A 144179-nucleotide genomic window follows, 5' to 3' on the forward strand; every position below is an offset into this window, starting at 1 on the left:
TATAAGGTCTACCTTAAGTTTTCCATGCTGCAACTGTGCATAATTTTAAAATGGTTTTCTTAAATTTATTTTAAACATAACATGAGGTAGATGTTAAAACTAGTGTAATAGCTCAATAGAATAAGTATTCCAGATTTTGAGAGGAATGAAGAGGGAGATGTTAGAACCCTCACCAAAATCCCCCCTGATTTGATCAGAGTGGATTAATGATGTGTTTTGTGAAAGTGACTAGTCAATGATACCAACTTGACAAATCTTTCTGTCCACTCAAAATCCCATTGAGTTATCAGGCCCCCTTGGCTGATGAAGAACCATTAGGCAAGGAGCACCGGCATCATCCAGGGTGATGCGCCTCAAACGACTGACCAATCAATCAGGTCTTGGAGCTGCAACAGCCTTGGGGCCACCACAGACTCACCAAACATTACAGGTGCTGCACTTGCCAGTACGCTGACTAGGAATCACCGAGAACCCCACCTCATCTTCTGCCTGTAGCTCAGTGCCATCCTGAACTTCCTTCACATGGAAAAAGAGCTTCTTGCCGTCTCGTACTGCATACTTAATGAAGCCAAATGATCTTTCACACACTTCACCGTGGCCCTATGGAGGGGTGTGATGTTGTAGGCCATTGTCTGTGCATTTTTGGCCCAGGACACACAACTGGAACTTGACACTCTCCCCTTTGTGGGCCATCGCAACTCTGCCAAATGGATACACCTCACCTTTCATATCCCCCTCTCCACAATCTCGATCATTGCTTGGTACTCAGTCTGTGTTGGACCAACACTCCTGGGGGCAGGGGGCAGGGGAAACGAATGACTTTACCAGAGTAGCTGGTGGGATCAGCTTACTCAGTAATACCATTCTTGGAGTGTGCTTTATTCACTTTTTCTGCACTGACTTTGCTGCCTTTGCCTTTGAACAAGCTACACTCAACCATGTCCCCCAATTCCAGGCTATCAACATCACCAGAGAACTCACTGTAATAGAAAAAGATTCGTTTATCATGATTGACTGTTTCAGTAAATGCAAAATCATCCTTCAGCATTGCCACATATCCAAGAGCCTCTTGGAGTTGGAATTACGACCCAAAAGTTATACACAAGTTGCAATCTGCTGACCAGGCCTCTGTTTGTCACTAATACTAAATCCTAATACTGAGAAATGAATACTAAATCTAATTTTTTACAAAAGCTGAAATCTTTTCACGTTTACAAGGTAGGCTGTGATAACAAACAAGAGCCGTTCTAGAAAAACTTGTCCATATGTCAGTGTGGTTTAGGTCTAATTCAAGGCACAACTCATTACCAATGAAAAAATGAAGGCACGTTTATTAATTGACCAGGGGAAATGCCACAGGATGTAGAACGCAAATACTGATACATAACATTCTAGTTTATTTTCCATTTTTTAAAATGAGACCAAGGAACTTAAATATTCTTTTAATTAAGAATTAAGATGCTCAAAGAAACGAAATAAGAAAACTGGATACAAGGACTCCTTCAAGTTGGGATTTGTGATACAAATATTTTCATCTTTTAACAGGGCAAGCTGATGTGTTCACATCCCAGTTCCAAGCTGCCTCCTCAACTAGGAAACATCAGTATTTTCTTTCCAGACACATTAAAATGCTTTCCCCTCACCCTTGCTGTGTTTTTGTAGCACCTATAGCCATAACTGGCACCTGGGGGCCTTGCATTGTTGGCAGTTTCCCTTGCATTTCTTTGGAGTCTATTCAACGGCTGTGGTTTTACTCAGAAGTCGGTACTTTGCATATATGATTTCCTGAGACTGTTTGAATAGTTTTTCTCAAAAAAAACTGTGCCCGTCTGGCTGTGAGCAGTTCTTCTCCAAGGGAGTTGACAGTAGCCTGGTTGGGTTGGTATGCTTGCTCTGGGGTTCCCAGTCATGCCCTGCTATCTCCTCTCCCTACCCCTCTTTTTTTTTTTTGCTTCTACCTTAGTGACATCACTGCCCACATTTTGCCATTCCTTTAAAGAAGAGGAAAGATCTGGATTAGTCCAGTTAGAAAAAGAGAAAATGCTGTCCAGGAACCTATGCAAAGCATCCATAATTCATATTTTCTGTTGTTTCAACAGTTGACATGGAAATGATTTTAAATGATAAACAGAACCGGACTGAATAATTCACACTTTTCTGTAAGACAATAATCTGTGACAAAGACAGAAACCCCTACTTAAGATTATAGGTATAAAATTTGGGGACAAGGGTAGCCTTAAATTTCTTGATTTGAGTGTATTTTCTTTAAGATCATCATCTGGACAGTACAGTTTTGAGATACTGAGAATACAAATTGTTTTTAATGATCTTTAAATGGTATGCTATTTTGAGGTACTAAGGAAGAGAGAAGCATTGTTTTATGAAGTGGCTCATGTGGGTATATATATGTTGGTGTGCTGTGCTACTAGCAATTCCGTGGTCTTCATCAGTATACCACTAGGGAGAGAAAGAAAAAAGGTCAGGATTAGGAATTCAGCTTTTTTCTTTTTTAAATCAATTCAAATGAACCCACATGAGCATTGTGATATAAAGAAGGGTGTTTTAATTCTTGAAGCAGTGTGTAAACTGAAACTTGATCAAAGATGGTGCTTAATTTTCCCCAGAGCTTTTCCTGGCCATGTTGTTCTGTCCCACAAAGGTCTCTGGTACACCTCGAAGGTACTGAGAGAACTCACTGTGAATTTGGCCTTCCTGCATGGTGCTTTAAGGATATGTAAATTCAAATTAATACACCCAAATTCATTTTCAAATTTCACTCAAAGGACACTTAAAACCATACCATGCATAGAAAAAAGGTTTATCCCATTGAACCCACTTGTTTTAATTGTTATCAAGTGTAAAATTTCTCCTACACTATAGTAGGATAAACTGTACTTAAAAAAATGAGTTTTTTAAAAGCAACTTTTCCTAATATATATCACTAAGGAGCTGGAAAAATCTATTTCAGTATTAAACACATATGTGTAATGTAAGCGAAGTCAAAAGTCAAATGTATTATTTAAAAACACAACGATTTTTCACTGTTTTTTTTTTTTTAATCTGTATGTCTGACATTTATATAGAAAGAGCTTAGGACCTGAGGCAAAAATGGATTGACTCATCCATATTAAACAAGTAGAAAGTCATTGCTAGACCCACATATATTATGGAGACATAAATTAACTTTTAAAAACTACTTAATTGGCGTATCAGGTCTTTTCTTTGAACAGTGGAAAAAATAAACCTTACAAGAAAAATAAATCTTAACTTCTTATAAGAACCTGACCGAAAGGATATGTGTCGGTTTTCTCAGTATCCAAACGATTGACCTTCTCCTATACAGCAGGCAGCATTTGAACTGAGCACAGACCAAAGTATGTATGTTAGAAGAGAGTGGGCAAAAGCAGGTTATATCCTGGCTAAAACAGACAGGAAGGCTGCATTTTACACGGAAGTATTTAGTGCAACACACACACACACATTTTCTTCTTAATCTGAAAAACTCTAGAGCAGAAAAAGGATTTACCTTAATACCCAGAAACATCCTCTGTCTAGGCAGCCACGGCTCTAGCCATTTCTGACTTTATAAAACAAATCTAATTGTTTATTGCCTGTGGTTATTCAACAAAAGATAACATGGCAATTGCAAAAGCGGAAGCGTGCTGATTATGAATCCCCTACTGCTGGTAGAACTGCTAGTAATATATCCTAGACAGAAACGGATTTTCATATTTGAGCTGAGCTATCATCATGCTGATTTCACTTTAGAACTACTCTAACGCACATTTACTGAATAAGTGATTACTTTTGAATCAAAATAGGGACAGGAGACAGTGAACAATGACATGGGCAACAGTGCAGTGTTTTGACACTCCCAGGATATGCAATATTATACTTCTCAACTTCAAACGCTCTAGCGTTATTGATCTTCCCTCTGTGTTCAAGGACATCACTCCTCTGACTTCGCATTGGAAAAATAAAAACCCTTTGAATTCCTTCCCTATCTCCTGGACCTCTGTGAAGAGAATAGTCCAGGGAGAGGAAGCCACAGCCCCACCAGCAACTTCCCCCACCTCGTACGAAGTTTTGCTATACCATTGCCTGGAAATCCACTCCAGCATCCACCAGTGCTTTGGAGATCTGGGCTGACTGCTGAAAGTGAACGTTATCTGCAGGGAGAGAAGGGAAACAAAGTAGCTAAATAGCTGCTCCAGTTTTCTGATACCGAAGGGTGGGGAAAGCATAAGAAGAAAGGGACTGTCTGAAGTTCTAGGACTCAGGATCCCATTTAGCCCAAGACAAGTGAGTTATGGAAAGCAACACTGTTTTATTGAAGTAAATGTAACAGTCTTGCCCCTCATGCTTTTGTTTTGTCAGTAGTGAAATTGCAAACCTGTCTGTGATACTAAAAAGTCTAATTAACTGAAACTCACCATCTGCTGTTCCATGAATAAGGAGGTACTCAACTTGCTTAAAATTTTCAGCTCTGCTCATGACTGTTGAATTCTGGAATTGGGAAAAAGAATGTCATTATTCAAAAAAGGATCTGCCATAAACTGATTTTTCACTTTAGTTTACAAAATAAAATGTTTTCAGCTGGGGCCCCCTTTGATACAAAATATAGCAAACCGATATTCAAGCAAATGCTGTCTCCATCCATGGCAGGACGCACAGCATGCCTGGTGCCGGGGAGACAGGCCTGGGGAGGGAGGATGCCACATCTTCCCTATGCATGCAGGAAGTGGGCACCTGCCACTGGGGCTGCACGAAAAGCCCCTTGAGCCCCAGATCCCAGATTGGCTGTGTCCTATGCATTAGCGCAGGGCATAGTCTCGTATTAGCTAATGTATGTTCCATGGGCTTATGCTGTAGTTCAGCCAAAATGTGTATTGCCATGGCAACCGTGTGTCACATGGTGCCATACATGCTACATTTCAAAGAGCCTGTACATAGCATTTGCAACTAAACATACTCTGCAATATGTCATGTGAACTTTGGTCTACATCGCTAGGCTCTGAATGAAAAGCAATATTACCTCTTTCAGAACAGATGTTTAGAACCTAGGCAAATGGAACATATGGGAGGGGAGAGGGGTAAAAAAGATCAAGGATGGCCTTAGAATAGCAGTGAGTGGCTGTTGGCTGCTCTATTCTGTAGTGGGAATGAAAATGCTGCTATTGGACCAACTCATTCCCAAAGCAGCCAGGGAAACAGGATTTAAAAAAAAAAATTGAGGAGGTCACCTTTTGAAGACTGCTTTGTGACTTGGGCCAGGTAGGGTTTGTAGAATGAGAACCAGAGGCCTTAGATCAAAAAGTCCCTGAAAGCATAGTACTGGTCATCTGATCTTAATTTGAAGATTTTTACCAAGTTGGGATGAAGGCAGATAATGCCCCATAGACTCTGTGGCACCTTTACGAGGGGGTGAGCTACAGCCTGTTTTTATTTTCTTATTATGAATTGGCAGAGGAAGGGGCAGTAGCCTCTCTATGGGTTTAAAATCAGCCAGCTAGTCTTGAAGCATCTTGGAAACTCAAAGTCAACTTTATGAGAGCCAGAGTTTGTATTTTACAGATATCTTTGTAGTTAATTCCAGTTTAATATTTTTGATGGGAGCCTGGAGGTCCAGCAGGAGGGGTATGGGGCTGAGGTGAGGGTGCTTCTATTTTAGTCCCAGTTTCAATATCAGTGAGCTCTGTAGCAGTTCCACTCCTAGATATATACACAAAAGACTTGAAAACAAAAACTCAACAAGGGACTTGTACACCAGAGTTCATCACAGCACTATTCACAATAGCCAAAAGGTGGAAATAACCTAAATGCCTATGAACAGATGAAGGGTTAATCAAAATATGGTATGTACATACAATTGGTAGGAACCTTGGTGGCGCAGTGGTTAAAAGCGCAGCTGCTGTAACCAAAAGGTTGGCAGTTCAAACCCACCAGCCACTCCTTGGAAACCCTGTGGGGCACTTCTACTCTGTCCTATAGGGTCACTATGAGTTGGAATTGACTCTATAGCAACGAGTTTTTTATACAACGGAATACTGCTCAGCCAGTAGGAGAAATAAAATCTTGATACACACTACAGTGTAACTGGTGCTTAAAGACATGCTGAGTGAAGGAAGCCAATCACAAAAGAACAAATGTTGTATGACCTCACTTATATAAAAAGACAAGAAAAGACCAAAAATAAATAAGTAAACCAGTGAGCTGTGTGGATGGAGACATGCTGCTCCCTGGGCTTTGTTTCATGTAAAAAAGGGCTAACTTCCCTTGTTCCCTCACATAAACAGGAATCAAGAAACATGGCACACCTTTTTTTTTGACGTTAATACTACTGATGCTAATGTGAGCATGCTATGACATAGTGTTTCTGGATAAAAAGATGTTTTGTCTACAACTTTCAGGACAGAGTCACCCAAAATGTCTCAGTTGCCTGAGGCTTCCAAGATCACCTTGTCCTGAAAAGCTTAGCACAAATGGCCTCCCGCTCACGTGCAGGTGGGCTCCCACTGACCACACCGCATTTCTGACCCACAGTGAGAGCTCACCCAGGACTTTCAGAGGAAACACCTAGGACTCATTGAAAGCCACACTCTTATTTATTTCTAAGAAACTTTTTATGTGGTGAGATGACCCAGATCAATCCATACATATATGAATCTCAACATCCCCCATTCATTCACTCATTTTTTTAATCTAGTCAATCGATATTTATTTCTTATATACCCCCCAATCCAAAAACTTCATGAAAAAAGGGTTTGCCTATATTGTTCATCTCAATTAAATGAACAAATGAAATAAATTACAAAACATTTATTTTGTACCACCCTGAGTATCCGGTCCTAGTTTTGCAGAGACAAGTGGAACAGCTGGGATTAAAAAAAAAAAAAAAAAAAAAGATGGGATAAAATATTCTTATTCTGAAATTGGCAGAGGTATGTCTTTCCCACTTTCAACCCATCTACTGATAAAACCCACTGCTGTAGAGTAGATACCAACTCATAGCGACTCTGTAGGACACAGTAGAACTGCCCCACAGAGTTTCCAATGAGTGGCTGGTGGATTTGAGCTGCCAACCTTTTGGTTAGCAGCTGAGCACTTAACCACTGTGCCACCAGGGCTCCAACTCATCCATGGTGCTATTAATAGTAATAGCATTAGTGTTTACACTGTACCAGTCACTGGGCTAAGCATTATAAAAAAGTTCTAAAATACTATATTTCATTTAATCCTCACAAGATCCCTGTAAGGTAGGTACGTGCCACTGCTGTTTTATAGATGGAGACACTGGGATTCAGCAGGTGAGTAACCTGCACCAGATGATACCTGTAGGAAGTGTCAGAGCTAGACACAAACTCTGACTGTCCAATCCCTTTTTAACTCCTATGATACACTGTGTCTCTACTAAAATTCCAAGCTGCTTATGATGGGATCCTCCTGCAAAGGCGTAGTCTGACATAAAATGTTAATTAACCGTTCTGGAATTGGAAGTGCACAAATATACTGGGTACCCTTTGGCTCCTGAGAGCCCATGCTTTTTTTTAGACTGGATTAATTGGAAGAGAGATTGGTTTGCACAGCCCTGCGAGATTTGGGAGGCATTTGCTTCTGATTGTGCGGGTGACATATAGCCTAACGCAGCAAAAGAACCCTGAACAATTTTTTGCCTTTCAGAGAGGAAAGAGTGAAAATAAATAAGAGACACTGTCGTGCAGCACTCAGAGCTGAAGACAGGAGAAGCAGGGGCTTGAACCTGACGGTGAACATTAATATTCTGAATCTCACGCCCTGGAGCACCCTGCTAGAGTCCTTCTTAGTGGTCCTGTCTGCTAGTCACGCTTGAAGCCTGAACTGACTGCACTGCTGTTTCCTCCCACCTTGTTTCGCCCAAAATTAAATCTAGCTCTGTGCTTGTGGGAAATAGTCAACTTTAACACCCAGGCCTGACCCAAATCTATAACTGTGTCACCCCACTTCACCTTACCTCCTGGCCCTTCTTTGCTTAGCAGCTTGGAACGCAAAAGCTGCTCCTACAACCTCCCCAAGCCATGAAACTGAGAAATGTCATTGAAACATAGAGTAATAGTTAGGAGGCATATAAATACACAGGACAGTTAGCAAGGAATGTGATAACTACTGGAGTTTGGACCAAAACAGTTTCTGGCTGCCTTTTTTTTTTTTTTTTTTTCTTAAATGGAGTGAATACAGGCTGAAAGAAGACAATTTTTATAAACAAGTAAAACCCTGAGCCTAAGATAAATGTTGTGATGTACACACTGTAGCTGTGATGAACTAGACATGGTGAGAAATGCAACATACTGAGAAAAAGACGAAAACTGTGATAAAAGTGTCATGATGCAAATTGTTTTACATTAACAATATTACACTACAAAGAAAGAAAGACAAATACTTTAATGCAGCAAGAGAAAAATAAAACAAAAGCTTTCCCTGCAATGGAAGATAAGAATGCCATTTCCAATGTACACTTCCTCTGCTCCCTGGGAGAAGCCTTAGGAGGGACCTTTCTGGGAAAGGGAGACAGGCAGTCTGGGGGGCATAAACACACTTTAAGGCTCTCAGGCTGCAGGGGGAACATTTTTTTTTTCTCCAGAACAATGCAGTCATGTGACCTTGCCTCTCAAACCACTGATCACTGCCTATGAGACTGTGCATCCTATTTTCTCAATCAAGACTCTTTACTGTACTTGAACCATGCACTTTAACCTGTGAAATGCAACCAGTGAAAAATCTGCATGCCTTGATTTTAAGATACAATTAATGATCAGAAAACCTTCAATCATATTCTTTTTACCCACCACTGTGTCTACGGATGGAAACAGAAATAAAAAAGGAAATGGATGACTATGTTAGAAGCCGAATAGTCTATCACCAACTACTAAAAAGGAAGCTCAGAGTGATAAATGGGCAAGGATGCAAATGGTGGTGCAATTGGCACTCTCCTGAGGCTAGACACTTCCGGAGAGCCCTGCTGCCAGCAACAGTCTGGCAAAAGGAAGTGGAAGAATTGGTCCAGTGGCAGTGCCGATTCCACAGCATCTCTGTGAGAAGCTTTTCCTTCATGCCCCAAGAAGAACCATCTGTAGCTGCTTGTTGGATCACGCTGGTTCCTCAGTTACCTTCCAACAAATAAATCTTTGTATTTTTTAAATACAAGAGGGAGCTGATAAGAGTAGGGAAGCACTGTGAGAAACAGACAGTAGAACAATTCTTAAGCTGCCCCCTTGTGCCATCTAGGTATCATAAGGGCCATTTATTTCTTGAGGGAAATAAAGATGGCAGCTGCCATGTTTTGAAAGCTTACTCCATGGCAGGCACATGTGTGTGATTCATTTATTCTTTCAATAACTCCGTGAGATAGGTCTGGTTATTCCTATTATGTAAACGAAGAAACTGAGGATCTGAGGTTCAGAGATAGCCTCCCCCAAATCATACTACTAATAAGTAGTGGGAATGAAAACTGAATATAGGTCTGTCTAGCTCCAAAGCCTGTACTCCTTATCATTATATTATACTGTCCCTTGACATAACAGCCAAACAACTCATTGTCATTTCCAGGCTCTTGTAGGAAGAGCAAATGGCCATTGGGCTTCAATGAGATATTAACCAGATGAGGGGTTACCTGCTTGCTATATACATCTTCCACTTGCAACCAAAGCCTCCTAAATAACATTGTATGACACCATTTTGGGAAATACCATTAATGCCACAACACAAGCCACATAAAATGTTTAAGAAAAAATGAAATCAACCCACGATATCAGATATTTTACTTGTTTACATCTCTCAAACAACTGTATCCGTGGGATGCCAAGGAAAGAGCTCCCATCAACCCCAGACAGGGGGCTCTACTTCAGGCCTCACCAAGCATCACTGGCTTCTTTAAAGATCACACAGCAGTCAACATTTTATCAGCACTCAACAAACAAGTTAAGGTTTGGCTTAAATCTGAAGGTCTCTCTCCCTTTGGCATATTCTGGGATAATAGAACAAATGTCAAATCAGTACAAGATGGCATATTTACAAAATTGCACCCTGTTTTGCATAACCTAACGATGCAGCAGTTCTTAAGGATTGAACATTTCAAATCTGCTAGCAGAAGACTGCCAAATCTATGACTGTTTCATACACTTGCCAAAAGCCTATCAAATTTTGAGCAAAATGCAAAATAAATCTCCTCTACAAGTTAAATCAGTCCCTTCTGTGTGTTCCAGGCTGCCCTCTTCTTTTGGCAATAAGGCTCAGGACTTGGGTCCCATTTCTCTTGCCCTTGATCTTTTACTTCTTTCTCTGTATATTCATAAATCCATTCTCTTCTCAATCTTATGTCCTGCCTTATTGGTCACCATTTGGCCCACTCTTTCTGCAGCCCTTATTCCATGTTATCCCTTGGTTTCATTGGACCTGCTTCTCAGATCCCCAGAAAACCAGCTCTACCTGCTACTCATTCCTCTGCTGTGTTATTCTGCCCCTCGTCCTCTAGATAACCAATTAAATGCACCCTTGCTCTTCCTCTCTATCTCCCTGAATCTTTCTCTTGTGGCTTCAGATAAATGCCCTCTCCCTTTTGTAACCCTCAATACACATTACATAACATTTGTGTGCCTCAGTTTCCATGCCAGTAAAATGATGATAATTGCAACATTTATCTCACAGAGTTTGTGAGAGAATTAAATCTGATAATCTATGTAAAGAGCTTAGAACAGCATCTGGTTGTAGAAGCACTTAGTAAATGAGAGCTACCAATGGTTTGTTCTCATTTGCAAACCATTTGCAATTATTTTTTAAACCAGTGAATTTTTCTTCAAATACATCCTTATATGCAAGCCCAAAATATTATACAAATGAGATTGGATGCACTCTAGTTGCAATGGGAGAGAAGTAAGGGAAAGGTGAAACCTTAACTTCTTGGGTACTCCCCTCCCCCTCCTTACATGCTCCCAAGGTATAGAATTTCTGGGACTCCACCATCACAATTTGGACCACCAGTCACATGTTGAGCACTTTGTCATATTCAAGCTCATGCTTTGTGACTTATTTTCTTTTATTTCTCTCCAAAAATTGTGGTATGTTTTGTCTCACCAATACGGTGGACAAATCAAAACAAAACAAAATACTAGGCACTTTGTATTTTGTAAATAAATGGCAGTAAGTCTGCCACTTACTAATTTTTTTTTTTTAATCTCTATGAGTTTGACTACAAATCCAGTGATTGATCATATGAGAAACCATTCATCAACGTTAATAAGAAACCTACTCCTCGAGTGAGGCTACAACTGCTATCTGCTTATTTGCTACTGGGAAACCTGGTGGCGTAGTGGTTAAAAGGTCAGCAGTTCGAATCCATCAGTGCTCCTTGGAAACCCTATGCGGCAGTTCTACTCTGAATTTTAGGGTCGCTTTAGGGTCACTATGAGTCGGAATCAACTCGTCGGCAATGGTGTTTTTTTTTTTTTTTGGTATTGCTGCTGGGGGAAGGGGTTATCTCATTGGCTATATGATTACTTTGCTCAAATTCTGTCACCATTTCTGTCTGCTCTGGGCCAAGAACTCACTGCAGAAAAGGTGTTGCTGCACAACTACACTGCACATTAGTTCTGACTTGTTACCCTTCCACTTTGGCTGCCCACATTAGAATCTCTGTGGCCAGTTCCTTGGGATTTTAGAGAAATGAACCATTTCCTTCCATTTTGAATTCCCAGTATCCATTAAAAGTGCTCCTGCTTTGTTACTTGGCAGTAGGTGGGTGATTATCTCCAAAAAAATCTTAAAGACTCAGTACTTCTGTCACTGCATTGAGTCTAAGACTTAGCCCCAGGGATCCCTGGTTTATATGACACTCTCTCCACTTGGATGCAGCCCTAGAGGTGCATGCTTTAGCAAATGGAGCACAGACTAGCTTCTAGCAGGGCACAAGTTGAACAACTGTACATGCCATCCCTGCCTGTCCCACTTGAGTAAGCAAATGTTCCTCTACTTCCCTTTCCTAGGTGGTAAGGAGGAACTTTATTTCACAAGATGTGCTTCTCTTGTTAATGGGGTTTCTATAAATGCTTCCAAATTCAGATCATCAATAACCTAATAATGAATCCTTTTCTCATTTGAGTGTTATTAAAAAATGACATTGTTTTCCAGAAGCTATGATTCTGGCTGTTGTATGGATGGTTCTTTAGCTGAAAGGGAATATCTGCTGTGAACATAGGCAAAGATCAGGGCCTTACTTATTACATATTTTGGGCATTCATAGCCTCAATGTACTAAAAAGAGTCATTAGCTCGACTAAATGTGAACAGTTTTCAAAACATTTCAGTCCGACCCATAGAAATGCACAAGGTGGTGAAAACCTCTAAGAAATTGGCTCCTTTGTCTTTTCAAAGAGGGCAGAAGGTAGCGAAGAAGGGAAGGGAGGAGAGAGAGAGTCAGACAGAGCAAGGGAGAGATGAGAGGAAAATAAAACCAACCTGGGAAGTAGGGAAAGAAATGGAAAAGATGGGGTCCAGAGGGGCAGCTGGGTCCTTGGAGGAAAATAGAATCTTTGAATGTATTCTTGCCAGAGACAAAAGCACAGGCTCATTTAAAAAACAAAGGAGGGCAGCTTTATCCTGAAGCCTGCTGTGCACCAAAAATAGACCCTTAGATTCAGTTCTCCACAATAGAGGAAGCAACTTACCAGAGTGGAAACAATTCAGTTAATGCATTTGCCTCACTTTCTCCTGCCCACCTTAACTATCACCCTCCCAAGTAATTCCTCTGAGTAACACATTGGGAACCTTTCGCTCCCTGGTACTGGCAGTTTTAATGTGTCCATTGCCAGCAATAAATTTTGTGCCAAGAAAACCCGACTCCTGGCGTGGAAGGATTAAACAGTCCTCTAGTGCCATCTGTGCAGTGAAGTGAAAGACTGACTTTGTGCACCCAGTGTGCATGTGTTGCCATTGGCAGTAGGAAGTGACTTCTATTTACATGACTACCTCATGCAGCGAACACCTAAGGGGAAAGATGAAAATGGCCACCGCAGTGGGGAGTAGAGTTGGGGAAGAGGGGATGTTGTGTGGGAAAGAGAAGCCAATAGGAAAGACCAGAGAAAGAGGCAGGCTGAAATGGCAGACTAAAACGTATTATCCTTTGTGGGGACATTCATCATCTGTTAGCTAACGTTCTTCAAGGGAAGTAGGATAGGTGCCATGGACTTACTTAGATGTCAGGGTTTGGACTTCTAGTTCAGAAGGGGACTTCTAGTTCAGAAGGGGACTTCTAGTTCAGAAGGGGACTTCTAAATGAATTTTGACTCATCATGCACCATGTTCTAGAGTCTGAGTTAGGGACCTGGCAAATTCACCTCTGTTTCAGGAGCTTTTATTACCTTGGGGTATCTGAGAAAGATCTGCGGCAACTCAGCAAATAGAGTGTACCACGGGAGGGCTGGTTTTCTAATTTAAGCATTGTGGTCCATTCATTAACAAGAAAATTCAAGCTGTAAAACGAGAGAGGTAAAGGAGAGATACAACTCTGATAACAGCGTTTCTCTTCAAAGATGTTTTTTAATTAAGTCAGGGACAGTTTTAAGGTTTATGCTTCGTATTAGGTAATCCAAATACAATGTTGAGCAAAGCCTTGAGTAGTTAGTAATATTGCAGAGGGAAAAGCAAGTACAAAATAATTATTCATCCAAAATAGAATAAAATGAGGATTTAAGAGATAGAGAAAATGTCATGAGCTTCAAAGGGGGATGCTGCCCTTCTCCACTGGGAGAACAGTACAGGTTTCATCACAGATGGAGATGAAAGGGAAATGACTTTCCAGCAAAAGGAACAGTGTGAGCAAAGGCACAAAATGGAAAGACCCAGAAACATTCAAAGAACAGTGAGCATTCCAGGTAAACTGAGCTGTTATAATAAGGGTGTTGAATGCCTGGTTAAAGAGTGAAGACTGAATTTAACTGAGTACACAAGGAGGGACAATTAAAGTCTTGTGGGTGGAAGTTAATCTCATAGCTTTGTGTGGAACGGACTGGAGTGTGGAAAGACAAGGAGAGACATATTAGTTTATTGTTATAAAAGGAGATAGGTCATATAACAGCAGCAGTGTGGTTTGAAGAAAGGATGTCTATAGAAGCCTATAGGATTTGGAGAAGAAAGACTGGGAAGAACTGAGTCCAAACACCAGCAGACACAGGGACAGCCTGATTATGAGACTGCTTAAAAAAAAAAAAAAATTTTTTTTTTTTTGTAGGTAGAGGCATACTTAAGGAAAATCCCGCCTATGGCAAGCACTGAAATTGTGCCCCTGCCCAACCATCTGACACCCATCTTTTAGATAACTTTACTGTAATATCAACTCAAAAGTACAAGTCAAGCTCGGTAATCTTTTACTTAACACGTTATGGCACTACAAGAAAATTACAACTTCACTTTCTTTGCTTTCACTGATGAACACTAGTCTATGATGTGCTCAAAACCATTTTTTCTTTTTCAGTTTCCTCTCTTTCTACTCTCAGAGGAGCAAGATCGCACAGTTTGCCTTGACCCATAACCATACAGGACAGAGTAGAACTGCCCCATAGGGTTTCCAAGGAGCGCCTGGTAGATTTGAACTGCTGACCTTTTTGGTTAGCAGCCGTAGCTCTTAACCACTACGCCACCTGTGTTTGGCTCTCAAAAACAAAAGTATTAGTTTTAACTTGCTTAATGATCTCTTACAGCTGGAGACAGAAACTGAGATGGTTAATAGAAATTGCTCAGTGGCACCCCTCCCTCCCCCCAAGTGAAGCTCAGGGCACGTGCATACCTGCCATACCTTAGATACACCTCTGTTTTTAGGACAAGATGGTTTGTGCATCTCACTCTATAGATTGTTACTTTTCTATCTTGCACAAAAAGCAGAGATTAACACACACACAGAGAAATAAGCACAGACCCATAACAGACACATACACAAGCCTTGATAATTAAAGCTAGAAGTAACAGGTAAATTTAAACTGTCTATTTTTTTTTTTATAGTTAAGTTGCAAAACTAGAAATTTTATTTGTTTAATTGTGCTTTGATCGCATAGCACCAGAGTCCATAGTAAGGACGATGACATTTTATAAAAATGTACAAATACTGCGCAGGGCAATGTATTAATAAGACCATGTGTCAGAGTCATGGCACAGATAAGGAAAAAATATGTTCTTTAATTATTCTTGTTGTTGGTGTTTTTAACTCACTGTTTTGGAAAGAGCTTAACATATCCTTTGGAGAATGGAAACATTAGAGAGGCTCTACCAGGTAATCTATAAATTTCAAGGTTTTTTTTTTTTTTTTTTTTTTAAGTAACACGAAGAATAGAATCAGGAAAGAAGTTTTGGGACAGTCAAAGTGCTAGAAGAGTCCCTAATTCTTACACTAGGACTTCCACCTGCATCAGCGTGGCACCATAGGGAATGTTCTGGCTTTGCAGTGGCCCCCACACTAGCACATGAAGGCTGCTAATGACAGTTGCACGCAAACTGTATTTCAAATGCTATTGCCCATCTGCAGAGTAACCTACCCACTGGTTCTCCCATCGGAAAACCAGCCTGTCAGATGCCATTCAGTTATTTGCATTCAAGGATTTCTTAGGGTACTGCCCAACTGGACCTACCCCTTACCTGCTTTACTCAAATCTTGTGTGTAAAAACTCTGCAATGTGGCTATCAGTAAAAGAATTATAGCCTTGTAAATACATCTTAATTATGATAATATCATGAGAAATTTTAATATATAGCTAGAGGTTTAGATGGTCTTCTAGGCTCTACAGAATATGTTGAATTTGACACGTTTTCTAAACTGAACTTTTTATAATTAATTATATGGTGTTGCTTTGTTTTCAAATGAATGCATATTGTGACCTACATAGCATAAGATTAAGACTGTAATTATGCAGAAAATACTAGGGGAAGCTAATGGAGTATCTCTAGACCACCTGTGTTATTTCTTTTTAACAAGAATTTTGTTGGAAATAAAACTATATGTTTTCCAGAATAGATACACTTACACATGTTCTTAAACCACGTATAAATAGGTTATAAAATGGGTATAGTTCCTCATCTCTTACCCTGTAACCTTCAAGGTTGTCTTCTGGAGTTGGGAGACCCATGTAACGTTCTGTGTACACTGAGTCTGTGATGGAAAAGGAAAAGCTTAATTTATACAATAAAAACTTTTCTTCCTTTAGTTGGGTTACTTCATTTTTGTGCCTTAACTCATGTATTGATATATAGTGTTACACTCAGAAGTATACCTACAGATCATTCTTACTTGGCTTACTAATGCAGCCAGAGACGCCAATTTCTTGACACCTGCTCAGACTCATGCCTTTCTATACTCAGCCCTAACCATTCCCAATTAACCCTTATGATGGGGGCAGAGAGAAGTCATACTAGTAGATGACATAAAACCCAACCAATAAATCCACCTGCAGAAAAGCCAAATGTGAAGTGCTAAGAGGCTTTACATCATTATCTGAGCCTCTCAAAGAATTTTAATTAGGAAGACACTTAAAGCCTCAATTGTCTTGGATTTTTAGATCCTGAACAAAGTACATATATTCATTTACGATACTTTATTTCCTTTACTTCTGGAAAACTCTAATGATGTCCAATTATTAGTTGCTTACCTAAATAATATTTTATTTTCTTGGCAGGTTGGAATTCAATATGAAAGAATTCAGTTATGTGTTTGCTGTATACCCACATGTCAGCTCAACCACTTCATCTTAACGCAAGTTAAACATTTGCTTTTTTTCTCTCTTTCTGTGGAGAGGACTGAATTTTGATTGATCACTGTGAAAAAGATAACATTAATATCTGTCTGCTGAAATAACCTACATTCTTTTATCTTGTATATGGTCAAAAAATAGGTTGCACAACTAGTTTGGTTATTTTGGATGATCAAACATATTTTTGCCCCATTTTAAAAGGATTATATATATATATATTTCCCTAAAACATGACTGAAAAAATTTACTATAGCTGAATTTTAATATAACTCTAAAAACCTGAAATAACTATTTTAAAGACACCCTAAGTGACCAGATTACAGTAATTGAGTGATATATTGCCATCGTCTTATGGAGGTTAATGGCTTGAATTTCACTCTAATTGTACTGTGATTTTAAAACTGAATCCATTAATCTTTTAAATTTCATCTAAGCCTCAACTATCAGCAACATCCTGACTGTTGCTTTTAGATGACTGGCACTGTAGGCTAAAAACTACATTGATATGAACATTAGTTGTTCCATATGTATTCCTCATGTAATTTCTATGAAAACTAAACTATTTTCTTCCAAAAAGAATAAAAATAATATATTATCATTTCGATTAAAAAAAAAATATGTAATTTTATGTATCTAGAGGACATTAAGCTTTCCAGTATAAAAGCTTCATAAAGTACTCATTTTTTGAACTTTGAGATTTAAGTATTAATAACTTGGGTTGTTATTAATATTTAACAATTATTATTGGGTTGTTATTAAATATTAATAACTTTGCGGGAAAATGGCCTTTAAAGGCAAAATAAAATTTCCCCTAAACAGATGGAGACTTCAGTTCTGTTTGTCATAGAGCACAATACACCTTTCTTATTTATGCTAACCAAGTTTACATGTGTTAGTTCTGAAATTAAAAACAACATAATGCAGTTGTCAACTTTTAGAAATACGCTTTGAATAGCACTTATGTATTGTTTCTATCAGATCTTTGAGCAAAATTGTTCAAATTTACACATGTATAAGAACTCTAGAAAGTTTCCTATATTTTAAGTTGGTCCATACACATTTAACAAAAGTTTCTTATCATTACAAGTTTCGAAACTCAAAAAGATTGTTTCTGTTATATTAATGACCAGTAGAGGTCTCCAAAAACAAGCTAGCCAACAGAATAACTACTATCAAGCATAAAAGTATTATATGAAAAAAATCCATTGCATGTGGATCAAATCCTAACTATGCCGTCCAATTTTTTATCTGAATGATAGCAATATTTTTTGGTGTTTTGTTTGTTTTTGTTTCATTTTTGTCTCTATAGTGGTTTCTTTTGACTAGGAGAGATTTTAAAAAGGTTTCCACAGGATCAGGATTAGGATATAAAATATTTAATGAGCATATACATTATCAATGATTCTATCCTTATACTACATAAGGAACTTGAGATGGGGTCAGAAGAGGATAGGAAAGTAATTCATCTCTTCACCACCTCTGACTTCTCCCTCCTAATTAGTGCTCTACTGCTCACCCCTCTCCCTTGGGAATAACAGCCTTACGTTGTATGCATATGTTTGATGCCTTATAGAGTAATATGTTCTCAATGAAGAAGAGAATATTCTAGAGTGGCTTTCACCTACTTTGAGGTAGTGGAAGAAAAAAAACTCCTCAGAACTAGAATTCCCCTGCCCCTGCTTTCTTTATTCCACTCACACACACACAAAGAAGCAGTCGTTGAGTCGATTCTGACTCATGGTGACCCCATGTGTGTCAGAGTAGAACTGTGCCTCATAGGGTTTTCAATGACTGATTTTTCAGATCACCGGGCCTTTCTTCCTGGGTGCCTCTGGGTGGACACCAACCTTTGGTTAGTAGCTAGCCCATTAACCATTTGTATTACCCAGGGACTACCTTTCCACCCAAAGCTCTACTTCTATTTGAACTTTACCTGAAGGAAGAGATACTTGTTTTCTCAAGTTGTGTTAATATGTGAAGCCCAAAATTCAAATTAGAATAAACAAAAGGCAGGTTTTATCTTCAGAAATGTAGCATTGGGGCTATTTTGAAAGTTGCAAATAGAATATATTGTTAAGTAGCTAAATGTGTAGATAACTTATATAATTAATATCTGGGTGCAGTCTTTCACAGTATAAATGAGAACGTCTTATTATGGGTACCCATAAAGTACTTCTGAAATGAATCAGCTTATTCACTGTAAAAATACTGAAACTCAAAAAGGAATGGTTTTGTCACTGGCATTTTAAGGTCAACACTCAGTATCTCTTTGTGCCTTGATTGCAATTACATACCATAATACTCCCAGCGTGATACAGGCGCCACAGCTATTCCACACTTGAACACACCACTTCCTGATCCAAGGACCATTGAGGTTACATACCCGCCATATGACTAAGGAATAGAAACAGTTATTTTTGTGGAGGTAAAGGAATAGGGACATATGGTAAGCAAGTCGCAGTTTCCACATTTCTCACATCTTTATATACTGTGCCTCTTTAGAGATGGTAGACCAGGCTTAAATTGGCCTTAATTGGCAGTATCTAAAGACTATACTTCAGAGACCTGGTCTATTTTAATGCTACATGTAGGGCAAAATGCATGAAAAATCTGCTGACCCTGGTAAGTGGGTAGTATCAATTCAAAAACAACAACAATGAAAAACTAACTAACGCTAAATCTTTACTGTCTTTGACTCATGAGAAAAATCTTCCTCCTCTCCTACCTCCCTCCCTCACCACAGTAAACAAAGTTGTAAGCCTGGCTCAGTAGAGAGTCTAGAGGGCCACTGCCCAGAGATCTCAGACATTTTATCTGGATCTTCTTAGCTTAAAAATGATACACACGATTTTCATCTCCAAATGTTTACATACAGAAGATAAATTATCCTGCTCTGGGTTATGCTCACTAAGGAATGCATACAGATTCATCAGCCAAACAGCTACTCACCCAGCCCCAAATTGCAATCCGTTTGTCATCCACAAATTCCATTTTTGAAAATTGCCTAAAATACATGGAAGAAGTCCATGAGTTAGTATAGAAAACTACGATAACTGCACAAATGTGAAACCCTGCCATTTGTTCTCTACTTCATTCTATTAAAAACTAAGACTAATTACTGCCAGCAAACAAATCAACACCTGAGATAAGTGTCTAAAACGTCTACCATTGTAACTTAAGGTCCAGATGAACAAGGTTTCCTCTTGTTGGGGTCCATAAGAATTTTGTCTTTCTGTGTGTGTGTATATGTGTGTGTATGATTTACAGAAAACAAATCCTGGCAGTTTTTTTCACAGCTTTATATAAAAATTTGCAGCCCAGATGCACTTTTCTTTACATAATTCAATTTAAAACTCTCCAGATGTTTTTCAGTTCAAGAAAGGCTGCCCCTGCAATGGAGAAATATGGGGGCAAGGAGAATATCTGGGTAGGGCTTAGAATGTCTCTGGACCCCCCACCTGAGAACTTAAACACCATTCTCTAAATAAATCTCTTCTATGCTGAGTGTTGATTAGTTAGCTCACAAAGCAATTTTTCTTTGACGGATTAAGGAAGGTCTTTTTGCCTCTAAACTGTGTTCAGAATGAAATCCATGTAAAGAAATGAGCAAAATGTTTTTGTGCACCTTCTTTGTAATCTGGAAGCCCTGGTGGCATAGTGGTTAAGTGCTACGGCTGCTAACTAAAAGGTTGGCAGTTCGAATCCACCAGGTGCTCCTTGGAAACTCTATGGGGCAGTTCTACTCTGTCCTATAGGGTCACTATGAGTCGGAATCGACTCGACGGCAATGGATTGGGGTTTTATTTGTAACCTTACATCAAAAGGCAATTTGTTCACTGAATTGGACACATAAAAATTGTTGAGATGGTAAATGTTTTGTTATGTATCGTCTACCACAATTAAAACAAAACAAAACCCTGGGGAAACTTTTAAAACTCTAGCAAATGAGACTTAATTTTGGTGTACTGTGGAGGGAGGGAGGCCAGAGATTTTTGCACTGACCAATATGTAACTTTGAAAGTCTTTGGGTTGTCAACTGATAATCTGTGTTTTAGGCTGCTCTGAGTTAAGCAACATTAGAGAAAAATTAGAAGTAGTTTCAATTTATCTTCTCAATGTAAACTTCTAAAAATTGAAGACTAATATACATGTAGAAATGCGTACCAAATCTTAAGTGTACAACTTGATACATCTTTATAAAGTGTATATATGCTTGAAGCCTGAATCAAAATTGAGTGCATTACTGGCACCCCAGAAGCCTCCCAGTCATTTCCTTGTTTGGAAAAGAACAAAAAGAAATATTTTTCTTTTATTGGAGCCCATAAAAATTTTACCTGAATTGGTGTGTATGTGGTTAGGCAGGTAATCAGTAATCATTCTGACCTCTGTCAGAAGCGATTTCTATTCTGATCAGATGATTTTGGCTGGTTTTGGGCTTTACAAAAATGGAATCATGCAGGATATACACTTTTGTGTCCAGCTCCTTTCATTCACCAGTCTCCTTCTGCAATTCATCCATGTTGTTGTATATAGTTCTTTTTTGATGCTGAAATAGCATTCCATTGCATGAACATGCCACATCTCATTATCTTTTTAACTAGAGTTGTGCATTGAGAGTACTCAATTCTATAATTTTAGGACTTAAGTTGGTCAGATTTGAAAGGCCCTGTAAACCATGCCCTATTTCTCACAGAACGAGTCTGGATAAATAAAAACTCACTTTCATAATATCACAGCCACACTCTTGAACAAATTTGCCCTCTCTCTAACTCTCTGTCTCTTTTTAATTGTCAGGGAAAATAGATAATTATTCACTTTGGTATAAGAGACTTTCATCCACTCAGGGATATTTAATAGATGGTCTGTCATCTGCTGATCTTTGATTGTCCTTTTCTCAAAGGTATTTCTTTCTACTCATTTAATTACTTGTGACTCTTTTTTGCATTTCATAGTTTTTGATTTAGCAGCATTATTTTTAACCACCTCACTTATTATGCTTCCCCAGACATCTGTATAGTTGGTTGTGGAAACTCAAAGATTACACGTCCCATTTACCAGCTGAATGCAGTAGAATGTAAGCACTGGAGAGAGACCAAGATCCAAATCCTGTCACACTTGGAACGTTACCGACCCTAAGAGCCTCTGTTTCTTTACCTGAAACATGAGGATAAGGAATGCCCGCCTCCAAGTGCTGCTAAGCAGCTTCAGTAACAATGCAGAGAAAACACAGCCCTCATTATATGCTCACTACATGGAAACCATCATTCATGATTAAAATCTCTCTTAAGTCAAATCACATTAAAGTATAGCCCATTCTGGAAAGTACAAGATCAGATGTGATTCATACTGAACAAAGCCCTTATATTTGTGACTGAGGATGACTGTGCTCTATAATTTTCCCACCCAGGCTGTATAAGCCACTTCTTGGACTCCATAGCTGTCACTCTCCTACTTATCCTTGACTACACGGATGGGTTTGCTCGTTTGGTTAGATGCTTACTCAAGGGTACATTTATCCTTCAATCCTTCAATTTGTCCACATACGTTTGATGAATTTGGAGTCTCTGTTCTGTTACTAGATGATAGTAGCATATTTCAACTACATTTCTAGACTTGGGGAAGCCCGGTGGTGTAGTGGTTAAGTGCTACGGCTGCTAACCAAAGGGTCAGCAGTTCGAATCCGGCAGGCGCTCCTTGGAAACTCTATGGGGCAGTTCTACTCTGTCCTATACGGTCACTATGAGTTGGAATTGGCTCGACGGCACTGGGTTTGATTTGGTTTGGGTTTTCTAGACTTGCACACAGACAGGAATTTGGGAAATGCTTTTTTTTTTTAACTTTATATAAATCTGTTATGATATAGATTTTAGCTAAATATGATAGCTTTCACTAAAAATCTGCCCCAAAGATGAAAGGTTACAGATTCATCCCAGGACAGTTAAAATTCTTTACACTTTATGACATTAAAATATAAATTGAAGGAATTGGCAAAATAATTCTATTATGAAAACATTCTGCATCCCACTTTGAAATGTGGTGTCTGGGGTCTTAAATGCTAACAAGCGGCCATCTAAGATGCATCAATTGGTCTCAACCCACCTGGATCAAAGGAGAATGAAGAACACCAAGGTCACATGATAACTAAGAGCCCAAGAGACAGAAAGGGCCACATGAACCACAGACCTACATCATCCTGAGACTAGAAGAACTAGTTGGTGCCTGGCCACAACCGATGACTGCCCTGACAGGGAGCACAACAGAGAACCCCTGAGGGAGCAGGAGATCAGTGGGATGCAGACCCCAAATTCTCACAAAAAGACCATACTTAATGGTCTGACTGAGACTAGAGGAATCTCGGCGGTCATGGTGTCCAAACCTGTTGGCCCAGGACAGGAACCATTCCCGAAGACAACTCATTAGACATGAAAGGGACTGGACAGTGGGTAGGAGAGAAATGCTGATGAAGAGTGAGCTATTTGTATCAGGTGGACACTTGAGACTGTGTTGGTATCTCCTGTCTGGAGGGGTGATGGGAGGATAGAGAGAGTTGGAAGCTGGCAAAATTGTCATGAGAGACTGGAAGGGCTGACTTAATAGGGGGAGAGCAAGTGGGAGTACGGAGTAAGGTGTATATAAACTTATATGTGACAGTTTGACTTGATTTGTAAATGTTCACTTGAAGCTCAATAAAAGTTAATTAAAAAATATATATATATAAATTGAAGGAAAAAAAATCAGATAAACTTTGAACTAATCTCTTAGTCACTCACCTGGCTGCTTCAATTTGATCTTCAACTTCAAATGTTCCCAGTCTTCTGTTTATTGCATGCATGATCTTATCTCCTTGGTAACCACTTCCTCTGCCATCAAAGCTGGCTACGATAATGTCTTCTGTGCTTGCAAGGTAAGTAGCCCAGTTGAGTCTGAAGACAGTATCTGCTTTTTGACTGCAGGGGCCTGCATATCTGTGAAGGATTCCAAATTGTTAGCTTTCATGGCTTCCCATCAAATGAAAAATATTTGCATTTCTCTTCCCTGGGGACAGGAAGTGTACATCTTTCCTGACCATGAGCCTGAAATTGTGCCAGCCACCAGCATGTCTAGAATGGATCCTCTAAATCTTGGCAACACAACTCTAGTGGCTGCGTGTTTCCTTCAAAAATGCCCATTAGTTTTTATCTTTGAAGACTGTTATCAAACACAGACTTCATAGGCTGACATTTTCTAAGTATTACGTATCTTATAAACCAAGAAATGATTATCCTGATAATTGGGAGAGGGAGCTGGTAAAGAAATACTCCTGATGATAATAATAATGCTGATAACGATAAATGCAGCATTGAATATATCTTTACGTGTCAGTTTACAAGCACATATAGACTGCAAGTTTATTTCCTAGGTTGTAACTTTCTTGAAGACTCTGACTGCTGTATCATATGTTTTCCATTTCCTACAATGCCCGGGATACACACACTAAACAGATCATTGTGGAATGGGCCAAAAGACGAATGAATGCTATTACTTAAAACTTCAAAAGAGAAAGAAATAGTTGTATTGGAAAATAGATATGCTATTCTGCATTCTATTTATTAACATGTTTCTCTCTTGTGCTGCAAGTAGATGGTAGCAGTCTTCACAAGCTACCATCTACTGCACTCAATGTGCACCATCTCCTTCAAGCCCTCTCATAGTTCTGTTTGTTAATCAACAGCGGCTCCCTACAGCTCATTGCATCTCACTTAAATGTGTCATCTTTGAACAATCTACAGGACTCCCGGCCCTAGATCTTCTCCAATAACTACGGCTTCTGTCATCTATCTCTCCTACCTATCTGCTCACTATCCCCTACACAGGGCCAGACAGTTGCTTCCTCCCTGCCTTTGCTAAGGTTTTCCTCCTTTTTCTTAGGAATAGCAGTAAAAAAAAACAAAAAACACTTTAGTTTTAAACAAAATATTTTTAAAAATTTTATTTAGTATTTTAATTTTAAACAAAATATTGTAACATTCTAATCTTAAAAGAGAAAATGCATTCATGTATTTCTTGGGCAAAAGAACGTTTCTTGACATTTGAAATGCCTTGGCTCTCTCAATGACATTAAAGTTGGTAGAGAGTAATAGCTTGTGTTAATATTAGGTCTGTCTGAAATTACCTAACCCCCCCCAATTAAAAAAGACTATTTTTAAAAAATAAAAGCAAAGGTTTAGACCTCTAAAGGGAGGAGAAGGAGGAACAACAGCAACAACAACAACAAAAAGAGTAGTGGCTAGGGCTGCTTATGTACAACCAAAAACCTCATGGGATTTGGTTCCTTGGTTTGGAGGTTTAGGGTCATGGTTTCATGGGATATCTCAGTTAATTGGCTTACTAACACGTTTAGTGCTTCTGTTCTACCTCCTAGTTTTTTCACAGTGCCTGGGGGTATTAAAAGCTTGCAAGTGGCCATACAAGGCATGACAATTGGTCTCTATTCCCCTGAAGCAACAGAGAAGGGAGAGTCAGGAATAGGAGGTGGACATGGAATGTGTGGCTAATTGCTTCCATGAACCACTGCCTCCTTTGCCATGAGACCAGAAGAACTGGAAAGTGCCTGGCTACCATTACTGAACATTTTGATCAAAGATCCTATATAAGAATCATGATCAAAAGGGGAAAGATACAGAACAGAATTTCAAATTTTCATGGACTTTTGACTTTATGGAGCTATGTGGGCAGAATGAACCCTTGAAACTACTGCTCTGGGATTATCTTTAAACCTTAAAGCAAAAATATCCCTTGAAGTCTTCTTAAAACCAAACAATAGTTTAGCTTAACTAGTAAAAAATGTCTGCTTTGAGTATTATGCTTTTTAAGAACTATCTATATCAAATCAAAGTAACAACAGCGACTAGAAAGATTAGATAGGAACCTTAGGGGGCAGTGAGTTTATGTTAATGGTGGAGGAACAACTCAGAAAGGGACAGTGAGAATGGCTGCACAATTTGAAGATGAAATCAATGTCACTGAATTGTATATGTAAAAATGGTTGAATTGGTGTATGTTTTGGTGCGTATATTCTCAAAAAAAAAAAGAGGAGGAAAGTAACAGAAATGGACACTAAACTTACTGTGGTTTTTATAATTTCCTAATGAAGAGTCAATTCCAACTCATAGTGACCCTATAGAACAGAGTAGAACTGCCTCAAAGAGTTTCTAAGGAGTGCCTGGTGGATTTGAAATGCCAACCCATTGGTTAGCAGCCACAGCACTTAACCATTACACCACCAGGGTTTCCAATGAAGAGAAGGTCTAATAATTACTTAGTGAGGAATCAAAGAAGGTAAAAATATTACTCTTTCCCCAAGGATTCTTTCAGTATCAGGTCTAAAGCCTAAAGGAAATTAGTGTCACCATAGTCAATATTAGGTTATTGTCTTAAATAAAAATCAAATAGCCCATCAGGAAGTTTAAAGTACCCATCGTTACCTTTCTTTGAGCTTTTATGTTTAGCTTTTATTGAATAATGTTTATAGTGAAGCAAGTCTGTGTGTGACACTAATATCTATGTCTTCTCTTTGGCTACTAACAACAGAAAAGTGACGTCCCTGAGCTTCAGTTTTCTCTTCTATATAACCCTTTGGTGACCCAATTAGTTTCTACTTTGAATTTCTTGTTGATACCCTGTGTTTTCATTAATGGAAGTGTGCTGAATCATTGAGTGTGTCTGAATTTTTTGTAGGTAGTATGGATTTTTTTTTTTTTTTTCTGGCTGTTTCCCATAAGCGTACACTAAGTGCTTAGTGGTACATATAAAGTAATACTAATTCTACCCCAGAGTCCTCACCAGGATCTATTGGTCCATATGTGTAACAAATAGAAATTTTTAAAATTTCTGTTTTTTCTATAAAAAATTCAGACACCTCATACAATATCCTGTAAAAACAGTAATTTATGGTGCATGCCCAGTTCTTCAGTTTCAAACAGTCATAAAGGTCCCTGTCGTATGGCAGCAGATGCTGTCAGTAGTACAGCAGCTTCCCAATAAATGCCAGGGGCGAAAAAGTTCATGGTCGCTATATGTACCACTGGACATGAAAGGGATAATGTGCTCAACAAAACCCACCACATAGGTTTTCTGTGTGAATGAACTAAGGCAAACGATGCTAAAGACCTGACACAGGGCAGTCATTCAGAACACTTGTTAGTTTTGTTTTGCTTTAATAAAGTAAATAAGGCAAACTAGGACAGGAAAAGCGGCATTGTAGCATTATGGGTGAGGCCAGGACAATTTTTAAAGGAGTAAATTAAAATGCATTCTTAACTATTAAAAATATTTTACAAATCTGCTATATTTTAAAGTTCACATGAACTTTCATTAACTGTTTCAAAGACTGTGATTTCACAACTTTTCAGAACTTCACCAAAAAGAGGAACGGAAAATACCAGGGCGTGGTATTTGAGGAACTAAAGGAAGAGAGAGAAAAAAAAAAAAACTAATTAAACAGAGCAACCAATGGGAAAAGTTTGCGCAAGTTTGAGGAGTAAGAAAATTGTGAAGACTGTTAATACCCATCTTTTGCTTGTTAAAATGTCCAGGACTTAAAAATTTCTTTGGTAACTGCCTTAAGAGTTTGAGGAAACAAAAAACAAAATCCATATGCCACAATGATGGGAAAGGAGTATCTACTTTTTCTACTAGAAGATGGAAGAAAATATAGATTGGGGTTTTAAGAGCGAAATGGACGGAGGAAACAGTAAGAGTGCCTTACAATGATTCAGGAAGAGAAAAAGAATGAATTTTTTGGCTCTGTTTTTCAGTAGCTGCACTGAGCAAAAAAAAAAAAAAAACATATGATGGTTAACTTCTAAATCATTCCCTTCTCTTGAATACTTACACTTCTAATAGCAGAGGGTATTTCTTGGATTTATCAAAATGGGGAGGCAAGATCATCTGATACCAAAATTCTAAACAAACAGAAAGATTAATTAGTAAAGAACACTTATTAACACAAGATTTCCTTCCTTATCTCTGTCAGTGATAAGTCATATCTAGTGTTTAACAATGTACTAAATAAGAATAGAAAAAGGAAATGAACTGTTTGGATTCAGAATGTTTTTAAGATATAAAAACATTCTCTTCTATATTAAAATACTAGTTAATATTAAAAGAATAAAGTCCGTTCTAATGTGTCTATTAAATACATTGATGCCTTATAAAATAAAAGTGAATCTTAGGATTTCTAATTTTTTTTGATGATGCTTTTTGGCATCTGATCTACTTATCTACCTACTTCTCACTGATTGTCTTCTTATCTGATGTTTTGCATCTACGGCAATAGTAAAAAATCTACTATCAAGACTATTTTGCACATTAGCAATATATGTCTGAAGTAATGAACACTGAGGTTCAAGGTGAGAGTAACACTGGCTGTGATGGTTACGATTATGTGTCAATTTGGCTGGGCCGTGATTCTCAGTAGGTTGGCAGTTATGTAATCATGTAATTTTGCAGTTACGTAATGATGCAGTCATCTTCCATTTTTGTGATCTGATGTGGCCATCCTCCATTTTCTCATAATGCGGATTTTTGCATAACAACCTGGTTTTTGCAACAATCTAACCGTGTCAATAAAGTGAGGAGTGGGTGTAGTTTGTTTATGGCTTATGTTCTACATTTTCCTCTAAAATGTTTCCTCTTCTTGAATTTCCTTGAAGCTGTTTAGGAATTTTAGTCGGCCCCAACTCTATTTTAAAATTCTGATTCAGTAACATCCTTGGTATTCTATTGCTGTTCCACACTGCAAAGCTGAGCTCTCATTTTTAGCTCTGTGTTTCACAGAATGAGATTAGGTTGCTGTGGAGTAATTCTTGCAACTATTCTGTATGCTCTTCTGCAGATTCATTTAATTCTCTGTGCTTGGTTTTGACATCAGTTAAATAAAATTTGTTCCTAAATATTGAATCAGTTTCTTTTCCTCCCAAATTCAGATGTCAATTTAAACTAACTAGTCTTGTGCTGCTTTAAAAAAAAAAAAAAAAGAGTTGTTGCATATTTTAAATAAGGTTACTTTTAAATTCAGTAGATTTTACCTGTAGGGGACAAAAAAAAAAAAAAATCCCTTATCTCTAGAACTGTTTCTTCCATACATCTGTCTTCCTTTTTGTTTGTTACAATTATTTTAGTTGAGAAGAAAAGAAAGGTTTTGGAGCATAAAATTCTCTTTAATTTGTTTTTTGTGAGTTATTTTTATACTTTCTTGTAAAAACACCAAAAATCTAATCTCCATCATAATTACAATAGAATGTCAAACTATCAGCTGATCGTGAATATTTTTAATGAGTATGGGAAACTCACCGTTTGATTTCTGCTTTTTTATGAATTGGCACTAGTTGATTAGATTTTTTTTTTAGTTCTCCCCTACTGAAGATGCATATTCTTTTCTTTGGGGTTATTTTCCTATTCTGACAGTCCTTCCACTCCCGCTCCCTCCTCCTTTCAGGGCCTCTTTTCCAGTTGTTTGAAAGATTATAACCATCCGCCAACTGGACCCTCTCCCCTTGGCAGGTCCATCCTACACGCCCTACCAGGTTATCTATCTAATCATGATGTTTCCCTGACTCTAACGTCTTCAGGGGCTCCTCATTGTGTACCAACTGAAATAGAATGTCACATCTCAGCTTTCAATACCCTCAGCACCAGACTGTCCACATTAGCTCTCCCACAAGTCTAAGCTCTTGCCACTGGAGCACAGGTCAAGGGCCAGCAGCATTGGCACTGACTAGGAAGTCATTACAGATGCAGACGTCTGGGCCCGCTCTGATCTGCTGGATCAGAATGTTCATGTTAACAAGCTCCCAGGTGATTCATATGCACATTCATTTCTAAGCTGTTCTTGAGAAGTACTCTGCATTTTCCAGGTGTTTTTTCTCTCATTTAATATAGATCAGTTGAGTATTTTATATTTTTTATCCTAAATTTAAAAGTAAAATGAATCTATGCTATTTTTAATATGTTAATTTATGATAGATTCTCCACCCATAAGTTGCTATTCCTAATAAGGAAGAAAGACAAAAAGCAAATAAAGGTTTCTTACTCAAAGAAATTCTTTGTTTTTAGAGGTTGTTGAATATAACCCACCATTTGGCTTCGAGGCCAGGAACAGGCTAATTATAAGGATGATGTTTCAGAAAAAATTCAAGATTTTTCACCTGGACCGAAGTTTCAGTATTTTATAGCTAACCGTAATTGTTTTACACAATCACCTCGCATATTTTCAATTGCTTTGAGTTAAAGGTGAAACGTGCTAGGATATCATTAAGTTAAAAGCACGGTTAATACTTAACGATAGAATACAGTTATTAATATGATGCAATTGCACCAGCAATAGTGTATTTTCTCCAAATACCTGTTCTTTTGACAGAACAAGTTTTACATACAGTGTTACTCTATTTTAAAGACAAAAGAATGTAAAATTGGTAGTGCTTGGAACAGAACTTTTACTTCATGGAAACTTTCTAAATTGATTTCTATGTAATATAAAAATGGAAATTTTCAGATGAAATGATCATAGTTAGTTGTATTTTATTGGTGTTTCCACCATAAATACTATTCCAGGGAAAACATTTAATTCTTAGCTAACTTACTCGTTCCACTCAAAACAATGAAGTCCAGATTTTTTGAGGGCATCTGTACATCCTGCAGCATTTTATCCAAAGCTGAATTGTCTTCCAGGACCCTGAGTTCTAATTAAATACAGAAGACAGAAGTAATTCATTACAACGTGAAGAATTTAGATTATGCAATGCAATAATGAACAAATATGTGTCACTGACCAGACAATACATACTTCAGGTCACAAGCTCTGTGTTCAAGTCATTATTTAGAGACTCAAAAACCAAAGGAAATCACACTGTGCTAAGAACATGTTGGTCCTACTCACACATGTTCCTAAAAGCGAATGAATGGTGAAATATGACCAAATACCTTCATCAGTCCTGCTGCTATGCAGAGTATAGAGGGGCAGACCAGGGCCTGTTAATATAATCAGGGAAAAAGATGTTTTAGGTAAATATTAAAACAAAAAAAGGCGTACATTATTTTTCAAAAATATTAGTTACCATTCAACTTTGATCCAGCACATAATAAATATCACAGTGGTTAAAGAGCCCAATAAATGTTGGTTATTATTCTTGTAATGTTTTGTCCCCATTTCCTTTTCCTTAAAATAATTTCAATTTGAGTTTAAGAAGTATTTCTGGGAAGCCACAGGATGGAGCAGAATGAAGCAGGTAAGCAGCCTAGGCCCTGCTGGGAGACCTTTGGGAGAGCAATCACCTCTGAGCCAGATTGCCTCATGTGTGTGACCGAACCTTCGGGACCCTCCTCCCATTCTCCTTTGTTCTACCTTGGACCCACACTGACCGCCAGTCTCTCAGGCTCCGCCCCTTAGGGCGGAGCTCTGGAGCACACCTCACCCGGAGGAGGGGCAGGTATCCCTGCTGCTGCAGGGTCCATGCTCACTTCTGCAGAGTGCTTGGCTTGGATAAGCAATTCCTTTCTGGCATGCAAGTGTTTTTCTCACAAGCCCATATCTTCACTATTTATCCCTTTGTGGTAGTTGCAGCCATGAAGGTAATGTAAGAAAAGCTATTTTGTGAGCTATTTGACTCTGATGTATTTGGATGCTAATATTAATTTTCACCTTTCATCAGAACCACAGTAAAGAACACAGACTTGGGTTTGAAACCTGCTTTCCTTGTGTGTGACTTCAGACATTAAGCTTCAATGTCTTCAGATGTAAAATGAGGATAATAATATCTACTTTATAGAGTTTTTAAAGGATTAAACAAAAGAATAAATACAAAGCTGTTAGCACACACACAAAAGCTGTTAGTACTGTGCCTAGTATAAAGTACATGTCCAATAAATGGTAACTTAAAAATAGCCATAGTAAATAATCATAATGAAAAATGTAAGAGTAAAGGAAATACGATAATAAAGAAAAATTCAGATTAATTGGTTTGGAAACCCCTTTTTGGCAATTGACAGTTCTTTTCATATTATCCAAATTCTTTCTCCCATTTTGAGAAATATTCTAACACAGTGCTTAGGAGTGAGTGCTCTAAAAGCAGAGATGGGTGTCTGAATCCCGTTCTGCCTCTTATTATCTGTGTGACCTTCCATAAGTCACTTTATCTCTCATTGTCCAGGTTTCTTCATTTATAATAGAGAAATAAAGTAATAATAATAGCCACAGAAAATATAGCAGTGATTGTAATGGGTGACAGGCACCACCCACATACATTTTCTCATTTAAAAAGGCAAGTGCATAAAATAATAACAAAAATATCCACAATATGTGTGTATATGAGGATGGAGTACTTCTGCTATACATAAGCTCTGGAGGGTGTGTGTTATCAGTGTAAAGCAAGCCATGCAAGTCTCTTGGTTAGAACAGAAGGAAAGGTGGTTAAACTCTTAGGTTTGAGTTAAGAGAAGGGGACTTATGCGGTTTCAAGAGCTCCTCAAATTCAAAAGGAGAGAATTGGGCAGGGCAGAATGTTTCCCAGGCTGGAGACAGGAAGGGAAACCTCATGGATGGGGAGATAGGAGAGACGGTTGCCCTGAGAGAGGCAGAGGCATCAGTTAAGTGAGTGCAAGGGGAACTAAAACATTCAGGGTGAGGGGAAGGGAGGGAGTGGCTTCAGATGGTCACTTACCAGAACATCTCAGTTGATAATACTTTGTGTCTTTACTAAATGATACAGAATAGTATTGACATCTTTCTGGATACAGCTCACAAGTAAGGCATGTCACTTTTGTGACATCATTAAGTTGGACTCTGTAAAACCAATGGTAGAAATTAAGTGCTTGATGAAAGAATAAATGACAGCAAGGAATTGAATAACGCCATATTTCAGTTTCAAAGATTTCAGAATGCCAAAGCAATCCTCAAAAGCCGTTTGTTTTTTAATGGGAATGAAATACATAATTCATTTGTAATGACCTTGAATGTCCCATTGTTTGGCAATATCACAAAACACTTAATATGTCCTTCTCTTTTTTGTTGCCATGCAGACTGGTCTATAAACGAATAAAAGCATTCGAGAGAAATTCCCAGTTTAATACTAGCTAGGACAAGGAAATAAGAGCCCAGAAATTGCTTATCAGCTAAAAAGACGCAAGTCAACAACTTAACAGAGCTCTTACTTATACAAATTTCTTCCTCCTGGCATTCCTTTATGTTCATTACTAATGTAGTATCTGAGAAGAAAACAAAATATATATTAATTAGGTTTTTTTTTTTTTTTAACGTCAAATGCATTCCATTTCATTTCTACTTCAAGCATTAGCTCACACACGAGGCACATGCCCTTCATTTAGCCTTGAATGCCCCCCCACCCACTTCCTATGACAGAGGCCACTTTTCTCCATTGTCTCTAAACAGGAGATTCTTTTTTTGGACAGATTAAAACATATGAATGCAAGAATTTCTCCCTTAATTAAGTGACAAATAAAAACTCTAAAAGAGTCTTCTGTATGAAAAATATGACTGGACAGCTAACCTGAAATTGAGACCCCTTTTTCTATGCTGTTTTCTGTATTTCCTGTTTTATAATACAAACTCCTAGAGGGCAGGAATCTGCTCTCCCTGGCAGCGGCAGTACCATATCTAAGACGGCCTTTAAGAACTATTTCAGCCAGGCAGTGGCAAAATTCTTCCCTAGTGAAACCAATAAAAATTATAAAAGTGCCTCAAATTCTAATTTAAAAAATAACTTTTTCCATTGACTAATGTAGTTGAAAGCCTCTGCAAAGATTTCCATTTTCCAAAGGGTAAGGCCAGGACATGGATAGACAAAATAGCCTTCCCCAAATTTCCAAGAATTCAGTGCCAGCTGAACTCTAACAAAATGCCGCCGAATGCTAGTTCGGTATTCCACATTCAAGGAAAAGAAGCTACAGTTCTGTAATGTAAAGCAGGTAAGAGCAAGAGGTAGAGCTGTTTGTGGCATGGTATCAAATCTGTGAAGCATATGTGAAAATCATTAAGGCTTCCGTATGTTAAAGAGAAAAAAGTACTGAATACATTCCAAATAGACTACTGTTTATTTGTAGGAGATTCTTCCTTACTTCTGGGCTAGAGGGCGTGATTACGACAAGAAGGTTTATATTCTATTGATTATTTGAATACTCACAGGTATTCATCGGTAAGAGCTTCGATCCCGATGACTTCCCAGGCTCCTTTTGTAATAAACGTGCAGTCCTGGAAGGATTTTTTTAAAAAAGAGATTAATCAAAGTGGAGAAATAAAGAATTTATATCAGGAATTCAGAAAATCTTGGGTTTTCTTGTTGGGTCTCTATCCCATCCCACCCCACCCCATATGCCATTGAGGAATTTGAGTTAATCTATTTGTACACATTGATCAAATTTACCGAATGACTTCCACTTCAAGTCAGGTTCAGGAAAAAGACCAACCTGAACTAAATTATGTAAAATACTCACATTATTATCTATTGGGAAACGACAAATGTGTCTGTAGCCCTCTTCATTACTGATAACCTTGTAGAAGCTAGTACCGTCAGATGTGAAGTGAGGTTCTGAAGGCCTAAACTAGAAAAAGAATGGAAAACAAAAAACATATTAAAGCAAATTAGTCTCGTTTCTGTAGCAGCTTCAGTTTTAGAAAGTCCTTTCCAACACCTATGCTCAAAAATCCATGTTTCATTTACTTGCCAAATGAAACGAGTGTTTCAATAGAAAATTCTCCTTCTATAAGAAAGGGAGGAAATAACCTAAGTCACAGGACCTCTTTTGTGCGGAGGAAACAAGAGAATCCACGTAAAGAGGTTCCCCGCAGAAGCAGGACACTCAATAAATGCAAGTGGCTACTGTTATTCTGGACAGTTTCTCCTTATGGAGGGCACTCTAAGGCTTCTGACTAGAAGTGCTCAAAAAATAGTATTAGCCTTTCAGTTTCAAGACGTGAATTCCCTCAGCGTCACAAATGGGCTTGACTGAAACACACTGCTCATTTTTTAACAGTTTCAGGTTAGAGGTAGTTTCTAATTTCGGGAGGGGGTAATTTTATTTTATTTTTTCTGTTCGTTACATGCATTTCTTTTTGAAAGTCAAACTTAAGTAACCATTTTTGGACCAGATTCCATAAGGAATAAAACCCAAAAAACTCAGTGCCGTCGAGTCGATTCCGACTCAGAGTGACCCTATAAGACAGAGTAGAGCTGCCCCATAGAGTTTCAAAGGAGCACCTAGCGGATTCGAGCTGCAGACCATTTGGTCAGCAGCGGTAGCACTTAACCATTACGCCACCAGGGTTTCCTCCATAAGGAATAGCTGTCATGTATTTCAAATGGAAACATTCACATAGCTATCATTTTTGTTATAAGCCTCTTCATTTTGTTAAATATACTCAACAATTTATAAAAAAAAACATCGTTTCTACAAACATAGAACCAAATTTCCACTTTTTACAGTTCAATAAGAGATAGTACTCAGTATTCTGTTGTTCAAGCAGAACAGTGCCTTTCCAGCCTGAAAGGAATATGTTGCTTTATGACTGCGACTTCCTTGCTACATTTGGGAGCAGGTAAGAGATGGTCTTTTAAAATTGTTGGTTCACTTCACCCTCGATGTTTCCTCTCTCATCAAGCTCCCATTTTGGGAAAGAAGAAAAATGCTTCCTTCTTCTATTTAGTGATTCAAAGCGAATTCATTTATGGAGCAAGCTGAGGCGTGCAGTACACTTGGTGTTCTCATTACAGAGCTCTGAAACACATTCCCCTCTCTAGACCTGTGTTCACAGCCTTATCTTTTTAATACATTTCCCTGTTTCCCCTGGATGGAGTTGTGCCTAGTAGAAATGTGTGAAAAGTGGCATCTGTCTGGTTAAATACAGAGAGGAAAAAACATATTTTTTTCCGAGAGTCGTGAGGAAGTGTAGCGTGTCTCTTGCCATGGAGGAAACCACTTTTCATGTTGGCAAACCTCTCCCCTCTGCCCAATCAATGCCTAAAGAAAAAGGACTTGTAAATGCTATCGGAGCTCCGAGCCCAGCTGGAAGGGGTTGTGTTCCTAGACCAGGGGGCCTCACTTCTATGACTCAAGAGGTATATAAATCTTTATATTTCTTTGTGCCACTTTTTCCCCTCTTAAAGGGAGCTTAAAACAGAAATGGTCATAAGAATTAGGTGAGACTTTATCTTTCAGGCAATGTGCCATGATGGCTGGAATTCCTTTATTGAACTTGTTTCATTCCATGGTTTTATAGTAATGTGGTTGCTTATTCTCCCCACTGTGTAACGCAGTGGGAGGGGAAAACATGAGAAATTTCTGAGGGTCACCACACTTCCTTGGATTAAAAAAAGGAAGTTCTGCATCTGGGTGCCTAGTAAAGTGTGAACCCACACGAGTATGATTTTTCCCAAAGATAGTTGCATAGCCAGTGTTCTGTGTATGCCCCTGAGTTTCTGCCGGATGTAATCACATCTCCTCAGGCATTTGTGCAGGCTGTGGATAGAAACCATGTTTTCTGCCTCTAAAGCACATAACTTCAAATATGAGGTCAACGAGCACATTCTGTATCTTGGATGTCTTTCAGCAATGGTTGCTTTTTAACTTACTGAGAGCTACAATTTGCCTAGAATGTATTTTATTTGTTCTTCTTTTGATTTTTCACTTGCTCCCTCATGCTTTCCAACTAAATATGTTATACATTCTCCATAAAAAGATATCTCTACGGTAGCCTGCAAATATTTTGAGAAATAGGTCAACTAATATTTCCATTAACAACTAGTAACATAGGGCCCTAGTTGTGACCATCTATATATTATTTAGCTCTGAGTATCTAACCCATATTACATAAAATCCCATAACTCTTAAACACTTACTCTTCCAACCCAGCCAGTAGTACTCGTTTCAATGTGTTGCCTTGCCTAGGGAGGGAAAAATACAATGACAGTGTTTCAAAGAGACGTGAGATGATGAATTCTTTTCTTTAGCCATAATTTATGGTAATAGAAGCAAGAGCGTACTTATAATAAAAGGGTTGAACACTACCTTCATTCATCTATTTTTTGTGTGTGTTAATGTCTTTATGTAAATACATTAGATCATTTACATCTTTCACCTAGAGCTCTGTCCTGACTGCAGGCCCATCGACTGCCCTTGAAGCTCCACTGGCACTTTAAATTTGACTGAAAGTAACTTTAACTGTCTTGCCTCCATCCCTACCAGCCCACTCTTCCTCCTTCATTCCTGTCCTAGTTAGTGGCTCGTATTCACCCAAGCAAGAAACCCAGGACTCATTTTAGACTCTTACTCGTTTCACAGTCACTTCTCAGCCCCTGTGGTCTACTTCCTAGACTTCTCTTGTCCTCTTCCACTGCTTCTGCCTTAGTTCACATGTCCTTGGTTCTCCCTTGACCCATTGCCATATTCTCCTCACTGGAGACTTTGCTGCTATTCTTTCCTTCCAGCTTGCTCCCCAACCTTGCCCAGCCCTCAGCTGACCCCCAACTGGCAACTGATAGAGCTTTTACAAAAGCAAATCTCATTAAAATGTTCTACTGTTTAAAACTTTGAAAAACTCCCCACTTCTTACGAGATAAGCTCAAACTCCTCAAATTGGCACCCAAGCCTCACTACTGTGTCTCCCCCAGCCCTTAGTCATGTGTACCCACGGTCCCTGCAAGCTCCAAGCTACTTCCCACCACCATGCCTTTACACAGCCATCTGCTTATATTATCTGCTAGCATAGTGCAACTTATCCAGACAGCACCATATCTCTCCCATGCTAACCTCCCTACTCCAGTCCATCTGCCCCCAATAGGTTTAATCATCTTCTTATAATCAAGGCACAGAGGGGAAAAAAAATTTTTTCCCCTCTGTGCCTTGATTATACCATTTTACGGCACAATGCCCTGATATTACAGTGATTTAATTGGCAGGAAGCAAGGGGCTTGTATTTTTTGGCTCGAATTCTGGCTATGTCACATTACCTGAGCAAGCCATTTACCCCCACTGCCTATCTCCCCTCTGTATGGTATGCTGAAAGTGTTCAATAAATGGTAACAGTTATTATTTATTTTCATAAAGGCATTCCTTACTAGAACATACACATTTTGTAAACAGGCATGCTGACTGATTTTTTTTTTTTTATTATTCAGAGCTTAGAACATAATACCCATTGCCATTGAGTCGATTCCCACTCATAGCGACCCCATAGGACAGAGCAGAACTGCCTCATAGGGCTTCCAAGGCTGTAATCTTTACAGAAGTAGACTGCCGCATCTTTCTCTTGAGGAGCGGCTGGTGAGTTTAAACCTCCAACCTTTTAATTAGCAACCGAGTACTTTAATGCTGTGCCACCAGGGCTCCTTGGAACAGAATAGGCATTCAATAGTAGGCATAATAAACAAATGAATGAATGCCTCAAACTACGGGGTACTGGATTTTCTGAGGTGAGAATCTGCCCTGTGTCCAACCGGGATGGGGGCAGGGAGGGGAGGTATGTAGGCACAGGGCCTGTTACCAGGAAAGGCAGCTTCCAGAGGTGTCCTTGTGATGTGCCACCTTCTGGCAGGTTCCACCTCTCCTAAGGCAGCTGGGAGTCTAAAACACACCCACAGGCTCCCCAAAGGCCTTTAATCCTACTCCAGCAGTCTGGCTGGACCTCCTAGTCTCCTGGCCAGAAACCCTCAGCACATCAAGTTAGGATTAACACTTAAATTTACTTCAGTGTTGCCACCATCTGAAAATAGACTGGTTGGTAGTTATCAATTTAAATTCTAAAGCTGTTTACTGCTTAAAAATAGTCATAGTACAGTAATGATTTATAGTCTCTTCGCCTATCGTTCCTCATTCCATGTATTTTCTCTATGGAAACACTGTTCATTGAGCTGCAGTCCCTGGTCCTCTTTGACTTCTTGAATTTTGACATCAGGTCCTATCTTCTGGGCTTCTAATCACTCCCCTTCCCAGTGATAGCATCTATAATTAAAACAGTATTACTAGTGAGTAAAGGTGAAATAGAGGTACCACCAGATACCAAATTGTCTAAAAATTAGTCATAACTTACCCACTTCCTCTGGATCAGACACAGAATCAGAAAGAATAGAGTCTCAAACCTCATTTCCTGATTCCCAACATTCATTCTTTCCCTGATCTCACAGAGCGCTCCGATCCCATGTAGCTTTAGGAGCAGAACGTCTCCATTCAGTCTTACCACTAGGCATGTCCACCTTTCAACGGATTTGTCATAGTCACAGATATCCATGATAGAATAGTTCTGAACCCTCCTGAGCCACTGCAAAGAAATTCTTTCTTGGGTTACCCAAGTCACATCACACAAGTAATGATCCCTGGAACAAAGAAGAAAAGAAAGGAAGGAAGGTAGGGAGGAAGGAAGGAAGGAAAGGAAGAAAAATAATTATTTCTAGAGATTGATACATATAGAAATTTTACTCTGTAACACTGAAATCAATCTTAATGGGAAGTACAATTTTAAAAGTTTGTTGCAACCAGTTTAATACCATAATATTCACCTTTCCTTAAAACTTAAAGTGCAGTTCAGCTTTGAATGAAAATTAAAATAGATCTAACAGGAAAAACAGTTGCTAACATCCTATACGTGACTCCAATAATGCTTTCAGGATTTATCAAGTCCTTAACCTGGCCTTTGCAGTGCCAAATAGTCAAGGGTGGTGTTTTCCCATCTCCTTTCTGCAGTCTTAAAGGAACGATACAGTGAGGCCAAGGATATTGTCTGAGATTTGAGTATTTTCTGGTAATTTGATGTACTTCTCTAGGAAATTTTTCCTATTAGGATGAAACTACAGCTGACCTTTTTCTCAACTTCATTTTCAAATGGAGAAAAAATGGACTCACACCTCCACAGACTTTGAAAAACAAAGAATTATATTCTAAAAAACTGTTCTCCAGAGTCAAAACATGAACCATGTGATGAAATTAGAGGAACCCTCTGGTATTTTAACACAGATTTATACAAGCAGAGGTATCTCTAGCATTGCATCCTCCCCCAGCACCTGCCTTTAAAAAATTTTTTGGAACCACTTTCTGGTTTATAGCAAAATGCATGGAACTCATCATTTACTTTCCTGCTAGAGTGCTAACATTATTTGCTCCGGATAGCCTTTTATGTTTTTCTCTCAGTGTGACTTTGAGTGATTATTCTTAAATCGCTCCTCTCCAGTGTTTACATAAAGGCTTCCTCCCTTTTGTCAGAAGATTCCAATGGAATGTTGTACCTTATATTTCCTTATATCCTCCTCCCCAGTCTGGTCTTATGGCCGTATCTTCCCTCTCCCCGCACCACCCACACTGCAAATGGCGTCTCTCGCTGTGCTGTTCCCTTCAAAACCTGTATCCACCACTCGTCTTGTCATTTTGTGATCCCTGCTTGGCTGCAAGCTCTCTGAGGACAGGGCCCATGTCTGCCTTGTTCTCAGGGGTATCCCCAGGGGGAAGCAGAACGACCGGCACAGAGACGCAGGCAGTGCCTGTGGAATGCAACACTGAAGGAAGGAAAAAATCCTTTCCCGACTTTTGTGTCCCAAGTAGCTCTGTCCTTCCTCAGAATTCACAGATGACTTCCTGTCTCCACACTTGCTTCACAGACACTATATATTTGAGAATGTGGGATGGATCAGACTCAGGGCAAATCAATTTAATTCCCCTTACAGCTTCACTACCCCCTTTGACAGCTGAGGGCACTGAATGGGTTAGAGGGCTGGGGGTCTTTGGACCTCTATGCTGCCCTCTCCACACAACACCTGTACTGAAAGAAGTTGACACCTCTGTCATGTGGCACCAAAGCACAGCATTTCCACAAATATGGACTCATCTCTGGTCCAGTCATTTTTCCTATATATTAAAAACCTGTACACTAGCTTCTCTAAAAGTTAAACATAGAGTTACTGTTTGACCCAGTAATACGACTCCTGGGTCAATACCCAGAAGAAATGAAAGCAGGAATACAGATACTTGCACACCAATGTTCACTGTAGTGTTATTCACAATAGCCAAAAGCTGGAGACAACCCAAGTGTTCATCAACAGATGAACAAACCAATGTGGAATATCCATACAATGGAATATTACTCAGCCATGAAGAGAAATTAAATTCTCATGTATGCTACAACACGGATGAACTCTGAAAACACTATGCTGAGTGAAATAAGTCAGAAAAAAGGACAAATATTGTATGATCCCACCTATACAAAACAGAATAGGAAAATGCATAGAGACCAAAGCTTATTAGCAGCTACCAGGGGCTGGGGGAGGGGGAAATAGGGAGTTATTGGTTAAGGGGAACTGAGTTTCTGTTTATGATGATGAAAAACACTTGGAAATCGAGAGTAATGATGGTAAATGTAATTAATATCACTGAATTGTATGGTTAAAATGGCAGTGTTTCATTATGTATATTTTGCTACAATAAAATTAAAAAAAATAGAAACCTATACATTGTCTTGTCTCAATGGCTGGTAAGCCTCAAACACCCCATGAGATTCCCAGCACCCCCCCCACCCCTTTTGTTCAATCTTGCCCTCTAGCCTGAAACCACTGCTAATCTCCAACTTCCTTAGATCCTAGCTCAATTGTCCCTTTGTCCATGACGCTTTCTGGAAAACCCCCTCCTTCTGCACCACCATCACTAGTCTTAAGGCGTTTATCACAAGCTGCCAGGTTGCAGGGTCTGAGCATGGAATGTCCCTTCCTTACATGCCTCGGAGCAGGGGCACACTTGTCTTATCTGACTCTTCTGCGCTGAGCCCAATGCCAAGGGGTTAAATGAGAAAATGCAAAGCAAATAAATCTTACGCAGGATAGACAATAAATACTTGCAAGGGAAATGGACAAATGAAAAGCATGATAGACAATGAAGCTTTTTTGAATTTGATTTTCTAGACCAGGTGTTTGCAAACATTTTCAGTAAAAGGCCAGATAGTAAATATTTTAGACAAGACACATGTTTTCTGGAACAACTACTCAGCTCTACCACTGTAGCACAAAGCAAGCCCAGACAATGCACAATGCCTCAGTGGATGAATGTGCCTGTGTTCCCATAAAACCTGGAAATTTGAATTTCATGTAATTTTCACAGGTCATGAATTATTATTATTATTATTATTATTATTATTATTATTATTATTATTATTATTATTATTATTATTATGCTTGAACCACTTAAAACTGAAGCGCAGAGAGTTTAAGTAACTTGCGCAAGGTCTCACAACTTGTCTTACTGGAGGACCGTATAAAAACAAAAGGCAGGTGGATTTGGCCTGTGAGCTCTGGTGCACTCACCCTGTTCTACACCAGTGTTTTGTTTTTTTTTTTTTTTAAGGTCAAAAACACTTTGAGAATCTAATAAAAATTATGTACCTCTCTCTAGGAAAAAAAAAAAAAAATGCCTTCCACATACGTGCACACAATTTTCAAAGTTTCTATAGGGTCACTATGAGTCAGAATCGACTCAACGGCAGTGGGTTTGGTTTTTTTGGGTTTTTATAGGGGAAACCCTGGTGGCGTAGTGGCTAAGTGCTACGGCTGCTAACCAAAAGCTCGGCAGTTCGAATCCACCAGGTGCTCCTTGGAAACTCTATGGGGCAGTTCTACTTTGTCCTGTAGGGTTGCTATGAGTTGGAATTGACTCAACGGCAACGGGTTTGGTTTTTTTTTTTTGGATGGACATAGGTTAGGAACCTATGCTCCAGAAATACCCTTCTCCTTTTTTAAAGTGTTATGGTGAGGAGGGGGAAAAAACCTTTTGACATGATTAAGGGGTCACCCAGTACTAAGTAGCTTTATCTACTAAACTGGTGGCGGTCAAGTTGATTCCGACTCATAGTGACCCTACAGGATAGAGCAGAACTGCCCCCATAGGGTTTCCAAAGCTGTAATCTTTATGGAAGCAGACTGCCACATCTTACACCACCAACCTTTCAGTTAGCAGCTGAGCACGTAACCACTTTTCCACCAGGGTTCCTTGCTTTATCTACTATATGCCATAAATTATACTTCGGGGTCAGACACCAAGATATAAAAGTAACTTTTCCCCATTTGAAAATGCTGAGTAATGGAATTTGGGAAGTCAGCCAGGAAACTCACATGTAGGAGGCATCTTCCCTGCCCCCTCCTAGATCAAAGGTTAATGAACCTATGTCCTCCACTACCTTTGTCATTCTCCACAGCCCAGGGTGTACTCTGCACCCTATGAGTACTCAATAAAGGCAGCTTACCAATGGAACGGTCAGTGGTTTTTTTAATGTTCTTGTAAACATACCTTTCTTCAATTGCAGTTTCTCTCAAGGATTAGGAATTAAGGGCGGGGGGGACGACAGAAGGGGGATGCATAACCCAGCGCTGAGCTGATCTAATACGAGGCTGAGATGTCAGAGAGTCATGAAAAAGATAATAAGGAAATCAACAGCTTGATTGTACATTTTACTGAGAGGTGTAAGTTCCCATTTAAGACCAGAAAAACCCAACAAGCAGAATTATAAATATGCTTTGCACTACATGCCAATTTTATTCTGCAAAAACAGAGAGGCAAATATTGAGTAGACTTTTGTTATGTAAGGAAACCTTGGTAGTGTAGTGGTTAAGAGCTATAGGTGCTAACCAAAAGATCAGCAGTTCGAATCCATCATGAGGTCCTTGGAAACCCTATGGGGCAGTTCTACCCTGTCCTATAGGGTCCCTATGAGTCGGAATCAATTTGATGGCAGTGGGTTTTGTTTGTTCTGTAATGGTTGACGGAGGGAGAGAGAGAGAAGGCAGATAGTGTGACCTTCCTCAAACCTGTGACTACTTATCTCAGGTTAGACGCAGTGATTGAACCAGCTGTTCTAACTGCTGGAACTGGCCTAGTCCGAGGATATTTAATGTGGTGTATTTTAGTACTAAAAAAAAAAGCAATGGAGTAATTGCTGGATATAATTTTAAGAATTCACACTCACGTGGAGCCTTCTATGTACCAGGAACTGTTCTAAGTGCTTTATAGAAAGTTCACAACCACTGTATATGGCAGGTACTGTTACAGCTCATGTTTTGCAGGCAAGGAAACTGAAGCACAGAGAATTTAAGTAACTTGCCCAAGGTCTCACCACTGGTCAGCGGTGAAGTCAAGATTCGATCAAGCAGTTGCCTTCAGGTTTCATGTTCTTAGTCACTGTTATATTCCTTTTGTTAAACATTGTTAGTTACCTTCATTCTCTTTCTTCTTTTAAGCATAAAATTCTTCACATAATGAAATTTATTTATTCCCAGAGAGTTGTGTGTAAACTGAGTTTTATAAAGCAAATCATATTTGGATTCACTGAGAGAGACTTGCTTTTGAAAATCAAATTACAGTGAATCTCTTTGTAAAGTGACTTTCCTGTCTTAGCACAATGCTTTGGGTGATATTAATTCCTCTGATTTCTATAAAGTTGTATAAATGTGTTTTTTTTGGTATATGAAACAAACAAAAAAAACCCAAACCCATTGCCATTGAGTCGATTCCAACTTATAGCAACCTATAGGACAGAGTAGAACTGCCCCATAGGGTTTCCAAGGAGTGGCTAGTGGATTCGAATTGGTGAACTTCTGGTTAGCAGCCATAGCTCTTGACCATTGCACCACCAGGATATATTTACTAACTAGAAAGAATATTAGAAAGAAATATGCTGCTAGGAGCAACTGCAGACCCTGGAGTGATTAATTCAGTGAATCACTCAAGGAAGCCAGTGTACTGCCAGTGCTGGCCTTGGACTCCATGCCACCCTCTGCTCTGCTCAGGATGCCAACCTTCTGTGTCCCCTGGCAGTCAGATAGCTGAGGAGAGGAGTGGTTAGGGTGAGATTGAACATATCTGAAGGCTATAGCCCCCACAGCAGGTGAGCCCCCAATCTAGCCTCCTTACTTGCTAAACAGCAGGTGTCACTGACTTCCCAGGGTATTTCAGTTTCATTTATTTATCTCCTGTGTGACAGCCCTGGTGGTGCTACGGTTAAAGCACTGGGCTGCTAACTGAAAGGTCAGCAGTTCGAAACCACCAAAGGTTCCGAAGGAGAAAGATGTGGCAGACTGCTTCTGTAAAGATTTACAGCCTTGGAAAAACCCTATGGGACAGCTCTACTTTGTCCTATAGAGTCACTATGAGTTGGAACCAACTCGATGGCAATGGGTAGTGATGGGTGACAACCCCAGGCCCTGATATGCCTACTTTCTGGACCAAGGGTCATCATCAACTGTTCTGAGGAGGCTTAACAAACAAAGAGAACAAGGGTGAGGCATGTCATGAGCTGGGTGTGAGGGGCATCTGGAGCCATTCAGCAGATACTGGGTATCTACCTCAGTAGAACATACCCTCCCCAATCCTTGAGCTTCAGGCCACAGAATGAGTAAATGACTGGGAGGAGGTAGAAAAGGGGGGTTGCTATGTAAGGTCATTTTGAAGGCCATCTTTGGTACTGGCCCTGTGGACTCCGATTCCACGTACACTAAGTCACATGTACGACACGCCTCATCCACCCATCTATTCATTCATCTATTCATTTATTATACAAATATTGATTGGGCACTTCATATGTCCCAGAACCAGCTGGGCACTAGAGGTACTATTGGAAGATTGGCCCCTTCCTTGTAGAACTTGTCTTACTGAATTCAGTCTTCCCGTGAGTAATGTAAAGTGACTCTAAAACTCATTGCTCTAAATAAAACAAGAGCTTTGTGATTTTATATTATATGCTGCTTTCTCTCAAATACTTTGAACTTTCTAATTGTCATTAGGCCTCCAAAATTGTTGTTAGTTACTGCTGAGTCATCCCTCAACTCATGGTGACCCCATGCACAGCAGAAGGAAACAATGCGCGATTCTGTGTTATCCCCATAATCAGTTGCGTGTCCAACCATTGTGATCCATAGGGTTTTCACTGGCTGATTTTTGGAAGCAGATCACCAAGCCTTTCTTCCTAGTCCTTCTTAGCCTGGAAGCTCTGCTGAAACCTGTTCAGCATCGTAGTCACCCACAAGCCTCCAATGACAGAAAGGTGGTGGTTATGCCTGAGGTGCCTTGGCTGGGAATGGAACCCTGGTCTCCTGTACGGAAGGCAAGAATCCTACCATTGAATCATCACCGACTCCCTTTATGAATAGCCAGTACAAATAAGCAGTTTAACAAATCCACTTTAGCACTAAATCAAGGTGGATAGCAAGGCACAACCTCCCCAATTCAGGGTTCAGCTTGGGCTCTTGGAAAAGCGGACTGGATCCCCTTTTCATTTGTTTTCAGAGGAATGATGTCCCCCATTTCTGTTCATTCCTAGCAAAATGACGAATCAGCCTTATCCTCCTACGGGATTTCACTTGTTGGAAGCTCTGTGCTAAAGGACATAGAACTGAGGAGATAGCTAACACAGGAGCGCAAGCACAGGAGGGAAGAAATGTGCTGGTCCTGTAAGGCCTCATATTGCAGAAAATAGTGAATTACCAGGCGACACAACAGAGGGTGCTGGGCGCTTTCTTAAAAGTAAAACCTGCCTGGATTAACTTAGCACTGCTGGATCTTTGCATGTGGCCAGAAAATGGTGCATCACAACGTGCTAGAACGTTTCTCACAGAGGACCTAGAGCCTGGTTTTGGCAAAGCCACAACCTTGCTGACATTAACAGAGACCAGAGCGGTGTTTCAAATACCTTGTAAAACATGCTCTTGAGGCACTTCCAGAAGACATTCTTTGGTAAAATATATTTAACACAGACTTATCCACAGTGAGTCAGGCCGCCCTCACCATGAGCGCAGGGTAAGGAACCACAAAGAGCAAAGACTTAATGATTAATTCAGATAGGGTGAAAAACAAGCCCTTAGATTTGCTTAAGTTCCCTAAGCTCAGCACTTCACAACTGTTCCCTTGAAAAGTGATTTTTAAGTTGGAAAAACTTTGTTCCTCCATCCGTAAAATGGCTGTGAAAATGGCTTGTGGGGAATAAATGAGACAACAAAAGCAGAACACAAGGCGCAGTCCCAGCCCGTAGTCAGTGGTCAATAAACATTATCTCCATTATTCAAACATTCTGGCCTGGCAATCCACAGGCCTCCATCCTATTCCCCATTTCCGTGCTAGCTTTCTGCGTGACCTTAAACCATATTCAGTCTTGGAGACACTGATCTGAATAGTTTATATCCTCCACTTAATCATAAGTGCTAAAATGGCAAAGGCGCAGGCCTAGGGATGTTTGTGAATGTAAATAGTGGGTGCTCAACCAATGTTAATTGAAGAGATGGCTGGAGCAATTTTAGAACCTCTGGGTAAATTTTTATACTCTTAGACAAACACAGGAAAAAAAAATACTGATACTGATTTTGCCCCAGATTGAATAGGTAAATATAGATATGTCTGACCAAGTCAAAAAGTGAATAACCAGAGCAAAGCCTACAGCATGCCTGATACAGGTAATGCAACCCCAGGGGAAGGAGATGCTTCCATATTGCTCTGGTGGGCACCAGCTGTCCTCACACCGGGGAGGTGTGTGGCACAGTGCTTAATAGCTCTTTCTTCCAAGCCAGAAGACAGATTTGAAAGTCTCCCACTTGGTCATTTTCTTAAGGTCTAGGTTTCATTTTTCTTATCTGTAAGACAGGCATATAGTAACAGTTGCTGTAAAGAGAGAGTTATTTTACAGATCAATAAAATGAAGCTTGTGATAATGCCCCGTGCGTAGTAAGTAGTAAGCACTTAATATGTGCTAAAAAAAAAAAAAAACCCACTAGCTGCCATCAAGTCAATTTCAATTCATGGAGACCCCACATATGTTAGGGAAGAAATGAGTCCATAGGACTTTCAATGGCTGATTTTTGGGGAGTAGATTGCCAGGCCTTTCTCGCAAGTTATCTCTGGATGGACTTGAACCTCTAACGTTTTGGTTAACAGCCGAGCACGTTAGCCATTTGCACCACCAAGGGACTCCCAAAATGTGCTAGTTGTTGTTATTTAAACACAAAAACAAAATCAATAAAGAGCTTCTTAATATCATACATTGTACCTAGTATGGTGGTTATCTTCACAGGGAAATCAGCTAGGGGCTGGGGGTGCTTGATGGAAGAATCTCAGACCACTAAGGATTTTTTAAGCAAGTGACATCTTGAGGTATACCAGTGTCACAGGGTTCCCTAAATTTAATACACAGTTCCCCTGGATTTCTCTAAGCCTTACCATGGCAGAACACCATGATCTGCTCCAGTCACCTTGACTTCCTGGCTATTCCTCTAGTGCACAAACATGTCTCTCTGCAGAGTCTGTATTTGCTCTTCCTCTGTGCCCTGGGCTCTCCATGTAGATAGGTCCCTCCCTGTCTTCACATCTCTGCTTACAAGTTGTTTTACCAGAGAGGCCTTCCCTGACCTCCCCCAACCCTCTCTATTCCCCTTTACCCTGTTTTAGTTTTTTTTTTTTTCCCCCCAATGCTTTTTACCACTCAAAATTTATATTTTGTTTACCTGGTTACTGCCTGCCTGCCCCTACTCTAACATAGGCTCCATGAGACCAGGGACTCCTCTGCTTTGTTCCCTGAGAATCCTCATCACTAGAGCAGTCCTGACCTGAAGTAGGTGCTCAACGAAGAGTTGTTGAATGAAAGAATGAATGACTACCAGCACAGGGTAAGAGTATGGGAGGCTGCGATGGATTCTGCCACTCATTTTTAGAATGTTCTCCTTGGGAACTGTGAAATTGCCTGCAATCCAAGCATTCAGTCAAGAGACTTACCCTATTAATACAGAAGCGGGAGCCGTGATTTGTACGGATGTTGCATTGGTGGTTGGGCTGAGAGAGTCTGTATTTACAATAAAGAACTTTACAGTTGGATTCGCAGCTCCTGCCTAGGAAAAAGTAATCATGAGATTACTATTCATAGAAAAATAACATCATTACACAAATTCAAAACCATACAACACTGTCTGCATTATAGTCATAAATTTTAGCAACCAGACAACTTAAACAATTTAATCTAAATAAAATGAATGTAAGAGTTGAGAAATGTGATCTTTTCACATTCAGACAGAAAAATATATATTACTTAAAGGCCCAAAGCACTCCAGTTTAAATAATGAATGTTCATAATTTTGTATTTAATCCAAGAGAGAATAAACTTCTTGAAACCAATTCTATTATTTTCAAATACAGCCTGACTCCACAAGACGAGAGGGCTTTGGTAGCTAGTCTATGGAGAGCACCTTGGGTTCAGCCAAAGACACAATCCACCAGGAAAATTAGTTTATCTGAGCCGATAGCCAATGATCCTAATTATGAAGCTATAATTTTTACTACAAGTTCAGGTTCACAATGTTGGAGCTTTACAATCAATATTGTGACAAAAATTTATAAAACCCTGTTACATATACAATATGTATTTTTGTCATAATAAATCTTCGATTGACAGATTAGTTTGAAATAATATATGGTATTTTTCGTCAGAACATTTATTTATTTTGCCAGTTTCGCTCTTCAAAAAACAGCATTCCACTAACAAACACATCTCCATATTTAGTCTCTGATTTCTTTTAACTTCCAATGTCTTCCTAAAATGGCAACTCTTCATAAAGCAAATTGACCTAGTTGATAAAAATAAAAATCTCTTTTCCCAAATTGTTTACAGCAAAAACAATTTACTGTTAGATTTTCCAACAGACCATACTGCGGTTGTCATTATTATGGTCCTAGTGAAGAATCCTTAGTTCCTTCCTAAAGCCCCCTCTTTCCTGGCTTACACTGCTTAAAGAGCTCTTCAATTTTAATAAACATGCACCCTAGAGAGGAAAACAGCCTTGAAAATCAAGATATGACACTACTATATTACAGGACCTGCAAAATTTACATTTGTGGCAAATCTGTAATTGAACCACTAAAACTAGTCAGGAGCCCTGATGGCTCAGTGGTTAAGATCTCAGCTGCAAACCAAGAGGTTGGCAATTCAAATCCACCAGCCGCTGTTTGGAAACGCCATGGGGCAGTTCTACCCTGTCCTGCAGGGTCACTATGAGTCAGAACCAACTCAAGGGCAACCAGTTTTAATGTGTTTTTAAAAACTAGTCAGGTGGCTGGCTAAGTAGCAATACAATCTGATATACAACCAAGCTTTTCAACCTCACCTGGTGCCCATTCCACCTCCTGCAAATGAGATAAGCTTCTGTTTCAATTACAGCCTCTTTTCTCCATTCAAACATTTTCATTCTCCCTACCTCTTTCAAAAGCATTTTTCCCATCTTTTTCTGCCTGTCATTCCTCAAAGTTTTTGGAGAAATTACAAAACCTTAAATCACACTCTTTCCTGGGATAATAAAAATACTTTAAAATAGCCAGATGCTGTTGACTTCAGCAAGAGTAATCACAGCAAGCTGTTGAAGAGAGACTGACAATATTTTCATTAGCAGGAAGGGTTTAAGTGAAACCATTCTCCTCCCATCAAATCACTGAACCACTATGCAGATCAGAGCACAGACCTTCGGATATGGGACCTGCACTGTCTTTGGGTACTGTAGTGACTCATCAGAGTAGAAGGAGTATTCGATAAGTGGGACTTCTGTGTCATTAAATTGGGCATATGCTAAAAAAGTGCCGTTTGGAGACCACCACAGAGCAGAGTAGGCACTGAAGATTTCCTCTGAAAAAAAGACATAAATTGTTCTGTTACAAGAAGTAGCTGATAAATTGGCTTTGGCATTCAAAATATTGTTCTCATTAGCTTTAGTAATTACAGTAGAGTTCAACTAATGAACCACTTTGCATTTGCTGAGCTTCCAAATTCAGAGTAATACAAATGAATAAAAATAAAATCTTCACAATTATATCTGGATTGTAAAAATAAGTAACGCATTGAAACATTTTAGAATATTTTAGCACACAACATTTAATATATGCTCTGTATTTTTTTTTTCCTTTTTCTTATAATCCTCTAAATTTATGCCTTGAAACTTACTAAAAGTAAATTTCACACAGGAGGCTGATTCTCCTTTCTGATTTTCAAACAATCAACATGCCAACACACTCTCCCCGACTGGGCTCAGTTTGTACTGAGCCCGCAGGGTACCGGTGGGTGGTGTGTAGCTCCAGGCTATCAAACCAATATGGTGCCCAGAGTTTACTACTCTTGGCACAAACAAGGTGTGGGAAGGTTGGATTTAGTACAGCAAAGAGCTCCATGAGACCCCTACTGAGAAACATCTCCCTTGCCCAGCTCAGAAACTGAAAATTCCTTTGGATTCACACCCTCCTCTGGTGTATATGCTGATGGGTAAGGGAAGAGGGTCAAAGGGAGAGGCAAAGAAAAGAAAAAGTCTTACTTTCTGGTATATCCTTGGACTTGTCCTCAATCCCTGGCAAATGCAGCTCTTCCGTATGCTTATTATGGGGTCTATTGAAGGAACAGGGTCCCTGGGTGGTGCAAATAGTTAACATGCTCAGGGGCTAACTGAAAAGCTGATGGTTCAGGTCCACCCAGAAGTGCCTTGAAAGAAAGTCTTGGTGATCTACTCCCCAAAAAGCAGCCACTGAAAACCCTGCAGAATGGAGTCCTACGCTGACACACCTGGGGTCACCCTGAGTGGAAACCCGCGTGATGGCGACTGGTTACTGTTAACTCAAGGGATATGCAATTTCTGGCTCCTAAGATGCCAAGACTTCTTTTACCAACTGGGAACGAAGGATTCAAGTAGGCTGGCTGCAGACTTTTATTCTTTATGCAGATTTCATCCCCAAATCTCATGCACTGATTTGAATGTGCACATAAAAGTAAAAGCATAGAAAATAGCACTTTATGGTTAGTAAATCATCACTTGCAATCAGTTTTTTCATGCTTAAACCTGCTCTACAAGTTTTCTCTAAATGGTCATTTTCGATAATATAATAATAATAGTAGAGATAATAATTATCATGATGAACGACTGACATTTATTGAGTGCTAACTATGTACCAGAAACTCTGCTGGCATAGTGGTTAAGTGCTATGGCTGCTAACCAAACGGTTGGCAGTTCGAATCCACCGGGCGCTCCTTGGAAACCCTACGGGGCAGTTCTACTCTGTCCTATAGGGTTGCTATGAGTCGGAATCGTCTTGATGGCACTGGGTTAGGTTTTTTAACTATGTACCTACTCTGTCCTACAGGGTCTCTATGAGTAAGAATCGACTCTACAGCAGTAAGTTAACTATGCACCAGGCATTGACAAACAATTGACATATACAGTCTCAGTTACTCCTCACAATATCCCATTACACAGATGAGCAAAATGAGGCAGGGCTAAAGAGGATAAGTAATTTGCCTAGAGTCACATGGTTAATAAGTAATAAACCCAAATCCACCAGGTTCAAGAGTCTATGCTTTCCATCTCCATGTTATTCTGCCCCTTCTTAGCTCTATTTTAACACTAACCCTGGTGGCTTAGTGGTTAAGAACTACAACTGCTAACCAAAAGGTTGGCAGCTCGAATTCACCAGGTGCTCCTTGGAAACTCTATGGGGGCAGTACTACTCTGTCCTATAGGATCATTACGAGTTGGAATTGCCTCGACGCCAACGGGTTTGTTTGTTTGTTTTTAGTAACCAAAAATCTACCTGGGAAGGCAGCCTACTCTCCCTTCCAGTGCTTCACACCCATAACACTGAGTTACTTTAATGTGGCAATTTAGAATTTAGAAAGCTCTTATTTAGTCTTCATGAAGATCCCTGGGTAAGTCTATTCATAGCCCATTTTACAGGGAAGGAAATTAAGGATTAGAGAGACTGAGTGAATTGCCTGAGAGGGGAACTAGAACCCAGGCCTTGTGATTCCAAATCAACTGGGTTCCACTCAATGGTGTCACTAGGACCACACTGGGTAACACTGTCAGAGGGGGTGATACCAAAATGACTGTCTATAAAAATGTCCCTATTGTTAAGTACAACAACAAAAATATTTTTTCATAAGCCCAGCTTACATGTATCTATACACCTACAAAGCTCAAACTCTATGCTCATTTACTTTTGAACTTTCTAATGTGCTCTGTCATTATTACCCAATTACAATGAATCACGTGGTTTTGTCTGCAGGCACTACAAGCTGTTGTTTTTGTTGTTTCTGGTGTTTTTATAGTCTCTAATTCTGTTAAATTTTCTGGTGTTTTAGCTACAAAATTGGGGAAATTAGTATTTGTGAACCTGTATCAATAACTTTTTTGAGAATGAAGTAGCAATTAAAGGGAAAGAAAGAGTGATATATGGGAATTAGGATTTACAAATAACAGTAGTACAAAAAACATTACTAAGGATTCTGTATGGGCTGGTAAAGAGGAGGTCCATGGCGGGGGCGAGGGGGTCCATGGGAGGAAGTCCATGGGAGGAATGACACCATGAGTTACCAAACTGGGTGACACCAACCCTAGTGATGCCACTGGTTCCACTAAGAACTTCTTCATATACTCAGTTGATATCTCATTCCCTGTAGCTTCTACCCACTGATTCTAGCCTATGATAAAGACGCAATTACATAAAATGAATCAAGTAAGCAGCAAAATTTTGGATTTTTAAATTACTTTTAAATATAAGTAGCAGATAGTGTTCTACGTTTTTAATTAAGCTGTTGTTTGGAAAACAGACACTGTTTTTCCACATTGGCAGTGTAATAAAACCATTATCATAAAATTATTTCTGATCAAATTCAAAGCCCTAAGAATGAAGGGATCATTTATAGTTGCCTTTTATCTATAAAAATTATAGAGGGAAGAATGAAAAAGAGAGGAAAAGATTTCAAGTCTCTTCCTGATACAAAACTGGCTGTGGGCACAGCTGTCTCTGGCATCTTTCCTCTCTGTACCTGCCCTACCACTCAGATCAGCCTCTGGACCTAGTGCTCTGTCCTGAACAGGACACATAATGACAATCATTTGTTGGCATCTTTGGCTCCTTCTCTGGGCTGGATTTCCTGTGATCAGCAACTGGGCACCATTTATTCCTGTGTCTCTGGATGCCTCACAGGTAGTTAGCATTCAATGGTGAAGTGCTCTGAGTTGCCACAAACTCCCACTGTCAACACTAGTACTTTAAAAAAAGTACTTTAGGGGGTAAAAAATGCTACATGTTATAAAATTATTTATTTCTCTATCCATTCTTATCCTTCCTCTCACCAAAAATTCTCATTTTCTGCTATATGTTAGGTCACTACATTCATACTAAGTATAAATAAATTAATTATAAAATTAATTGCATTACTAAGTATGAACATAATGCAATTAATTTCATACTAGGATATAAAGCATTACTTTAAAAAATAAAATACTTATTAACTAGAATAATGCAAAGTGAAAACATGGAGAAAGCAGTAAAGAAAAATGTCGAGTACATGGGGTGGGGTGGAGGCACAAGTGTCAGCAGGTCAGCTCTCTTGTGAGTCTCACTCCAGAGTTGGGCATATGGCCCTGTTCCTGGCCTCATAGTCTTTTTTCTTCTTTAACAGATTCTTAAAATGTACTCACTTTCATTTCCAACAAGTCCCATGGCCACAGCAGAGAGGGTGGCTCCAGTAGGAGAGTGGATCCTATATATGGAGAGACAGGTATGCTCTTCTCTAGGTAGAGATCGTGTTATGGACTGAAGTGCGCCCCCTACCCCCAAAAAATGTGTTGTAAATCCTAACCTCTATGCCTGTGGTTATAATTTCATTTGTGAATGGGTTGTCTGTGTTATGTTAATGAGACAGGATTAGCGTAGAGTGTGTCCTGAGTCAATCTTACAAGATATAAAAAGAGCAGATTAGGACAAGCAAGCAGAGTTGGGGGAAGACTGATGCCAAGGCACATGGAGATCTCCAAGGAAGCAGGAAACAAGTTGAGACAAGAACTTTCCCCTAGAGCAGACACAGAAAGAAAACCTTCCCCCAGAGCCAGCACCCTAAATTTAGACTTCTAGCATCCTAAACTTGAAGCACTTACTGATAAAGATCAAAGCCTTCAGTATGGATTACGCCTCAACATAAAGAAAACAAAAATCTCACAACTGAACCAATGAGCAACATCATCATAAACAGAGAAAAGATTGACGTTGTCAAGGATTTCATTTTACTTGGATCCACAATCAACACCCATGGAAGCAGCCGTCAAGAAATCAAAAGACGCATTGCACCGGGCAAATCGGCTGCAAAAGACCTCTTTAAAGTGTTGAAAAGCGAAGATGTCATCTTGAAGACTAAGGTGTCCCTGACCCAAGCCATGGTGTTTTCAATCACCTCATACGCATGGGAAAAGCTGGACAATGAATAAGGAAGGCTGAAGAAGAATTGATGACTTTGAATTGTGGTGTTGGTGAAGAATATTGAAATACACCATGGACTGCCAAAAGGACGAACAAATCTGTATTGGAAGAAGTACAACCAGAATGCTCCTTAGAAGCAAGGATGGCAAGACTACTTCTCATATACTTCAGACATGTTATCAGGATGGATCAGTCCCTGGAGAAGGGCATCATTCTTGGTAAAGGAGATGGTCACCGAAAAAGAGGAAGACCCTCAAGGAGATGGATTGACACAGTGGCTGTGACAATGGGCTCAAGCATAGCAACAATTGTGAGGATGGCACAGGACCAGGCAATGTTTCTGTTGTGAGACTGACTCAATGGCACCTAAAAATAACACCAACTGCCTCCTAAAATGTGAGAAAATCAATTTCTATTTGTTAGAGCCATCCACTTGTGGTATTTCTCTTATAGCAGCACTAGATAACTAAGATAGATCATTTGTAAATGCACAAAACCAGCTGTGGGACTTTGTTGTAGGGACTGAGTCCCATTTTTAGAGCAAGGCCCACATTGAAGCTGTGAATGGATTACACTGAATGTGAATGGATTAGTCATGAACTGGCAAAATGAGATCTCTCCAGCTATTATCTACCTTAGAAAGGAAGTTAGTATTAACTGTTCTTAGAGAGGAGAGTCAAAGGTTTTGGAAGAGGCTTTACTCAGCTCCAGTTGGTGATCCTGGATACTGCGCTATTGTTCACCAAGTGTTAAAGATTGTTTTTCAATCTCTAAGAGACTAGTGTTAGTAAATTTCTTTATAAGTTTTAATCAAGTACTTATTTCTAGGACATGTGAATTTATTTACCTTTTAAGTTGTTTCAATTATTCATTATAATTGAACTTGATTTGGGCAAGAACCAAAATTAAGTCATAAAGAAAAATTATTGTTTTAACTATGAAGAAGAAATAATAGGATGAGATAAAGATGAGTCTAAGAAGCATGAGGCAGTCTTTTGAATAGTTCAGAACAGCCTCAAAATGCCTTTTTCTTGGCAAGTATAAATATTAAAAATGTTTTTCTAATATTTTCTAAACTGTTCTAATATTTCTTAAAAATCTTTAAAATAGAGAATATCCCTTTTTAAAATTTTTAATTAATTTTGTTTTTACTCATTTTTTTACTAAGCCTTTCTAATTATTTTCTTCTTTTCTTAAAAAACAGGGGTGGAAGTCATGATTTGTTCAAGTGATCACAACTCTTCTATAAAAGAGGCATTTTCTCCCACTTTATTCTCCCACCTCCGGACAATATTTTGTCATCTTTGGGAATGTTGTGGGAGTATTTAGCTTTCTTTGGTAACTTCTGGGAGCCCTGGTGGTGCAGTGGTTAAGAGCTATGGCTGCTAACCAAAAGGTCAGCAGTTTGAATCCACCAGCTGCTCCTTGGAAACCCTGTGAGGCAGATCTACTCTGTCCTATAGGTCACTATGAATTGGAATCAATTCAAGTGCAATGGGTTTGGTTTTGGTTTTAGTAACCTCTGGGCTAGGTAGGGCTGATTAGAAAAGCATCTGATGTTAATCTGGATGCTTTTATGCCCCAGTAAAGCAGAAAAGCTACTTACACAGAAAGGATTTTTGTTAGAGTAAACCAAAGACAAAAGGAGTATTGTGAAACAAGGAGGACGTAAACACCACTAAAAAAAAAAACACTAGCTACTATCAAAAAGGTTTTGGTTTGTGAGACACCCGATGCTGTGAGTTCTAAAAGAGACTTGATTACAGCTTTTTAATCCAGCTTATTTTCAATGTTATTGAATGTCTCCATTTTAAAGTAAAATTTTAACTCTTTTGTAAAGTTTATAGGTTTTCTGATCTCTACCTTCATAAACCCAGTCAGTTATTCCATTATATATTACATCTTCTTTTCCATTCCATGTGATCCTCTGACTTGGTAAATTTGGTTCATTTTTAATATAAACATCATTGTTCCAAATGTATGCCTAGAAAAATGGAAAAAAAGGTTGGTATTTTTTTTTTTTTATCGATAATAACATGTAATAATATATTTTATCCTGAAATTTAAAAAATATTTATCAATACTTTTATACTAAAAAATATTGGTATGCAAGTATAATTGTTACCATAGGTTAGATATTCAATTTGAGCATGATGAAGAATATTTGCTCCTTCCTTCACATTCTTAAATTACAATTTTACATATTATAACCAAAAAATAATCCCAAAAACATTCTAAGAAGAAGCTTGAAACTACCACTATTTGGACTCTAAAGTGTACAAGAAGACCTAGAAGACTGACCACTTCTATACAATGATGGCATTGTTTGCTATCGAGTCAAATCTGACTCACAGCAAGCCCATGTGTGCAGAATAGAACTGCTCCATAGGGTTTTCAAGGCTGCAACCTTTCTGAAGGAGATCACCAGACCTGTCTTGCTAGGCACTGCTGGGTGAGTTCGAACCACCAACCTTTTGGCTACTAGTTGAGCACTTAACTGTTTGTGCCACTGTACAGTTGTGTCTTTCTTTCTGTGAGGGTGAATACAGGGGTACCACTGCACGCTGGGAAGAAGTTCAGCTGCAGATAAACAGCCCATCTTCCTGTTTGATTCTTTTGGGCTTCTGATATTCAGCTAGCACTAGAAAGCAGGAAGATATATCTATAGTGACAGAGAAGATCACAGAACTAGCAGAAGGCAGCTGTGACTCTTAAAAATATCTAAGTACAATAGGTAATTAGACTTTAAGAGTTTAATGAGCATTTTTCCAGTGAATAAACAATTCCCAAATAGTAGATCAGAACCTTTCAAAAGTTGTATTTGCTGTGTTGGGCTAATAAGATATTCTCTTGAGCAATAACACTGTATTTTATAGTGAAGTACTGACTTCCGAAAACGACAGTTTGGTGTCAGTGTTAGTAGCTTCCACACATGAAAGATTTAAACCAATATTTTTCTGACAACAGGAAACACTCACTAACCAATTTATGACCCTCTGGTGACCATGTGATCCACTGTGTGTCATTTGGAATTTTCTCATCCATAATCAGCTGCCTGGAAAAAAGATAAAAGGAAAGAAGCATCACCAAAAGAACAAATCACAGTGGGGTTTTCTTTGTTTTATTAAATGAGAAAAATCTAATACGTTTTATGAAGAAGTCACTGACCTTTTATTTAAATCATAAATGTCATATGAAGCTATGTAGGAATGCCTCCATTGCTATAAAAGAAAACAGAAATTTCAGGCTTCTGTGATTCATTTTGTGATTCTTGAGAGTTTATTGATAAGCAGCTGGCCACTTGCTATACGGGCTCAAAATGAGAAGCAAAGTGATATTTCATTGTATAAGTCTCAAATCTTATCACATCTCACAATTCCCTACCTAGAAAGCTAAAATTTCGGTGTTAGAAGGTATCTTAGAGATCCTATAGTACAAACTTCTCTGGATTTCATCTATAACCTAGTTCTGGCATCACCTCCTCCAAGAAGCCTTTGCAGAACCTCCAGTGAGCTGAAATGCCAATTTCTATGCAAATATTCATATATACGGTCACTATGAGTCGGAATCGACTCGACAGCAGTGGGTTTGGTTTTTGGTTATGCAGATATTATCCAAAGCACATACCATGGTATGTTAAATCGTCTGTTTAGGAAAATGTGAATTTTCACTTTCCACCCATCTTACTGGCAAAATATTTCTGCATTGCCACCAACAATCTATAATTCTATTGTTGGTAGTGATGTAGAAAATGGTTTCTTAGTACGTTACTGATAAAAATGTAAAGCGTTACACAATTCTTTAATTAAAATTCACATACCATCAATATTTTAAACAACCATTGCAAGAAGCTACAAGAAAAGAAAACTAAATCGTAAGAAAGTAGAAGAAAATGGGTAATAAGGATAGGGGCAGCAACCAAATAGAAAACATACCATACAGAAAAATCAACAAAGCCAAAAGTTGATTCTTTGAAAACACTAATAAAATTGCTAATTTAGCAAGACTGAGTGGGAAAAAAAGCACAAATGGCTAATCAGAAATGAAAAATATGACATTGCAACAGACTCTATAGACATTAAAAATTATCACAGGATATTATAAACAATTTTGGCAAAAAATTTTTTTAAATAGAGAAAGGGACCAATTCCTTGAAAAACAACTTATCAAAACCGAGACATAGAAAATGGAGGGAAATACCTCCATTTTCATTGAACAGAAGTCAAAATATTGTAAAGATGTCCCATACTCCCAAACTGATCTATAGAGTCAATGTAATTCCAACCAAAATATGATTTTCCAATTTATACAGAAATGTGATGGTCAAATAACAGGGCAATTTTAAAGAAGAATAAACTAGAGGATTTATACAACCATTTTCTGAAGAGCCATTTAGCTAGGGTAATTGATATAGTTTTGGCACAAGGTAGCCAATGATCCTAGTGAAACAGATTAGAGAGTCCAGGAACACGCACACTTATATATCAGGTCACTTAATTTATGACAAAGGTACCATGTCTATGTAGTAGACAAAGAATAGTCTTTTTATTAAGTGGTGCTTGGACAATTAGATATCCCTTTCCTATAACTCACACCATGCATAAAAAAATCCATTTCCAAATAATTAAAAACCTAAATGTGAAAGGCAAAACAATAACACTTCTCAAAGGTAACATATGAGAAATATCTTCATAACTTTGGAGTGACAAGATTTCTTAAACTAGACATAAAGTGCTAGCCATAAAGGAGAAAAAATAAAAAATTGGATATCATTAAACTTAAGAAAAAAAAAAAAAGGGCTTCTGTTTATCAAAAGCATCATTAAGAGAGTGAAAAAGCAGCACAGAAAGTAAGAGAAGATATTAGCAATATATATAACTAATGAAGACATATCCAAAATATGTAAAGAACCCTGTAAATCAATAAGAAAAAGAAAATCCAATAGAAAAATGGTAAAAATTTGAACTGGTATTTCCTGAATTAGAACTGACTCAATTGAAACTGACAATAAATTTGTTAAAGAAAATCCCAAATGACTAATAATATGGCAAGATACTCAACTTTATTAGTCATCAGGAAAAAGGAAATTAAAACCAAAATGAGACACTACTGCATAGAATGGCTAAAATTAAAACAAACCAACTAATTAACAATATTAAGTGTTGGCAAGTGGAGCAAATGAATTCTCATATACAATTGATGAAAGCGTAATTTGATATGACCACTGAGAAAAACTGTGGGGCAGTGTATATTAAAGCTAAACACACATATAAGCTAAACACGTACATACCCTGTTGTTGTTACTGGGTATCTTTGATTCATAGGGTTTTCTCAGCTGTAATCTTTATAGAGGAGCCCTCATGGTGCAGTGGTTAAGCACTTGGCTGCTAAACAAAAGGTTGGTGGTTCAAACCCACCAATGCCTCTGTGGAAAAAGTTAAGGCAATCTCCTTCTGTAAAGATTACAGCCTTGGAAACCCTATGGGGCAGTTCTACTCTGTCCTATAGGGTTACTAAGAGTTGGAATAGGCTTGGTTGGTTTTTAATCCTCATGGAAGCAGATTGCTTCCATGATTTCTTACCAGATTTCTCCGGTAGTGCCTTTGAGTGAGTTCAAACTGCCAACCTAATGGTTAGCAGCTGGGTAGTTAACCATTGCACCACCAGGACTCCTACACATATGCTATGACCCAGCAATTCCACTACCAGATATATAACCAACAGAAATGTGTATATACATGCAAAAAAAGACTGATTTAAGAATGCTTATAGCAGCGTTATTTATAATAACCCCAGACTGGAAACAAGTCTATCAACAATGGCATGGATAAATAAATTCTGGTATAGTCATATGATACTGTGCTTATACAATAATGAAAAAGAATGAACTACTGCTATGAGCTACAACATGTTGAATCTCGCAAACATAATGTTGAGCAAAAGAAGCCAAATGCAAAAGGGAACATATATGTGATTTCACTTAGGTAAAGTTTATCAATGAGCAAAAGTAGTCTAGGGTTTTAGAAGTTAATGCAGTGATTAGCTTTGGGAGGTTAATGACTGAAAGGAGGAAGGGAAGTTTTCTTGGGACTGGTTATATTTTAAATCTGCATGTAGATTCTCAGGTATGTTCACTTTGTAAAAATTCATAGAGCCATACACTTAATATTTGTGCACTTTTCATCAATACTTCAGGACACAAATTTATTGCAACATTGTTCACAGTAAAATAAAAACAAAGTGAATGTCCATTATTAGGGGATTGGTGGATTAATAATGATATATCAGCACCATGGAATATTATACAGCTATTGAAAATGATTCAGAGCTATATCAGATGGCTTAGAGAAAGTTCCACAAGGTGTCATTGAGTAAGAAAAGCAATTTAAGAAAAAGTATATAAAATGCGATTCCTTTTTTGTAGAACAAACAATAAGGAAAAAGAATCCCTATATATACTGCCACAAAATTACACGAATAAGAAGGAACTTATAAAATATGGAGGCATACACAGGAGATTCAACATAGGATAACTGGGACGCAGATAAGTAGGGAGCCACACAAAAAGGGGAGGAAAGACTGCAGGTTAAAAAGTAGGTATATGATCCATATTTGCATTATGGAAAATGTGTTTATATGTGGATGCATGTTTAAATTAAAGATATTTTAACAGACTACTTGTCTGTTGTCTGCCTTCCTTACTATACTACTGTAAGCTCCTAGAGGTAAGAGATTGTGTTTTACTCATCTCTAAATGCTGGTCTAGTGCAAACTACATACTAGCCATTCAAGAAATAACCCAAATTAAATAAAATTTCAAATTTATATTTTTATTTACCAATGAAGATGAAATAGATGAAATGGGTGGCCCAAAGATACCCATCTCTAAAATGACAGAGCCGGGACACAAAGCCAGGGTTCCTAACCGTGAAGAATCTTTCCCACTAATCATTTCTCATCTTCCTACTCATGTCAACACCAATCTATTTTATTAAGTCCCCAGTTTTTGAAAGTCATAGATTTCTCTCCTGATTCCTGGATTATTTTGACACACCCCTTGCTTATTGCTGGACAACATCTTAGTTTGGCTAGAGCCCAAAGTGTGGTGCAGGCTACATATATAAACAGGCTTAAAAGGAAAACCAAGATATTTGGTGTGTTCACTTCATCTTTTGAAAAAGATTCATCAATCTAGATAGTCTATAAACATTGGCAGCAATCATATGTCAGGCATTACTGGATAAGACAGAGTCCCTCTCTTTGAGGAGCTCATAGTTGAATGAGAGATATGGACAAGTAAACTACAATACAAGAATCACAATAGGGTGTGCCAAGAGATATAATATAGAGGTGGGTGAGGAGGGCAGGGATTATAAACGAGACCTAAGAGAAGGTTTAAGGAGAAGGTGATTCTTGAGCTGAGTTTCAGTGGCAGACGACTGGGCAGAGAAAACATTGTAGCAGAGAGAAATATGAAGCATAAAGATAAGAAAGATAAGATCCTATTCAAGAGCACAGTCTTTGGAGTCCCATAACCTAGATTCAAGTCTCCACTGTGTTACATAAGGCTATTTTCTAAGTTTGAATTTTCAGGAAAATGGGAGGTAGTAATAGCAATGGTCTCAGATGCATGAGAATGCATGTGAAGCACTTAACAGGGTTCCTGGAAAACTTTAAACATATAATAGAGGATAGCAGCCATCATTATTATCTTTAGAGCATTTGGCAGGAGCCATCCTGGTGCAGTGGTCAAGCATTTGGCTGCTAACTGAAAGGTGGATGGTTTGAAACCACAGGCGAAAGATGTGGCAGTCTGCTTCTGGGAAGATAACAGCCTTGGAAACCGTATGGGGCAGCTCTACTCTGTCCTACAGGCTCGCTATGAGTCAGAATTGACTCCCTGGCTATGGGTTAGAGTGTTTGGCATGTGGTAAAGATTCTAGGAGAGCATCCACACCAGACTGTATGATACTCCTTTACTTATTCACTTATTCCCTCACTGACTTATTTATTTGTAGCCATAATTCAGAAGTAACCACTGATCATTCAGGATGTATTCACTCAGTCGTGGAGAAGTCAGGTAGTAGAATCTAAAGAACACCAGATACTGGACCTCCAAGGAAATGTAATAAAAATTTTTTTTTTTTTTTTAATTTTTGTCTGGATATATTTTTTGAGGGTTGGTTAGTCAACATGTTTATGCAGTACAGATCCTGGGAGGCAATAATGAAAATAGAAGATACAGTTCTTTGCTCTCAGTAATCTTATAATTTAATGCTTCACTGTACAACAAGTACTCTTTTAATAGGTATTTTTGAGCATCTGCTACGCGATATTGTCCTAGGGGCCGAAGGTATAGAAGTGAGTCAAATGGGGGGAAACATTCTGGTAGAAAAGACAGGCAAGAAAACTAGTAAGGAAATAAACATAATTTCACAAAAATGTTATGAAGAAACAAAAATAGGCCAATGTGATAGAGAGTGACAGGTTGGGCAATGGGTAGAGCTGATAAAGTGATCCAAGAAAGTCTGGACCTGAATTAATAAAAAGGAGAGAGTCTCGTAAAGCTCAGGTGAAGAAGGTTCCAGTAGGATGCAATCACAAATACCTTGGCCCTTAGATGGGAACGAGAGTAATGCTTGAGGGGGGAAAGAAAAAAAAAGCAGTGCGTGCGAGCAGAAGTCCTCACCCTTGGGAAGCTGGATATCGATCTGTGCCTGGGCGCCACTTACAGCTGTGCTGAGTTAATTGGTTTGGTGGACTACAGGCATCTATATTTTTTAAAGACTTCCCCCAAATGATTCTAAGGTAGGCAAGGGTGAGAATCATTGGTCAAGCATGGTGTGTGCAGGAGAGAATGATAAGAGACGGATCCGGTGGGGCAGACTGGGGTCCAATCACACAGACCTCCAAGGAGGCCACAGTTAGAGTTTGTGTTTTAATCTTAAGTGAGCTACTGGAGGATTTAAGCATAGAAATGATGTAATCTGACCTAGGCTTCAAATGTGTCATTTGGGATAGGATTTGAAGCATGGTTGTCAGGAGGGAGGGGGCAGAGTGAAAACAACAAAAGCAATTAAATACACAAGTAAACACCAGTGACACAACAAATACTAATCACCAATGGTGGTTGTTCAACGAAGGTCTGAGACATGAAATACATCAATTAGTACACTTCAAATGACATTGGTCTAACCTGGTTAAATAGTAAATTGAGCTAGCATTTGTCTTTCTGTTTCCACTTTAACCTCAAAGTCTTGATGTGTCAGAATCTTTAATGGAGACAACAGTTATGCAAGGGTTCTTAACACTGGTTTCTTATTAGAATCATCTACAGCATTAAAAAAAAATACTGAGGATAGCCTCACCTTTCTCCTTCAACTTCAATCTACTGATTTGGTGACTGAACCTGGACACTGGGAATTTTTAAACTCCTCAAGTGATTTTAATCTACAGACAGCAATAAGAAGCACTGCATTAAACAAATAACCTGTTAATGGGAAGAGTTGTGAAAACTGACATAGAATTCTGAATTGTTTGTAGTTGATTGGTTTAGCAACACAGAGAGTCTTCACATCCAGGAAATGGAGTCCAGCACAGTGAATTTAGGGTAGATGTGATTGTGAGTTGCCATGCTGAGATGGTAAATGGAGTGTGAAATGGTTTGCTGGGCCTCAGTGCAGCAGCTTATTTATCCTAGGAAAAGAAGTCAGGGGTGGGAGTCCTCAGCTTTGTATTTTGTTTTCAAAGCAGAACATCTCTATAAGGGATTTTAATCTCTCCTACATGTCTTAAATCTTGAAAACTTGTCAAATTTATGAAAAACCAAAAATCTGCAGTTAAATTTACTGGTGATTTGCATGCATCCTAAATATGAAGAGGATGTGTGATTAAGCTGTAACCTTTCCAGAATGTGTGAGAATTCCATGTTGGGGCTGGATGACTAGGAGAAGCTCAGTGCTTTCAGGAGGGCGTTGATGACGCCAGTACTGAGGCTCTTCTCTTTTGAATGCTTTGTATGTGGCAGGGCCTGAGGGTGGAAAGTTGGTCTAGGTTACCTTGCAGAGCCTCTTCTGCAGAATGTGAAGTTAAAAGTTTTTAAAACAAATACTTTTTGGAAGTCTTAACTACTTATAAAGCTGAGACAGAGGAAATGAGTGTATCACTGGATGTACAAATCTGGCATAGGAATTTACTTTAAAATTATATTATAAATGCCTCCTGGAAATTTTTTTTGTATTAACTTATATCATTATTGTCTATAATATAATGTTGATTATACTTCTTATTATTTGAAAGTGCTGAAAATGAGTTTCTTTTAAAGCATTCTTTGGGCTTGTCTTTTATGAATGAGAATGGCCATTCCTTCCTTAGATGTTGAATTAATGAGTTTTTAGTGTATATTACTTAAGTATCAATGTTAAATATCCATAGACTTGAAATCAGTTATAAAATAACATATGACTCATTACATGTGACTGTGAGAAATCATTTCTTTTACCTTCACATAGTTGTACTCTAAGAGAATAAACTGTTCATCAGGAGATACTGAATAATCATTTATAGAGTATCCAAGTTCATCCTGTTAATCAAAGAGAAAAAAAGAAAAACTGAAAATGCAACTGACATTATTGAGCACTTCCTCCGTAGAGGGAACTGTTCTAGACATGTGACTCATGCCTCGGGAGTTTTCAGTCTAGGAGAAGTGGCACATTCAACCACACAAATGACCGTGATGGTCATCAGTATTGGAGAACCAGGGAGAGAAGGGTAAATTCTGAGGAAAGATGGCCATGAGGATGAGGACTGGGAACAGAGAGGACATTTTCAACAGGCAGAACAGCATGAGCAAAAACCCACATGAGGGAAGGGTGTGCATGTTTAGAAAATGGTTAAGGGTCATGTGTTACCTGAGTACAGTTTAGGGTACAGTGTTGGATGACATGGAAGGTAAGAGGACAGAAAACTAGAACAATGGCTAGGACCTAAAATAGAAGAAGTGAAGAAGTTATGAGCTATATTTTGCACAGGAAGTGATAGAATCAGGTTTGTCTTACAAAGACACACTGGTGACACAGTGACTCAAATGAGAGGGGAGAGCAGAGGGGTTGCCACTAATCCTGGACTAGGGCAATGCAGTGGTCCTGTTGTACAGAATGGAGATAGGGACACAAGCTAGAGCACTCACTATGCCAAGATTAAACAAGGCCTTGGAGCAGGACTATGCAGTGGAAATGCAAATGGAAATCTGAGAGACGCCTGGCATTGCAGAGGTGGACTTATTAGGTTTGTTGAGAGGCTAAGCATAGGGGCTGACAGAGAAGGAGTCAAGGAAGATTCTGAGATATCTAGCTTGAATGACTTGGAGAAGAATACTATTTACCAAGATTGGGGGCTCAGGAGAGGAATAAGATACTTTCTTTTTGCTAGGAGCAGAAGGGAGATCACGAGCTTAACTGGGGATACTGAGTTTAAAGATCCACATGCAGGAGACAGCAGGCTGTCGGAAATGGAGGTTTATATCTCGGGAGGAGGTTAGTGTTAAAAAAACACGTATTTGAGAATTAATGCCATAAAGGCAAATGCTGATGCTGTGGGAGTGGATGGAATTCAGCAAAGGAGAGCATGCGAAGTGAGAAGAGAGGTGAGCCAGTGAGGACAGAGGAGCCCAAGGAGCACTTACATTTAAGAGTATGAGTAGAGGAGGAGGACTTGTCAAAGGAGACGAAAGAGGAGCCAAAGCAGGGAGCATTTCAAGGAGAGAAAGATCCACTGTGCCATATGCTGCAGAGAGAGTCCAACAGGATGAATACTCATCATTTGAAAGGTTATGAGAAAAATCCCCAGTGTTTCCCAAAAGCATGATTTAATTACATGATGAAACATACAAATGTACTGTTCCTCAAGAAAATAGAGCTGTTTCCATATTCAGCATTGAATAACAAGATATTATTATCTTGTTTGTAGAGATATTCATGATCTAAAGAGAGAAAAAGGCCAGATCAATATTGTGCATTGCTATTAAACATCTTTAAAAGCTAAAAATCATGCAATAAAAAGTTCAAATTTAAGTTCACACAAATACTAAATAAGCATTTCTAAATTGGAAAAACATTAGTTGAAGCATATTACACTAACATACATTCATTTTTCCACCATCGTTATCAAGATTTCAATTCACATTTAACTTTTCATAGTGCCTAATAAAGAAATAGGAGCCCTATTGGCCAATAGTTGAGTGCTCAGCTGCTAACTGTACAGTTGGCAGTTCGAACACACCCAGTGGCTGCTCGGGTGAAAGACCTAGTAATCTGCTCCCATAAAGATTACAGCCTAGAAAACTCTATGGCGCAGTTCTACTCTGTTACGTGGGGTTGGTATGAGTCAAGCTCATCTCCACAGCACCTAACAAAACCGTCAAAGAAATACTAAGCTTTCCTTCTATCTTCTCTCCTTTCACGCCCTTAAAGAGAGAAAAATACTCTCCCATAAGGCCTTAAAGAACAAGGATTATATCTTTTGAAAGTCATAAAAGTTCCCTACAACCTAACTAGAATGAATATAAGCATAAATATCTGCAACCCTCCCCACCCCCAGTCTTACCTGATATCCACCGTAAAGAGTAGTACTTAATTCTAAAAGTATTTTTTAAATAATCAGTTAAAGTATAAGTCCTACGACTGTCAGCTGCAGCATCATCTGCTGGTTGGAAACAAACAAACAAACAAACAAATGTTCAGTAAAATGGAATAAGCTAAGTTTCAAATAAAATAAATAAACAAATTTCTACAATACATGCCGATGACAAAATGCAGAAACACGTCCACAAAATGAAAAGATGCACCTTAAAAGATTTCAGACTACGTGGACAGAGTAAAAATGCATTTAACTGTTAAATCGTATGAGTGTGTGTGTCTTTCAGGTTGTTATATCAGTGGTACATTAAAACCAGTTCCAATTCTGACCAAAGATTCTATAGAAGAATCCCAATCAAAGCGAGGGAAAGCAGTACAGAATTTCAAATTCTCATGGACTCCAGACTTTCTGAAGCTACGGAAACTGGAGGAACCCCTGAAATTATGCCCTAAAATAATCTTTAAACCTAAACCCTAAATCAAAAATATCCCCCGAAGTCTTCTTAAAACCAAGCAATAGTTTAGCTTACCTAGGAAAAAAAACTATATGGGATTAAATTCACAACAGCAACTCAAAACATTAGAAAGGAACCTTAGGGGGCTCTGTGAGTTTACGTTAATCAGGGAGATAAAACTCAGAGAAGGAAGGTGAGAATGGTCGCACAACTTGAAGAGAGTAATAAAGGTCACTGAATTGTACAGGTAGAAACTGCGGAGTTGGTATATGTTTTGCTGTGCATGTTCCCAACAACAACAAAATAAATATAATTTTTAAAAAAGAAAGAAAACAGTCCTAACTGCAGAGTATACAATTCTCACATAGAAGATACCTATATATCAGTGAATAGTAGCTTGGAGGATACCCTGAAAATATTTGTAGATTAAAAGCTTATGAAGTCAAGAAAAAAAGAAAAGAAAAGAAAGAAATGCAGCAATTTAGTAAAACCAACCCTTGGGCTTACCAACTTTCAGATAAGAAGTAAAACCTTGTGCTAAGAAAATATAATTTCAAAGTCATATTAAAGGTAAAACCAAAAACCAAACTTGTTGCCATGGAGTCGATTTCGACATAGAGAGAGTGATCCTATAGGGCAGAGCAGAATCGCCCCATAGGGATTCCTAGGCTGTAATCTTTACAGAAACAGACTGCCACATCTTTTTCCCTCAGAGCAGTTGGTAGGTTAGCAGCCAAGTGCTTAACCATTGAGCCATGAGGGCTCCTTTTAAAGTGAGTACTACTTGAAAAGTATCCTTGACAATGTATACCCTGCTATTAAGAGCATTTAGTCTAGAAAAGACGTAAAGCACATCTCAAAATTAGTACAATGGTATAGACATTCACAGTCCTAATAATACCTGCAGATAGACACATAGACAGGTAGATAGATAGATCTGTATCTTTCCATCATACTTACTTAATGTGTATGCTGAACAAATAATCCGAGAAACTGGACTATATGAAGAAGAATGAGATATCAGTATTAGAGGAAGACTAATTAAGAACCTGCAACATGCAGCTAACACAACTTTGCTTGCTGAAAATGAAGAAGACTTGAAGCACTTACTGATGAAGATCAAAGACTACTGCCTTCAGTGTGGATTACACCTCAAAAAGAAGAAAAAAAAATCCTCACAACTAGAACAGTAAGCAACATCATGGTAAATGGAGAAAATATTGAAGTTGTCAAGAATTTCATTCTACTTGGATCCACAATCAACACCCATGAAAGCAGCAGTCAAGAAATCAGACACATTACGCTGGGCAAATTTGCTGCAAAAGACCTCTTTAAAGTGTTAAAGAGTAAAGATATAACTTTTGAGAACTAAGGTGCACCAGACCCAAGCCATGGTGTTGTCAATGGCCTCGTATACTTACAAAAGCTGGACAATGAATAAGGAAGATGGAAGGAGGTTTGATACCTTTGAATTATGGTATCGGTGAAGAATATGAACATACCACGGACTACCAGAAGAATGAACGAATCTGTTTTGGAGGAAGTACAGCCAGAATGCTCCTTAGAAGTGAGGATAATGAGACTTTGTCTCACATACTTTGGACTTGCTATCAAGAGGGACCAATTCCTGGAAAAGGATATCATGCTTGGTAAAGTAGAGGGTCAGTGAAAAATAGGAAGACCTGCAACGAGATGGATTGACACAGTGGCTGCAACGATGGGCTCAAACATAGCAACAATTGTGAGGATGGCTCAGGATTGGGCAACATTTCATTCTGTTGTGCTTGGGGTTGCTCTAGGTCAGAACTGACTCAATAGTACCTAACAACAACAGACCTATATAGAGAGATAAATAATGTGCGCACACACACACACACACACACACACACACACACACATTTGAAGCCCTGGTGGCACAGTGGTTAAGAGCTCAGCTGCTAACCAAAAGGTCGTCAGTTTGAATCCACCAGCAGCTCCTTGGAAACCCTATGGGGTGGTTCTACTGAGTCCATAGGGTTGCTATGAGCCTGAATCGACTCCATGCCAATGGGGTTTGGCTTTTTGTTTTGCTTTGTTTTTAATTGATATTCTGGATACCAAAGCTGATATCATACTCTTGCTTGGCCAAGGATATCCTTGTAAGGTCCACACCTGCCTTGGCTTGTGTTAAGCTCACTCAGCTGCTTCACAATGACCCTGCAGCCCTATTTCCATGTACTGGCTGCCCAGTTCCAGAGCAGCCTGATAAATTGGAGCAAGAAGTGCAACAAATGTTTCTTGGTTTTTGCCTTGCTATTTGATAAGCAGGGCACATTGGAAGACAGTTTTGAAACATCTAGATAAGTGAGTTCTGTGAGATGTGAGTGCCAAGTCCAGGTTTTGACCTTTAGCAAGTTTGTGCTTTGCTGCCAAGTTACATCCTATTCTGTCAAACTTTTATAGGACACGCTCACATTTCTTCTTCCTTGTCTACTTTCTCACTGACAGGGCACTGCTGCAGCAACAGATGAAGGTCTTTGGCTGCTGGTTCAGTTCTCCTAGTGCGGCCTGGGACAAATCGTTCATTTGACTTATCAGTTCAAAGCATTGTGCTAGCCAAGTAAAGCTGCTAATCATATGTTACCCATCAGCTTATACGGAAACTCTTAGATTTAAGCCTTCTTTCATTTAAAAAACAAAAGAAAGAAAGGGTAATAACCTTATATTTTACTTCTTTGTGAGAGCAATTATGAGGCTGAACCATATGCAAATATCATTTTTAATCAGTCAAAAACAGAAGAATTTATATTGTTTAAACTGAAAATGGTTTGACTTAATAAGAAATTCTCATCAAAGTCTTATCTTAATGGATTCTTGCTGTAAAATCAAAGTGATTTCTGAATAAAGGTAATTCCAGAACGGTAAGATCCCAATGAAAGTAGTGTGGTTCCACAGGATGGTCTTGCTTTGGCCAAGTGTTGCTTTATAACCACAGGATATTTTGAATGTATTTTTACTAATTCATAGTAAAATTTTTGGGTGTCTTATTAAATTCTGATTTAAAAAAAAAAACGAAACCCATTGCCATCGAGGTAATCCTGACTTATAGTGACAGAGTAGAACTGCCCCATAGAATTTCCAAGGAGCACCTGGTGGATTCGAACTGCTGACCTTTTGATTAGCGGCCATGGTTCTTAACCACTATACCACCAGGGTTTCCTAAATTCTGATACATAGTACTTTTACTTCAAAAAAGATAAGCTGTTTCGGTAAATTAGTGGCTAATGAAATACAACTAAAAACAAACATGCTCTCTACTTCTCACAAAAGCATATAAAGTTCTTATACACAGAAAAAAGAGATGTCTGGTTATAAAGTGCTGCTACTTGAAAGGTCAGCAGTTCAAACCCACCAGTAGCTCCACAGGAGAAAGATTAACAGTTTGCTTTCGTAAAGATTTACAGCTTTGGAAACCCTATGGGGCAGTTCTACTCTGTCCTGTAGGGTCGCTATGAGTCGGAATCGACTTGATGGCAATGGGTTTGGTGGGATTTGGGGTTATAAAGTTTCTGTGTTCTCTACGGTAATCAGTTAATGCTTCTTATTGATGCTTGTACTTTTGGTAACCCATTGCTGTCAAGTTGATTCTGACTCATAATGACCCTGTAGGACATAGTAGAACTGCCCCATAGGGTTTCGAAGGAGGGTCAGGTGGATTTGAACTGCTGACCTCTTGGTTAGCTTTTAACCACTGCACCACCAGGGCTTCAGTGTTTATGATGATATCTATAAAAGAAATAAAATGAGTGTTACTTCAGATTTTGGTCTAGCAAAATAACGGCCTTGACATAGGGTAAAGACCCATTGCTGTCGAGTCAATTCCAACTCATAGCAACCCTACAGGACAGAGTAGAACTGCCCCATAGGGTTCCCAAAGATCTCCTGGTGGATTCAAACTACCGACCTTTTTGGTTAGCAGCCAAACTCTTAACTACTATGCCATAAGAGTTTCCCTGGCATGGGGTAAATGAAGAAAAATCAGGAAGGCAGAGGAAAAAATACAAGGAGCAGTGCCTTATATCTTGTCGCATATGCAGGCTACCACCCGTCTCCACTGATTCAACAAATACCAACTATGCAACTATGTAGCCTGTGTCTTTGATATCAAAGAGCCTGTATTTGAGCTCTGGTCTGCTCCTTGCTTTGGGGCCTTTTGCAAATTGCTGAACTTTTCAAAGCCTCAATTTTTTTTTTTTCATCTATAAAATGGGAATAGCATTATATAGCCCATATAGTCTTGCAATAATCAAATGAGATAATATAAGTAAAGTGCTTATCTTGGGACTCAGAATTTAGGAAACCCTCCAGATATGCTAAGGTACTTAAAAAAAAAAAATCTACCATAACATAGTATTTTATTTATTTAGTTTTTTATTATGTTTTAGATGAAGGTTTACAGAGCAAATTAGTTTCTCTTTAAACAATTAATACTCACATTGTTTTGTGACATGGTTACCAGCCCCACCACTTGTCGACACTCTCCCCTTCTTGACCTTGTGTTCCCTATTACCAGCTTTCCTGTCCCCTCCTGCCTTCTAGTCTTACCCCCGGGCTGGTGCACCCATTTAGTCTGGTTTTGTTTAATGGGCCTGTCTAATCTTTGGCTGAACGGTGAACCTCAGGAGTGACTTCAGTACTGAGTTAGAAGGGTGTCCAGAGGCCACACCCTCAGGGTTTCTCCAGTCTCTGTCAGATCAGTAAATCTGGTCTTTTTTTGTGTGTGTGTGAGTTAGAACTTTGTTCTACATTTTTCTCCAGCTCTGTCTGGTACCTTCTACTGTGATCTCTGTCAGAGCAGACGGTGGTGGTAGCCAGGCATCATCTAGCTGTGCTGGACTCAGTCTGGTAGAGGCTGTGGTCCATTAGTCCTTTGAACTAATCTTTCCCTTGTGTCTTTGGTTTTCTTCATTCTCCCTTGCTTCGATGGGGTGGGCAGGGTGGGACACCAGTGGAGAATCTTAGATGGCCACTCACAAGCTTTTAAGACCCCAGGCGCTACTCATCAAAGTAGGATGTAGAACATGTTCTTTATGAACTATGTTATGCCGATTGAGCTAGATGTCCTCTGAGACCATAGTCCCCAGTACTCAGCCCAGTAATTCAGTCCCTCAGGGAGTTTGAATGTGTCTATGAGGCTTCCATGACCTTGCCTTGGTCAAGTTGTCCTGGCTTCTCTAGTATTGTGTAATGTCTTACTGTTCACCAAATTACCACTTATCTTTTACTGTATATATATATATTTTTTTACTGTATATTTAGTGTTTTTCCCTCCCCACCCCACCCCACCCCACCCTTCCCTCATAACCATTAAAGATTCTTCCTGCGTGTAAACCTTTCATGAATTTTTACAATGGTGGTCTTATACAGTATTTGTCCTTTTGTGATTTACTTATTTCACTCAGCATAATGTCCTTCAGATTTATCCATACTGTGGGATGTTTTGCAGATTCATCATTGTTCTTTATTGTTGCGTAGTGTTCCATTGTGTGTATGTACCGTAGTTTGTTTATCCATTCATCTGTTCATGGGCTGTTGAGCTATTTTTTTATTGTTTTGTTCCCAGCATGTGCTAGGAGTACTTGCTGGATTCAAACTGCTGACCTTTTGGTTAGCAGCTGTAATTTTAACCACTACACCACCAGCATTTCCAGGCATTCAGGATAGAAAGTGACTAGAACATAGTCTTTCCCCTGGAGCATCTAGCAGTGATGCTGAGATTAAGAATTTATCTGCAGTAGAAATCAAAAAACCACACCCATTGCCACTGAGCGGATTCCAACTCATAATGACCCTATAGTGAACCTATTAGAGTAGAACTGTCCCACCATAGGGTTTCCAAGGAGTGGCTAGTGGATTCGAACTGCTGACCTTTTTGGTTAGCAGCCAAGCTCTCAAGAACTGTACCACCAGGGCTCCATCTGTAGTAGAATACAACGAAATTATCGGAGCTGACCGCCTTGGCCAGAGGTGCCAAAGGTACACAATCCAAAGGCGCTCTCTCAAATGATGGCATCGATTCCTGTATATTCTTAGTGACCTTGGCATTGTAAACAGCTTTACAATGTAGAATTGTAACAATGAGGTTAGGTGTGACCAACTTTCCTTCAGACTCACTCTCGTTACGCAACTTACTACGGGCTTGGAAAAGAAGAGACAAGGAAGGCCCTCCTTTCTTGTGAGGAACAAGCCAGGAGTAAGCGGGGTGGCGAATGACATATGGCTCCAACAGGTTGGAAAGCATTTACCTGTCAAGGAATCTAGAAGATGATGCAGAGACTGCTGCACTAAAAAGATGGAAACTCGAGCCACGATTACACGCAGGCGTTTCAAGGTGACTTTTTGTGTTACTTCATGTTTTGAAAAGTTTCACTGAACAAAATAAAACTGCTGTGATAAAAAATAAAGACTTTATTTGCAGTAAAACTATAGCCAATTAAGGTCCACTATGTTCTTATGCCAAATGAACTTAATATTAAAACCATTAGATTAAGAAAACATCAGGATAAGTATAATAAGGTATTTTGCTAAGTGCTGATGAGTATCACTTTATCCCTTTGCCATGTCTGAAACAATCTATAGCATCCACAGCAGAAGTAAGTAATTATAGTATGGAGGAAAAACACTGGACCTAAAGGAATAGAAAACTTGTTAAGAGTGGTGTTTCCCTGATACACAAAAAGCGTTAGAATATAATCACAATCACCAAATTTACCTTCTTGATAAGAGAAACATCCCAAGTACATCAAGTGGCATATGATAAATGCCTTATCCTTCAGCTGGAGTCTGTACAGTGTTTGGAATGTGGGCTCTAAGCATGTATACTAGGTCAAGTGTCAGATGGCCAAACTTTTGTTAGAGATGTAATCACTGTATTTTCAAGGGTCCATTTTTTTATTGTTAAAGGCCATCCAAACGGTACAATGCACACTTCCGCAAGCAGCAATAATTTGGAAAAAAAGAAAAAATTTAGTGGGCATTCTAGGCTCATTTGTCATGGCTATAGCTTCAACCCTCTAATCAATCCACATAGGTCAGGCCCAGGGACTTTGTACTCCTGGGTATTTTTCTCTGCCTGGAATGTTCTTCCCGAGAATATGCTGGGCACTTTCGCCTTTGCTTCCTTTAGGTCTTTATTAAATGTTGCATTCTTTCCCTGGACTAACACTGCAACTTCCTTTCCCATAGCACTCACTCTTGTCCTTCCTAACTTAATTTTTTTCCTTAGCATCCATACCATCTTTGTTGTTGTTGTTGTTAGCTGCCATCCAGTCAGTTCCAACTCATAGTGGCAGTATGGACAACAGAACCAAATATCACCCAGTCCTGCGCCATCCTCACAATCATTGTTATGCTTGAGCCCATTGTTGCAGTCACTGTGTCAATCCATCTTGTTGAGGGTCTTCCCCTTTTTTTGCTGACACCCTACTTTACCACACATGATATCCTTCTCCAGGGATAGATGCCTCCTGATAATATATCCAAAGTATGTGAGATGTAGTCTCATCATTCTTGCTGCTAAGGAGCATTCTGGTTGTAACTCTTCCAAAACAGATTTGTGCGTTCTTTTCGCAGTCCATGGTATATCCAATATTCTTCACCAATTCAAAGGCATCAATTCTTCTTTGGTCTTCCTTACTCATTGTCCAGCTTTTGAATGCACATGAGGCAATTGAAAACACCGTGGCTTGGGTCAGGCTTACTTTAGTCTTCAAGATGACATCTTTGCTTTTTAACACTTTCAAGAGGTCTTTTGTAGCAGATTTGCCCAACACAATGCATTTTTTGATTTCTTGACTGCTGCTTCCATGGGTGTTGATTGTGGATTCAAGTAAAATGAAATCCTTTACAACTTCAATATTTCCTCCATTTATTATGATGTTTATTGGTCCAGTTGTAAGGATTTTTGTTTTCTTTATGTTGAAGTGTAATCCATACTGAAGGCTCTGTTCTTTGATCTTCACCAGTAAGTGCTTCAAGTCTTCTTCACTTTCAGCAAGCAAGGTTGTGTCATCTGCATAACACAGGTTGTTAATAAGTCTTCCTCCAATCCACATAGTAAGCACTCAAATATTTGCTGAATGCAAAGATAAAAGCCAGTGTGGGGACCATGGTCTCAGGGAACACCTAGCTCAATTGGCATAACATAGTTATAAAGAAGATGTTCTAGATTCTACTTTGGTGAGATCTTAAAAGTTTGTGAGTGGCCATCTAAGATACTCCACTGTTTTCACCCCGATGGGAACAGGGACATTGAAGAAAACTAAAGATACCAGGGAAAGATTAGCCCAAAGGACTAAAGGACCACAACCAACACAGCCTCTACCAGACAGAGTCCAGTACAACTAGATGGTGCCTGGCTACCATTACCGACTGCTCTGACAGGGATCACAACAGAGAGTCCCGAACAGAGCTGGAGAAAAGTGTAGAACAAAATTCTAACTCACACACACACAAAAAGACCAGACTTACTGGTCTGACAGAGACTGAAGAAACCCTGAGAGTGTGGCCTCTGGACACCCTTTTGGCTCAGTACTGAAGTCACTCCTGAGGTCCACCCTTCGGCCAAAGATTAGACAGGCCCATTAAACAAAATGAGACTAGAGGGGCATACCAGTCCAGGGGTAAGACTAGAAGCCAGGAGGGGACAGGAAAGCTGGTAACAGGGAACCCACGGTCAAGAAAGGGAGAGTGTTGACATGTCGTGGGGTTGGTAACCAATGTCACAAAACAATATGTGTACCAACTGTTTAATGAGGAGCTAGTTTGTTCTGTAAACTTTCATCTAAAGTACTGTAATAATATACAAAATATATAAAAGCCAAACAAAATAAAAACAGGAATCAACAGCTCCAAGTACCAACATTGTAAACACTGAGTGGCTGTGGTAGTAGGAAGAACATGGACTCAGCCAGATTGGTCTACATACAGTTAGGATAGAAACTTGGGTTCCAACCTGCCATTAACTGCTAAAGGGTCATCTCACTTCTCTAAGCCTGTGCAGTCATTTATCTGTTGTCTTTCAGATCCAAGTATACTCTTCTACACTTTGCTTAGTAAAGCCAGTAGGAGAATTTATGGGTGTATTTCCCAGAATTCTTCCTCTGCAGATTCCTGGTAGGTTCCAACGATAGGGGGAAATAGAAAAAGACTGGACATCAGTGAAGGATGTCCTATTTCTTGCTGATCCCAGCTCAGCAGGAGCAGCAGTCCCAGCTTCTAGCTTCTTTTGGAATACTCAAAATCCAACCTATCATGCCTTCCAGTGGTATCGGAAGCAGCTGGGTGCACTACACCCCTTAGTGGTTTGAGCCCAGCTCTTCTGGGTCCTTCTTCCCCTTTGTTCCCAAGCCCTAGGTCCTCCTTTCTGCAGTTACTGGTCTCTGGATTACCTCAGAATTCTTCTTTTGCTCTTTTCTCTGTGTAACTAATATTTTATATTAAGTCCTTCTGCTGAAATAGTCTAGTGTGATTTCTATATTCATCACAATACCCTAACTTATACATAGAAAAAACATATTACCTATAAAATAATGTCTTGTTCAGCTCTATGATGGCAATATCTGACAGTAAATATTTCAGGCTCTCTGGGGTGGCCATACAGTCTCTGTGGCAACTGCTCAAGTTGGCTGTTGTAGCCTGAAAGCAGCCACAGACAATATATAAATGAATGGGCATTGTTATGTTCCAATAAAACAATTTACAAAAGCAGACTTCGAGCCCTGGCTGTAGTTTGATGACCCCTGAGCTAGATGTTCTCAGAACTGTGAGCAAGGCAAATAAATTGCTCCCAAGGTCAGTTTTAAAACTTTAATTGTCCTGAAATGATAAGAGTATCATCGTAAGACTCCGATATATACAGGAGAAAACTGAAAATGGGCAGAATATTCATGTCTTAGTATTCAGGTCAATATGACATCTACAGACACTGGAAAAGAAATGCAAGGCTGGGAGGACTGCCCATTGTGACCTAGTTTACAATGCCTGATTCACTCTGAAGTGAATCAGAGGCTGCACACACAGGAAACACGCGTTAAACAAGGTGTAAGGACTGTTTTATTTCTTTTTGAAATGGAAATTGCTTTATTGTTTTGTTTCCTGATTATACTACTCCATCTCCCCTTGTTATAACTCTTCTAGGAATAAACAAGATTGGTAAAACAATGGCTAAAGTTAATATTTATAGGGCTTTTATGCCCAAGTTGACTGACAATAGGCCAGTGGAACTAGTGGTGATTACAAATAGCAGAAAAAGTGGAAAACTTCTTAACTGTATGGATACATGACCCACGGGCCCATGGAGCATGCAACTAGTTTAGCAAAGGGGTGGTTTCTCTTTAAAAATACTTAGAAGTAGTTGTAGTAATTCATCAACGAAGGTATTATAATGCAAGCTAAGAAGGTTTAGCCTGTGTTAGAAAGAGAATTGATTGGAGAACATCCACATTTGGGGAAGCTAAAAGCTCTAACATAAAATTACTGAAGAACTTTCTAGAAACTTTTGTAGGCATCATCAACAAGGCTACTTTCTATGACAAGTGTTTGTCATTTAGGATATAAGGAAAAACAATCACTGGAAATCAAAACTGCCACAGAAATTGCCCCTTTCCTAGCATTTGCCTGGCAAAATTTCCAGGTGTATGGGCAAGTGTTGTATAGTACCTGCCTCTGGGGCTGGGGCTGATGAAAGAATAAAAAAGTTAAAAAGAAATATATATATATACACACACACACACACATATATATAAGCCAAAAAAACCAAACCCAGTGCCATCGAGTCGATTCCGACTCATAGTGACCCTATAGGACAGAGTAGAACTGCCCCATAGAGTTTCCAAGGAGCGCCTGGAGGATTCGAACTGCTGACCCTTTGGTTAGCAGCTGTAGCACTTAACCACTATGCCAGCAGGGTTTCCGTATATACGTATATATGTGTATATATATATATGCAATAGCACATGTTTATAGTTCTTTCAGTGGGTTGGGCTATTATTCTAGGCATTGTGCACATATTACTCATTTATTCCTCTTATCATTATCCCCATTTTACAGATAAGGAAACTGAGACACAGGGAGTAACTAAAGTCCCATGATAATAAGCTCTAAAGTCACATTTGAACCAGGCAATATGGCTCTTAAGCCTATGGTTATAACCACTCTTCTAAAGAACCTAAGTATTTAGGAGAGTGATCACACATGATAAATGCTATGTAGGTAGTTTTTGTGAATTGGTATATGTCATGGATTGAACTTTATTCCCCCAAAATATGTGTCAACTTGGCTAGGCCATGATTCCCAGTGTCATGTGATTGTCCTCCATTTTGTGATCTGATGTAATTGTCCTATATGTTGTAAATCCTAATCTCTGTCTGCGGTTAATGGGGTAAGATTAGGTTATGTAAAAGATGATTAGGATGGGATGTAACACCCTTACTCAGGACACAGACCTGATCCAATGTAAGGGGAGTTTCCCTGAAGTGTGGCCTGCATCATCTTTTCTCTTACAAGAGATAAAAGGAGAGAGAAACAAACAGAGACAGGAGGACTTACTAGCACCAAGAAAGACGAGCTGGGAGCAGAGCATGTCCTTTGGACCCAGCCTCCTTGTGCTGAGAGCCTCCTAGACCCAGAGAAAGACTGATGCCAAGACACTTGGAGATTTCCAAGGAACACTGGACCCACAGATGTTGAAAGGAGACAAGGACCTTCCCCCAGAGCCGACATGGAGAAGAAACCTTCCCCTAGAATTGGTGCCCTGATTTCAGACTTCTAGCCTCCTAAGCTGTGAGAGAATAAATTCCTGTTTGTTAAAGCCATCCACTTGTGGTATTTCTGTTACAGCAGCACTAGATAACTAAGACAGTATAGATGGATTAGGCATTATGGAAATGCTTAACTAATGTTTGCAACTAATCTAAATAGGCAGGTCAGTAGTGTCATTTGGAGCTGAGTCATTCAGTAGGTTCCATTAGAACTTAATTTGTCCTGGTACTCCAAAGCCAAATGGGTTCCAGGTCTCTCTGGAAGGCCTAGAATTTGGCCTCTGGGCTGTTATTAAGGATGGCAACTCTGTGACTTCCTGGAAAGGAAGTTGTACCACACTGATTCTCTCTTCCATGGTATACCCAGTCACTCTCACCATCTTTTTCCTTAAACTCATTAACAGTTTCCTTTTGTTTCTTTTAATGTTTCCTGGATTTGAAACATTACACAGTCCTGAATAATTCAGGCTTTGTGGAACATACTTTAAAGAGAGAATAACAATATCCAAAAAAAGTTTCAATGACTCCTCTTTTACTTGCCATAAAGGGGCTAGATTTTCTGCCATGCTCTTCACTCCTGTGGTATCTGTACCTCCCGCCATGTTTTATCCCTTTCTTTCACAAGTAGAGGAAGGGCTGGCTTTCTCCCCAGCAGTACACCCTCACCTGGGCCTCAGATGCTTGTCTTTTTGATTTCTAAGCAACTTTGTTTTCATCTTACCTATTCCCTCTCAAGCGTATTCAGTTTGTTTTCACTGCTTACTTCTGCCCTGTCTTGCAGCATGTACAGAAAATATCAATCTTAAAAAAAATAATTACCTTACTCTGCTGCCTCCTCAAACCATCTCCTTATTTCTCCTCTCAAATAAATGACTTACATCTGTGGCTTTTGTTTTCTCACCATCCCTCCCCACACCTCTTCATCTAGCCCTTATTACTGGGTCCAGACTCATGTCTCTCTCCTCATCTTTTTTAATGCTTATTATTGGTATTACATATTTTGCCAATTAGTCAAGTAATTTCATATCATTATTTAAATATTTAATCTGAACAGTCTTTCCTTAACTAGACCATAAACAAAGAGAATGAATTTACTCTATCTTTATCAAATAGCTGCTAGATCTGTAGTCTACAAATAGCAGGTATACATGATCTAGTACTGGATGATTTCACCCCATATTTAAGAATACATGAAGAGGAGCTCTTAAGAGACATGAGAAGGAGTGCACAGTGAGGTAGAAGGAGTGCACAGTGAGGTAGAAGGAAAACTAGGAGGAAGTGGTGCCTCAGAGAGGATATGCAGAAAATGGAAGGATGATCAATTGACAGGGATTGTGAGACACAGGAGGAGCCCTGGTGGCACAGTAGTTAAAGCAATCTACTGCTAACTGCAAGATTGGTGGTTTGAAACCACCAGTGGCTCTGGGGGAGAAAGATGTGGCAGTCTGCTTCCACAGAGACTTGCAGCCTTGGAAACTGTATTGGGTTACTACGAGTTGGAATCAACTGGATGGCAGTAGGTTTGGTTTGAATTTTTGTGAGACACAGGGTGAGAACCAAACCCTGGATTTAGCAACACAGAGGTTAGGGGTCTTGACAAGAACAGAGCAGTTTTGGTGGCGTGGTAGAGATGAAGCCTTATTCCAGTGGGTTTAAGAGAGAATGGGAGAGGAATTGCAGACAGCAATAATACAAAACTCTTTGAGAAGTTTTATAGTAAAGAGAGCAGAGAAAGGGAGTTTTAGTTGGGCAGGGATGTGGTGTCAGAAGTAATTTTTTCTTTTTCTTTTAAGTTTGTGAGAAATTACAACATGTTTATGATATATTAAAAAAAAAAAAAAGTTGCCTTAGAGTCAATTCCAACCCATAGCTACCCTATAGGACAGGGTAGAACTGCTCCATAGGGTTTCCAAGGACCAGCTGGTGGATTTGAACTACTGACCTCTTGGTTGCTTAACAGCTGAACTCTTAACCACTGCACCACCAGGGCGCCCATGATATAATAGGGAGGGAAATCTGATGACACAGCAAGTAGAAGGGAATAGCTTCAGCCATGTCTTCAAGTAAGCAGAAGGGGATAGGATCCAATGCACAAATGGAGGAGCTGGTCTTAGAAGCAGGGAGAACTCATTCATCCTCATGGGAGGGGACAGATGCAAGTGGGTGCAGAGATGGACTGGCGACAATTGAGGTGATTCTCTTCTAATGGCATCAGTTTTCTCATTAAAATAGGAAATAAGTCTATCAGCTAAGAGTGAGCATGGGGAAAAGGTGTTGGACATTGGAGGAGAGGAGATGCATGAGGAAAATGAGATAGTGAGTGGATGGGGATATACGGATGGATTGCCAGGCAACACTAAGGGACTGCTTGATGTTCGGCTCTGGATCTTTTCATCAGTATGGTCAAACTATTTTCATTCTAATGAGATCGTTTTCATGCAGATTAATATTTTACAACAAAGATTTGAGTCATCAATTAGATTCTTTTGTCCACGTCAGATTAAACAAATTATAACTTTTAGACATTGTGAGGCTGTTTTGTTTGCTTTTATTTATTTACTTATTTTATTTTCTTTTTATGGCCATTAATTATCTCAAGTCCTACTTCTCCAGGTAGACTTTTGCATGTTAAATTTTACCTTGTATAGTTCTAACTTATGTCCATTTTATTTTAACCATATCTACCACTATTTCTCCATACAAATTGAATAAAATAGGATAGTTTATATGTTTTTATGAAAAAAAATTGAGAGTAATTTCCCTCAAATTTCAGACCTGCTCTATTGTCTCAGATTTGTACCTGGTATACTGCAAATTCACTTCTTCCCTGTTCTTCATCACTTTTGATGCCAAGAAAAGCAAGTGCTGGGGTCAACAAGTCCTTATGATCAAGAAGGCAACATGAAAACACTCTGCTTTGGTCTTTCTCTACTTGAGACAGCTGGATGGATTCAAACCCCAACATTTTGGTTAGCATCCAAGTGTTTTAACCATTTGTCTGAGCTTGCTGCTATAACAGAAATACCACAAATGGATGGCTTAAAAAAAAAAAATTATTTTCTCACAGGGTAGTAGGCTAGAAGTCTAAATTCAGGGCATCAGCTCCAGCGGAGGGCTTTTTCTATCTGTGGGCTCCAGAGGCAGGTACTTCTCATCAATCTTCCCCTGGACTAGGAGCTTCTCCTCGCAGGAATCCCGGGTCCAAAGGATGCACTCCACTCCCGGTGCTTCTTTCTTGGTGGTATGAGGTCCCCCAACTCTCTGCTTGCTTCCCTTTCCTTTTATCTCCCATACCCCAGGAAAACTCCCTTTACATTGGATCTAGGATGTGGCCTGAGCAAGGGTGTTAAATCCCACCCTAATCCTCTTTAACCACAGGCAGGGATTATGATTTAGAACACTTAGGAAAATCACAAAATGAAGGACAACCACACATGGCCTAACCAAGTTGACACATTTTTTTTGAGGACAAAATTCAATCCATTACACCATTGTACCACGAGGGCTCCTTAAGTGCAATATGCGTAAAACTAAGAGGCTGTGCTGGTTCAGAAAAGGGAAAAAAAACAATTGCTGCAAAGTTGATTCTGACTCATGGTAACCCTGTCAGAGTAGAATTGTGCTCCATAGGGTTTTCAATGGCTGATTTTCTGGAGGTAGATCGCCAGGTCTTTCTTCCTGAGATGCCCTGGGTGGACTTGAACCTCTCTCCAACCTTTCGGGTAGCAGCCGAGAGCATTAGCCATTTGCACCACACAAGGATTCCTTCAGAAGAGGGTAAAAACCAAACACCAAACCAACTGCCATCGAGTCGATTACCGACTCATAGCGACCCAATAAGACAGAGTAGAACTGCCCCTATAGTTTCCAAGGAGCGCCTGCTGGATTCCAACCGCGGACCTTTTGGTTAGCAGCCATAACTCTTAACCACTACGCCATCAGAAGAGGGTAAGGGTCTCATAAAGAATGATGTGAAGATCACAGAATTGTGACACATATTGTGGCTTATCTAATAATTGGAAGCTAGAAGGTAAGAGGGAATGTTTCAATGACAGGACTTGAGTGCCCATATTTAAAAAAAAAAAATCAGTAAAAGTCAGACTGAGACAGAATTGATTTTTCCAGCAGAGGGTAGGCAATATTGTACAGACTGCAGGAAACACATGCCAAACAACAGCAAGAGACTTAAAACTGAAGCTGGGACAATGTTCTACAAGAATTTTTTTTTTTTTTTAATGAAGACAGATAAAATCTGGGCAAATATTAAAAAAAAACACCCTGCTTTATAATAAACCTAGCAGTTAGGAAAGAGAGTGAGAAGGGAATATTTGTAATATGATCAGATTCTTTGGCGATCAGAGATGGCTTGATGTCTGTTTTTATTAAAAAAATAAATCTTTCTGATGTAATTAAAAGATAGCTATAATAAAATAGATGACATGCCTACACAGACTTCCATTTCTTTTCAGAATTCAATTTAGTTGTTTACCCTGCCGCTCACTCCCAGAAAGGGGAGTCTTGATTAGTCTAATCCAGTTGTGGTGATTCCATTCCTTCTGCTGGTGATTAGCTTAGAAACGAGCAGGTGGCACAAGTCTGACCAATATGACAACAAGGAAATCCTGTCGGGGGGAGTAGGGAGAGGCTTCTAGAAATGGTTTTTCTCCTTGATACAAAAGACTCTGAACAAGGAACAGCATTATCTTCTGCCTTACAAAACAGCTGTGTGAGCAAGTGATATGTTAAGCTGTAGCAGCCATCCTCAACCATGAGAGGACAAGCCTAAGAACAGAAATCAACAGGCTGGGTGAGGATGACAGAGCTAAAGATGGAAAGACCCCAGGTCCTTGAGGATGTTGTTGGGCCACTAAATTACCGAACTCTAGAACTGCCTTACTTCTGGACTTCTTATTACATAAAATGCTAATAGTAACACAATAACAATAGTCTATAGTTTAAATGGAAACCCTGTTGGCGTAGTGGTTAAGAGCTATGCCTGCTAACCATAAGGTCAGCAGTTCGAATCCACCAGGTGCTCCTTGGAAACCCTATGGGGCAGTTCTGCTCTGGCCTATAGAGTTGCTATGAGTTAGAACTGACTTGACAGCAATGGTTTTTTTTTTTTTTTTTTTAATAGTTTAAATGAAGTCTCTGGGTGGTGCAAGAAATTAACACACTCAGCTGCTAACTGAAAGGCAGGTAGTTCAAGTCCACCAAGAGGAACCCCAGAACAAAAGGCCTGGCAATCTACTTCTGAAAAACCAGCCATTGAAAATCCCATGGAGCACAGTTCCATTCTGACACATTTGGGTCACCATGAGTTAAAATTGACTCAATAGCTCCTTTTTTTTTTTAAGTTTAAACAACTTTTGTTCAGGTATTCTGGTACTTGCAGCCAAAAGCATTCTATCTGATATAATCCTCACGCAGAATCAGAGGGCTGTAAACTGTTGATGACTAAACATATAGGTAAACTGCATGCTTGGGGGATGGGGAACTGGGAGGATTGTATTTAGGCCCATTAATTATTAACCCTTTATGGTTGGTTGGTCTCTGTACAGATTTCCCTGGGCAGCATTTATCATTTGCTCTTTAGTGCTTCTATAGTATAGCACTTTGATCATTTACTTAGAAAAGCACTTTTTAAAAAAATTTTTTATTGTGCATTACGTGAAAGTTTACAGAGCAAATTCATTTCCCATTTGATAGTTTGTACATAAAGTGTTCCATGACATTGGTAGCATTCCCCACAATGCGTCAGCACTCTCCCCATTTCCGCTCTAGGTTCACCATTACCTTTTGTCCTAATTTTCTACCACTTCCTGCCTTCTCATCTTTGCTTTTGGTTAGGCAAATGTTGCCCTTTTGATCTTGTATAATTGATTGTTCTAAGGAACACATACCTCTTGGGTGTTATTATTTATTTTATAAGCCTGTCTACAGTTTGGCTGAAAGGTGGTCTCAGGGAAAAGCTTCAGTTCCATCCAGTTCAGAGGGGTGTATTAGGGCCATAGTCTTAGGGGTTCCTCCAGTATCTGTCGGACCAGTAAGTCTGGTCTTTTTTGTTAATTTGATTTTTTGTGGTACAATTTTTCTTCTGCTCTGTCTAGGACCCTCTGTTGTGATCTGAATCAGAATGGTTGGGAGTGGTAGCCAAGCACTATCTAGTTCTTCTGGTCTTGTGCTCATGGTTCATGTGGTCCACTAGTTCTTTGGACTAACTGCCCCCTTGAGTCTTTGGTTCTCTTTACTCTCCTTTGCTCTGGACAGTAACAGACCAATAGATGTATCTTAGATGGCCGGTCATAAGCTTTTAAAAGCCCAGACGCTACTCACTAAAGTAGGATGCATAACTTTGTTTTTATGAACTATGTTGTAGATGTCCCCTGAGTCTATGGTCCTTTGCTTCCAGGCCTAGGAACTTAGTCCTGCAGGATGTTTGGTTATGTCTAAGAAGTTGAAGGCCACTTAGACTTTTGATTATAGTCGATATTTATGCTTTCTTTAATATTGTGAATAATTTCGGGACAAAGACAGTATCTATCATCTTTATACCCTTATAGCCAACTTTCATGGCATGTAGAAAGTGCTCAATAAGAATTTGCGGAATTGGTGAATTGCCTTCTGTTGTGCTGGGGGTGTATGATCTAGAGGACCCTCCAAAGCCCTGCCTTGGAAAGGGAAAAGCTAACCCAGGAGTATGAGGGAGGAAGTTAAACCAGAAGAACCACTTCGCATTAGCTCTTGTGGGAAGGAACTAACCAGTAGTGAAAGGGAAAATCTCACCTTCAGCTACTCAGCCAGCTGTTCAAGGAGTTTGTCTCCTCTCCTACTCTTGCCTTTCACATTGCCATACATTATCTTAAAAACCAAAAAAATCAAACCCAGTGCCTTCGAGTCGATTCCGACTCATAGCGACCCTATAGGACAGAGTAGAACTGCCCCATAGAGTTTCCAAGGAGCGCCTGGCGATTAGCTTACATCTGATATATATATATATATATATATATATACACATGTATGTATTTTTTTTTTTACTGATTTCTGTTTCCAATGCTACCACTCTTGTCCAAGGCACCATCATCTCTCGCCTGGACAAACCACCCCTCCCCCAAAACTATTCTCCACACAGGTGTCAGAGACATTATTTGAAAATGTAAGTAAGATCATGCCACACTCACACTTGAACCCTCTAGAGGCTCAAAATCATACTCGGAATGAAAAATTCATTCTGTGTCCCTCAGTCTTCTCTATCACACTTTATTTTTGCCATATAGCATTTATTATCATGTGAAATCACTTGTGTACTTATTATCTGCTTGCTCCATTATAAAGCTCCATGAGAGTAGGACCCTTATGTCTACTGTTTAGAGCCATGTCTCCTGTACTGGCAATAACACTTTGTTAGTGACTTGCAGTAAGTCAATAAATTAAGTAGTATTGCCTCTAACTGCCAAGGAGTCCTGGTGGCACAGTGGTTAAGAGCTCGGCTGCTAACCAAAAGGTTGGCAGTTTGAATCCAGCAGCCACTCCTTGGAAACCCTATGGAGCAGCTCTACTCTGTCCTATAGGGCTGCTTTGAGTCAGAATCAACTCAACAGCAACGGGTCTAGCTGCTAGAGAACCTTAACACTAGAGGAGTTTTAAATCTCATACTAAAAGAGGTTCTTGCCGGGATAAAAAAAATAAAAGAAGATAACTGAGAAATAAGAGCCTTCCATGGAACTCTTGGATCTGAGTGCGATTAAATTGGGCTTGAAAACAACTGAGGAAAACAAGAGGAGAGGGTCCCAACCCCACAGAGATGGTGCCAGGGCTACATTGACCACCTAGCTCGGTTTTGTGAGTTCACTGTTAAGTAAGTCAGGAGGTAGTGCAGTACCTGCTTGATACTTGCCCTCTCCTACCCGCTGCCTCCACAGGCATACATACATACACCTGAGCCACCGTGCCCCACAGAGTGCCAGGAAAAAAAGCCCTTTTGGCTCTGGCTCTACCTTAAATTATCTGTGCTCCTGGGGCCTTAGACTCTGAGTTATGTGGCCTTTAAGGGTCTCTTAAGCTCATGGGTCTGCTTACTTCCCCAGTGAATCAAATAGTGAAGAAATATCCCTATTAAGATGTACCGTTAACTAAAGTAAGTGGTGTCTATTTAAGTTTAAAAAAAAACTTCCTAGAGAGTTATAATTTTGAAGTACAATATAAAACTGCAAATGCAGCAGTTGGCAAACAATAAAAGAGCTAACTCAGAAATTCTAATTTTGTGGTTTCAGATTACTCTCAAAACGAGAGACACACCCTCTTTTGGAGGTCAAAATAGATCTGTGAAGACTAAAGGTAAAAATATTTACAAGATATTGATTTACAACTATAAAAGGACTAGCACCCAGCCATAAAGCCATGATTAAACATTAACTCTGAAAAATTCTCACCAAGGTATTTCTTTAAAACAGTTGTTTATGGGAGCCAGCAGTTTCAGCAAAGAACACAAGATAGAAGATTCGAAGTTCAAGTTCCAATACCTTCTAGCAAGCCCCTAACGTTGGATGCCTTGGTTTCTTCTGTTTTAATTCTGGTAAAAATATATGTAATGGAACATTTGCCATTTCAACCTTTTTTACGTGTACAATTCAGTGACATTAATTACATTCACCAGGGTGTGCAACCATTGCCATTATTCATTTCCAGTTTTTTTCATCACCTTTAACAAAGATTCCGTGCCCCTTATGCATTTTTTTTTTTTTTTTATGCATTAGCTCCCCTTTCCTTCCATGCTTCAATTTAAGCCTAAAAAGTCAAGATATTCTTATCTTTCTCTGACATGGAATGTTCTGTGAAAGTCTCTTTCTCTTTATCAAACAAAAGAATGTAAAGTGCATCGAGAACAAAGCAAGTGTAATTTAGTGCAAGTAGTAAATCTGGACCTATTACTACTACTAATAATCATAATATTAATAAGACCAGCCAAAAGCTTGGGATGTCAGTGCTGGGCTAGAAGTTGTTACCCATATACAGCTTTATCAGGTATAGAGGCCTTAGTAATAAGACTCATTTCCTCAGAGTAATTAGCATACAGGATATTAGTGGTCAGGAAACTATAAAATAGCTATAGAAATGGAAAGTTGAAATAATTATGCTAGCATGGCCAAATTAAATCTGCAGTGACCAAAAATTAACGAAACTATATGGAGGTTAAGAGTATCTACTCTGGGGTCACATTCCCTGAAGGTGAATCCCAACTCTGTGTAATTTTAGCATGTTCCTTAACCTCTGTGGTAGCCAGCCTCCAAGATGGCCCCCAAGGATCCCTGCTTCATGGTATTCACACCGTTGTGTACTCCTTTTTCATATTGTACCAGGGTGGCCTGTATGATAAATAGAATTCAGCAGGAGTGACAGTAAGCCATTTCTGAGGCTAAAAAAAAAAAAAAAGGCACTGAAGCTTCCTGCTTGGCTGTTCTCTTGGTTCCTTCGTTCTAAGGGAAGCAAGCTGCTGTGTCAGCCTATGGAGAGGCCTACATGGTGGGAGACTAAGACCTCTGCACAACAGACACATGAGTGAGCTTGGAAGTATATCTTTCAGATCTAGGCAAGCCTTCAGATAGCATCTTGATTGCAACCTCCTGAGAAACCCCAACCAAGAACCACCCACCTAAGCCACTCCCAAATTCCTGATCAAAGAAACTGTGAGATAAGTGTTTTTTTGTTTTGTTTTAAGTCATGAAGTTTTATGATAATTTATTATGCAGCAATAGATAACTAAAATACCCTCGCAAAGTTTCTGCAAAGCTGTAAAAATGGGGATAGTAACTTTACCTCTCTCAAAGGGTTGTTGTAAGGATTAAATGTCCAATACCTGGTGCACAGTAAATACATGTTGGCTATTATTACAGGTTTGCATACTTCTCTTCCACAAGCCAGGCATTCCTGCATATTATTTACAGTCACATTCCCCATAATCCTCAGTACTTTGTCAAGTCATAAAATTTCAAGTACACTGATCCAGCTCTTGTCAGTCCTTTATGCAGTCTTTCTCTAACCATTGTGCACCCAATCCTCCCTTTTTCTCTCTGATCTGTTTAGAAAAGTGAGGCAAAGATTTCTCAGAGAAATTTAAGGCACATGCTATATAGCTAGGGAACCAAAAGCTCAAATAGCTGGCCTGAGAAAGACCAACCCACTGACCTCATGAGCACTTGAAGAAGGTTGACAATAGTTAACTGAGCTAGCCTGAGATCAACCCGAGCTTTTACAGAGCACACTGTTTAGAAATTGTTCTCTGAAATATACAAAGCTTTCATTCAGACTCATTTCTGTGCTTTTAAACCTGGAATAGATCCTGGACTTCCTCAGGCAAACTTCATAGATGTTATCTTTTCTTTCTCTGATTATTCCTGTCTCCTTCACATTGGGTTGTCTTTTATTACTGATGGATGAGTGAGCAGTCAAATTTCCTATGCACTGAAAGAAGGTATTGAGGAAATTTACTGCTAAAGCTGTGAAAAGAACAAAAGAAGAACAGATATACATTTTTATCCCATAATAAAATTCAATAATAAAAATTATTTAACACCCAAATATTTCAAAAATTCAGCAAATACAATATAAAAGGGATAAAAAGAGATTACAAGTACTGAATGAGAAGCTCTTATTATACTAAGTCATGAAGATTTTTTTATAATTACATATGAGTAAAGTATTTTTATATACTTTACTGCTGATTCTCTGGGAAACTGAATATTTAAGTATGCAGTATTCTTTTATAGTAGGATAATTTGAGAGATTTAAAACAAAACACGATCCTTTTTTATAACATATAGAAAGCAGTGAACTTTTAATTTATTTCGGTGAAATTTCTGACCTCAAGGAGTTTTTATTCTAAAAAATATGGCATTAGTATTAAGCCCATGTTTCTAGGAATCAATCTCTCTCTCTCTCTCTTCCTGCCCTGGGTGTATCTAGTTCTGCTGAAGTCTGTGCGGAAACACTTGACCTCTTAAACATCTCAGGGTAAATTTGGGTTTGCTCATTTCTTCCTCCTTCTTTTTGGCTGTTTAGTTCTTTGTTCTCCACATGATCTAGGTGTTTTTGTTTGTTTTTTCCTGTCAAAATCTTCCCCCTCCCTCCTTCAATTCCTTTCCTTTCCCTTCTTATTTCCTTCTTCCCTACCTTTCCCCTCTCTTCTCTCTCTTCCTTCCTTGTATTTGGATGACTTTAAACCTAGGCTGACAAAATGGAGGACATTTCTTGGGTGACGACTCCGGAGTCTTTGTAAGAAACACTGTTATTTATTGCGGCAGAGCCCATGAATGTATTGCTGATTTAGTGAAATGCTGCCTTCCTGAGCTTTCATCTCTGTCCCTTGATTTAGGAGATAATATTGGAGCCATTATTCCCTGTCCTAAAATGTGACCCAGCTGGAGCTGGACTCACAAGGACTCATAAGGACTCATGAACTGAGCCCTAAGGTATAAAGACAATAAACCAAAAAAAAAAAAAAAAACCAAACCCATTGCCATTGGGTGTTTCGACTCACTATGACCCTGAAGGACAGGGTAGAACTGCCCCATAGGGATTCCAAGGAGCATCTGGTGGATTTGAACTGTCAACCTTTTGGTTAGCAGCCATAGCTCTTAACCACTATGCCACCAGGGCTAGGATAATCTTGGAAAATATCTTTTAGGGAAACGTTCACATAAACAAATCATAAAACAGAACACAAAAGAGTTTCCACTCTTTTTCTGTCAGCATTTAGCATTCATTCGTTGGACCAGTGAAGACCCTCCCGACCGTCCTTACTGAAACCTGTAACAGTAATTATTAGGAAAGACGATTCAAAATGTAGGATCACAGTTTCTAGTCATCTGTGAAAAGGTGGAGATTTCAATGGTTTTGTCCATTTTGTAATGTTAATACACACTGATGACTCTGTAATGTTCCTTGGACTCAGGCAGATATGGGTTTAGCAGGATGCTTGTCCATTTTCCCATTCTTGCCTATTCTGTAATATTCCTTGGACTCGGGCAGACATTAGCTCTGGCAGCATGCCTGTCTGCTTCCCACTTTTGCATCTTTGGACATATGCTGAATAAAACTTTATTTTTGCTTTACTTAACTTTGTGATGTTTTTACCCAAGAACACCCTTAAAATAAGGCAGGAGCTAAAACAAGATAATTTCCCTTTTCTCCTCAAATATACATACATGCCAATTAAGAAATACAAGGAAAATAACTTGAGTGGTAAGTGTAAATAAAACATACAATGAAACCACATCTCCACCTAGTTGCTCAAGAGCCAATCTTAGCTACCTCGCTCCTTCTTTCCTGTGTTTAACCAATTGCTGAAGTCTCATCTTCAACATGTCTGAGTAGTTCTCAAGTCAGCCCCCTCTACCTCCTCCAATTCTGATCTGCACCATCAGTCTCCTGAGCCACTTGCCTTTCCTCCTCCAGCCTTGCTCCACTTCAATCACCTTCCCACTGTCAGGCCTAACACTAACAGTTCAGGTCATCCATCATCTACAAGTGAGAGTCAAATTCCTTTTCCTGCTGCCCACTCTCCTCTCTGGCCAAGGATCCTCTTATAATCCCAGAATAGAGGATGCAATCTTCCATCTCTATAAAGATACACAAGGCATTCACCTTTTCTGGAAAATCTTATCTCCAGATACTGATGTTGATTATTCGATCCTCCTCACAAAAGAAACTTTTTTTTAATGAGAAGTCTTCTCTGACTTTCCCAGATAGGCTGAAGTGCTTCTCCTAACCCCCAGGGAAGTTTGCTCACACCCCTCTAAATTATCTTATTGAATTACAACAGTAGTTAGATGGAGTCCCAGGATGGCACAAAGGAACAACTCAGAGGCACCTCAAAAGAGAGGCCTGGTGATCTACTTCAAAAAAAATCAGCCACTGAAAACTCTAAGGAGCACAAATCCCATTTGAAGAAGAGAGTAGGTGCTATATAGAGAAATGGCATGACAGTCCCTACCCACTCTGCATACCCCACCCAGCAAATCAAAGTCCTTATAGTTAACTTGAGAAGCCTCACCATCCTCCCTTCAAAGGAGCATTCTGGCTGTACATCTTCCAAGACAGATTTGCTCGTTCTTCTGGCGGTCCATGGTATATTCAATATTCTTTGTCAACACCGTAATTCAAAGGCATCAATTCTTCTTCAGTCTTTGTTATTCATTGTCCAGCTTTCACATGGATATGAGTTGGCTGAAAATACCACGGCTTGGGTCAGGTGCACCTTAGTCCTCAAGGTGCTATCTTTGCTTTTTAACACTTTAAAGAGGCCTTTGCAGCAGATCTGCCCAGTGCAATGCATCAGTTGATTTCTTGACTACTGCTTCTTTGGGCGTTAATTGTGGATCCAAGTAAAATGAAATCCTTGACAACTTCAATATTTCTTTGGACTTGTTACCAGGAGGGACCAATCCCTGGGGAAGGATATCACTCTTTGTGAATTAAACTCCTAGGCCATTTGGCTGGCCATCTCAAGCAGCTTATCAAAGTACGGTATCCTTCCAACCTTTCTTAAGGGATGCTCTGATAATTAGTTCTATTGATCTTGGCAGTGAAGCTGTGGTGCTTCAATGAGGTTTTGGAGACCCTCGCAAATGGACTATTCAGTTTATTGTGGTTTGTTTGCATATCTGCTTCCCTTTAGACTACAAATTTCTTGAGGTCAGGGACTTTTACATTTTAAAAAATTAGTCTTTGTATTTGCAGCAACTAGCACAGTGCCTGGCACATAATGTAAGCCCTATGGCTGCTTATTATTGAATGAATGACCCATTCTTCCCCACAACAAGGTTTTGTGTGTATAGTTGTTTAAGTACACAAGGAACCACTTTACAAAAAAGTCCTATTTTAACAGTTTACAAGGAGTGGGCTGATGTATACCTTTAATAGTCTGAAATGGTGGCAACCACTGCTTTCTTAAGTAACTAAATGTAATGATCAGTAGGCCAACCCACTCCATCATTGAACCTGGCACCTCTCTCCTGGTCCTGAAGTTTCAGGGCAAACATGGGTTTTGACGGCTTTACAAGGAATACGGAGTCCCTAGGTGATGCAAACAGTTCAAGTGTTCAGCTGCTAACCCAAAGTCTAGAGGTTCGAGTCCGCCCAGAGGAGATTTGGAAAAAAGTCCTGGTGATCTATTTCTGAAAAATTAGACATTGAAAACTCAACAGAGCACAGTTCAATTCTGACACATGTGGGGCCATCAACAAATAGGAGTCAATTTGCAGCTGGTCGGTTACAAGGAATACTGGAACTAATTCTGAGCCCTCACCTGAAAATCGGGAAAAGACCCTTCATTATGTAAGCACTGTCTATACATTTCCTGGCTGACTGGACATGCTAACCGTCCAGAGAGAATGCTCAGTTGGCTGATTGATTTAGCGCTTGTAATAATGAAATGAAAGTAAATCGATGAAAGGAAAGGAGGGCCAAAGAAGGCCCAAACTAGTATTCTCACTTGGTTGTATTAGTGTGCATTCAATTACCTGAATGTTTTCTATTAAGAGCTAAGGCTAAACTGCAACATTCAGTTAGGCAAGCTAAAACATATGAAGGTAATTTAACGAAATGAACCCACCAAAACGTCCTAATCTCATCCCCTCTGAATAGTATCATGCATGCCAGCTTTATGATTTATCTCTGCAATACTTCTAAAGTGGCCAAATAGTTGCTTCCCTGTATCCTAACCGTATAACGGATGAATTCCCATCGTATCTGAAGGAAAACAACCACGGTGCCCTGTGCACTGTCTTTTCTCAAAACTGTAATTTGGGACTTTCTTTTTCAACTTTTTCCCCTTCGAGACATCCTTACCGGTAAGTTTGGCGTCTTTAAATACTTTCTCTTTGCCTTCAAAGATCGCACCCCCAAAAGTGCATTTTAAATTTAATAAAAAGAAAAATCCGAAGACTTCCCCCTAATTTCAGGAAGTATACATTTGTTATGTGTAACAAAACCTGGCGGTTGCAAGGCTCACAGCCGAAATACTGGAGTCCCAGCAACGTGAATCCAGCCGCCACACTAGGAGCAGCTACAACCCAGCGCGCTGGTTCAAATATCCAGCAAAATCCCTTGGTCCTCTTAGTGTGGTAACACAGAGTCTAACTCTAGCTTCCAACTGTCTTATCTTTTCCGAATGTTTCAAACTTACTGTCTTTGTTCAGCATAACCACGGGCACGGTGATGATGGTGATGAGCGCAGCAGCACCCAGCAGTCCCAGGAGAACCTTCCACAGTGTCTGCAAGCAGGTCAGATAATGTCCGATTAGAAGGAAACATTTGGTCCCAGTCTGGGTAAGAGGGTAGGAGCCCGGGCTTCTCAGGGGTCAGGGAGATTTGAGGATAGCGCGAGTTGGAAGAAGGGGATAGGGGGCTGGGAGCGCTTAGCGTGCGCCTGCCGGAGTTTACTAGGGCGAGTGTCCTTGAACTTGTGGCCTCTGAGCACACTAGCTTTTCTACCCTGCCTGCCTGAGGCGAAGTAAAGATTCGGGCTTGCGTTTTGTGGGTGGCTCTCCAATCCTCCAAGACTCGGTACTTGGGTTCTAGAAGAAACCTTTCTTTCTGGTCCGAGAGAGAGGAGAAAGAGCCCTGGGACGTCCCTTCCCCTGTCAGAGAGTGGCCCTGGGGCTTCTGCCTAATGGGAGTCCCCGATCCTTTCTAAGAAGCCCTGCGGTGCAGTGATAAGCGCTGTGCCGATAACCAAAAGGTCGGCGGTTGAAACCCACCAGCCACTCCGCAGGAGAAAGATGGGGCAGTCTGCTTCCGTAAAGAATACAGCCTTGGAGACCCTACTGGGGCAGCTCTACTCTACCCTATAGGGTCGCTATGAATCAGAATCGACTGTACCGCAATGGGTTTGGTTTGAAGGGTTTGGGTCCAGCTCCGCGAGCTTTTGGGGCAGTACGGGATGAGTGGAAACCCTGGTGGCGTAGTGGCTAAGTGCTATGGCTGCAATCCAAAGGGTCGACAGTTCGGTTCCGCCAGGCGCTCCTTGGAAACTCTATGGGGCAGCTCTACTCTGTCCTATAGGGTCGCTACGGGTTGAAATCGACTCAACGGCACTGGGGCTTTTTTTTTTATGGGAAGAGTGTGGAGAAGAGGCACCTACAAAGCGACCCTGAGGCAGGAGAATTGTGAGGCGCGCTACTCACCTTCATTGTGGGAGTCTCCACGGAACTGAGCTTTCCCGAGCAGGAGCGCAGGCAGAAGGCACCGCAAGCCGCCGAGAAGGGCGTTCTGCTCCGCTGCTAGGGGCACAGGCACTCGGCGCTCCCAACTTTCAGCCGCGAGTTAAACATTAGTGAGCAGTCGGCCGGCTCGGTATAAAGGCGCCGCGGGCCCCGAGGGGGGGCCGCAGGCGAAGGCGCGGCGGACGCGGGGCAACTGGCATCCCGACCTGAGGGTGCCCTAGGGGCGCCTCCATCCGGGCAGTGCAGGCGCTGGGCTGCAGCCCGGGCGCACAGGGTGCAGGCGGCTCAGGGACGCCGCGCGCAGGAGGGCCCGATGTGGACACTCGGGAGGGGTTAAGGGAGTGCCAGTCGGTGGACTTGGAGACCCGAATTTGGCGACGCGGGGGAACAGGGTCCGTCTTTGCTGAAAGGGATGTTGGTTCTCAGATCCTTCAACCTTGCGGGGACGGACGACTGAACCGAGGCCCAGAGAGGGTATAGGGCTTGGCAAACCCACACAGCTCACTGCAGGCTTCTGGAACTAAAACCTAGGCCTCTGCCTCTTGCTAGTGAAAGGTATGCTGGGGTGGGGTGGGGTAGGGTGGAGTGGGGTGGAGTAAGGGGTGGGAAGTGGGATCTCTAAAGCTGTCTGGAAGACAGAGGAAGAAAAGGCTATTGTTCACGTTTGAATGGCACTTAGAGGTTAAGTACCTGGATTCACGCTTTGTCCGGGGAATTTCCCACTTGTTTTGCAAGCTTACATTCTCACCAAGATTCCAAAAATAATACCACTAACACTTAAGTGGAACTTACTTTTTCCCCAGACACTCCCCTAAGCATTAACTCTGTTTATTTTACAGGGAGGGAGTCTAGGCACCAAGAGGTGAAGTCAGCAGCTAGGAGGATGTGGAGCCTGAATTCAGAGGCCACGTACTCAATCTACGCAACAAGGCCTCTTATCCTTCTCTCTTGGAAAGTGGTTCTGGAAAAGAAAGAAAGGTCATGTGTGGCTTCCCCTTTCCCCAGCTCCCCATTTTGACCTGTAGGTTTGTTCATTTGTTCTTCATCATCCATTTATTCATTCATTTATCCCATGATTTTTCCATTTATTCATTCATTTCATGCATTTTCGAGGGGCGACAATGTGCTGCTGTTCTAGAGCTGGGAATAGAGGTGGGACATGACAAATGAGGTTCTGCCTTTGGTGCTTTCAGTATGAAATACACAGGTAAGCATTTGCTTTTAGGGGGCCTCTATTCCTACTTTCTCTCTGAGGGTGAGTACTCCTACTCCTTAAAAGTCCCCCTCAGCTTGTTCATTACAACTGAAAACAAAGCCTCAATATCCATAGTTGTTGTCAGGTGCCAGCAAGTTGGTTCTGACTCATAGAGACCCCATGTACAACACTGCCTGGTCTTGCACCATACTCACAATTGTTGCTGTGTTTGAACCCATTGTTGCAGCCACTGTGTCAATCCGTCTCGTTGAGGGTTTTCCTTTTTGTCACTGACCTTCTACTTTACCAAGCATGATTTCCTTCTCCAGGGACTAGTCCCTCCTGATAACATGACCTAAGTACCTGAAACAAAGTCTCACCATTCTTGCTTCTAAGGAGCATTCTAGCTGTATGTCTTCCGAGATAGACTTGTTTGTTCTTCTGGCAGTCCATGATATGTATATTCAGTATTTTTACCAACACCATAATTCAAAGGCATCAGTTCTTCTTTGGTCCTCCTTAGTCATTGTCCATAGTTAGAGGTAAAAGATAAAAAATGCAAAGTCCTATGAAGCATTAACACATGATTATGAATAAGTTCAACTTTTCACTCCAAACCAGACCTTGCTTCTAAACTCAGGGATCTTTTCCTCCTTGCCCATCAGTTGCATACGATACATACATATACTCACCTCCCAAATCCAGAGGCTCAAACTGAACTATTTAGCTCCTCCATCAGCCACTTCCCACCCTTCTCCCATTATCTCTACATTAAATGTATCTCCATTTGTTACTCAAAAAAAAAAAAACAGAACTAAAAATTTCAAACATCTTAGTGTTTCCTTCTCTACTTTCCTGCTGCATTCACTTGGCCACCAAGTCCTCTCAATGCTGCTTTTACAAGTGTTCCTCAAATCCATCCCCTACTCCCTCATCCAACTGCTAAGGAAAGGAGTCAATAGTGTTACTCGAGCCTGAGTGAGCTGGAGCTGTGAAGCAGAGACTGCCCAGCTAGAACTACAAGGAATTGTGCCATATTGGAGGATCAGTGTTGGCCTCTGCTCTTGGCAGTTTGGAGACTCAACAATGATGGTAGCAAAATCAGCCTTGAGGGAAGCCCATATAGTCGAACTCATTTTTATCCTCCATGCCTGCCACCATGGCAGTGTACATTGAGCAAAGCCTGGGGACACTGGGGAGAGGTTGACTGATGTTTACTGGACAGATCATCTTGTTCTCTGGAGGACATTACATAAGACACATATTTTCATGCTTTGTGCCTGTCCCAAGAGATTCTTCAATGTACTTCCCCCGACCCTGACCTTTTTGTCATCAGTCTTTCAATCTTGTTTTTTCCAAGTCCCTGACCAGCTGACTAACCCATTAATCACTGCCTATGAGTTTTTTTTTTTTTTTTTTTTTATGAGTTAGTGTAGATCTTATATCAGGTCATCTCTCTTTCCATGGAAAATGGACAAGTAGATATAGTGGTTGACATTCTATCAGGAAGATTTCCCTGTCTGCTGTATTTCACAATACCCCTGGGAAAGACTATGATACAGCAGCCATCCACTCATTGCTAGTACCAGCTTACTTTGCATAAGGCTGACTTTTCCCTCCTCTGTTACTTGGATATAGGGAACCTCCCATAAGGCTTTAAGTGTGTATTTACATAGACACATTGAAGCAGTAGAGAAGGTATTATAGTCTAATTCCTACCGATTTTCTACTAGGGCACAGTAGCAAGAGAGAAGCTGCTTTTTCACAAATAGTGACTAGCCATTGGCTATGAAGCTGTATGTAGCTCCAGGTGATCCTCACCTCCTTGCATGCATGCCATCATGTAGACCCCCTCCATACTGAATCGTGACTGGCCTTTATGTCCAGTAAAATGCTGTACAAGTGACAGAGTGTGACATCTTAGGCTAGGTCATAAAAGACTGTGACTTCAACCTTGTTCTCTCTTGGATCATTTGCTCTTGGGAAAGCCAGCCACCATGTCATGAGAATACTCAAGCAGCCCTTTGGAGTGATCCACATGGTGAGAGATCCAACAGCCAGCACCAACTTGCCAGACATGGGAGTGAGCCATCCTGTAAGCAGATCCTACAGCACCAGTCAAGCCTTCAAATGATTGTGGCACTGGCTGACATCCTGACAGTAACCACATGAGAGACCCCGAGCCAATAGTGCCCAGCTAAGCCATTCCCAAATTCCTGACCCAAATAATAAATGTTTATTGCTGCTATGTTTGAGGATAATTTATTATGTAGCTATAAATAACTAATACATTGATAAAAGAGGACATGGCTTTGCTCCAAAACCCTAGGGATCCCTGCAGTGATTCTCCTATTGGGGCTTTCCAGAGGCTTTAAACAGTATTTCTGTCTGCCACAGAAACTTCCAATAACTATCGTATCTGATAGGTCATAAGATCCAAATGGCAGAGCAGCTTGCAATGTAGCTTAGACCCACTGTGGAGCCTTTTCTTGCTCTAACCCAGTGCCGTCCAGTCGATTCCGACACATAGCGACCCTATAGGACAGAGTAGAACTGCCCCATAGAGTTTCTAAGCTCCATTAAAAACAGACAGCCTTATAGGTTACTGTGTAAATAGACTATAGCAGAACTCTCAATTGTAATAAATGGTGTCTCCAAAATCCAGAGTTGTTTCTCTTCGTCGTGGGCATACAAGGTGCAGTGACTTAACTTTCACATTAGAGGGTGTTATAAATTGAATTGTGTTGCCCTAAAATGATGGTTAAGTCCTAACTTCCGTACCTGTGAATAAGACCCTGTTTGGAAATAAGGTCTTATAACATGTTATCAGTTAGGTTAACATAAGATCACACTGGAGTAGGGTGGGTCCTGATCTCATATGACTGTTGTCTTTATGAAAGAGGAGACGGATACACAGATACAGGGTGACAGAGAAAGGATGCCATGTCATGCTGCTGCTGCAAGCCTGGATCTACCAGAAGCTAGGAGAAGCATGGAATAGATTTTTCCCTCAAAGCCTCAGAAGGAATCTCCATGATTGTCACCCTGATTTTGGATTTCCAGCCTCCAGTACCGTGAGACAATAAATTTCTGTTCGTATAAGCCACCCTGTTTGTGGTATTTTGTTACAGTAGCCCTAGGAAAACAATACAGAGAGGATATCCTGACATATTCCAGGCCATCAATTTCCTTGAAATTTAGCAAAATTTTAATGTGATTTATCCTCTACTTTGTGGCCACATTTGTCTCACTAACGCATTTAAGGAACTTCACCGTTTATGGGGTCAATTAACATAATGTCAATAATATGATGTTCTGTGGAATATGGAATATCAAGATAACCTAGGTCCTGTGTTCTGTGGGATTATCAAGATGACCTAGGTCCCATTAGACTATATATTAGATGTACAAGATAGTTGACATATTCCTGAAATAAGATGGTAAGAATACATTGCTGCCCCTTCTGGGTAAAGGAAAATTGTTTTGGGTGGTCCTTCTTATTAATTAGTCTGAAGAAAAAAAATGTTTGCTAGATTTATAGTGCCAGGTGCTACAGAATGTATTGTTTGATCCAGTAAAGCTACCAGACCTGAAATCGCAGCTAACTGGTGTCACTACTTGATCCATAGTTATCTTCCATACTCCATCTTGCATAGGCTAAGTAGGCAAGTTAGTTGAGTATGGGACACTCCTACATCTTTCAGGTTTTTAGATAATGACACCAATCTCTACACTTACCAGGCAAATGCAGTATTACTGTTGATTTACTATTCTGATGTGGAGAAGCCATTCCAGGGGCTTACACTTGGCCTTTCCTACCATAATTTATCCTCTTTGTGGGTCAGGGAATAAATGTTGAGATTCTTCCAATTGCTAAACATATCTATCTGAATATGTTGGAACTTAAAATATAATCATAGAACGGGCCATTGTGAGATGGACTTGACCCCAGGGTTTATTCAAAATCAGACTCCAGACCCCCGATTCTGATCACTTGTGGTAGGCTTAATCGCTGGATCCTGTGAATGTTACTTTACACGGCACAAGGGACTTTTCAGGTGTGATTAAATGAAGGATCTTTGGATGGGGAGATTATTCTCGGTTACCTGGAAGGGGCCAGATAATCACAAGTGTTCTTATAAGTGAAAGAGTGAAGCAGGAGGGTCAGAGAAGACGTGATGATTAAAGCAGAGGGAAAAGGGAGAGATATTTATTTGAAGATGCTATGCTGCTGGCTTTGAAGATGGAGGAAGGGATCATGAGCCAAGACATGTAGGCGGTTTCTAGGAACTAGAAAAAGCAAGGAAATGGATTCTTCCCCTAGAGCCTCCTAAAGGAACGCAGCCCTGCTGACACTGTGATTTTAGCCCTGTAGGACCCATTTTGGACTTCTGACCTCCAGAACTATAAGCTAACAAATTTGTATTATTTAAACCACTGTGTTTTTGGTAAACTGTTACAGCAGCAACAGGAAACGAATACGCCACTGGACCACAATAGTGTTCTAATTCCATAAAAATAGCAACATAGTATTGTTGTTAGAAGCAAGGATGGCAAAACTTTGTCTCATGTACTTTAGACATATTATCAAGAGAGACCAATCCCTGGAAAAGGACATTATGCTTGGCAGAGGGTCAGTGAAATAGAGGAAGACCCTCAGCAAGATGGATCTACACAGTGTGGCTGCAACAATGGGATCAAACATAGCAAGGATTGTGAGGAAGTTGCAGGACAGGGCAGTGTTTCATTCTGTTGTGCATAGAGTTGCTATGAGTCAGAATTGACTTGATGGCAATGGGTAGGTGGGTGGGAGGTCTGGTATATCCCTTTCCACAGTACATTTTCAAACTTAGGTAATTGGCAATGTCGTTTTGGGGAAGGCTTAGAAGAAAACTTAAAGTATGTACTTGGCAGCATTGCAGGGTCCTTTCTCAAAGGAACTTGGCCTTTTTTTTAAAAAAAAACCCAAGGTATTCTGGGTCTCTAAACTGGTTTGATTCTTGGAACTTGGTGAGAAGCCATGAATTCCTATTATAGCAACTTACATCAGGTTTCTGCTCACCAGACCTAGAATTTTTCTGATTACACAAATCAAGCCATTTTTTAGAAGGCTGCCCATTTATGTCATTCTTAGGAACCTCATGATAATTCACCACCACCATTGCAGATCAAACATTCTAATTACCTTGTCCCTGCAACTTTTTATGGTAATAGGCCCTCATTGGGTCACGTGGAATGAAATATAGCCCTGGAGGGATACAGCACACCAGACTGCAACAGGAAGGTGATAAAGATCAGGAAGAATAAATATCTTGGTCTCTGCTCCCTTCTTTTAATATCTTGCCTGTACTTCCCATTAGCCAAACACAACTGAAGTCAGAGGGCAAGGAGTCTGGATAATAAAAGATGCTATCTGCAAGGGTCAACCTCCTAAGGTATAGAGCAAGGATGAGAAGGGTGGAGAATGGATGGAAGGGCTCGAATGAAAAATAACCAACTAACCAGCATAACTCCTGCAGGTTGTTGTGGTTAGTTTCTGCTGAGTCCTTTCTAACTCTTGGTGACCCCGTGTGTGCAGGGTAGAGCTTTTTCATAGGGTTTTCAATTCTGTTACCTTTTGGAAGCAGATCACCAGGCCTGTCTTCTGAGGAACCTCTGGGTGGGTTCGAATTGCCATCCTTTCAGTTAATGGTCAGGCTCTTACCCATTTGCGCCACCCAGGGACAATTAACTCCATTGTAAACAAAAAAAAACAAATCCTTTGCTGTCAAATCGATTCCGACCCATAACTCCATTATAGTAGTTGTTATTTGCTAAACACTGTCTCCTCATGAAGACTGAAAGTGTTTCATTTATTCCTCTATCCTTCTTTCTCTTTTATCCTCCTCTCTCCAGTGCCTAGCAAAGCACCTGGAACATATCAGTAGTCAATAACTATGGATTGAATAAATGAAAAAATAAAATGAGAGATGAAGAAAAGTTAATCACATCAAATCCTTTCTCTGTGTTCTTGAGGGGCTGGAACAGGAAGCCTGGAAGAAATGGGAAAACACATGTGTAGAGAGGGGAGAGAGAGAGGGAGGATCCTGTGTAGGGGGCAGGGAGTGGTGAGGGAGCTACAACAGAGTTCAGTCCTCATCTTCAGCTCTGGAGGAGAAGTAAATAGAGTGCAAAGGTATTTCTTTGTTTTTCTGCTCACTGGACACTTGCCCTCAACCTAATCAGGGAATTCTGCCCCACCTATGCTAGGAATGACTTCTTGCTGCTCTAGCACCAAACCCTCCATTTCACCTCCTTTGGACTCCAGATTAAAGCTCAGGTCTTCCAGGTTATCTTCACCATTGATCCCATCTATTTCTGTTCAGTTTCCTGATTTCCATACCTACCATACTTGGGAAGGCTGTTCTGCTTGTTCTACGGGTCAAACCTATTTACAGCAAAATCCAGTTTCACCAAGAGATATGTGGATGATGATAAATAGCTGGATAATCCCATGGATTTTGCTATATGGAAAGGAGAAATTTCAGGTTGAAGAAATAACATACACACAGAGGTGTGGGTAAGGAAGCTGGAGAATCTTTAGGGAATATCTGTTAGTTTAGTTTCACCAGAATATAGAGTAATCTAGAAGGTATTAGAAAAAGAAGTTTGGACATGGGCATATTATTCAGACTATTAAATTCAATATTCAGTGTTAGTAGGGAGCCACTGAAAGTTTTTCCAGGGAAAAGAACCCAGTTAGACTTAAACTTCAGATATAAGGGTCAGGCGATATTGTACGCTGGCTAGATGAGAAGGGGAAGAAGCGGAGGTGAGGGGAGATTCAATAAAGTCTGGATATTGCAGAATTACTTGCACAGGTGACTCTGGGGAATTTGTTATAAAAGATTTAAATCATGTTTATTTATAGTTGTCAACATTTAACTCTATAAAAACTGGTCCTTTTGGCTCTATTCAGAGGTTCCGCAATTCAGTAACCCCAAATAATGGATTCTTTTATACTCAGTCCTCAATAAAGTTCTTTCCCTACCTGTTTAGACTAGAACACCAATAAAAAGGTTAAAGAGGACTTTGTTATTCCTTTGATGGTGTCCTTTGGATAGTCTGTGGGGTTTTTTTTATTTGAAAAGTTTGCCTCTCTTAGCCCCAACCTCAGAAATAATTACATGACTTCATGAGATTAAGATCCTTAGAGCCTGATTCTCACAACGTGGCTGCAGCTATGATGACATCCTCTCCTTTGTGTTTTCCACGCTGTAAACATGTATCAGATGTGATGGCAGTGGTGTACATGTATGAGGCAGGTATTAGGGTTTGGGATGGAGCAGTAGGGACCGGGCTATAATTTAGGAAAAGAAATAGCAAGAACCAGTAGAACAGGCTGGGGGCAGGCCTCAAACTAAACTAAAAAGAGAGATCTAATTTGCCAAGGGAGGAACCACCTACTCTCTTTGAGCAGTGGATCACACAATCGAAAATCCATATCTAAGAGGGTCTCCTGATTTTGTGCATGCCATTCCATAGATAACAATGAAAAGAGAAAAGAGTTCATGTGTGGTATTGGACTTGAGTGAAAAATGAGTCTGTAATTAATTTCTTCTTTTTTTTTAATCCAGTTATCCAACGTTCATAATGTCATTTTAGTGAATTAAATATTCAGCTTAAATTTATTCACTTAAGACTCCGCTTTTTCTAAGCAAGATGGTGGAGTTAAACTGACTACTCACATCACATCCATTTTGGACAGACATCTGGTTTCCGCTGCTTGAGTTTCTCTTCGTAAAGAAGATGTATGATGCAAAGGAATGACTACAAAGGAAACTGGATCTACTAAGTAATACCACATGGTAGACTTTGCCATGGATATGTGCTAAAACCTTTATTCTGGTGATATTCTTCATCCTTGGTGAGAAGAAAGGACTACAGTTGTCCTGGGAGGATGTTTGAAGATCCAGAAACTACAGGCAAATGTAATTCACTAGGGATGGTTGGATGCTGTTTGACTCCCTAGCTGAAAAGCATAGCTTTAGGTAGAAGGATTTAGGTAGGCTCTACAACACTGTTTTTCAACCTTTTTTTTTTTTTCTTTATCACCCCACCAAGAACAATTTTGCCTTTTTTTCCCTAGCCCCTCCCCGAAGAAACTTTAATACCACCAAAAAAAAAAAAAAAAAACCAAACCTGTTGCCATCGGGTCAATTCTGACTCATAGCAACCCTGTAGGACAGAGTAGAACTGCCCCATAGAGTTTCCAAGGAGCACCTGGTGGATTCCAGCTGCCGAACTTTTGGTGAGCAGACGTAGATCTTAAACACTGCACCACCAGGGTTTCCTTTAATATCACGGCATACTATATTTCTGTTTATGTACTGTATATATCTGTGTTTCATACATAAAAAGAGTAAGATTTTTTGTCCAAGACACAATTTTATTCCCTTGGGGGTGCATGCTTTGTAGATGCACACAAGTCCAACCTGAATGTGGCAGTTACTGAGGATCAGCTGAATATCATTGCTTTTTTAAAGTGCTAGTTCCCACAAATGATAGAAATTCTGAGTTTACTCTGGCAAAGCTAACCTCTGCAATCTTAATGCCGAGACTGAACATGCAAACAGACAAGGGCCAGACCCATATATGACAATAGAGCTCTGGCCCATAACCTCTACAGTAATTAACCTAGAATGGTCAGGACGTGGTCAATGACTGTCAGCTTCCCTACCTTCTGCCCTACTTCCAACTCAGGACCAACTAGAAAAAGCCAAATATGCTCCTCAAATCAATCACATAAGATGCCCTGATTACTTAACTTGCCTCTAGCTTCCCCATGCCCCAAATCTCCAATCTGAGCATATACTAAGCCTTTTCTTTTTTCACTGCAAAGCTTTCCTACTCCACTGGCTGCCTTTGTGTATCTGCCAAACACAAGTGATGGTGGCTGCTTCCCTTGCTATGGTACGCTCTGATTAAATAGCCTCTGCCTGTTCTCAGTGGGATGGCCTTTGTTTATTTTTACAATGTGGAATGAAGATGCACCCACAGAAGAGCTTACACACTTAAAAAAACACAATAGATAGTAATTCTCCCTGTTCCCCATTCCAATGTTTCAGCAACAAGCATGGCCTCTTTTTTTCAACTACCTCCAATGCTGTGATGTCATTATCATTATTTATCTTGTCCTTTGTCAGCCGCAATACCTTCATGCAATCCAAAGATGTGTCCACTTTTTCTCCACAATCTGACTACAGCAGTCATAACAATCCAAGATGCCTGGAAATGCAGGCAGGTGCTAAAAGCCTTAAAGTCATTCAACAGGAGTGTTATAGATTGAATTGTGTCCAAAAAATGTGTTGAAATCCTGACCCCCCCAAAACCAAAAAACCTAACCCATTGCCGTAGAGTCGATTCTGACTTACAGTAACACTGTAAGGACAGAGTAGAGCTGCCGGCACGGGGTTTCCAAGGCTGTAAATCCTTACGGAAGCGGGCTGCCACATCTTTGTCCCCAGGAGCAGCTGGTGGGTTCCAACCGCTGAGCGAATCAAACTACCGGCATTTTGGTTAGCAACTGAATGCTTTAACCACTGCACCGCCGAGGATCCTTCCCTTTATAATATTGCCTTCAAATCAGTTCCCTCAGGCAAAGACTCATCTTTCCCATCCCTTTCTCCTCTATCAAACTTCACCTATTGTGAGGAATAGACTTGAGTGAAGGTTAAAGGAATTGACATTTGCATTTTATCAGGACTTTGGAGGCCAGGGGGCCCTTCCTGCTAAAATTTGTGCCAAGTAAACCCTGCACATATACCTCCGTTGCTGCCCTTCCCTTATTATGTTTAAACCATCTGTTGACTTTCTCTCTTATCCTGCTTTGACTCTGGCAGGCATGTTTTATTAACATTTCCAGAAACAATGGCAGTGCTGGGCTGGTGTAAACTCAGCAACGTGGCAAACCTGTGAGCACATAAGACTGTTCTTCCAGCCACTCCCCATGTCGTGGGAAGGCCCATAGAGAAGGTCAGAGTGAACTTTAAAGTTAGGCAAGCCTGGGTCTGCAAGCCAATTATTATAGGTCCTGGGGGCTTTTTTGTTTGTTTTATTGTACTCACTTCACAGAGTTGTGGATATGTAATGAGGTAATGACTGAGTTATCTCAGCTACTCTAAGCCTCATCTACATGCTGATGATTTCTCAGTGTATCCCTTTGGTTGGGATCTCGCTTCTGAATTCTGAGCCTCCTGGAGGTCCCCACCGGGGTGACTCAGAGGCCTATCAAATGCAATTTAGCCAAAGTGAGTTAATCATTACTGGCCGCCTTCCGCCCCCTCTCCACCCCAATAAATTCGATCCTTTTTCATCATGCAGTGCCTCATGGAGAGGCATCACCAGCCCTACGGCAGAAACCTCATAGTCCTCCATGATGCCTGCCCACTTCTTATCTCTTTATTATCTCTTTTATTTGACAAGAAGCAGATTATCCAATAGACTAGGTAAGCACAGTACTTACCTTGCTTACCAAATTACCTGTAGTGAACAAGTTCACATTTTTTTAACCACAACAAAGACTCTGCTTCTGGATATGTCTGGCATTTGTCTCTCTTCCAATCCCGCAGCACCTTCCTACAGAATCAAAGCCTTTTTTTGAATTCGTAATCCCTCACAGGTTTTGGGTTTTGATGGGTCACAGGGGCAGATGAATCAGTAAGCAAGGTAAGCACAGGCTTACTTGTACTTACTTACTAATCTGTAATGAACAATTTCACAAGGATTTCACCACATCAAAGATACCTGGCACATAATAAATTTGTTAATGTCATCTCTCTGCATATGTTCATTGACACCCTGTGAGTTCCAAGAGTCCGTTTTGCCTTTGAGCTCCTTTGAGGCTTTGTATCCACCCTATCATGCCATAATATACTTTGCTGTCTGTCAGTTTTCAGTGTGTAGAAAAAAATCTAGTTAGCTGCTGCTTGACAGCTGGAAAAACAGAGCTGCACCGGAGCCAAACGTTTTTGTACCTCAGAAAAGTAGGGAGGAAAGCCTCCTTCCTCACGCGGCTGAATCATCGCATTCTTTGAGAATCTTGGACAAAGATAACAAAGGAATATTACACAACATGGAGAAATAGAAGGAGACTAAGCAGACACAAAAATGATTAAATGACCAAATGTTGAAAAATATTAACCATAAGACTAAAAATAATTGTGAGCAAGTTTGGAGAGGAAAAGTCTGTGGGCTAACATTCAGTTGCCCTGAAGAAAGGCTGTGCATGAACAGGCTCCAGACTGAAGGTTGGTGAACAGATGTCACCAGCCTCAAGAAGGAGAGGAATGTGCAACAGACCTAGACTGCTCTTTGAGGAACTGAGCCAGGGGAAAAAAGATAATTCACTACGGAAAAGACAGCATTGTTTGCAGTTGAAACCGAAACATCAACAAAACGTTAGAGTGTCCTAAGTTCCATGTGACCCAGGCAGAGAAGAGAGGTGATTAAGTAATAATCACATTTCCTGGGTAAACCCACTGCCATCGTCGTGGAGTCAATTCCGACTCATAGCAACCCCATAGGATGGAGTAGAACTGTCCCATGGGGCTTCCAAGAAATGGCTGGTGGATTTGAACTGCTGACCTTTTGGTTAGCAGCCATAACCCTTAACCACTACGCCACCAGCTTTTCCATTTCCTGGGTAGTAGGTGTATTTTTAGAGTCCTAGGGCAATGCAGGTGGTTAATGTGCTTGGCTGCTAACCAGAGTGAAGTCCTCCCTGAAGCACCTCAGAAGAAAGGTCTGGCAATCTACTTCTGAAAAATCACGCATTGAAAACTCTATGGAGCATGGTTCTACTCTCACACACACATGGTGCTGCCATGAGGCAGTCAATATAATGGCAACTGGTATTGGTAAGTGTAGGTTTGTATTTTTCGTTTCTGAATGAGCACTTTAAAATCCCAATAGATTTTCAAAATACATTACAGAATTTCTCTGGAAATCCAGAAAACTTTGGTTTGGGTGGAGTTGGGGGTGGTTGGGTCAGACCTTTGTGGTCACGCGAACAAGCAATTCTCATGTTCCAATCTCTGTCTTACCTAGTAGCTAATGCTTGAGAGACAGGTGGGGTAGTAAACAGAGCATAGGCTGGGGAGGAGTGGGGCAGTTTCCTGCTGCTGTGTGACATTGGCATGTTGCTTTTTCAGTTTAGGTTTCAATAACTTTGTTGGGCAGCCCTTTGCAGGGATTGTAAGGATTCAAGAGGTCGATAAAATGCTTAAAACACTTATTAAAGGGCACATGGTAAGCTCAACGAATGGAAGGTATCCTGAGCATTATTTTTCATTAGCACTGTTGTTCTCTAGCATTTTTTAAAATTTTCTGGTGGGATTTCTGAGGTATTGCCCTACCACTGGAAAGGTAGAGGAATCAACTTCCCAAGGTCAAAAGAGTTTCTGATTAGAAGGAAGGGGAGAATTGGTTTCCCAGATGAACTCGCTAGCTAAAATGGGATTGTGAGAAGCATTTTATTCAACAGTTTGTTCCACAGCTGGTGTTTGGGCTATTGGGAAGGGAGGTGCTTTAGAAGTGTATTGTAATAATTAAAGCCCTGAAGGAGGCAGGAAATTGTGTAAGAAAATGTATTATCTAATTCTTGCATGTATGTTCATCTTCTCTGCCCAATAAGAATGTAAACACTTTATAGTCAGGGACCATCTCTTCTAGTTTGTATTTAAAATTTTGTTTTTCTTAGGATTTTCAGGAACTAAAAATGTACATATGGGCAAAATAAATGTAAAAATTCAAGCTACTTCCATTGCTAAATATGTAGCTTCAAAGAAATATAGTTAATAAAAGGTATAAATGGCAAGAGTTTCTGATGCTGCTGGTGGAATCATTGCATGCTACCAAAGTGGTAAGATATGGCAGCCCTCAGCCCTGGGCAGCCCTGCAACCTTAGCCTGCTGGTCTCTGCAGAGCCCTTGCCCTCATCAGGTCTAACCTCTCTCCTGGGTCTTAGAGGTTCGAGGATCCAATGTGGCTGTACCCTTACCTCAGAGGGCCTGCTGTTCTCCCCAGGCCTTTCAGCTGCTTTGAGACAGGAGCCCACAAGGAGTTCTTACTTCTAGGCGGAGTGAAATAGCCCATCTGGCCCACCCACGTTCTCAGATTAAAGTCCGTGGATCTTCCTATTTCCTCAAGATCTTCAATCTGTCTTACACTATTGAAGGTAATAGTGGACAATTTTTAGTAGCTTTTGCTTCCCTGTTGTCTTGAAAGGCATAGACTGAGTAAAGTAAATTGATCATTTATGTTAATAACTGCCCTTTGAAGTTTTGTTCAAACAGAATTTACTGTAAAACAAGCCATTCTTCATTGTTTTAGTGAAGATCGTAAACTTAAACACACAGAGAACCTGATTTCTGGACCTTTCATCTACTCCACCTCCCCTGTTGGATTAGTTAAATCTTACAGACGGGTGAACTACTTTTAATAAGCATTTAACAGGATGGGCATGTGCTATATAGATGTTGGAAACCTGGTGGTACTTTGGTTAAGTGTTAGGCTGCTAACCAAAAGGTCAGTGGTTTAAATTCATCAGCTGCTCCTTGGAAACCGTATGGGCAGTTCTACTCTGTCCTGCGGGGTCGCTGTGAGTTGGAATCTACTTGGCTATGGGTTATATAGATGTTGGAATGGTGGTGGCACAGTGCTTCAGAGCTTGGCTGCTAACCAAAACGTCAGCAGTTTGAATCCACCAGTCGCTCCTTGGAAACCCTATGGGGCAGTTCTACTCTGTCCATATGGTCCCTATGTGGACTCATGACAACGTTTTTGTTGTTGTTGCTGTTATATGGATGTTACCTCCTTTAGGCATTTTGCTTTTGGGTGACCGCTGATGATCCAAAGAATGACCTGTCTCCTGTCAATACCAGCAAGTCAGATTAAGAACTCTCCCCGGCCCCTTTCAGACACCTTGAAAGTCTTAACATTTTCATTACTTCATTGCTAGAGATTTTTCCTCTGGATGCTTCAATATTTTCAAATGAAGAGTTGCTCTTTAGGGGTCACGAGACATCGTCAGTTGCATCAGTGAGGGAGTGTTCATTTATAATCATTTTTCCATGCAGTTCTGTGTGATGAGATTTGACCTGGGTTAGTTGTTTTCTTGCCTTCTTCTCAGTATTCCTGAGAAACTTAGCAAACATTCATTGATAGCTGTGGTGGTGAAAGTTGTGTGTCCACTTGGTTGGGCCATGATTCTCAGTAGTTTGGCAGTTATGATGTAGTTTGGCAGCTATGTAATGATGTATTTACATCCACAATGAGATCTGATATAATGTAATCACCTCCACGCTGAGATACGCTATGAGCAGCCAATCAGGTGAAAGAGAGTTTCCTTGGGGTATCGTCTGCATCAAATAGATGTGAACTTTTTGGCAAAGCTTGCTGGCTTTTGCTCACTCTGAATTCTGCCTCTGGCCTCCAGTTCTTGGGACTTGAGCTAGCAGCTTACCTGCCTATCTTGGGTTTGTCAGCCCCTGCTGCTACGTGAGTCAGGAGAAGCCCCCAGCCTGACCCATGAACTTGGGACTTTCCAGCCTCTACAACCACGTGAGCAATTTCCTTGGTATAAATCTCTCTCTCTCTCTATGTATATATACACACTTCACTGGTTTTGCTTCCTAGAAAATGCAAGCTAAGACACACTGTACTATCCCTTTTTCACATCCAGTCCACAGGTTCAGCCCTCCAAATTCACAGTCCTTAGTGCCACTCTTGAGTACAGGTCACCTCCACCTCTATTAGCTGTCCCGACTCCAGACTCCCCTATCCCTCCACCAGTTCTCTATATTCTGCTCGGAGAGACCATCCTCAAGTGCAATCCTATTGCTTCCAATCCCTTGAACATGTCTATAAATTCCTTTGCAACACCACCTTCATTCCCACCATCCCCACACCCTCCCCAGTATTGCCCTGTCCTTTACTTCCAGGCCTTTGCTCATTCAGCTCCCTCTTCCAGGAACACTCTCTCCAACTGAATCCCCTGTTTCCTATACCTGCCCCCTGCTTATTTTTTAAAAAATAATATTTTATGGCATTTTCCCCGAGAGTTTACACAGCTGATTAGGCTCCCATTAACAATTTCTACACAAATTATTCTGTGACATTGGTTACATTTTTTTTATAGCGTGTCAACATTCTCATTAATTCCATTCTGGTTGTTCTGTTTCTAGTAATCTGATTTCCTTGCCCCTTACCTTATTATCTTTGCTTTAAGGTGATTATGGACCATTTGTGCTCATATAGATGATTTTTTAGAATAGCTCAGTACTCGTGGATTATATTCTTTATTTTTTGAGCCACTCTGTTGATTTGCTAAAAGGTAGCCTCAGGGACTAGTTTCAATTCAAAGTTTAAAGCGTATCTCAAGGCGATAGTCTTGGGAGTCCTCTAGCCTCAACCAGTCTAGTAAGTCTGGACTTCGTAAGAATTTAAGTTCTGTTCCACATTTTTCTCCTGTTCTGTCAGGATCCATCTACCATGGCCCTGCTCAGAACATAGGTAGTTGTAGTGGGCACCGTCTAGTTTTTCTGGTCTCAGGGTAGATAAGGCCGTGGCTCATGTAGGCTATTAGTGCTGTAGAGTAGCTTTTTCTCTGAGTCTTTGGTTTCTGTCTTTCTCTTTTGCTCCAGATGAGTAGAGGCCAATAGCTGTATCTTAGATGGCTGCTTTCAAGCTTTTAAGACTGCAAATACTACTTACCAAAATAGGAGGTAAAACATAAACTTTATGAACTATATTATGCCAATTGACCAAGTTGTCCCCTGAGACTATGATCCTAAGCCTTCAAACCCAGAAAAACAAACTTGAAAAGTGTTTGTTTATAGCTAAGATTTATCCATAACTGTGTCCTCTATGTGGTTTATTTTTTATATATACACATATGTACATATATAAACGCATATGAATATATATATGAATATATATACATGCACACACATACATGTATATAGATTACATATAAAAAACAGATACATCTATATGTGTATGCATATGTACACACATACATACACCTGTGATCATTAAGGTTGTGTGTCAACTTTGCTGAGCCATAATTTTCAGTGGTTTGGCAGTTATAATGTAGTTTGGTGGTTGTATGATGGTGTGATCACTTCCATGATGAGATTTGATATAATGTGATCACCTCCATGATGGGATCTGCTAGGACATTTCCTTGAGGGGTATAGCCTGCACTGAATGTAAGTGGACTCTCCCGCAAGGCTTCAGGCTTTTGCTCTCTCTGGTTTCTACAAATGGTTCCTGTTAGTCTGACCTCTGGTTCTTGGGACTTGAGCTAGCAGCTTCCCTGAAGTCTTGCCTGCTGATCTTGGGATTCGTTGGTCTTTGCAACCTTGAGCAAGAGCCCTGCTGTCATGGATTAAATTGTGTCCCCCAAAAATATCTGTCAACTTGGCTAGGTCATGATTTCCAGTATTATATGATTGTCTACCATTTTATCTTCTGATGTGATTTCCCTATGTGTTGTAAATCCTATCACTATGATGTAATAAGATGGATTAGTGGCAGTTATATTTATGAGGCCTACAAGATTAGATAGTGTCTTAAGCCAATCTCTTTTGAGAAGTAAAAGAGAGAAGTGAGCAGAGAGATGAGGGGAACCTCATACCACCAAGAGAGCAGCGCCGGGAGCAGAGAGTATCCTTTGGACCTGAGGTTCCTGCCCTGAGATGCTCCCAGACCAAGGGAAGACTGATGCCAAGGACCTTCCTCCAGAACCAACAGAGAGAGAAAGCCTCCCCCTGGAGCTGGCACCCTGAATTCGGACTTCTAGCCTACTGGACTGTGAGAGAACATATTTCTCTTTGTTAAAGGCATCAACTTGGGGTATTTCTGTTACAGCAGCACTAGATGACTAAGACACCTGCTCACTGACCTGCCCATCTTGGGTTCACCAGCCCCTGCTGTTTTGTGAATCAGGAGAAGCCTCCAGCCTGTACTTTGGATTTGAGACTTTCCAGCAACTACAAACGCATTAGCCTTTGCCTTGTTATAAATCTCTTTATATAGAGACTATATACTGGTTTTGTTTCTCTAGAGAACGCAGCCTAAGACAATACCCAAACACATATATGCATATATACACACATATGTAACCCCACACATGTTTTTATTTTTTGGCTGTGGTTGATGTGGTTGCAAAATTATGTATGTTTTATCATTTACCAAAAATGTCCTTTTCTCTTATGTATTTCTTAGTGGCATCAGTTACCTTGGTCAAGCCGTGCACACTTCACCCCCATTCAGTGGTACCTTTCCCATCATCATAAATAAAAAGTGTCTATTATCTATAGAGTGATTTCCCCTCTTTCCCCCATCCATCCCTGGTAACCAACAATGAACATTGATCTCTGTTGTATATATGATAATCTTTGTCCCATAAAAGTGCAATCATACAGTATGTGTTCTTTTGTGAATGATTTATTTCACTCAGTATAATGTCCTCCAGATTCATCCATGTTATATTATGTTTCAAGAACTCACTGTTATTCTTTATGGCTGCATAGTATTCCATTGTATGTATGTACTACATTTTGTTTATCCATTCATCTGTTCATGAGCACTTAGGTTGTTTCCATCTTTTTGTTATTGTGAATAATGCTGCAATGAATATGGGTGTGCATGAGGTAACCCCTGCTTATCTTTAAAGACTCAGCTTAGATGCTGTTTCCTCCAAATCACCTTCCCAGACCCTGAAAATCTGAGTTCCCCTAGCACCTCTACCCTCCTCCCTATGTAGTACTTACTAAACTATATTATCATTAACTTTTTGCTTTTCTGCAAACTTCTGTAGTCTGCAGAGCTCCTGGAGGGTAGATCCCTTGTCTGTCTTGCTCACCATTGAGTTCCAGGGCCTAGCTCAGCGCCTGGCTCAGAATAGGTATGCTTGCTGAATGAATGAATACGTGCATATAGAGAGACAAACACACAATGGTGCTTTGGGTAGAGCTCCTATCTTTAAAGAATTTATACTCTGCTTTACTTTCTGTACATTTGAAGACTGTGTGGATCAGTAGAAAGAACATACTTTTTAATTAGATCTGGATTTATATTCTAGCTTTAAACTGTACCAGCTATGTGAACTTCAGTTATTTATCCAATCTTCCTGAGCCTCAACATAAGAATCAGTGAAGGGATAAAAGATGTTTACCTTGTGGAGTTCTTGTAAGTATTAAAATAATATATGTTAAATACGTACTGTTAGGCACTCAATAATAAGCAACTCCACTTCCACTTAAATCCCTGCTTATCTTACCAGTGGGCTCAAGATGCTCCTCCTTCACTTATGTGATTACAAATGTACACAATATTGAAAAGCATGTTGAGAAGAAGAGAATAAAAGAACTAATATTTATTTAAAAATATTCATAAGTGTAATACATTTGAAGAATATGTATATATCTTCTGTATCTTCTATATATACTGATGATGTAGTGGTTAAGAACTATGGCTGCTAACCAAAATGTCAGCAGTTTGAATCTACCAGGCACTCCTTGGAAAACCACATGGGCCAGTTCTATTCTGTCCTACAGGGTCACTATGAGTCGACTCAATGGTAATGGGTTTTTTCTTTTTTTTTGATGTATATCAAGAATTCATAAATATTTAAAGTACTGTAGATTAAATGATTACTGCATGGATAAGTAAAGTAAATTTAAAATTAGTTTTAATAGGCCTAGCTCATTTTTATGGTGTGGGATTCAAATTTTTGGCCACAATTAAATTTTATAGTCTGTTATTTTAAAGGAGCCCTGGTGGCCCAGTGGTTAAGAGCTATGGCTGCTAACCAAAATGTTGGCAGTTCGAATCCACCAGCCACTCCTTGGAAACCCTATGGGGCAGTTCTACTCTGTCCTATACGGTTGCTATGAGTCGAGATTAACTCGACAGCAACAGGTTTATTATTTTAAACATTGTTTGCAACTGAATAAATATCTAAATTTTTAAATTCTGAGTGTAAGTAATTAAATATACTAGAGGTATATTTTTATACTTGGTAACTAATGATATAAAGTTTAGATTAAAAACTGTTTTAAAATAATGATCGAAACCAGTAACAATTTTACTTTGCTTTATAATGAGTCACAGATATACAGAAAAAAGATCTAAGAACTCCTTCATTGCCAGTATTTTCCCAGTAAAGGCATATACTAAACTAGGACATAACAGAGTGTGCCGAGATAGCCTTATTTTCACAAAATTCACAACCCAAGGGCTAGTTCTGCATGTTTTCTTTGCCTGCTGGATTGTGGCTGATCATGGCCAAGTGTTTCAATGCTGTTGGTTTGGCTCTTAAATGAAACTGGATCCTGACAACAAAGTTCACGAATTATTGTCGGCTTCTCTGCATAACTTAGAAGCATCTCCAAAGGCATATGTACTATTGCCCTGGCAGACATATACATGAGTACAGTGTAACACCTCCATCCTCCATCCTCCATGCTTGGCAAGTTAATGTGGATGTTCATTTTTATAGCCGCTAACTTATTAGCTGTGGATTACGTTGTCACTTTGTGTGTTACATTTCCAAGCATGAGAAGTGTGAGTGAGTTCTAAGACATGTGAAATGAAGGATCAGCTCACAAAAGCTGGTCTTGAAGGCATCAGAGAGTAGGGATAAAGACTTCATCATGCAGTTCATAGAGCCTGCCAATTCCTTGATTGACAGCTCTCTGTATGGTAAGTCTTGAGGGATTGGATATTTAAATCTTAATTACAAAAAAGTGTTACAGAATACTAAAAATCATTCAAGGAAACTGAAAGGCTTATAATGTAGCATTCCTCTATTAATCTCTTACACAGAATAAATTTGATTGACACGATCCATACGAATAGTGTAAAAGGAATTTAGGAAATCAGTACAAACCTGAAGGGAAAAATTTAAACCAGGTGCCACAAAATTGTCCTATTGTATAAATTCAATTGCCCCACAATTATGTACAGAAAAATAAAGCACAGTAAGACTTTATTATAGGATATAATCTTAACTGGCCAAAAGAACTAAAATCTCAGTAACAGAAATCCAACAATACAATATAAATAGCTGCTTTGCTTAGAAAAAAAAATCATAAGAACTTATTACAGAAGAAGAATGGATTTGATTCCAAAAGCTAGAAATAAAACACCTGTAAAGAAAAGTTTAATAAGTGAAAATTGAGAAACATACAAATAATGCCAGATACACTTATTCAATAAACAATTATTATGAGGCCATTTGGGCCCAAACCCTTTGGCAAATGCAGACAATATGAAGATACTGATGGCAGGGTTATAGTCCAGTGAGAAAACAGATCTTAGTGATATGGTGTCATTATGGTATAAATAAAAGCTGGGGTATCTTCTGTTTGCCTCGTATTCCGCACAACCCCATAGCTACTCTTCACCTTTCTCCACCTTTCCTGAGGAAGCCAATCTATATGGACTACATCAATGAGTTCCCTTGCCCTTTGGTTTCTTGTTGGGTTTTGCCAATGGTGACCTCCAGTAGCAGATCAGAGGGAGGCAGATGTGTGAGGTCAGGGTATTTAGCCCCCTCAGCTTCTTCCACAGTGGACTGCCTGCATCTGTTGACCAAAAGTCACAGCTCCTTTCAGGTAATGGCCTCAAATTATCCATTTGAATGTGCCATCTGTTTCCTGCCAGCCACTGACTGATGCATTGTTGGGAACCTTATGGGAAATCCAGAAAGACTTCACAGAGGAAGTGATACTTGAGCTGAGTCTTTAAGGAGGAGTAGGATGATTGCAGCATAGGGCAAATGGAAGGAAAAGAAGAAACGAAGACATTTGGAGTGAACTCTGAAGGCCTTGTGTTTCCTACAGAGGCAATAGGACACTTTGGTGGGTTTCTAAGCAGAAGGCAGCTGATAACAGAATAAAGCAGTGTTTCTCAAATCCAATATATGCACCTTTTTAAAGGGAATATTTTTGGGGGAATTTTTCATGTTGACTTAAATTGTTTTTATTATAACTATATGTACTAGTTTTAACTAGTTATATAGAAACTTCGTTTGCTTATAATTTTTATCCAGCTATAAAGAATAGGGTCACTATAGAGGTGCTATGAGTCAGGATCAACTCGACAGCAACGCGTTTTTTGTTTGTTTGTTTTGTTTTAAACAATTTACATAACACATAAAAACAAAACTATGTGAACACTAAAATTCAATTTAATCTTAATTTAATGTGGAGAATGTTTTGCTAAAATAAGTTCATGAAAAAAATGAGTAAGTTCGTTAATCATTAAGGAGTTCTGCATGCCTACAATACCTTGTGTTTTGCGATGATTCAATTCTTCCACTTCTTTTTTGGCGCTCAAACTATTGTGCATTTTTTATCTATAGAATATTTTTATAGGAAATTTTAGTATTGTATTTGCTAATGAAAAAGGGAGGGCTTTTAGATTCTTTACAGTTTCAGCTGTTGAAAATATTTGAATAGTTACCAATGGTTTTAAATTTTTTATGATCTACTTAAATGAGTGAATTTTGGGGGGGTTGATGTTGGATACCAAGAACATGAAGAGATGATCATTTAAAAATCTTATCCAGGGCTAGGGGTGTGAGTTGGAATGGCAGTGGTTGCTAACAAGTACAAGATTTCTTTTTGAGGTGATGAAAATATCCTAAAATTAGATTGTGGTCATAGTTGCACAAGTTGTGAATATATTAGAAACCATTGGATTGTACACTTTAAAGGGTGAATTGTGTGGTATAGGAATTATATCTCAATAAGGCTGTAAAATTATCTTAATCACAGGTAACTAAACTATGAGGTTAGAAGTCAGGATAATGACTATCTTGGGGAGGAGGGTGACTACGAGGCAGTATAAGGTGGGGCTCTAATGATGCCTTTTTGATCTGACTGTTTACAACTGGGATGTATTCATTCTGAAAATTCATTAGGCACTTAATGACATGATTGCCATTGCTATATCAAAAAAATGCAGGGTATGCATAGAAAAAAAAAATTGTGACAGGGATAATGACTTTCGATTACTTTTAGATAGACTGCATTTTACCATTCTCCTAAAGCACACTATTCTTTCGTGATAAAAATAATCTATTATTAAACTATAACATATTAATATAACATTTATAGAAATATAAAAGTTATTATTTGGAAAGACTTGTTTCAGAAAAGCTTATAGCCATTTTATTTTAGAAAATATGATATAAAAATTATGTTCATGGAAACAAGCTTGAGTTTCTTATTTAAAAATTCAAAAGATATTATTTGGAAGTTTTATGGAAATTCCAAAAATTCTACATTTAGAATCCTTCCTCATATATAGCATTATGTTTTTATCACAATACAAAAAAAGCATTATGTTTTTATCACAATACAATAGCATAGTATAAAAAAGTTCCTCTAGTTCTCCCATGATGTACTCTATAAATATTATCATTTTTGATGAGTTTATGAAGGGGACCCAGAAGAATTGCTTCCAGAGATGAAGGGTGCCTCAAGAAGGGACGATCAGAAGCTAGCTGAATGGACATGGGGAATACAGGGTGGAGAGAAGGAGTGTGCTGTCTCATTAGGGGAAGAGCAACTAGGAGTACACAGCAAAGTGTACATCAATTTTTGTATGAGAGACTGACTTGATTTGTAAATTTTCACTTAAAGCACAATAAAAATAAAAACTAAAAAAATAAGGGAAGATCAATATTTCTTTCCTGACCTGGATGCCTGCCTAGACAGTGACTAGCTGAAATTTCACTATCCCTATTGGAACAGAATAAGCAGGGAGCTGGAGAGAGGTACCAAGGTAGAGTGAAGAGTTAGCAGTGATCCTCGCACCCTTTGGTGTGGCAAGGGTGCGTGAGTTTTCTCTGGATCACTTGAACTTCTTGTGCAGTAGCCAGGCTTCAACTATTTTGTCAGTACCCTACCCCAAAGGGCTGGTCTCTCAGTGAAGAGATTCTAGCAGCTGTGGTAGGTCATGGTGAAAGGAGGTGAAAGCAGTGGGTACAGGAGATGAAAGTGGTTGGTAATGGTAAATGTTTAATAACTGGTTCTCCAAAAAGAAAAAAAACAAAACAAAACAATATATAGCTTTTGCTAAAGAAACTGAACAGAAGATTTCAAAGGGTGGCTCAAGAAGAAAAAGTAAAGTATTATAATAACATGTGCAACGAGCTGGAAGTAGAAAATCAAAAGGGAAGAACACACTTTGTGTTTCTCAAGCTGAAAGATCTGAAGAACAAATTCAAGCCTCTAGTTGCAACAGTGAAGGATTCTATGGGGAAAATATTAAATGATGCAGGAAGCGTCAAAAGAAGTTGGAAGGAATACACAGTCATTATATCAAAAAGAATTAGTCGACATTCAACCATTTCAGGAGGTAGCATATGGTCAGGAACCAATGGTACTGAAGGAAGAAGTCCAAGCTGCACTGAAGGCATTGGTGAAAAACAAGGCTCCAGGAATTGACGGAGTACCAATTGAGATGTTTCAACAAATGGATGCAGCACTGAAAGTGCTCACTTTTCTATGCCAAGAAATGTGGAAGACAGCTACCTGGCCAACTGGAGCAGATCCCTATTTATGCCTATTCCCAAGAAAGGTGATCCAACCGAATGTGGAAATTATTGAACAATATCATTAATATCCCATGCAAGCAAAATTTTGCTGAAGATCATTCAAAAGTGACCACAGCAGTATATCGACAGGGAACTCCAGAAATTCAAGCCGGATTCAGAAGAGGAAATGGAACCAGGGATATCATTGCTGATGTCAGATGGACCCTGGCTGAAAGCAGAGAATACCAGAAGGATGTTTACCTGTGTTGTACTGACTAGGCAAAGGCATTCGACTGAGTGGATCATAACAAATTACGGATAACATTGCGAAGAATGGGAATTCCAGAACACTTAATTGTGCTCACGAGGAACTTTTACATAGATCAAGAGGCAGTTGTTCAGACAGAACAAGGGGATATTCAGTGGTTTAAAGTCAGGAAAGGTGTGCGTCACCATACCTATTCAATCTCTACGCTGAATAAATAATCCGAGAAGCTGGAGTATATGAAGAAGAACGGGGCATCAGGATTGAAGGAAGACTCATTAACCACCTGCATTATGCAGATGACACAGCCTCTAGGTTCATCCTAGAACAATTGAAGAAAATGGAGAGAAAGAAAAGTTTCAGATTTGAACTTCTGTTTGACAGTTCAGACGGTTTGATAAATCAATTATATTAAATTGTTTTGGAGTTTATGAAATAAAAAATGAAAAAATTAATTTTCTTGATAACTCACAGGATAACACTCTATGAATAGAATAAAATGGGGAAGTGAGTTAAAACTATTAAACGTTCAGAATCCAAAAGTAAAGACTGAAGGCAGTGGTAAGCGGGAACTTAGGTGAAGATTGGGGCCAGATCAGGAAGCATATTCAAAAGAAAAGCTACTTGATTGGGTGACCGGTTTTATGTGGTAAGCAAAGAACAAAAGATCTCAGGACTGACTCCTGTTTTCCACCATGGAAAGCTTAATATAGTTCATGTTTTGGGAGCTAAGAGTTTTTCAAGATGGCTTGAATTTAGAAGATACTATTTTAGATGTATGTTCAAGTTGAAGAGTCCTATGCAGACAATAAACTAAGATAAAGCTGATGACTATATCTCATAGTGTTAAAATTTATTAAGATAAATGCTAATAACATTGTTTTGCTTATTTTTTAACTTTTTGTAAATGATATCATACTCTATCTGATCTTCAGGGATTTAATTATTACACTCATTATGTTTCTAAGTTTTATCCATGCTCAGTCGTATGTAGCCATAGTTCGTTCATTTCCACTGATGTATTATTCTATTGTGTAAATATATTACAATTCATATATCCATTCTCTGGTTGATGGGTATTTGTGTTGTTTTCAGTTGTGTGTTATAATCAAGTGTGCTGCAAGGAACATTCTCCTGGTGCACATATGGGGGATATGACAAGGAAGACGACAGAGTATGTAAAAATTCTATTTCTTAAGTTGGTTGTGGACCTTATAGGTGTACGTATCTTTGTGGTGCTTTATACTTTACGTATTTATTATATACATTCTTTAGTATGTATCTAATATCATATTTTTAAAAATAATAAAATAATGCTATAGAGTAAATGATTAGAAAAAGAGAAAACAGAATGTTAGTTTAGAGAGTGAAGAGCTGTGGGTTTTAAATGGAGTGCTGAGAGTATTTCCACTGAGAAGGTGACAGTAGGGCAAGACCTAAGGGAGGGGAGGAAATGGACACGTGGAGACCTGTGGAAAGAGTGTTAAAATAAAGACATCATGTGAAAAAGTGCAGAAGAGGGTTTTCCCAGCTAGTAAGAGGAATCTTGAGTGTTTGTGTGAGGGGAGTTTAGTATCAGTTATAACAGCTGTTCCGATCCTCTCCTCTTGAGCTTTTCCCTTGTCCATCCAGCTGGAATGGCTGCTGCCACCATGATTTACACCGTCTAGAAACAGACGCAGGGTGGCGCAGTGCTTAAAGTGCTCGGCTGTGAACCGAAAGTAGTGGATTGGAACTCACCAGCTGCTCAGCGGGACAAAGATGTGGCAGTCTGCTTCCGTAAAGATTACAGCCTTGGAAATCCTATGGGGCAGTTCTACTCTGATCTATAGGGTCACTATGAGCCAGAATCTACTGGACAGCAGTGGGTTTGAAGAAATAGATTTCCTGAGCTCCCTTCGCCAAAGTGAGAAAGATCCCCTTTCCTCTTAGCTTTTGGGAAATATACATGTACGCACGCATACTTGCACACATGCATGCACAGGTGTGCAGTGACTTTGCCAAAATACAGAAACATAGGACTAGACTCATTTACAAGATGCATTTTGTTTTATTCCAAGGAAAAAATACAGCCTCTAATCGACCTTGGTATCAGTTACTTACTGCAAGTCAAAATCTTTTTGGGAAACCACACCCAAAAGCTCTTCATTTGAAACTTTGGGTAATTCCTTGTCTCTGTTTTAGCTCTTCTTCATTTTCCCTCAGCTTCTGCCCTTTTCAGGAGTTTAGCTGTCACAGATAGCTACCCTCTAGGCCACCTGCTTAGTTGAACAGGTGCTTAACGAGTTTACAGAGAACTTTCTTGAGAAGAAAGGAATCAACACTCTCCACCTTTGTCCACAAAAGACATCAAAAATATACCCAGCTTGTTCTCCACATCTCCTCACATCCCCTGCCCAATAGTAATGATATTTTTTCCCACCTAGTTTGCTATTAGAAGTTTGATAATAAGCAGGGTCAGTTTGGAAACCCTGGTGGTGTAGTGGTTAAGTGTTGCACTGCTAACCAAAAGGTCAGCAGTTCAAATCCACCAGGCGCTCCTTGGAAGCTCTATGGGGCAGTTCTACTCTGCCTTATAGGGTGGGCTATGAGTCGGGATTGACTCAACAGCAACAGGTTTTAATGGGTTTAGGGGCAGTTTATTCAATAGGCAAGGTAAGCACGATGCTTACTTTGCTTACAGATCATTTGTAGTGAACATCTGTAGTTTCAGATTTGGTGAAACCCATGTGAAATTGTTCACTATAAATTAGTAAGTAAGCCAGTGCTTGCCTTGTTTACTGGGTCATCCACCCCGCTCAGGGGCTGTAAATTTGAAAAGAGGCTTTGATTCTGTAGGAAGGTGCTGTGAGGCTGGGAGAGAGATGCCAGATATACCTAGAAGCAGAATCTTTGATGTGGTGAAAAAAATGTGAAATTGTTCACTATAGATGATCAAGTAAGCAAGGTAAGTACTGTGCCCACCTTGCCTATTGGCTAATCTGCCCCAGTTTATATGTTCACCTGACCTACAGATTTTGGATTTGCCAACATCACAATCACATGAGTTAATTCCTCAAAAATAAATCCCTCTCTCTCTCACTCTTGTTCTCTCTCCCTGTCTGTGCAAGTGTGTGTGTGTATAAATCTTACTGGCACTGTTTTTCTAGAGAACCCTAAGACACAGCCCACAGGAGAATTTAGGAAAACCCTGTTACCTTACTTCTTTTATATAAGATCGTTAAAGTCCTGTGTGAACCTCACTTTCAGCCACCTCAAAATCCTCATTTTAATTCTTACCAAGTATCACAGTAGGATACCTATTATGTTTTTTTGCCATTGTTATATTGTAGTTTTGGAAAGCCCAGATTCTAAGATTAGCTGTTCCCTTTCCTTTCCTGCCAGGATATCAATTATAAACACGATATAATTTTTATTGCAAAAGGAAGGCATGTTCATTGTAGGAACTTTGGAAATGTATAAAGAAGAAAAATTTACCCATATTCCAACTGTCTTAACCATGTTAATGTTTTTTTCTAGTCTTTTTTCTGTGAGTTTATATGTGCATGCATATGCATAAGTATTTTAAGCAAAATTGGGAATATTCTACAAACAGACACTACTTATGTTTTCTGCTTTCCACTTAATATTAACTTGAGAGCAATTGCATCCATAAATATTCCTTGAAGGTATGATTTTTAATTGCTGCATAATACTTAATTGTGTATACCATTAGGAATCTTCTTTTATAGGGGATTTCAGCTGAAGTTATTTTGTTTTTAAAAGGTGAAGTCAATGACAATCGCACGACAAAATTAAAATTAATAGTCAAGACAACTCTTAGTCCATTGTTTATTTAACTACTATAAGCTTCTTACTGTGTCCTGTAGGGTCGCTATCAGTAGGAATTGACTCTACAGTGACAGGTTCAGTTTAGGAAATCCTGGCGGCATCACGATTAAGAACTACAGCTGCTAACCAAAAAGTTGGCAGTTTCAATCTACCCGGCACTCCTTGGAAACCCTGTGGGGCAGCTATACTCTGTGCTATAGGGTCGCTATGAGTCACAATTGACTCAACGGCAGCAGGTTTAGTTTTGGTTTTACAACCTTTTTGAAGGTAAGGATCATTTTTGTCTGACCTGGCTCATCCTAAAGATGCCACCTCTTCCCCTCCCTCCTTCCTGTCCCCCCATTAACACGTAGGATCTTGTTATATAAATGAGCTGGATCATGACAGCTATTTCTGAATGACCAAACTTGTAGGCAGCTTAATGATGAAGCAGTGAGCCAACATGAATAATTTACAATGAATGAAATACAATGAATGAAACCGTGGAGCCACTGCTGCTAACTGAGGCACTCTGTAATCCACAAAACTGTTATTCATATCAAGCTAAACACTAGTGCTCCTTTCAGAATAGTTTGAGAAGTACTGATTTACACAAGGATTGAAAACAATTTCATTAGGCCATGCTTGACTCTACACCCAGCCTTGGATAGCCCTCACCCACAATCTGAGCTTGCCCTGTGTAGACAACAGAATTCAGTAGGTTAGGTCTTAAGAAGCTTGTGGCTTCTTCCTTGCTCTCTTTGTCCAGAAAACTTGACTGCCTGCAGCTGCCAGGCTGTAAGGAAGCCCAAGCTGGATATGTGGAGAGACCTCATAGATTGAGAGAAATGTCTGATCACCCCAGTTGTTTCAGCCATTCCAGGTGTGAGCAAACAAGCTAACTTGGATATCCAGATTCATTAAGGCTTTATAAGACTATGGCTCCAACTACAATCTGATTGTAACCACCTGACCCCCAGTGACAATGATCAGCTGAGACCAGCCAACCCACTGAATTTTGAGAGATCACAATGAATAGTAGTTTTAAGGCATAAAGTTTTGGTGTGGTCTGTTATGCAGCGATAATCAAAACATAATTATGTTCAGTCCTATAATTTTAGCACCAAGTATGACCCTTGTAAAATTGGTATACCATAGACTGTGAAAAAAATACTGTTACATAAGTAAATAAATTTTGAGGATTATTCACACACATATATTATACATATAATATATATAATTTGTGAAATTTCCTTAATAATTGTTGTTGTTAGGTGTTATCTCAACAATATTAGCTATACTTGAGCCCATTATTGCAGCCACTCTGTTAATCCATTTAGTTGAGGGTCTTCCTCTTTTTAGGCTAGGCTAGTCTAGGCTAGGCTGGGCTGGGGCTGGGGCTGGGGCTGGGCCTGGGCCTGGGGCTGGGGCTGGGTTGGGCTTTTAACCAAATAGGAATTTGACCAAGAGACAGAAGTGAGTCTGTGTTTTCTGAGCCAGGTTCTATGTGGATAAACGTGGAGCTATGGCAATCATGGTTTCCGTTCTTCAGAATCAAGTCCCACTTCTCTGCCAAGACAGGAGGTAAGTAACGAGAAGAGGCTAGCACATGACAAGTCCTCAATAAATATTTCTGATCCCTTGTTTCTCAAACTGCAACACATAGGAGCCTAAGTGTTAACACAGTCAAGCTGCATGTGTTCCAAGGTGGTGTTGTGTAAGTTTGAAGTATCATTTGAAATTAGGAACATGGTACAAATAAATAGTTAAGAGCTTGACTGTTAGCTGAAAGGTTGGTGGTTTGTATTCACCCATAGGTGCCTTGGAAGACAGGCCTCGTGATTTGCTTTCACAAGGTCACACAACACTGAAACCCAATGGAGCACTTCTAATCCGCAAACATGGGGTCACCATGAGTAACAATTGACTCGATGGCAACTTAGAACATATGCTGTTTGGAGTTCCTGGTCGCGCAAATGGTGTTAACGTGCTCAGCTGTCAACTGAAAGGTTGCAGTTTGGGTCCACCTAGAGGCACCTTGGAAGAAAGCCTTGGTAATCTGTTTCTGAAAAACCAGTCACTGATAATTCTATGAAGCACAGTTCTACTCTGGCATACATGGAATCTCCATGAGTTGGAATCGACTCAATGGCAACTGCTTTTATATGCTGTTTCATATCAGAGTCCCTTTAGATGTTAGAACAGTAATTAGGACCTGAGATAGGCCTTGTCATGTTGCAGAGGGATCCCGTTTTCTCTGAACTTGTGGCGTCTTGCTCCAGGCATTTAAAAACGTGGCAAGCAAAAACAAACCTCATTATTCCTACGAAGTATTCCCATGACCATGAATTTTATCCTGAGGGAAAATTTAGCAGAAATTACAAGCACCAATTTGGGACTTCTATAAAAACTACATGAAACACCCTAAAAAACATAGGCCTACTTAGATTAGTGCCAAATATCTAATTCACAAAGGGGTGTGTGTTTTTCTCGAGGTTGTTATAAAGGCTAGGGTACTTGCTGTGTACAATTGGACATACCTGGAGATACTCCTTCTCACTTTACATTTTTTTCTAACTAACCTAATTCTTATTTCAGCTTTCAACATTTCCTTTCTCATTTTATCCACTTTAAACAGACAACCCACTGACTCTCTTCTCTGTTCTCCCAAAAAACGTGGGAGCTGAGTGGCTTTCCAGAGAATGTGCTACTTGGTCTCACCCTGGAGCAGACAGGATTTCTCCTTGTACATCTTCAAAAGGCTTCTTTGATAAGTTGATTTTGGTTTCTGACTTCAATATTGAACAATCCATGTTATTATCACCTCTAGTTTGCTTTTAAAATGAATTCTTTTTCATCACACCCACTGAGTTCATCCAAAGAATGCTCAATTTCTCCTTTAACAAAGACAAAAAGCCACCAAAGGCATTAGCTACAGCAAGACTGAGATTTGTGGTGTGATGCAATGTTTAATGACTGTCCTTCTGGAAGGGTCTTGTCTCTTAGTCTTACTGGGTGGGAATATTCAGCTATTAGGCCACCGGTGGAGTCTTATTGCATAAATGAGCTAGATCATGACAGGCTAATTTTGAATGACTAAACTCAAAGGAGGCTTATTGGTGAAACAATGGGTCAGCATAATTTACAATGAGTGAAACAATGGGTCAAACCACAGGGCAACAGCTGCTAACTAGGGCACTCTGTAATCCATAGAACAGTAATTGATATTAAGCCAAACACTAGTGTTTCTTCAAGCACAGTTTGAGGAGTGCTGATTTAGATAATAAGGGTTGAAACGATTTCATTAGGCTGTCTTTAAGGATACGGCTATGCATCCCCTGCACCAGCAGACCTTGCCCGACCCCACAATAGCTTACCTCCATTGCACCACTTATTCTGTAATGAGTTGTTCTAGTTCCTTGTCTCTCTCCCACCGTACTGGCTGCACTCAAATGCATTCATCACATGTTGGATTTAAAGAGTGAATGTGAACAAATGAATGATGAATGACTAATGTTGGGTAGTCAGATTGTATTACTGAAAAAGGATCAGACACAACTGTAATCGCAAAATAACCAGACTTTCCCCAAGTAATGGTGATGGTGTTATCCATCTTTCAAGATTGTTGAAGAGAAAAAGATGAAATAACCTGTATTATTTTATTTAACAAGCATATGATTGAATGTCTATTCAGTCCAAATACTGCAAAACCTTCCAAAATACAAAAAAAAAAAAAAAGTTATCTGTTATGGTATTGTTTCCACTTACTTCTTAATAGAATTGGATAGGACTTCGGGCCAACATGGTGCCATAAACAGAAGCACCATGCTGTCTCTCTACAGCAAAGACCCAAAAAACTAAGTAAAACAGTGACAAACGTCATTCCTGGAACCCAGAGTGTCAAACGAAGGGATAAAGAACTCAGCCAAACACCAAATGGAATAAGAAACTGACAGAGGATTGAGAGCGAGGAGAGATACTTGCCGCGATTCCTTTTCAGTTAACGCAGCACGGATTCACCATCTTGGACTCCAGTCAGAGATCGGCTGACAGGGAGCACCGGAAAGCAGCTTCACGGAGCTCCCATCAGGAGACAGAGCACCCAGTAATCAGCGATACAAGCTTTCCCACCCCACATCCTCTTCCAGCTGCTCTACCTCCAAGCTTCCTGGCGGTGACCTGGCCAGCCGGGAAGTGCAGTGTCTGTGCTGCTTGGATTCGCCCTACCCACATGGCAGATCGGCCTACAGGGCGTACGGGAAAGCAGTTTCATGACGTTCCCAGCAGGAGACAGAGCACCCAGCAATGGAGTAATATACACTTCCCTAACTCCCACTCTTCCTCCCCTCCCCCTTTGGCCTCCTCTGCTTCCCGCCAGCTGGAGTCTCCTGGCCAGTTGGCAACTGCTTCCGCCTGGGGTACCTTGGATTCTTCCCATCCACACTGGCTGGGTCCCTGAGCTGGTGTAACTTCTTTCTGTCTTGGTTTCTTCTGTCGCTTCCACCACCTCCCCTTCCTTTCTCTGGAACACCTGGCTCCATGTGCTATCTTTGCTTCTCCTTGAAAGGCTGTGAAGCCTTGCTTGACTGGGAGGATCCATGCTCCTGGCTCAAGACACCACGTTGATGGGATCCCTGGGCCTTTTTTTTTTTTTTTGCTTGTTTTATTTTGTTTAGAATTGTTCTGTTTGTTCGTTTGTTTTCTTTCTCTTTTCACACTTGGGAGCCCCTTTTCGCTGGGCCGCACTGCACGGCCTAGGAGCCACTCCCCCAATCTGCGGAGCCACTCACCCAATCTGCGCAGCCACATAGGCGGGATCCCTGGGGGCATTTCTGTTCTTGTCTTTTCTTTCTTTCTTTTTTCCTTCTCTCTTTTTCCCTTTCTGTCTTCCTTCATTTCTCAGTTCTTGTTTGTCTATACGTACATTCTTTTCCAGTCTCCTGAATACCTGGTGCTGTGTGACCCCTGTAGCCAGGCTATATTGCACAGCCTGGGAGACTTCCCTGGTCTTCAGCCTGCACTGGTGGAACTTTTTTTTTCTTTTCCAAATTTTTATCTAGTTTTTTTTTTTTTCTTTTTGCTTCTCTCCATTTCTCGGGTTCTCATCTCTCCACTTCAATGGCAAGCTCCTTTGCACTCTTTTTTTCCCCATTGCGTGTGTTTTTTTCCTTTGTTGTTTTTGGCTCCTGTTTTTCTCTCCTCTTTCCCATACCCATACTAGCTCCATACATCAAAACCTCCTCCCTCTTTCCTGCCTACCTGCAGTGTGTGCTGAACATCACATCTCTGAGCAGCACAGGCATGGCCTATGGAACCTGCCCAGCACTGATTTCTGGCCCACCCTCAGCCCTAGTATGTGCTACAAACAACTCATCCCAGCCCCTCTCCTTCAGCTGGACCTGCCCTGATGCGTCATTGCTGACTGAATGGTCCCGCCCATTGGACAAGGAGGTGAAAATTATTGTAACTACAGATGAGCAAACAACAAAGAACAAACAGCCCACCTGTGTAGACATAACCAAATAAAACAAAAAACCAGGATGAAGCAAACAAATCTACAACCAAGAAATGAAGAAAATAACTACTGAATGTCCCAAAGATAGCAGACAATATCAAAACATATATATATATTTTAAAAAAGGTTGGCATGGTTCCAGTAGGCATCCAAAATAAAACACCAGATGATTTTCCAGTAGGAAAAAAGGCGCTAGAACTACCTGACAGGGAATTCGAATCTCTAATATTAAGAGCAATCCAAGAGTTGAAGCAAAATGCAGACAAAAATGAGGAAAAAAAAGAAAAATTTATGGAAAAGGCAGACTCCTTCACGGGAAATACAGAAAAAATAATGGAAGAATTCAGGAAAATAATACAGGAACAAAATGCCAAAACAAATTCACAACTAGAAATCACACAAAAACAACAATTGGAAATCCAAAAGATAAACAAGATTTCAGAAATGGACAGTGTTATAGAGGGCTGAGGAGCAGGTTTGAAATGATGGAAGACAGGATCAGCGAAAATGAATACAAACACTTGCACGCAACTCTGAGAAAAAAATCAGAAAAAAGAATGAAGAAAAATGAGGAAACACTGAGAATTATGTGGGATACAATCAAAAGCAAAAATCGGCAAGTGATCAGAGTTCCAGAACAGGGAGAGGAAACAGGAAACACAGACAGGATCATTGAAGAATTGCTGACAGAAAACTTCCCTACTATCATGAATGATGAAAGGCTGACCATCCAAGAAGCTCAATGAACCCCGTATAGGATAGACCCCAAAAGAAAAACACCAAGGCATATGTAATCACACTCACTAAAACCAAAGACAAAGAAAAAACTCTGAGAGCACCTCAAGAAAAACAAAAAGTCACATACAGAGGAGAAACAATAGGACTAAGCTCTGTTTATTTGGCAGAAACCATGCCGGCAAGAAGGCAATGGGATGATATATATAAAACCTTGAAAGAAAAACATTGCCAACCACAAATAATATGATGTGGACATTAGGACATTTCCAGATAAACAGAAATTAAGGGAATGTGTAAAAACCAAACCAAAGCTACAGGGCTTATTACAGAGAGCACTTTGGTCTGAGAACAAACAACATCAGACCACAGCCTGAATTTAGGCCACAAGATTGTACCAGCCAGATACCAATGTAGGAAGTGAACACTCAAGGACTATCCAAAACCAAAAGAATTGCAAAAGGGAACCAGAGAGGTTCATCTGTAAACAACAACAATGTCAGAACAATAAAAGAGGGAATAAATGGTATATAGAACTTTCTAATGGAGAGGAAGGCAAGGCAATACCAACTAGTAATAGACTGGTTCAAACCTTAGGAAGATAAGGGTAAATTTCAAGGTAACCATAATGAAAGTTAACAAACCTACTCATCAAAATAAATAAGAAAAACAGAAAGTCTCAATGAAAACAAAAGAAATGAAAAAGAAATCCACAAACACAAGGAACTCAGCACAGGAGAGTAAGAGGAATAAAGAAAATGTTAGCACTACAAAATGCCAACAATAAACTCACACCTATCAACAATTACACTGAATGTAAATGGCCTAAATGCACCCATAAAGAGATGCAGAGAAACAGAATGGATAAAAAACAGGATCTAACAATATGCTGTCTATAAGAGATACATCTTAGAAACAAAGACACAAATTTATTAAAAATCAAAGGATGGAAAAAATATATCAAAGAAATAACTACCAAAAAAGAGCAGGAGTGGCAGTACTAATCTCAGATAAAATAGACTTTAAAACAAAATCCGCCATAAAAGACAAAAAAGGGCACTATATAATGATTAAAGGGATGATCCATCATGAAGACTTAACCATAATAAACATCTATGCACCCAATGACAGGGCTCCAAAATACATAAAACAAACTCTAACAGCACTGAAAACAGAAACTGACAGTTCCACAATCATAGTAGGAGACTTCAATATACCACTCTTGGTAATGGTCAGAACATCTAGAAAGAAACTCAACAAAGATACAGAAGAGCTAAAGAGCACAATCAGCCAACTTGACCTCACAGATATATATAGAACACTCCACCCAACAGCTGCAAAGTACACATTCTTTTCCAATGCATATGGAAAGTTCTCGAGAACAGACCACATCTTAGGCCACAGAGAAACCCTCAACAAAATCCAAAACACTGAGATAGTACAAAGTATCTTCTCTGACCACAATGTCATCAAACTGGAAATTAACAACAGGAAGAGTAAGGAAAAAAAAAAAAATCAATCACATGGAAACTGATTAACAGCCTGCTTAAAAACCACTGGGTAATAGAAGAAATCAGAGATGGAATAAATAATTCATAGAATCAAACAAGAATGAAAACACATCATACCAAAATCTTTGGGACATAGCAAAGGCAGTCCTCAGAGGTCAATTTATAGCAATAGTGCACACATCCAAAAAGAAGGGACAAGATCAAAACATTACCTATACAGCTCAAAAAAAGAGAAAGAGAACAGCAGAAGAAGCTCACAGCCACCAGAAGAAAGGAAATAATAAAGATCAGAGCAGAAATAAATGAAATAGAGAATAGGAAAACAATAGAAAGGATCAACATAACCAGAAGTTGATTCTTTGAAAGGACCAACAAAATCAACAAACCACTGGCCAAACTGACAAAAGAAAAACAGGAGAGAATGCAAATAACCCAAATAGAAATGAAATGGAGGACATTGCAACAGACCCAACTGAAATAAAAAGGATCAGAACCAAGTATCATGAAAAACTATACTCCAACAAATTTGAAAACCTAGAGGAAATGGACAAATTTCTAGAAACACACTACCTACCCAAACTAACACAAAATGATGTTGAAAATCTGAACAGACCCATAACAAGAGAAGACATTGAAAACGTAAAAAAAAAAAAAGAAAAGAAAAAGCCCTGGCCCAGATGGCTTTATAGGACAACTCTACCAAACATTCAGAGAAGAGCTTACACCAGTACTACTCAAACTATTTCAGAACATAGAAAAGGAAGCAATACTTCTAAATTCATTCTATGAAACCAGCATAACCCTGATACTAAAACCAGGTAAAGACACCACAAAAAAAGAAAATTACAGACCAATAGCTGTCATAAATATACATGCAAAAATTCTCAACAAAATTCTAGCCAATAGAATTCAGCAGCATATCAAAAAAAAAAAAAAAAAATACACTATGACCCAGTAGAATTCATACCAGGTATGCAAGAATGGTTCACCATTAGAAAATCAATCAATGTAATCCACCACATAAATAAAAAGAAAGAAAAGAATCAAATGATCATCTCAATCGATGCAGAAAAGGCATACAACAAAGTCCAATACCCATTCCTGATAAAAACTCTCAATAAAATAGGTATAGAAGGAAAATTTCTCAACATGGTAAAGGGCATATATGCAAAACAAATGGTCAACACCATTCTTAATGAGAGAGGCTGAAAACATTCCCTCTGAGAACAGGAACAAGACAAGGATGCCCTTAATCATCACTCCTATTTAACATTTTGTTGGAAGTCCTAGCTAGAGTAATAAGGCAAGAAACAGAAATAAAGGGTATCCAAATTAGTAATGAAGAAGTTAAACTCTCCCTATTTGCAGATGATATGATACTATAATAGAAAACCCAAAAGACTCCATGAGAAAACTACTGGAACTAATAGAAAGATTCAGTGGATTAGCAGGATACAAGATTAACATACAAAAATCAGTTGGATTCCTATACACCAATAAAAAGAACAATGAAAAGGAAATCAGGAAAACAATATCATTTATAATAACCTCTAAAAAAATAAAATACTTGGGAATAAATCTAACCAGGGATGTAAAAGACCTATACAAAAAGAACTACAAAACACTACTGCAAGAAACCAAAAGAGATCTACGTAAATGGAAAAACACACCATGCTCATGGGTAGGTAGACTCAGTATTGTGAAAATGACAGTTCTGCCCAAAGCGATCTACAAATACAATGCAATCCTGATCCAAACACCAACAACATTTTTAAAGAGATGGAAAAACTTTTCATTAACTTTACATGGAAAGGGAAGAAGCCCCGGAGAAGTAAAGCACTATTGAAGAAGAAGAATAAGGTAGGAGGACTCACACTACCTGACCTCAGGTAAAGCTATGGTAGCCAAAAGAGCCTGGTACTAGTACAATGACAGATGCATTGACCAATGGAACAGAATTGAGAACCCAGATGTAAATCCATTCACCTATGGTCACCTGAGCTTTGACAAGGGCCCAAAGTCCATCAAATGGGGAGAAGACAGTCTTTTTAACAAATGGTGCTGGCAAAACTGGATGTCCATCTGCAAAAAAATGAAACAGCACCCATACCTCACACCATATACAAAAACTAACTCAAAGTGGATCAAAGACCTAAGTATAAAGTCAAAAACTATAAAGTTCATAGCAGAAAAAATAGGATCAACTCTAGAGGGCCTAATACATGGCATTAAAAGGATACAGATCACAACCAACCACACACAAGCTCCAGAGGATAAGCTAGATAACTGGGATCTTCTAAAAATTAAACACTTATGCTCATCAGAAGACTTCATTGAAAGAGTAAAAAGAGAACCTACAGACTAGGAAAAATTTTTTGGCTATTACAAATCAAAGGTCTAATCTCTAAAATCTACAAGAAAATCCAACACCTCTACAACAAAAAGACAAATAATCCAATTAAAAAATTGGCAAAGGACAAGAAAAGACACTTCACCAAAGAAAACATTCAAGCGGCCAACAGACACATGAGGAAATGCTCATTATCTCCAGCCATTAGAGAAATGCAAATCAAAACCACAATGAGATACCATCTCGTTACTGGCACGAATCAATAAAACAGGAAATAACAAATGTTAGAGAGGCTGCAGGGAGATCAGAACTATTATGCACTGCTCGTGGGAATGCAAAATAATACAACCATTCTGGAAAATGATACAGAGCTTCCTTAGAAAGCTAGAAATAGACATACCATATGACCCAGCAATCCCACTCCTAGGAATCTATCTTAGAGAAATAAGTGTCATCACACGGACAGATATATGCACACCCATGTTCATTTCAGCATCGTTCACAATAGCAAAAGGATACAAACAACCTAGATGCCCATCAATGGATGAATGGATAAACAAACTGGGGTACATACACACAATAGAGCATTACCCAACGATAAAGAACAATGATGAATCTGTGAAGCATCTCAAAACATGGATGAATCTGGAGGGCATTATGCTGAGTGAAATAAGTCAATCACAAAGGGACAAATATTGTATGAGACCACTACTGTAAATAGTCATGAAAAGGTTTACATACAAAAAGAAACAATCTTTGATGGTTATGAGGGAGGGGAGGGGTGGGGATGGAAAAACACTTAAGAGACAATAGAGAAGTAGAAACTTTTGGTGAAGGGTAAGACAGTACACAATACTGGAGAAGCCAGCAGTCTGTACAAGGCAAGGTCATGGTAGCTCCATAGACACATCCAAACTTCCTGAGGGACCGAATTGCTGGTCTGGGGGCTGTGGGGACCATGATCTCGGGGAGTATCTAGCTCAATTGGCATAACATAGTTTATAAATAATATGTTCTACAATCTACTTTGGTGAGTAGCATCTGGGGTCTTAAAAGCCTATGAGCAGCCCTCTAGGATACTCCACTGGTCTCACCCCTTCGGGAGCAAGGAAGAAGGAAGAAAACTAAAGATACAAGGGACAGATTAGTCCAAAGGACTAATGGACCTCATCTACCATGGCCTTCATCAGACTGGGTCCAGTATAACTAGATGATGTCCGGCTACCATCACTGACTCCTCTGACAGAGATCACAATAGAGGGTTCCAGACAGAGCTGGAGGAAAATGTAGAGCAAAATTCTAACTCAAAAGGAAAGACCAGACTTCCTGGCCTGACAGAGACTGGAGAAACCCTGAGAGTATGGCCCCTGACACGCTTTCAGCTCCGTAATGAGGTCGCTTCTGAGGTTCACCCTCCAGCCAAAGATTGAACAGAACCATGGAACAAAACAAGACTAAAGGGGAGCACCAGCCCTGGGGCAGGAACTGGAAGGCAGGAGGGAACAGGAAGCTGGTAATAGGGAACCCAGGGTTAGAAGGGAGAGCGTTGATATGTCATGGGGTTGTTAACTAATGTCATACAAAATGTGTGTACTGTTTGATGAGAAACTAGTTTTTTCTGTAAACCTTCATCTGAAGTACAATAAAAAAAAAAATAGAATTGGATAGGTCAGTTTCTCTAACTGTGCATACACCACTAGGCAGGGAGGCTTTCTGTTGTTCCCTAACATCCTGTTTTTTTTATTTTCCAGCTAGGAAGTCACATTCCCTCATAACTTACTGCTTTTACTACTTTGTGATAGGAATGCAAATGGTCCCTTAGGGAACATGTATTGTGAGTATTTTGATAATCTTTCTTTATGATCATGCTTAGTTTCATCTGGACATGATTCAGGAAAAAGAAAAGAGAAAACAAAACAAGCAAACAAATAAAAAACAAAAACTTCAGAGATTTATTTTTTAGTAATAAAAAACAATCCATTAAGGACACGATGTCATTTATTTTAATTTTTATTATACTTGGTGTGTTCCAAGTAACCAGAGTGCAGTTCGGAAAACACGTCTGATAGAAATCTCAATTCGTTTTATGTTTCTTTGGCAACTGAATATCAAAGAGAAATATGAAAAATATAAGAAATATTTTTAAGATTTGAGAATATTTAGATTTTTTTAAAGTGTGTGTTATATAATTTAATGTTTACGTGGTTTTGAAACGATCCATGCACTAATATATGACTGAAAGGAAGAGTCAGGGGAAAAAGTTGTATTCACTCAGGAACGGCTTAATTAGGGAAGTAACAAGAGTAGAACAATAGATAATTCAGTAAGTGATCACATGGAGTAAATTTACAATGGTAAAAACCTAACTTACTTTAAGAACATTCTTGTATTTGTCAAAGTAATTTATAACATTATTTTGTATAATAGCTTCTTTCGGTGGTTATGGCACCATAATTTGTAAATCTTAAAAAAAGTCTAACCTTCTAGTTAGAGTTTTTGTTGTTGTACTTCTTTTCTGAAGTATTCCAGCATATTAAATTCTTTGGATTACATGTTTTAAATTCTGAGTGTATGGCCCCCAAAGACACTCAAATAAGCAGGCGGAAAGGACAGAGTCATTAACCTTTACCAATTTAAGTCAAAACGATTGTATGAGATTACATACTGGATTGTGGTTCTTAACTAAGGAAAAGGTTGGGTTTCAAAACTTTGAGTTTTGGATCCCAGACCCTCGTTTTCATAGAAATCCTGATATAAATGAAGCTTTAGTTTTTTTTTTAGTTTTGAGGCCACTCCACCCAGGCTGTTTAAGGTACACCACTACTGGAAGATTAACAAAAACTCTGAAATAGAGGAATGTGTATAACTGGTGAGTGTACCTAACAGGCTGACCATGGTATGAGACTGGCTAGCCTCAGTGGTCCTCATGGTCCTGGGAGAAAGAGAATTGAGAGAGAGAGACAGAGGGAGGGAGAGAAGTGAGAGGGAAGAAAAGAGAAAGATACGTATATAGAGAGAGAGAGAGATTGAGAGAATCAGGCAGAAGTTGTGTCGCCTTTTGGACTTAGTCTAGAAATTATGCAGTGTCATTTCCTCTTTGTGTTTAGTAGAAACAGGACCCTGACATGTTCCATATTCTTAAGGAGAAGAATCCATTCCACGGCTTGACTGAAGGAATGAGGAATGTCAAGATTCTATAAGTGTATGTGGGAACAGTGTGGACGTTTTCAGAAAATGCGATCTACCACACACATTGCGCATATATTTCCACAGGTGCCACCAATGGGTTAGTTTTCATTTTGGGTAATCTTGTGTAATATAGTGTCAGAATTAAAGACTGAGACACCAAGATGTAATTGATGTGATATTCCATAACCAGATTGTAATATGCAAAATTCATCTTCCACGACTTTTGAAGCACCTCAACCACTTTCAGAATGGAAAGCGTTGATGTGGATGAAAATTTTGAAATGATGTTTTTGGGAAGAGGAGTTGTTCCGTCCTAGACAGTGATAAAAAATCTACCCATTGCCATCAAGTTGATTACGATTCATAGCGACCCTGTAGGACACAGTAGAATTGCTCCATAGGGTTCCCAAGGCTGAAATCTTTATGGGGGCAGGCTGCCACATCTTTCTCCCATGGAACAGCTGGTGGGTTCAAACCAGCCAAGCACTTAACCACTACCCTACAGGGAGTGATAAAACAAAACAACAACAACAAAAAAAAACTCGCCGTTGAGTTGATTCTGACTCATGGCAACCCTATAGGACAGAATAGAACTGCCCTGTAGGAGCTACTGGTGGATTCGAACTGCTGACCTTTTGGTTAGCAGCTGAGCTCTAAACCACCAGGGCTCCATCCAGGGAGAGATAGTGAGTACTATCACCTTCACCCCAAGTCTAGTAAGGGGAAACTTGCATGGGCCCACTTAGAGAGTTTTGAACTACATTCCTTGCAGTTGGGGATCTCAGAGGACTAGCGCCCAACTTAAACTTTAGAAAGCTAAAGAGGGTAATGGAAACAGGATAAACTGTTACCTCGAGTTTAGCTTATACCTCCAGGTTTCAAAGGGGCAAGGAATGTTTTGACCAAATATGTGGGGAACTTGGGAAAGTGAGTCTGTGTGGGTTTATCAGGGGTTATGTCCAATGGGTTGTGTTCGCCTTAGAGGGGTGAAGGACTAGAGCAAGAATTTGGGATTAAACCAGATTATTAAGGGTTATAGGGTCGCTATGAGTCAGAATCGACTCGAGGGCAACTGGTTTTGCTTTTGGTGTAGAAGGACTCACACGTGGTCCCCTTCATGGGTGATCTTCCCTTCTGATTTGCCCAAGACTGAGGAGTTTTCCAGGACATGAGACTTTCTATACTAACATGAGGACATTGCTGGACAAAATGAGTTTGTTGGTCATCCTACCCTCACCAAACCATAATAGGATGCACTGACCCAGAACAAGGGAACTTCAGGAGAGGGTCCCAGCAGAGTTCCTATGAGAAACCCATAAAACCGTCCATGAAAGAAAGACTCATTTTTTAACATTTACCTGGCCCAGAAAGCTCTAAGCTGGTTATAAACAACAAAACGATTTCCTAGCCCCTTACCATTTCTTCTTCTGGTTCCAACCAAGAAACTGGCTAGCGGTTTCTAGAAGGGGTCTAAGAGAGAGAAGGGAAAGCACAAGATGGAGAACTAGAGAGTAAGCCATCCACAGTGAAGCAGGCCTAAGCAGGAGACCTGAGGAGATTTAGTGCTAAGCAGTTCCAGTTTCTGCTTATGTAAGATATTCGAACTACTGAATTTAACTATTCATTACTCGAGTGACTATAGGACAACCTTGTCTTGACGTAGACATCTGAGAGTGTCTAAAAAAGTCCCTGGATGTGCCTGAGGGTCCAACCAGGGGCAAGGGAAGGTTAACCCCACTGAACACATGTGAACGGAGCATTGGATCTTAAAATGGATGTGCTATGATTTCGTCATGAGTCATGCTTGCTCAATATGCCTGTTATACTTGAAATTTCAAAAATCCTGCTGTAACAGTAAGTTACAAAGTGCACGTCAAAGAAATAATCTCTTGGTTCTTTCACTCTCCTTTTAAAGGATTATATACACTTTCCACGAACGGCTTAAAACCTTCAGATGATTACCTAGCTTGAGATAGAAAAAATTCCACTGTTTCCGCTCTTCTCTTAGTCCCCAGCAGTACCCAATACCCATCCACTAAATGCTAAATATTTGCCTCTTTTTTTTAGGCTAAAGGCCAAAGGATTCCAGGAGATAAAAGTCAGACCTTTCACAGAGAACTTTGAGCTCATTTATTTTTGCAGGATGTTTGTCAGAAATTACTCGGCTTCCCCCACCACCACTCCTTCCTCTTAGTCAGCTGAGCTCACCTGCTCTCTCCACCTGAGCTCAGGTTGAGTTTTGGCACTCAAAGTGCCTTTTCCTTTTGGATCGTCTGTATTGCTGCTTATTCCCAAACCATTCCCATCCACACCGATATGTGGCACACAGTCTCCAGGTCTGATGTTGATTTCCTGATCTTTCTGGACCAAGCCATCTGATGGTTCTGACTTGTTGCCCAGAATTTTTGTGTTAGGGCTTTGGTTGCTTTTTCCTAGACTCTGCTTCTTGGTTTTCTTGGGTCTTGGTTCTAGCCTCAGCTCTGTTAATAATGCTTTGTATAATCTTAGGCAATTTCTTTATACTTTATAAGTCTCAGTTTCTTCATCCGTACGGTTGGGATAAAATAGCTATGTTGCTCAGGGATATTGTGAAGAAATAAATTAGTAGAAGGCAAAGCACTTTGTAGAAGTTAGTAGTAAATATATGAGTGGTATTAGTAGTAGTACAATCTGGACACATACAATCTGGATACCAAGCTGAAGTTGGGATTTTCAATACCCTGACCTGTCATTACTGCATCACTTCACCATTTTCCTGAATCTCTGATGCGCAGGATGCCAGTAGCCATCTGCCCACCTGGACCACCTTCTTAGTGATGGTGCTCTTCTGCTGCATTATGCAAAGGTAAATTAGCCACTCTCCTTCAATCCCAGGGGAGCCTGCTGAGCCTTCTCTGTTTGACTATTTCTGTCTGACCCAGTCTCCTCATGACTTTAGAGATCTGCAAAACCAGAGTTCAACCAACTATCTCTCCCTTCTGCCCTCGTAGCAATCATGCAGAGGAAAGCCAGGAGAGAAAAATATTCTGAAAGCCAAGTGAAGAAAGTTCTTCTAGATGGAAGGAGTAAACAACCGTGTCAGACAGTGGCGGTAGTTCAAGGAAGATAAAGCCTGAGAATTGATCACTGGATTTAGCAATATGGAGGTTACTTGTGACTCTGATAAGAGCAAGTTTGGGAGACTAATAGGAACAAACAGATGGTTAGGGTAGGCTCAACAGAGAACAGAAGGAGTTAAATTAAAGACAATAAGTATAAAGAGCTCTTTCAAGAAAAAAGAATTTTTTTTAAGGGAAGGAGAAAACGGGCAATAGTTGGAGAGAGAAACTGGATGAATAGAGTTTTAAGAGCAAATATAGAAATAATATATCCAATAGAGAGGACTAATTGATGTGGTGGATGAGAGAAAGAGTAGAATTGCTGGAGCAACAGCTTCAGTAGGTAAGAAGGAAGGAGATCTAGTGCAGCACTGGAGGGACTGGGCTTTAGGAATGTGAATGGTTTGGCCTTAGTACAAGAGAAGTAGAGAACAGTGAACAAAGGCAGGTGTGTAGGTAGGTGAGGAAAGTCTCTTCTGATTGCTTCAGTTTTCTCAGTTACATAGTAAGTAAAGTCATTAACTGAGCATGAGGATGGAGGAGGAGGTGCTGAAGAAAGAAGAAAATACAAACCAGGTATAATTCTACCTTCCAGATAGAATAAATTAGTGTATTACCTATTTCCTTCTATCCTTATGTTTTAATAAAACATAATTGTTATGTTGTATGTATATTTTTACATATATTATATCTTTTGTTGTTAGGTGCTGTCAAGTCAGTTCTGACTCATAGCAACCCTTTGTACAACAGAACAACACACTGCCTGGTCCTGCGCCATCTTTACAATTGTTGTTATGTTTGAGCTCATCATTGCAGCCACTGTGTCAATCCATCTTGTTGAGAGTCTTGCTCTCTTTTGCTGACCCTCTACCAACTATGACATCCTTCTCCAGAGACTGGTACCTCCTGATGACATGTCTGAAGCATGTGAGACGCAATCTCACCATCCTTGCTTCTAAGGAGCATTCTGGCTGTACTTCTTCCAAGATAGCTTTGTTCATTCTTCTGGCAGTCCATGGTATATTCAATATTCTTTGCCAACATCATAATTCAGAAGCATCAATTCTTCTTCAGTCTTCCTTATTCATTTGTCCAGCTTTTGCATCCAAAGGCGGTGACTGAAAACACCATGGCTTGGGTCAGGTGCACCGTAGTCCTCAAACTGATACCTTTGATTTTTAACACTTGAAACAGGTCTTTTGCAGTAGATTTGCCCAATGCAATCTGTTGTTTGAGTTTTTGACTGCTGTTTCTTTGGGCATTGATTATGGATCCAAGTAAAATGAAATTCTTGTGGACTTCAATCTTTTCTCCATTTCTCATGATGTTGCTATTGGTGCAGTTGTGAAGATTTTTGTTTATGTTGAGGTGTAATCCATACTGAAGGCTTTGATGTTCATCAGTAAGCGCTTCAAATCCTCTTCATTTTCCATAAGGAAGGTTCTGTCATCTGCATATAAGCATTTTAGGAAGGCTGCTGGTGCAGTGGAAACCCTGGTGGTAGAGTGGTTAAGAGCTACATCTGCTAACTAAAAGGTCAGCAGTTTGAATCCACCAGGTGCTCCTTGGAAACTCTATGGGGCAGTTCTACTCTGGCCTATAGGGTCTCTATGAGTCACAGTTGGAACGGACTCGACAGCAATGGGTTTGGTTTTTACGTTTTTTGGTGGTGCAATGGTTAAAGCAATCAGATGCTAACTGAAAAGTTGGCAATTTGAACCCACCATCTGCTCCTCGTGAGAAAGATGCGGCAGTGTGCTTTCTAAAGAATTACAGCTTTGGAAACCCTATAGAGCAGTTCTACTCTGTCCTGTAGGATTGCTATGAATCGGAATCGGCTCTACACCACTGGGTTTCGTTTGTTTTTTTTATGAGCATTTTATTACTCACTATGAGCATTTTTTCATTTAACAATCATTTGAAATCATTATATTTAGTGGAGTGAAATACTCTGTTGGGACTAGGTTATAATCTGTTTGGCCAATCTGCTATAGTTAGACATGAAGAGATCCCCCCCCAAACTTTTCCTCCTTATAAAGAATGTTTAAATGTAGTGCACTCTATGTATTCATTTATTGCGTACACGCACCTGCCAAGCACTCTCTATATGTACTTGTCTACATCACTAATTCAAAAATATTCACTTTACTGAAGTAAATAAATATCACAAAGGTGTAAATTCCTCCCAAATTAGCTTGTAAGTGTAACATCCCTGTGCCCTCCAGTCTATTCCAACTCACAGTGACTCTATATAGGACAGAGTAGAACTGCCGCAGAGGGTTTCCAAGGAGGGCTGGTGGGTTCGAGCTGCTAACCTTTGGTCAGCAACCAAATGCTTAACTACTGCACCACCAGGGCCAAGTTTAAAGTAGTTCCAATTAAACTGCCATGGTTTTATTTTATTTAAAAAAAAAAAAAAAGATGAAATGAGCCTAAACTTCATTTGGATACATTAATGGATAAGAAAGACTTTGAAAATGAAGAATAATTGAGGAAGAATGATGGCTACAGTAAATATTAAGATGTATTATAAAGCTAAAATAATTAAAACAGCATGGTTTTGTAACACGGATTGACAAGTAAAGGAATAACGTTGCCTGGGAACAGAGTTAGCACATACAAAAAAGTTAGTATATGATTAAAGGCAATATTACAAATAAGTAGTGACACCAAGGGCTATTTAATAAATGGTGCCAAAATACCGTCAACTATTTGGAAAACAACAAAAAGGGAAAAGAAAATCCCCTTTCTGAAAAGCCCATTTA

General features: G+C 39.7%; 1 protein-coding gene and 1 long non-coding RNA gene across 6 annotated transcripts; one reads left to right on the plus strand and one right to left on the minus strand.

Annotated features, from left to right (window-relative positions):
- Positions 1–1302: 1302 nt before the first annotated feature.
- On the minus strand, positions 1303–96656 carry DPP4 (dipeptidyl peptidase 4). Of its 5 annotated transcripts, none has more exons than XM_049887305.1 (26): positions 96115–96656; positions 95115–95202; positions 67646–67741; positions 66931–67022; positions 65544–65624; positions 58211–58263; positions 58025–58097; positions 56906–57026; positions 50266–50426; positions 48533–48645; positions 38988–39123; positions 36652–36696; positions 34250–34357; positions 33940–34007; positions 32951–33004; positions 32461–32582; positions 30725–30772; positions 30385–30483; positions 27636–27705; positions 23533–23727; positions 19712–19766; positions 19057–19156; positions 16100–16164; positions 4434–4506; positions 4096–4169; positions 1303–2457 (listed from the first exon to the last, which is right to left on the minus strand). In XM_049887305.1, exons 1-26 carry the CDS (start codon positions 96118–96120, stop codon positions 2356–2358), a joined length of 2298 nt encoding a protein of 765 aa, XP_049743262.1. In that variant the 5' UTR covers positions 96121–96656; the 3' UTR covers positions 1303–2355. The 5 variants fall into 5 exon arrangements, with proteins under 5 accessions (XP_049743262.1, XP_049743261.1, XP_049743264.1 ...); XM_049887304.1 differs by having other exon boundaries at positions 67646–67744; XM_049887307.1 differs by lacking the exons at positions 67646–67741; positions 95115–95202; positions 96115–96656 and adding an exon at positions 66726–66826 and having other exon boundaries at positions 66931–67019.
- On the plus strand, positions 95122–100960 carry LOC126077723 (uncharacterized). Its single transcript, XR_007517835.1, has 3 exons — positions 95122–95212; positions 96580–96708; positions 96993–100960. It is a non-coding gene; the product is annotated as an uncharacterized LOC126077723 (long non-coding RNA).
- Positions 100961–144179: the final 43219 nt, after the last annotated feature.

The sequence above is a fragment of the Elephas maximus genome, chromosome 6 (genome assembly GCF_024166365.1).
Source record: "Elephas maximus indicus isolate mEleMax1 chromosome 6, mEleMax1 primary haplotype, whole genome shotgun sequence".
Taxonomy (NCBI): Eukaryota; Metazoa; Chordata; class Mammalia; order Proboscidea; family Elephantidae; genus Elephas; species Elephas maximus.

Excerpts from the sequence above, each read along its gene's own strand:
- DPP4 (XM_049887304.1), bottom strand. Across the intron at positions 58,098-58,210 it reads ATTTATGATTTAAATAAAAG|GCAGCTGATTATGGATGAGA; the intron begins GTCAGTGACTTC and ends TCTTTTTTCCAG. Across the intron at positions 39,124-48,532 it reads CCCGCTTCTGTATTAATAGG|GGATCATTACTTGTGTGATG; the intron begins GTAAGTCTCTTG and ends TCTTTGTTCCAG.